We start from the raw sequence: 110,414 nt of genomic DNA, 5'->3' as shown, positions 1-110,414 counted from the left end.
ATGGGGCAGTTTCAATTTCCTGGGAATTTTCCGGGGAGATGTGTTATGTGCCTTTTGGGTGGGAACTTCAGTTGCTGTACTTTGGCCCCTGAAAGACAACCATCTCTTACTCAGGCAAGAACCACCTGCTCTGTAATTGGCAGTGCTGAGCAAGTATTACAAAGATAACCAGGGTAATATAGGTAAGCAAAGGGCAGAGGACACAGAGAACACCTATTTTAAGAAAATCTCAGTTCCCAATGAATGCAGATGGATTTGGTGCTACCTTCGCTGGGCTGTCCTAGGAGAGTGTTTTTGATGCTGCAGTTCATCAAAAACCTCGTGGACAAGCAAAATAGAAGACTAGAAAGTGAAATCAGAATATTGTTGTAAATAGCAGTAGATGGAAAAAGATAATATAGGAAGAAAAAGATCTTTGCCTTACTGCCAGTTAGAGCATTTTCTGTAGCAAACAGAATGTCACAGAAAGAATCCATGGCTGTGGATAATAGTAAGAGAAAAGAAGAAAACAAAATGAAATCAGTACAAAATAGGGTGAGGAATGGATAGATAGGAATGCCAAGCAGAAATCCTACATTTCCTATCCGTAAGTGGCAAACCCTTTCCCAGCTGCATAGCCAGACTCTGTGTTCACATTAAAACTTCCTGTCTCTTCCTAGCTGTCTTCTTCCAACCAAACCACATAAAACCAGTCTTCCTTGATCTGAGCATCTCCATGCTGGATGTGCATGCTGGGACTTAGAACTCCAGGTGCCAGAACTCCCTCTCCTGCCTGTGAAAGCATCACTAGGGCTCTGCCGAGGGCTGCTTGCCTTGAACCTGGCCCATAGCAGAATGTGCTCTTCCTCAGCCCTCAGTTCACCGGTCAGTGAAGGGGGATGCAGCTTCCTGTACTCCAGGCTGGCACTCCTTGCACTGGGGTGGGCAGGTGGGTGTGAAACTCCTGTCTGTCATCAGAAGACAAATGAGCAGGAAGACTGCCAGGGTGCTGGGGGACTGTCATGTGGGAAGCAAGACCATGTGATTGAAGAGGAAGGAAAAGAGCGGGTTACACTTTAATTCTCTCCTGTCAGCTAGTTTTCAGTTGTGGTATCATGCTTTGAAACGTGGCTGGGAGACCAGAGAGCCTGTGTAATAGAAGTGTTTTGCTTGCAGCACAAAATCTGAAGTAAAGCCATAAATTACAGTTGGTCTATTTTATGTAACTATTATGTGACTACTGTTATTTGGTCTGGGATGGTGCACCTCCTGCTCTGAAGGCTTTCAGTGCACAAGCCAAGGGTAAACTCTGACAGATGCTGCTAAGGCCAAATCTGTGGCTTGTGCTGTGGCCCAGGTGCACGAGGAGATGTTCACTTTTCCATTGACAGCACAGAAGTACCTTAGGCTGTAGGAGGTGCAAGAAGAGCGATGAGGAGCAGCAGGGTTACAAAGAGATGCTCTTTTGAGATGCTGAATGGATGGCTGGGAACACTCAGGGATGCCCAGGAGCTCACCCAAGCCCTGTTGGCATGGGTAGCCCAGGATGGAGCAGCATGTCCTTCTAGGTTTAGCTGGGGAGGGTTTTTTAATCAGATCCCAAAACAGGGAGAGAGAAGGGGGATGCAGCTGATGCTGTTAATGTGTCCCTATTCCCTGCATGTGTGCTGCCTCCCAAAGGATGTGGGGGCTAATCCCAAGCTCTCACATTCTTCTTTCTCCACTTTTTCTGTCTTTAATTTCTAATAATCTGTCTGAGGTCCCTGTGCTACCAGCAACAGTTATCAGGGCTGAGGAAGGCTTGTTAGGTCATATTGTGGATGCCTCTGCCTTTACAAGTTTCAGGGAAAGCTGGCAAGGAACACCTAGGAATGCCTTCCCAGGTGCCAGCCTGCTGCCAGAGAGCTGCTCTCAGCCCTCACCCACTGAGAATGAGCATGAAGTGCTGGCATGTCAGAATGCATTTTGGGGAACCCTTGCCACGACAGGGTGGCTCACTGCAGATGCAGGCAGGGCTACCACCTCTCCAGAAGTTATTCTGAAGAAATACCATCCTTGAAGGACAACTGGTGTTCCTTCTGCCCTTTCTCTCTCACCAGCTGATGGACTGAGGCTTGGGGGTTAAAAGGAAATGTTTTCAAGTCTCCACCAATGTTTCCAGTCTCACGGTATTTGGCAGACTGGGAGACTTTGGTGTTTGGTACCTGTTTCTGTACCAGCAGCCAGAGAAGCAGCTCAGTGGGGCCGGTGGACATGGCACACGCTGAGGTGCCAGCATCCGGAAGGGTCCTACAGCACCAGGACAAAAGGGTTCAACGAGCTGTTAATGAGCCCAGCCCGTGGCTTCCCAGGACAAAGGAGAGAAGGACACACTGGAGAGAGTCCAGCAAAGGCCCACGAAGATGATGAAGGACAGTTGCTGCCGTGCCACAGGGCAGCAGATACCTACCTGTTTGGAGGCAGCAAACAGGAGGTAAGGAGATTTAATTTCAAAAAACGACTTGTGCGTGCAAGCACCAAATGCCTGGCTGTGGTGCACAATAAATCTCTCCTGCTGCCAGGCATGCATCAGAGCTCTGGCTCCAGCTACAAATTCCCCCTGTGCCCCAGCCAGGCTCAGCTGCAGAGTTCCAGGCCCAGGGGCAGCCGGAGCTCTCAGGGCTGCTGCAAGGATCACTGCCTTCTAGTGAGCCCTCCCAGCAGCCTGAAAAAGGCACGCCCTGCAGAGCCGCATGCTCTCAGGTCCCTCTGTGTCTGTCCAAGGCCAGAGGAGGCCCTAAAGAGCCAAAGGCAAGGCAAGACTTGGTCCTGTCAGGACTGTGCAGAGCTGCCTCTCATGTTGGCTGAGGGGGCACCTGCAGCTCAGCATCCAGTGCTAGGGATTTTCCCTAGAGCCACCACATAGCTCCCAGCCTTCCTGGCTGCCAGAGGCTTCACTGGGGCTTTGCAGTGTCCAGGTGGCCCAGCCCTGCCAGCAGAGAAAAGCCCAACAGCTCTGGCTGTACCCAGCAGACCTTTGCACCCACCTTCCTGCCCTTGCTGAGCACCCTGTCTCTGCTTCCCACATCTCTCAGCAGTCCCCAAGCCTGATTACCCCAAACCCAGGAGCTTATATTTGGAGCTCCTCTAACACTTTCCTCTGATCTTTCCCATCCCTTATGAGCAGACAATTTCTTCTGGAGCTGAGGCAGAAGTGCCTGGAGAACTGAGTGCAGCTGTCACATGTTCTAGCCCTAAAACTTGCAGGGAAATAATACTCCTGGGCCATGTTTTAGTCTCTCACCGTGGCTCAGGGTGATACTGAAATCAGACCAAGTAACATTTTTAACACAATTTTAAGCCTTAGAAAGCAGGCAAGCAAGGTCCCGGACGTTCATCAAAAGGGGTGTTGTATTTCCTGAATGTTTCAATATTAAAGGTGACCTTCCCTCAAACTTTCTCTTCGGGCATGCGCTGTTGCTTCTTGTTACGTAACTTGCCAAAAAAAACCCACTGTAGGCCTCTTTATCTGCTTCCCCTGTTTATCTGTTTCTCTTCATCTGTCTCTCTTCTGGTTCCAGCTACATTTATCATCCTTTTCTCTCTTTTTTTGTTAGTCTTTAAGCTCAATTCAGCAGCTTCAGGGCAGCTGAAAACTTCTATTCTCTAACAGAATATCAAGGAGTTGCTCTTGAAGGAGTACCTGAACTTGGGTTAGAATGACAATGAATCTGTTTTCTTTCTGCCACAGGGAGCAGCAATGGCAGCTCATTTCTCCTTTTCTGCTCTGCCTTGAGCTCTGATCCCCTTGGGGAGAACTCTGGGACCCAAATTAAGGTGTGGCCTGCCCACTTGCATCCCAAGACCTCTCAGGAGACTAGGGAGAGCAAGCTCATTGACAGCCAACAGCAGAAAAACCAGGAAACCACGTTGATTCTGGATGGTTTCAAGCCATGTGAGGTGAACACTCCACCCCTGAGACACGGAAACATCTGGATTAGTGAGAAACTCCGGGGAAGGACAGCAGTCAATCAGGATCCATTCACGGTGCAGTATCAGAGGCTGTGGTTACCCCAGGGAGAACGTGTCTCCTGGTCTGTAACCACGTTCATGCCTGCTGTGCCTTGTCCCAGAGGGCACCTTACCCTGCGTATCATTTAACCCCAGCCACCAGCAAAGCCCTGTGCAGTTGCTTACTCCCACACCAGTAGGATCAGGTAGAAAATCAGAAGGGTAAAAGCTGGGAAATGTGTGTGTTGAGATAAAGATAGTTTAACAGGGAAAGAAGAACCACCCAAACAAGCAAAGGAGCAGTCTCTCTTGTCAGTACAGGCTGAGGGATGAACAGGTTGTGACCAGCCCTGCAGAGAAAGACCTGGGGATATCAGCTGATGAAAAATTAGATATGAGCCAGCAATGCACACTTACAGTCCAGGAAAGCAATTGTAATCCAGGCTGCCTAAAAAGAACTTGTCTTCCTGTGGTAAACTATCTGAAGGTAACTGCATTGGAACTCGGCCTTGAGGGAAGACAACAGTATCAGGTGGGTGAGCAAACAACATAAGAGCAGTGCATTCCCAGCCTGTCCCCCTGTGTGGCATCCATCGAGTGCCCCACACAGCTGGGTGTCAGAGGCAAACTCGCTGAGGGTGCCCTCGGTCCCACTGCCCGTGTTGCTGACAAAGATGTTGGACAGCACTTCTCCCAGCACTGGCCCCTGGGGGACACCAGGTACCTGATCATCTCACAGCCGGAAAACTTGCTCGGAAGGATGCTGTGGGGGACACTGACCCTCACTAAAATCCAGAGAAACCACATCCATTGCCTTCCCTCCATTCCCTAGTTTGTGACATCATCATAGAAGGACACCACGTTAATTAAACAGGACCCTCCCTTTGTGAATCTATGCTGGCTGTGCCTGATGATTGCATTATCCTTTAAATGCCTTTCAACAGCACCCAGTGGGATCTTCCACAAAATGTTTTCAGTTAGAAAAAGTGAAGTTAGGCTGAGAGGTCTGTAGCTCCCTGAGTTATCCTTCATGGCCTTGTAAACTGGGATAAAACTGACTAGCTCAGCATGCACATCTCCAGACTCCCAAGAACTTGGTGGGTGATAAGAGGGGTCCTGCTGGAACATCCACCACTTCCTTTATCCTTCTGGGATGAAACCTGTCTGGCCACACAACCTGTGAACAGTCAACTGGTACAACTGATCCTTGACAATTTCAGTGTCTACAAATGGAAAGTCACTTCCCACTGTCATGGTCTTCCCAACTCTGAGGACCAGGCAACACAAGGTTTATTGTTACTATTAAAAACTGAGGCATAAAGAATGCACTTACTTTTTCTTTATCCTTATTTGCCTGGGATATTTTCTGTGCTTTGAAATGTGTGTGTTGAAATGGTTTGCCAGTTCACAGCCAACTCAGTGAAACTACAAGGAAAGACAAAATTTTCTTGTCAGTTTGAAGTAATTCTGACACTTCTTCAATGCGCATCTTTCCACAATACTGCAGAAAGTATATTTTGAAAAGAATGTGTTTGAAAGTATACTCTACTAGAAACTGGAAAAAAAAATACTCTGATTTTTTTTTTTGTAGCCTAGAATGATTTTCTGTCTTTTTAAATGAAATAGTGAGCACCTAAGCCTAAAAAGAATTCCTACTTTCATTTAGTTTCTTAATGAAAATGTCAAAAGAAAAAGAGCATCCAGTGCCAGTAAAATTAGGAGTTTCAAAATTTTGTTTTTCATGAAAAAAGGACTTGAACATGAAAACTGAACTCGTGTAGCACTGCTAAGACATATTTCTAACTGTACAATTACAATACTTAAAATACACCCATGTGTGCATATGTTCCGAGAAGGTTCTCTTGACTCAGAATAAAATAGATCTTCCCTGTGTGGTCCCTCTGGAAATGGGTAGCCCTGAGGCAGACCAAACCAATATAGACTCTTATTTCTGCAGTAAAAATTATTTCTCAAGCCTGTGGGAAGGGTGTCTTCTCTTGGAAACAGCCCACTTTGATACAGGATTCTTCAGTTCAGCCTTATTTAACATTCAGCCCTTGTGTGGCAATGACTAAAGGCTGTTCAGTGTGTACAGATGGGGTATTAGTGCCATTCAAATAACAGTCCTCAATGTCTTTGCTGAAGTGGTGATTCCACTTGGGTTTGTGTTGGTTGGCTAGTTGGCTTTTTGTAGATGGCTGCAAAGGTGTCCAGATCTGCACCAAGACCTGTAATGTGTGCACTAAAACAGACTTCCCTCCTTTACCCCTACATGCCAGTATGAAGATGGAATCAGAGCTTGTATTAGAAATTTTCTGTACAAAGTAGAAGAGGATTCTACACCTAAACAAAAGCCTGGTCTCTGTGTATTTCCTGCCACCAGCTTCAGACAGAAATTTTGCAGAAATGCACCCCTATTTTGCAGAAGGCTTATATTGGACCCGAGTCAGGAGAAGGAAAGTGTCATTTCACCTCAGAACTAACAGATGAAGACTCAGACCCATTCTTACCTTACCAATGCACTCCACCTACCTGCCTTCCTCAGCTGGCTTTGGCACTGAGACTGTGCCGAAGGGGGAAAACATTATTACCTCCTGTTTTCTTTTAACTCTTCTCTCCACTGCCTGTGCTGGAGGATGATTCTTCTTAGCAAAAACAGCTTGAGGCATGCTCTGAGACATTTAAAACCTGTTTTGAAAGACTAAAGGTGTTCCCTCCAGAGAGATGAATGTGGGAGCTGGATGCAAAGAGAATCTTTCAACCTCTCACAAGCACAACGCAGCAGCACTTTCCCCCAATGTCAGACAGTAAAGTACTGGGCAGAAATCCCATCCTATTTTGGTGCCTTATGACAGCACCTGGTTATCCAGTAGTGTTTACACAAACATTATTTTATTTTATCACAACTCTCTTCACCACAGTAAACAATTTAAAACTCTAGAAAGCACAGTGAATCCAGGTCAGTGAGTTCATTTGTAACAGGAAATGTCCTAGGTACTAATAACGTGCAAATTCTAATGCTGCAAGTAATAGGCCTTGACACGTCCTTACAGACAAACTCATGATGTTTTTTGGATAGATAGACTAGAACAGTTGAACTGGCATCTCGGTACTAGTGCCATTGCTCTGGGATAGAAGATGAGCCCAGTGTGTCTTGATGTTCTTATCAGCAGCAATTGGATATTGCCCTGATAAGGGCAATTGGATGGAATATGCCCTCAGAGCTTGCTGTCATTACAAACAAGGAGGGTATGAGGCAGAGGATGAGGAAAGATTAAGTGGCAGGCAGTCAGTCTTCTGAGGGACTGTGAAGTGCTGCAGAAATGCCACCAGCATGAACTTCATGAAGATCAAGACAGGTGTCTGGGCTTATCCAACCCATGAAATGACTCTGCAACAATTAAGACTGGACAGCAACATGCTGGGGATTAACTTTGCCAGAAAAGGAACCAGGGTCGTGAGCTGGACATCTTCCATCAGCATTGTTTGGCTTTGTGGTGATGAACACCAGCCACATGTTGAGGAACACATCCAGTGCAGGTAGCTCGGGGTGCAGCTGCAGTGGGAGCTGCAGACGGAGCTCTGGATGGGAGCCCAAGGCAGGAGATTGGGAACTGCCAACCCTTGGCACAGGGAAAGAGCACAGGGACCTTTGGCACCAGGCTGGAGACCAGACACTGAGATACAACAGGAGCCAAGGGCTCAGTTGGAAGACCCCAGGCTTTCTGGCATACAAACTGAGAGGGTATAAAAGCCTGGGTAATCCTTTGTTCAGGGTTTCTCCTCGAGGCAGCAGCTCTCACCCTTACTCTGTTGTTATAACATCAGGATTAAATTACTTGTAACCAGAGGTCTGGCTGAGTCCCTCATGAGCGAGGGCGAGCGCCATTCCGAATGAATGAGCAGTGACTGCCCTGCCCTCTCCCAGCTGGTCAGGTTCAGATCCCTGCATCCAGACTGGCAGAGATGCGTGTCATGGGGCACCAGTGGCATAAGCAATCAGGAGTGCTGAGGAGAGCTCTGACAGTGCCCAGTGAGCTCTCACTGCACACTTTGGGGAGGCAGTGTCAGTCTGTGCTGGACTGTATCTACATCCACAGCAGGTCTCCAAAGTCAGCTCCTGACAGTTCTTTTTTGAGACAATTCCTGCACAGACGAAACATGTCTCTGGAGAGTGCACAAAACGCGGAATAAAATAGTTCACCCTCTGTTACTGTCATGTGCACATGGTGTCTCTTCAAAAGGGGGGTTTCAGGGAGATCTATATGTAGAGGAATGTTCATCTTCAAACTGTATGTTATTGTAACTATTTGAATTGATTGTTGTGGTGTGAGCTTGAAATACCAAGAGCAGGTGTGACCAAACCTTCTCCAGGAGGTTTATGTCAGCTGAAAACACTGCTTTATTTTTTGTACATATATGAGATTTCCTCTGGACTAGTACTTGCTTGTAATGGTGATAATTCTGTGTATATTAAAAAAAAAAACCCTTGTAAACAAAACAAAAGCCTGAAACTTCTGTTATGGTCTTCAGGATATAGAAGGTTAGACCCATTGAATCTGCAGAGAATTTGGCATTTAACACACTGCAATAAAAGTATAAAATTACTGGGTATATTGGTTCTTGTACAATATATAGATGATCTGTCACTGGCTAATTGTGACAAGAGTGTTTATATATTAGACAGTATGCATTTATGTATTGCCAAAAGAGGGAACAGCCTGCATCTCCATGCAAACCTCAGTTGTGCCAGAGAAGTTAAATATTTAGGCTTTACTTTGGGAAGGAACGATGAATTATAGATCCAGAAAGAATAGAGGCCATAATTAGGCTCCCACATCCAGTCATGAAACCAGGTACCATGTACCAGCATGTACCAGGTTTGCTCAGAGTTGTGTGATTTTGTTGGCCATAGATTCCTGTCCTAGAGGAATTGACTAAGCCTCTGACTGAGGAAACCAAGACTGAAGAGATGAAGTATGATGCATGACCTGGAGAAGGAATAAGCTTACCCAGCAATAAAAGGAGCTCTGGTGTCTGCTCCTGGTCTTGGGCTCCTAGGTTATACAAAGTCCTTCAATCTGTATGTACATGAATGTAAAGGAATAGCCAATGGAGTGGTAAAGCATAATTTAGGACCCCATCAGAGACCATTTGCATATTACTCAGTTAAATTAGCTTCACTTGCAGCAGGAGCACCAGCCTAAGTCAGTGGCAACAACAGCAAAAATATTAGAAATTGGTTGTCCCCCTTACCCTGAGACATCCTGCAACAGTTCATACCCCACATGATGTGGAGATAGTGTTGACAGTCTGCAGCCCAAGCTCTAACACCACAGTGGGCACATAGACATGAACTGATCTTCACAATGGCAGATAATGTCAAAAAGTTGTAAAACCTTGAGCCCAGTGAGCCCAATGCCTCTGCCTGATGATAGAGAACATGCTGTTGTGGCTCCGGTTGGCCAGAGTGAACAGCCAAATTTGAGAGACCCTAAGACCATGAGAAGGACTCAACAGAAGAAAAGAAACAATGGGAAAAGTGGGAGGTGATACCAGATTATGATGGAATATGGTCTGCCGAGGGGAAGCCAATTCTTCCGAAGAGATATTTAATCTGCATGGTTAGATGTTTTCACAATAAAGCCAGTGGAGAGGCAGAGGCAACAATAAAAGTAACAAAGAACACCAAGTAAAAAAGAATAAAAATGGGCAGCTCCAGGAATTTATGCCACTGCAAAAAAAGTCACAAACAGCTTCCCAACCTACTAGAAGTTTTCAAGTAGCAGACCAAGCTCAGAGTTAGGATGACAAACTATGAGCCTGCCTCCCTTCTCAGCGACTACAAATAGACTCTGTGGACACCTGCGGCTGCATGTAAGCACTTGCTAGTGATAGCAGATCAGCTATCAGGCTGGGCAGAAGCCTCTTCAACAAAAAGGGCTGGCACAAGAGGAGCAGAAAAGGCCTTGGCTTAAAAAATTATCCCTAGATACAGGGTTCTACAGAGCCAATTGAATCAGACAAGGGTGCTCATTTTACAGCTAATATAAACAATCAGTTGGGTAAGTCTTCGAGAATAGAGAGAAAATTACACATATCTGTATCACCCATAATCTTTAGGACAAGTAGAGGGGGTGAACAGGCACATGCACTTACCTGAAACAGCCACAAACCTTAAATTTGGTGCAGTGGAATGTTTGGAATGTTCCATTACAACCTGTAGCACCGGCACAAAGTCTCTTTGGAAGGCACTTGGCTATATCAGGAACTTCTATCCCAGCTAAGACCAGCCTTTTGGATGGAAAAGAATGCCCGACCCAGTATTTTGCATATAAAATAGAGAAAGGATTCGAGGAATGGAGAAAGTATGCACAATAGTATCGGTCCAGCCCACTTGAAATAGAAGTAAATGATACACAACCTGCAGATGTAGTGTTAATCAAGATATTATCACAAACGGTCAAATTAGAACCTAAATGGGCAGGACCATATCCTGGCTTACTGTGTTCTTATTTTACTGTTAAAATTTTGTGTTGGGAAAACTAGATACACCAGTCTCATAGCCAACAAGTAGTAAATGATAAACCAGGTGGACAATAAATGAGTTTCAAGAATCTTTGATGACCTTTTCTTGATAACAATTTCTGCCCTATGACAATAAAGTTAGTCCTAATTCTGTTACTTCTAATAATGTTGTAAGTAAGGGCAGTGTAAAACGTTGTGAAAGCTTTCTTTTTCCCTTTTAATATATTAGCAGGTACGCTCAATCCAAAAACAGGGACCAAAATTCTATGAAGGTGTTCAGCTGCAATGGGAGCTGCAGGTTGAGCTCTGGCTAGGAGCCCGAGAAAAGAGGTCAGGAATTGCCAACCCCTGGCACAGCAAAGGGCAGAGGGACCTGTGACCCAGCCAGGTGAATGGACACTGAGACACAGCAGGAGCTGAGGACTCAGTAGGAAGATCCCAGACTTTCTGTCACACAGATTGTGAGGGTATAAAAGTCCAGGTAATCCTTTGTTCAGGGTTCCTCCCTGAGGCACCAGCTGTAGCTGCTACTCTGTTACTGAACCATAAATAAATCTCTTCAGGGATCCAGAGGTCTGAGATCCTGCTACTGAAAACCTGGGGCTGAACTGTTAAGGAAGCCTTGTCTGACTCTGAGTGAGGGGTGTGTAGGCAGTCAGGCAGGGACCCTGTGGAGAGACCCCTGTGAAGGGGCCTCAGTCCCAGCAGTGCAGTCTCTGGGGGTCACTGCCAGCCTCCTCCTGAATGCTCAGATGGGAACGTTTACTTAACACACACATTCCTCTGGACAAGATACACACCGACTCCACTAGGCAACTCCCCCTGCAGAAGCTGCACAGACAGTCGTGGAGCTGAAGCTTAGCATTTCAGAACACACATGCAAAGAACTGGAATTGTTCAGCCTCTGTCAGAGAAGTCAGTGCTGTCTACAGCTCCAGTATGGGCGTAGACTGAGAAGATGAAACTTACCTTGGAAAGGCACAGTGAAACAACAAGATGTGATGTGAAACGTTGATTGACAGTAGGAAAAGTTTTCTTTCTGAGGATGGTCAAGCAACAGAACAGGCTCCCAAAGAGGATGTGAAACTCTTATTTTATTAAAGCAGGCGTTAGCACTTTTCTTTGTATGTGTAGAACAAGAACAAACAATCTACAGATATCTACAGTGATCCCTTAGATTCCATGACTGTAGCCTGGGGTCTGTATGAAACACTTTCCAAGAAATAACCCTGACTTTTGTATGTACAAGGCACTTTCTAAACCATTGGTTATGTCAGCAGCTCTTTTGCAGGCCTGAAACCCTACCTGACCTCAGCAAGACTGTCCTTGTTTCTCAGTGGTCCACATTCTCATGTACTAATACATATTCTGGCTCTCACATATTTCACCAAAATGCTTGATTTTTAAATATCTTCCTACTTTTTCACATCTTATGTGTGTGTGCACCTGCACATATACTCTGTGCATGTGTGTATATACTCTGTATTGCTTTTATTCACAGGAAGAACAAAGCATATCAAAAAACTGGTACGAATTTGGTTGAATGTAGGTGAGAATCACGGCCGATGAAAGTAAGTGTGCAAACTCTGTAAGAGCATGAGCACTTTATTTTGATTTCTGTAAAAGAGACTTTTCAGCGACATCAGTGACAAGTGAGAAAACATACCCCGAAGACAATTTTACCCCACATTTTTGTATCAGTTCAGGTGTTCTGCTCAGCCACGGCACTGAAGCCTACCCCACACCAACTCTGCTGAAATTCCACGAATTAGTCTGTTTTCCAACGCGGGCCCCGGACGGAGGCAGCTCCCAGGGCTCTCCGACTCCAGGGCACAGCTCCTGCCGGCGCTGGCTGCCCGACACGCCCGCTGCGGGCCCCGCTCCGGCGGCCACTGACACGGAGCGCAGGAGGCACGGCCACGGCCACGGCCACGGCCCGCCTTCCCAGGGCGCGGCACCGCCGCCCGCTGCGCACACCCTCCACAAGCCGGCCCCTCATCCTCCTGTTTCTGCGCTCGCCAGCCCCGTACCCGCCCTGCCTGCCCCAGCCTGCCCCGTACCCGCCCCTCCCTGCCCCGCATCCTTCCCCTCCCCGCGCTCCCGGCCGCCGCGGGCATGGCGCACGGGCAGCCGCGGCTGTGCGGTGCCCACGCCGGGCGGCCGCTGGAGCTGTTCTGCGAGGACTGCGGGTGCTGCGTGTGCGCGCTGTGCCCGGCGCTGGGCGCGCACCGCGGGCACCGCGCCTGCCTGCTGCCGCAGGCTGTCCGCCGCACGCAGGTGAGTGCCGGAGAGGGGTGCAGACCGGGGGCTCAGCCGGCGTCTTCCCGATTTGATGTCTTGCCGGTTATCCCCTCGTTTCTGAATCTTGTGCCGCTGGGTATTCTTTGGCTAGGGTGTGATGGTGGCGTCTGTGAGTATTAGTGCGGTGTCACAATCCTAAGCCGACCTTCAGCCATGCTTTGTTTGCGTTATAAACACCTTGTGGAGTTCAAGGTTTGTAGGCTGTGTTGACTAGCAAAACAAAGTTGCTGTACTTTCTGTACTTCAACAAGTGCTTTGTAGACCCGATACAGACAGGGTTAGGCTGACGCCACTGCACAAGGAGATGATGGCTTGTGTACGAAAAGGAAAGAGTTAATCAGTCACGCCCAAGCGTCCGCAAAACAGGTGCATAAATCAAGGGACAAGGAGGAAGTGGCTTTCACTGTTAGGTCACATGCAGCAGCATTTTATCCTCAGACCTTGTATGTGGAATCAGAGGAGTGTGGCTGCCCCAGAGAATTCGTTTTTATTGCCGCGCTGGAATAACCTTTGACAGAAACATAGATGCCTCAGAGGAAGAGGAGAGGTTATTTCTGTTTACCCCCTGGCCCCACCATTGTATCTGGCTAGATCACAGTGACTGCCTACGCACCATTCTCTGGTAACTCCTCTGGGATGCTGCGGGTTAACACAGCTGCCTGCTTATTCCCCTTACTTTCCCAGTGGGACTGGGGAAGGCGAACACTAAAACCAAGAAAATTCATGGATTGAGATAAAAATAAGTTTAATGGGAGAAGGAGAAGTGGAGGGAAGAGAAAACAAACAAAAGTGATGCAAAGGAAGACACTCACCAGACAGTTCCTGAGCAAAAGGCAGCTAACCCACTGTGAAAAACAAAGTTCACTCTTTAGAATTTTTAAAAATTTAATAAGCAGATAAAAAGAGACAATGTCCAGCGCTGGAGTGTTTCTGATTATTGGCCAAAACCCCACAGTGTTAGTTTAAAAACAATGTTCTCTATATACTGTTACATTACTGGGGTACATACATATTCATGAGTTTGTACAGTATTAATTCTTGTGAGTTTTTGATGTTACAAGAACTCTTTTGTTTGGTTTTAACCTCTGACTTGACTGCATTGCATCCTGTAGATTAGGTCAATATATTGTATTTCTTTGTGTGGTTTCATCGTGTTGTTCCACTCCCTGATAACAAGGAATTAATAAATTCTTCTCTAATTTTTTCCTAGTGTTCTGTTTCCTGTCACTTATCACTTGGAGAGGTCATGCTCCAGTTGTGAGAAACAACAGGATGAAACTAATTGGTTTTGTCCCATTCTTTGAGTTGAAGGCATTTTAACATTTTATATTTTGCTGAGGCCTACAATATAATGTGTTCATCACAACACTGTTTATATAAACAATACATTGCGTACACAAACTGATAGATTATTTTATACTAACGAGCAGTTAAAAGGAGATAGAAATTGTACCTTATCAAAATACTTGTGATCAATAACAACATGCAAAAACCAATACATAAATGTGAAAGACAGTATTATATTGTCATTTATAACACCCACCTAAACACCCCGCTTCCAGTTTTCTGAACATGATGTTATATGGTACGGATTACCTCTCTGATTAGTCTGTTATCTATCTGACACAAATCTCCTGTTTGTGTCTCCTCCTAGTCTCTTGTGCACTCACACTATAGTCACGTCTGAAACACAGCACCACACAGGCTGCTATGAGGATAACTGACTCCATCCCAGCCACAGCCAGCCCAGGGGTTCTTCCCTAATATTTTTGTCTTCATCCCAGTGTAGCTGGCCACCTAATAACCTCAGGAAGCTTTGCGAGCTTGTCAGTACTCCTGCTAGTGCTTTGTTTTACTTGGAGAGCCTGCCAGGAGGCTTGCTGAGGCCTGCATGCTGTGGCGCTAAGCTTGGAAGACTTAAAATACCGTAGCACAGAGGTTTGAGGTTCAGAAGCTGCTTTTCTTTATTTCTTTTTTCTTTTTTTTTTTTCCCCTTTGCAATTTCAGAAAGTTCCTTTCAACTCCTTGTGTGATATTTTGGAGTGGTGTTACTAGGACATTTCCTACAGAAAACACCAGGAAGAAACAATTCCTACAGACCTTTCTGCTTGGAAGTTCACACAGATTGTGAGTGGGTACACAGGTGATGATAAACTCTTGGAGCATTTTATTGCAGTTCATGTTAGAGAGCATTACATGGCAGAGGGCCGTGCACTAGGCTGCCCCGAAGAGCAGCACAGAGGTAAAACCATTTAAGATGTCTGAGCAAGGCAGAGCACTGCACCACCTGCTTGGTGTGCTTTCATCCAAAGTGTCCCTCTTGCAGGTGGGAACTCATTACAGTGTTTGCGTTCCCTTCATGACAGAGCGGCAGTGTGTGGATGATGCACGTGTTGTGCAGTGGCAGCCTTATCTGAGGCAAAGGAAAGTGCACAAATCTGCAGACTGGGCTGCTTCCCTGGGCGTCTGATGGACAGAGCACATGCTGTTGATAAAGAGTCGGCTCTGTGCCAGATGAGGAAGTGAGCGGGGTAGAAACTTGTGCTCTCATGTGACCCTCTGTCCCTAGGAGGTATCTGCTGACATCTACTGGCATAGGGCTGCAGAGATTTTAGGCAGAAACTATCAATAGTTTTAGCGTAAGAGATGGTATTTTGACTCGTGATTTTGTTTGCTGTGATCAGTTATTCAGTACAGCCCTTGTGGCGTGACATCAGCCAGGCAGCACTTCTTCCACTGAGAATCTCCCACAGCTCTTTCAGCAAATCCCAGCTGTGAGTGCTAAGAAGAGAACCACTGTGCCAGCTGCTTCATCCCTGGATCAGAGATTGTTTAACATCATCGAAAAGGGTGTCATCTCAGAAATCCTTGCTTTTACAGTGTTTTCACTTGAATCCAGGCAATCCATAAAGGAAGGTTTTTGGAGTCAGTTCCTCAGGGTAAATGACATGGGTTGCTGGCATGGTCTTCAATTGGCAGGAAGCAGCTCTTTCATGTACCTCTGTAAAGAAAGTAATGCTCAACCAGAAATGCTTGGGATTGACATAAGTATTTGCATATGGTCGCTTTTGTGAGTGCACAAAGTGATATGTGTTACTAGCAAAGAGGGAAGACCGGATTTTCCTCTGTGGTCTTTGTCAGTCTTTGAGGAAAGGAACGAGGTCTAGGCTGCAAAATAAACTAAGGAAAGCTGGTATCGGGTAGAAGTCCTGAATCCTCTAGTGGTGTAGAACTCTTCTGGCTCTTCAGGGACAAGCCTGGAAAACTGCGGCTGCAATAAATAGCATGAGTATCTCGAGCTATGCAAGAACATTTACCTGCTTGCGTGCATGTATCTGTGCCAAGGGCCTTCTAGATGCAGAGTCTCTGGCTTTTGCTGGGAGCCCATTTTCTTCTGTCATACTCAAATGACAACGTGCATGTGTTTTCTAAGGAGATACATCAGAAATGCAAACGGTTGTCCGTGAAGCAACACTTCATGTTCTGGCCACACTGCAGAGTTGAAATGCTGTGCTGCCCTGGGGCTGTTGCAGTGAACTGGCACATGTGCATGCAGGTGATCTTGACTTCTTGACTGGGTCTCAGCTGCAGAACACAACGCTGATAGCAGCTACAGCTGGTGCTAGCTTACCTGGTATTTACTGAGGGCCTGTTTTAGCACCAGTGCACGGAGAGTGTGGGGCAGCACTGACTGTATCCATCACATTACTAATGACAAAAATGCATTAGCAGGCACTCCAAGACTGTTCAACCTGCTGGGCAGAGGGCAGCCAGTTTCAGAGGCTGCAGGTGATAAACTGGGGCAAGACATAAGCAGAACATTGATTATGCTGTGTTGGGCACACCACAAGTGTCACAGATACTATGATTGATTACCAGCCATCCTGACACCATTAGCTGTTGCAGACATTCAGACTACACCATCACTGGGGTGATAGTGGAGTATCTGGTTGCTCATTTGTACGCTGGGAAGCATCCTCAAAATTCATGAGATTTTGATTCTAATTGAAGCTTTCCACTTACCCTCTAAATAAAAGTACTTAGCTGCCCTTCAAGTGCTAATGCATTAGCACTTAGTCTTGAAATACATAGCACTATAGATTTAAAGATGAAAATAGTTTTTTCACTTTGGGTTTCCCTGTGCCTTAAGAATGTGGTGCTAATTTGCACAGCTGTCCAAACCTCACCACAAGGTGGTAAGTATAAGCACAAGGTGAAATGCTAAAATCCTCACGGTTCATTCCTATGCTGGCCTTAATAACCCTCATAAAAGGCCATTCATTTAAGAGTTGTATGTTCCAATTCAGAATATTCTATAATTCTGAAATTGAGTATTTCAGTACGCCCCCAATATGGAAATCAAGCTGGATAGTGTTTCTGGTTTTTGTTGTTATTATGTTATGATGCAGTTATGAAACAGTATTTTATTTTGTTTCATTGTTGTATAGGAACTCATGGAACTGTGCTTGAAGAATCTAGAAGAGAGAAAAGAGCAAGAAGCTGGTAACAAAAGGAGCATAGAACAGGCTGTAAATGATGTGAAGGTAAAGTGTAATTTCATTCTCCACTGGACGGTCATTTTCCAAGGGGAGACATTTTGTTTTCTCTGTAGCTATTCAAAGACCCAGCCACCTACTGCTTCTCAGGAGAATAATGTATTCCCTGCATCCATCATAATGTATTACACGGTCAGAGGAAAGAGGAAGAGTCTCCAAAGACCTGGTCCTCATTCCTTGATCAGCTGAAAATCTGTGGAAGACCAAGGGTGGAATTTCTGTGCAGAGGAACAGTAGGTAGCCCCAGCTCCCTGTGTTATTCTGGCTTCACTTGCATTGTATCTTGCATTGCACTGAACTGCATTATTGAATTTTCTGGATTCAGAATTGAGTAAACACAAGAACGGTTCAGTTGATTCTGTCTTAAGAATGGGAATGTATGCTAAGCTGCATCTCATTTATAGATCATGAAATTACTTCTGCTCTAAGGAGCCTTTCTAAGCTGCTCTTTTACAGAAATGTCAGTAAGAGCTTGAGGGGGCTTTAGAGACTTGGTCCAATGTCTTTGTTTTGGACGCTTTTTATTCCTACCAGCTACTTGTCTCTAGCTTGCTTTAAAAGCAGTCAAAATCTTGCTACTGAAGGACAAGGTCTGCTTCTTGTTGCAACTGCTACTCTATTAATTCCAGCTGAAAACAGATTTTTCTACAATAAATAGGCATCTTGGAATCTTCCCTCAATCATTTCCATCCAGACAACAGCAGATAGATCATGTGTGCTCTCCCTTAAGAGGTAGAGACATGTTTCTGAAGAGATGGAGAAAATGAGTAAAATTCAACCAAAACACAGCACTGAAAGCCTGAAAGAGTCTGAAATGTTTATGGTCTGTTGAGCAGTGGGGAGACATTCTTCTGCTTCATCCATAGGCTCATGCTGATATGACCAAACGGCATCTGTCAGAAAAAATGACTGCGCTTCAGTTACTTCTCCGGGAAGAAGAGAGTCTGGCAAAAGACTTAATTGATGAAAAGACGCAGCAAGCCCTGGGAGCACATGATCAGCATATGAGGTCCTGTCAAGAACAGCTTGCAGCCCTAGAGACCTTCACACATCGAATCAGACAAATACAACAGGACAGTGATGCTATTAACTTGCTGGAGGTGGTATTGTATGGTCTCTCTCTACCTCTTACCCTGACAGTCCTTGGTAAATTTCTCTAGTGATGTCTTCTATAGATCCTTCCATAGAAGGATCTTTCTAGCTACTTTTTAATTTGCTTCGTGTTGGTGTTTTGGTGAAAAAATTTGGTTCCTGACTTTTGAGCTATTAGATGTTTTTGCTATTGATTTCAGGTCTGTATGAAATTCATGCTAATTTTAAGCATAGATGGAAAGGACAGATATGTATCTCTTAAACTTGAAGACAAATCCTGTATCAAGTCTTTCCTTGTCCAGTGTAATATGAAGATCTGAGAAAAGGCAGCCCTCAGGAAGGAAGTTAAAATGTGTAATTTCCTTAATTGCAAGAAATCCTAATCATCATAAGCAGTAGCCATCACTTCACTGGAGAGTGCAATGCTTTTCTTTTTGCCTACAGATAAACATCAGTTTCTCTCTCCTAAAGATCTTCACCTTCCTTGGGAGGAGTGTGTTGCCATGTGCTTATGCCCTGACACAAGCCAAAAGATGCCATTCCTTACAGGATGATGCCTCTGGTGCATTTTTGCATCCTTGCAAAGTGTCAGACTTGAGTTTCCATTCCTGTGATGTGGCCCTGACGTTCTGCTAGCAGCACACCTCCAGACAGGAGCTGCTCTTTGTGATTTTGTGGAGATTTTCATATGGGGAGGTTGGATTTTATTATTCAGATTGCTTTTAAAAACTTAATGGTTTGATTTTGCCATTGATGGGATTTCCCACAAAGGGTCCTGGCCAGGCTAAACTCATTTCCATCCTTGAGGGATCTCTTTTAACCGTGGCTGTTGGCTCCACTGACAGGAGGAGGTAATGGGCAGGCTAATGAGTTAAAAGGCAGGCTGAGCTCAGCAAAGCTTGCCTGTTATGGCCCATAGGTTTACCTAGTGAAGGAGCTTGTGCTGTGGTGTATGGGAGCTGGGAGGGAAGAGTCCTTTCCTGTCACAGCCTCTGCTAATTTTAGTGTCTTTCTGCCCTAAGAAGTACACAGAAATTGAGAAGGAAATGAAGGAATCCAGCCACCGGTTAGAAGAGTGGCATCCAATACCTCTCTCATTTGAACACTTACTTAACCATTATAAACAGTTCATCAGAGTTCTTCAGTCCATTCTACAGAAACCATTGGAAGCCCGGCTCAAAGAAGGTACCTAGGAGACTGCTCTGAATTTTGCATTCTTCTGCTCTCTTTGCAAATAAAGTGTACTTTTTAAGTAAGAACAGGACTTTTTACCAAATCATCTGGAGAAACTACGGTGTTTCAGGCAAGGGTACTATTTTCTGACAGCATGGGTATAATGCTGCTATAGCAGTGATGACTTAGCAACATAAGTTTCTCTTCCAACTCTGAAAATGATCTTTGGTTTGTCTGCTGCTTTCCCCCCCACCCCAGTTCTATCAGGTATTTCAATACAATTTAATGTAGTCTGTCACACCTACAGACTGTATCTATTCTCTCAGTTACTTACAATTGGGTGTAAGTGCTCTGGCATTGGGGTACCACTTAAAGTTGAAAGCTTCTTCTGATTGATGTACCTGGTGATCTGCTTCAATCTGAAAAGAACTGATAATTTTTGGTACTATACAGCTGAGCTAACATGTTCTATTTAGAAATCCTTTTGTCTCTGAGCTGTTATTTCATCTTTAAATGACCTTTGGCATGATTAAGGCAAGGATTTTTTGCTAATGGGACACCAGAGCCACAGAGCTAAATAGCCATGGGAAAATCCTGCTGCTCTTGGAGTGAGCAGGCAACACTGGCCATCACATTTCACCCAGCTGCCTTTTAATCCCTTACGGGAGAACTGCCACCAAAAAGACAATAGCAGGTTGCTGGGTCAAATGGTCAGACCTGATCTGAACGGCCACTGCAGGAGGTGTGCAGGATTGCTAGAAAGCATCGTGGAGGTGCTCTGCAGCAAGCACCTGCAGCTATCTTCAGCTGCCTATTTTCACCTGATAAGGGCTACTTTTTAAGGAATCAGGTGTGATTACTTGGTGTTCTGCTCAATTGTGTATTTCTTCGGCACCACTAGTCCGAAGCTATCCAAAAAGATAGTGCCAAAGCATACAGAGTTAGCAGCCCCTCCCTAGAAAAAAGGAACATAGTTTGTCCATGAGGTTGGAAAAATGATAGTTGAAAAACTGTCCCTAAACTGTCCCTTTTCATCTTTGCCCAGATGTTTTCAGTAGCCTTAATCCCACTGCAAAGACGGAGCCTGGGACAGTGCTGAAGACCATGACTCCTATTGACCGGTTGCTTTTCTTAAAACGTAAGTATGATTATACTAGAGTCCTAGAATCTCCTGAGCTGGAATGGACCCACAATCACTAGGGTTCAACTCCTGGGGCTGCACCGGACTATGTGTCGGAGGGCATTGTCCAAGTGATTTTTGAACTTTATCAGGGTTGATGCTGTGACCACTTCCCTGGGGAGCCTGTCCTAGTGCTCTAACATGCTCTGGGGATCTTTTTCCTAATATTTAACCTAAATCTTGTCTGACAGAACTTCAGGCCATTCCCTCGGGTCCTGTCATTGTTACCACAGAGATCAGTGCCTGCCCCTCCTCTCCCACTCACAAGAAAGTTGTAACTGCAATGAGGTTTCCCCTCAGTCTCCTCCAGGCTAAACAGACCAAGGGGCCATAACTCTCCCTGTAAGGCCTTTCCTCATCCCATCACCATGAGTGACCCAGGTTAGAAATGTGTGGAGGCATCAATGTTGGTGCGCTGCTGTGATTCCCTTGGCATGCCTTCTGCAGTTCCAGTGTCTCGGAGCTTTAGGCTCTGTGGCTCTCTAAATGCAGACCTTAACCCACATGGCAGCTTGGTGCTGTGGCTGAGGTGTCCATCACGTTGGTGGCCTAGGTTAGAAAGGTGTGGGGACAGCAATGTTGGTTCACTGCCTTATGCACTTGACACACACTTTCCAGCCCCAGTGTCCCGGAGCTGTCGGTTCTGTGGCTAGCAGAACCCCATCCCTACCTAACGTGGAGTCAGCAGTTCTGGGGCCCTGCCTTGCTCAGATTGGAATGCCTTTTCCAGACCCAGTGTCTTTGGACCTGTGGGCTTTCTGGCTGAGCCCTAACCCTAAGCATAAAGCAACCTTGGTGCTGTGGCTGAGGTACCCATCACCATGGCTGGCCCAGATGACAACGGTGCGGAGGCAGCAATGTTAGTACCCTGCTGTGATCCCCCTGGCATGCCTTTTTCAGCCCATTTCTGATTGTCTCAGGATACTGCCAACTGTGGGCTCCTTTGCAGGCGTTTTATAACCTGGATTTTTTCATAATTTGGTCATGAGAAATGTAGCAAGTATGTTTATGGCTTTGACTGCAGATGCAAGATCACCAGCCTGGGAATATGACAGCATTCACCCAAGACTGAAATTGTCTGATGACCTTCTTGAAGTAAGCTGTAGCTGGAGGAGAATATTTTACCCCTGTAGGCCCCAGAGATTTGATAAATTATGGCAAGTGCTAAGCAGAGACGCCTTCCTTTCTGGGAGCCATTACTGGGAAGTTGACGTGCTTGGTGCTGGAGCAGGATGGTGGATTGGCGCAGCCTACCCTACCATTGGCAGGAAAGGAGACTCTGAAGCTTGCCGACTGGGCTGGAATAGAGCATCTTGGTGCTTTAAGAAGTTTGATTTTGAGTACTGGGCATTTCACAAGGTGGAGAGAATCCCCATCCTGATAGAAGATGATCCTGATTGCATTGGCATTTTTCTAGATTATGAAGCAGGAATCCTTTCATTCTACAACGTTAGCGATGGCATGGCTCATCTGCACACCTTCCGCTGCAAGTTCACAGAGCCAGTTTATCCAGCCCTGAGACTCTGGGAAGGGTCCATTAGAACATGCAAACTAACATAAGAAACAAAGCAAAATAAAGCCTGCTATTTCATGTTTTTTCTACTGATGCCACTTTAGCAATTATCTACATGAATTTATGTCTGTTGCATTGAACTTGTAATTATGATGCTTTTAGAAGGTAACATAAGTTCAGTAAAACCTACTGTGATTTTTAATGTATTTTTTTTCCACGAGGGAAGGTGGTCTGGCTTTTATAAATGATGATGTACCACTCTAAGTGCTGTATGTACTACTGTTGTACTTTTTCAACTTGTAAGTTCAAGAAAACCAACTGTATTTTTTAAGGTATATGTATTTTTCAATGGGGATGATGATCTGACTTATAAACGGTGTTGCTGTATCACCTGAAGTGCTGTATGTAGTATTTTTCAACTTGCAAAATGGAAGAAGTCAGGCTGAAAGAAACATATTACAACTCAGAATGCAACCTGGATATTGACTTCTTGACATTTTTTTAAATGAACTCCCTCCCCTCATCAGCCCGGAGAGGCTGCAGTTGTGTATGGCAACAGATTTAGTTTGGTTCAGGATTCAAGATTATATACTGCATATTGTTATCATTGACAAGGTCAGATTTGGATAATAAATGCACTATGTGAATTAGCTCATATTGAAGTGTCATCCTGGAAAAATCAAAGACTGGCACTGACTCTTGGAAAGGTCTCTTCTTAAGTTGGAGCTTCCATGGTGACAATTAATAGTCATTAGCTGGTTTTCCATGTGAGAGAAACTCTGAATTGGACTTCTGGGTGGCCCACTCTGTTCTTTCAGCTGAGTGGAAGCATGAGAAAAAGCTGTGTACAACCCCTAACAGAAATGTCTGCAGGACTCACAGGTGCAATAAAAACACCAGGCCAGGGGTGCATTTGTGGCCCATTTATCCTTGTGTCCAATTTGCAACTTTAACATAAAACTAGGGGGACACAGTCTGCAAGTTGTATATGGATTTTTCTCCACGCCCCACCCCGCCCCTACATTAATTAAAGCCCTGGAAATTTCTGGAGCCTTTGCTTACAGCAGTCTCCAAGACCAGCCCAGTAAAGAGTGATAAACCACTGCTACTTGAAACTGGTCAGGTAATCTTACCGTGTTCAAATACTAAAGGCACTGCATCACTAGCGGTGGCAAAGGCAAGGTCTGATCATAGGCTGAAATCAGAAACAGGAGCTTGTTTTATAAGCTAAATTTATTATTCAAATTTAAAATTTAAAAAAAAAATCTTTTAACAATTGAGTAGTTTTTTAATGTAAGGCAAGCATACTGCATCAGTCATAGCTCCCATATGGTCAAATACATGACTCAACCTCTGCTTCCCCATTTAAAGATATGAATACAGTTTCCTCAGAATTGCACAAGGGTAAACATTTTGAAAGTAAACAGTTTATAGGTACCACCAAATTCAAGATACTTCACCAACTCATGACCAAAAAGTCGCAAGTTCCATGTTACCTAGTAAATGAAGGTAAATGATTCCACCACAGAAAAAAAGGCAGATTAATTATTGCAAAGCAATTCTGTGATAAGCAGGGTAATTGAAGAATGTCTCATTTGCAGCTGCTGCTATATGACTCCCTTCTGGTCAAAAGGAAAAGGAGCAGGTAACAGGAGTGGGATTGCATTTCTGACTTGAAAGGAGAGAAGCTGGGATGCAAGAGCAGAGCACACAAAAGGTGTACTGACCATCCAGCTGGAGCTTAATGGTGTGATGTTGTCGGGCAGTCATCCTCAGCCATCTCACACACCAGTGTTGAGAGAAAAACCCCCATGTAGAGGGGATTTTCAGGGTAGCACAGAAAAAAAAAAAAAGGTGCTCAAGCTTCACCAGCATTTGGCTTCCTACGTGAGAAGTTGCAGCCCAGGTCCAAACAGAGGCATCCAAATGCTCTGCAGAATCAACTTAATATTCCAGACTTCACTCAACTCGCAGTAGATGCTTTTCACAATTTCTGAAGCATGGATTAGCTTATTTCCACTGATTCATCTCAGATGTTCTTTTCTTCCCTGCTCAATCTCTCTGGCTTGCCTTTTGGCCTTTCAGTTCACAAAAGACTATCTTGCCCCTTAAATGGGACCTTTCTAAATATTCCATATGCTTCCCCTTCCTGGTACTGTCTTGAGAACTTAGCTATCTCAAGAAGCCCATTTTCCCACAGAATACAGATTCCTGCAACCCACTGCTTTACTGTGACACTTTTAAAACTTTCATCTTAAAAAAAAATCCATCCAGGTTGCATTTGTATTTTTCTGTTCAGTGTATGTAAACTTTCACTTATCTGCAGTCAACTCCAACCAGAGTCCTCCTATCACAGGGGTGAGGCAAATGGCAGAAAAGAGAGGAGTATCAAAAAGATACAGAGCTAGAACAACTCAAAGTATAGACAAAATTCTCACATATTCTTAACAGAAGAGGGAAGCTGGAAAGCAGCAGACTGTGGTCATATATTTGGCAAAACTCCAAATTAATCTAGGTTAAGTGGAATGGAGAAGAGAGGATCGTAGCATTTCCTAGGCACGATGCTATACAGTTTCTAATAAAATCTTCATAATTTATATCCCCTTTAGCTTCTGAAACGTCCTGCTAATGAGAACCCGAAAATTCTAATCTGTTTGCACCCTTATAATTACACCACTTTCTTCTAACATACCATGCTGCTATTCTCAAACACACTGTGTGGTAGTACATTGAGAAATATGGAAAGGAGTGCTTTGGTTTAGCACTTCACCTTTTTTACATGATTTTCCACTACTTGCTCAGTGATGGTTTCATCTTCTTCAATGTTTTTTTTAACCTTCTGGCCCACCAGATCGAAGATGGATTCTGGGGGAAATCCCTTCGGCTCTCCCACCTTCACCGTCAGCATGTCAAGTGTCAATATTGCACCTTCAGGAATTGCCACTTTCGCCACTACTGACTTTCCCAGCTACAGGGGAGGGGAAAAAAAACAAACCAATACTTAAGTTAAATACATTGCCAGCTTGGTGTAACAAAGAAGGATAAAAAAAATTCTGCAGTTATTTGAGAACAGGTTGTGTAGAACTGCCTTCTTCTCCTTTACTTATTCCAAATGGAAATTAATTTAGCATAGTTACTTTCACTGTAACCAGGCTGCCAGGAACATGCAGATGTTTTCTGAAACTGGACTGTGGCTCACTGGAATCTTCCAAAATCACAAGGGAGGGAATCTGATTAAAATGACTGGTACTTTAGCTTAGTGTAAAAGCAGCTCATATACAATCATAGAGACATTATTCCCATTACTACTGCCAAGTGCCTGGCACTAGTGAGGCCACACCTCAAGTCCTGTGTCTAGTTCTGGGCCCCTGATTACAAGAAGAACATTAAAGTGCTGAAGTGAATTCAGGGAAGAGTGACAAAGCTGGTGAAGCATCTGGAGCACAAGTCCTACAAGGAGCAGTTGAGGGAGCTGGGACTGTTCAGCCTGTAGAAAAGGAGGCTCAGAGGGAACCTGAGCCTACTCTCTACAATTGCCAGAATAGAGGCTGTAGCCAGGTGGGGGTTGGTTTCTTCTCCCAGACAGCAACTGACAGAACAAGAAGAAATGGCCTCAAGCTGTGCCAGGTGAGGGTCAGACTGGCTATTAGAAAAATCTCTTCTCTAAAAGGTTTATCAAGCACTCAGACAGTCTAGAACATGGAAGCAGCTGAGTCATGATCCCCGGAGTTATTTAAAATGTGTAGACATGGCACTTAGGAAGATACATTTGTGGTTGGACTTGGCAGTGGTTAGGACTGAATGACCTCATGGGTCTTTTCCAACCTAAATGATTCCATGCTGCTACTCAACTTAGTTAACCCCTGGATGATAAACACAGAACTCTATTATAACCAAAACCGCCAGCGTTATGCAGTGGGAACTTTTTTAAGTGCAGAGGCAGAAACACTACTGCAATAAACAATTTGCAAGCTATTTTTCTGAATATAGGGTTGTTAGCAAGAGGTCTAAATTAGCTGCAGGTTTACACAAGCCAAGATCAAAGGTTACCTTTTCATTGCAAGCCATTTCACAGGGCAAGAGCTGTTTTATTGGAGACCCCATTGCTTTTTCCACAGTACGGATGGCTTTCACTAACTCTGCCAGTTCACTTGGCTCCAGAGATGCTTGGTGGTCGCTTCCTTTCCATGTTTTGTCCAGAGTCACGTGGCGCTCCAGTACTTTAGCACCCATAGCAACAGCTGCCACTGAAATGGCTATGCCAGTTTCGTGTCCTGAGTAACCGATGGGGATATCAGGGAAAGCTGACTGATATGCCTTGAATCACAACAGAATTAGTCTCAATTACCAAGGCAGCAGATTCAAAGATGAAGCAAATTTAACAGTGATAACTGCAGTGGACAAATACTGTGGCATAAAACAAGCAGTTGGTTATGCAGAGAACTTTTTAAACTCGACAAGTCACACTGCATTACCAACACCATGTTCTAAATTTGACTAATATTACCAATACTGACAAGAAAAAGGAAACACGTTCTCTTCTATAACTTATGTTTCTCATTTTAACTCAGTTCTAGTGTTCAAGATCTTCAAAGCTTGTATCACTGTAAGTAACAGTAGTTGTATCCTATTTTCATCCAAGAACCCCGTGGATTGGTTAAACTTAATCTGTATCCAAGACAGAGTTCTTCAACCTTGTATTTAAAATCTGAAGCAATCTTTTAATCCATGCATAGAGAACAGTCACCAAATCCTGAAGGCACTTAAAAGCACTCCTGTGTCATTCTACTAAAAATATTATACTATGTGTGCATAGATCTAAGGTAGTGCTTGAACACTGGCCAATTTGGGAAAATTTTCTTACCCACATGTGGTGTATCCTGGGAATATTTCAAATGAAGTAAACTATAGTAGGGTCTAATCAATTTTCTTCATTGCTCTGATAGTCACATGAAGGTTTTTTAACAAAGTTTCTGGTCTAACTCCCTATTTAGAATTATACTTTCACTTCATGCACCTTCTTAATGATAACAGTCTACATGATTTTTTTTAGCACTATAAACCACAGGGTTAACTGGTCAACCATATGTCATGTTTTCCTCTGCTGAACTGTGAACACTCCAGCAATATCCTTTATCATATTCCTCAAAGATGAGTTCTGCTAAAAAAGGACCCAGTGCTTGCATTGTGAATTAGAGGAACATGACATACAACCTCTCAGAAGCAAGTTCCATCACCCCTTAAGAGCCTGGAAGTGTACCTCAGGAGAAGGACACAGCCCTTCTCTACTGCCCTACCCTCAGCACGCTCTGGGTTGCCCACTGACCGATATAACACGGAGATTGACGTCCTCGGGCTGAAGCGGGTAGGCGCTGGTGCACTGCAGGAAGCAGAAGTTTGGATTGATGGGCTTCACAATCTGGTAAACCTGATGCATTGTGTTCATCGACTGCATCCCGCTGGAAATCACCATTGGGCGACCTAGCCGTTACAAATATGCACAAGTTTTGTCCTAGGTCTACAAAAGAGCTTGTAATAGGCAAGCAAGATTAAATTAAATTCTTTAAGTAAATTAATTCAGTAAAACTAGAAAAGAGTGCTGGGTAAAACTTTTTTTTTCCCAAGGTCTGAGGGTAAGTTTTGATTAAAGGAAGTTCAGATTTTTTTCCCAAAAATGCACTGGAGGAAAAATCTAATAATAATTGAGCTACTGAGAAATTGTGATGTTCACCAAGATAGCTCAAAGGAAATGCTTACCTTTCTTTGCAGTCTTTTCCAAATATGGAAAATTATTTGTATCTCCTGATCCTACTTTGAAAAATGGAACATCCAGTTCATGTAGGAATTCCACAGCCATCTACAAGGAAAAGAAATCACTGTGTTTCAATACTCCACTTCAGCTGGATCAAGGGATAAAGAACTACTCTGCTTGGAAATAAACAACCCTTTAACACAGCAAACCCAAAGCTTAATTAAACAAGTCAGTATTACAGACATCTCCCTAAAAACCACTGCTCCTGAAGTAACATTTGGTATCCTGACATTATTAGTTTCTAATTTTCCCTCCAGGTGGGGTACAATTATGATGTCTTCTTTCATACTTCTATTTTAGTGCAGATTTTTGACTGGGATCACTGTCTCAAGGCAGCCTCTGGTTTCCCACCACAGCTGGTCACACCAGTTGTACATTCTGCGGCTTACAAGTGAGCTCCATCTCAGCTTAAAGATGAACTTGTGTACCACAGCATTCTTACCTTTTTTCTCTTATTTTAAACGTTACCAGAGAGAGCAACTACCTACAGATGTAAGTCTGCCTGTTGAAGAAGAAATGTGCTACACGCACACATACAGTTGTCCTGCCACACACGTCCTCCAGCTCAGAAATACTAAGCCACAGAGTGTTTAAAACTACAGGTAGGAGAATAGATTAATCACACTGAAAACTAGTAAAAGCATATAAAATAAGCACCAGGAAAAAAAAACCCCAAAAGTGGCCCAAAAGGGAATCCAAAGTGAGTTTCCTTTTAGGAGAGATACTAGACAATAAAATATGCCAAAGCAAAGACTATAAAACCATTTATTTAAATGCCACTTATACTCTACCTTTGTCTAAAAATATGTGTACTATATTGAAGACAATTCAAGAAGTATTAGAGGCTTTCTGAAAACAGGTATTACATCAGTATGTGGCCTTTTAAAAATTAGTACTTTATTGGAAGAAAATTTAAATTCCAAATCTATCACAGGCAAGGGGTATTTAAATCCTCCATTCACCTCTGAGGAAAATAATGAAATAGTTACCTTTGTCCTCTGTCAACCTCCCACAAACACTTTTAATTTCTTCAGTCTCTTTCCTTGTTGCAGTTAAATTTACTTAGTGCCAGAGAAAGAATGCTAATGTCCATGAAGATAATGATGTCTTATTTAGTCTAATTTTTCTATCATCAGTGTGATGGAAATTGAATTTCTTGTACCTGCAATGTATAACATCTCTCTATTCACTATTCAGATACATTGTGTATAAAGACAATGAGTATTTTATACTAAAAAGGCACAGATCTTATCTCAGGAGATGGCAAAAAATTAAATATGACAGGTAGGCCTTGTATCTAAGGCCACTCTTTATTAGGTAAATATCTCTTGAAAAGTAGCGGCTCTTCTTTAAGAGATTCAAGTACCAGGAAGTAATTTCAAATAACAGGAATTACATTAAAGGGAGTGGTTCAGTGAGATCCTGCTTTGTCTCCAGTACACACTAGAACAGGACAGGTAAGGAAGTTATTCATAACCCTTGTATTTATTTCACACATCACTTCAATTATTTCCTCATATAGTTAAACACACAATTTAACCTCTTTGACTTAACTGGACTTCCAGAGATTATGTTAAATTTACACAAGTTAATGTATGAAAACTTTCAGAAGTTCATGAATTTTCAAAGACATTTTATGTCAATTTATGCAGTATTTTCCTTAAGTTCCAAACCCCCGTCTTCCAGAAACGCCACCAGAATTCTTAGGAGCCTTGTGATGTAATTACTGCTCGAAAAGAAGGCACAAACATGTATCAGTTCTGTTAACTAGGTGATGAAGCCACATACAAAGAAGCAGAGAAAACCGAGGGATCCCAGCAGCAGAAAGTCATCTTAGCTGTTGCCTATAAAAGGTGTTTTGTGTTCCACTACAGCCTTTAGAAACCAGAGGTTTTAACATCAAAGAAGGAGTGTGGGGTTTTTTTTTCTCCCCAAAGGCATGTGGGTCTTTAAGATCCCAGATACAGAAGTCCAAGACTCCTGGGTTCATTTACTCCTTTTCTTAGTAATGGTGTTGTTCAGCAGGTCTTCTAGACATGAAGATAGCAATAAAAGAAACATCACCACACTCTCTTTTCACAGATCTATTTCTGAATCCTTGGCACTGAGCTATTGCCATATACACAAAACATATTTGTCTATAGTCAGACGAAAAGGGAGAACAAATTATAAGAAATAAGAAAAACACTGATATATCAGGAACTGTCTCTGGTTGCAAGAGTGATACACTGAATAGATCACCTTAAAACATTAAGTAAATCACATCCTTGTCATATCCTGGCTATGTCTACTTGCAGAAAGCTAGGGACATTGCTTTGCTTGCCATATACAAGAGTGGCTAGCTGACTTCTGGTAGGTCTCTTCCAGTTTGGTTCTCTGTTATTTTCTAGGCAACAAAGAAAAATGAACCTGTAACCTTTCATCTATACTGAAGTTCAAGTGTTACCTGATCTTTAGAGCTTTCAACTGTATGATGCATTTGTTAATACTGTCACTACCATCATTCTGAGGCAAACAACTTGCAACAGCTACAAGTGTATGTGTCCTGAGGGGGAACAGCAGCAGAGTTTCGTGGAGTTGTGAAGCTGGTGACTGACTGGTCAAGAGCCCCCCGGCAAAAATCAGTAAATGATTCAGCAGTAACAGAGCAAGTTGCTGAGCCCCTCCATGAGATTACTAAAACAAATAGGGACATAAACACTTCTGCTGCTTAGAAACACCGCAGGGGTCTAGTAAGTAAGAAGGAGGGAGGAAAAAAAGAGGGAAATAATAGCAATTAGATCAAGAAAAGAATTTTGTTTAGATACAGAAGAAAGTTTGATATGCTTGAAACCAACACACTAGACAACACCAGAAAGCAGTCTGACTGCCATCTTGATCTACACTCTCAATGCCTCAACTGTTTAGGAAGGTCAAAATGAAGCCTTGTCCCTAATATTACTTACTGTGTATAAGTATCTCAACACATGTGGCAAGTCTTCTAAAATATTCAGCCAACCATTGTAGAGACACAAGTGAACTGGCAAATTCTCTTAGTCTCTTAGTTAGAAATTGTTTGCCCATATATTCTTTATATGTAAGAACTGTCACACATAATACCCAGCAGACACAACAGCCAGACTCCCCTTGTCATTCCAGTATGCCTTACATACCTCATCCATGCCAGAAGCTGTGAAGAAAATGCCAATCTCCTCTGCATACTTCTTTAGCTCTCTATATTGGTCATGACTGAACTCCAAGTGGCGCTTGTGTTCCCCGTAGGTCTTTCCCCAGGAGTGTTTAGAGGTGTACGGCCTTTCTAAGGCTTTCTTGTTGAATTTGTACTCCAGCTCACTCTTCTGGAACTTTGCACAGTCTGCTCCGCAGTCCTGCAAAACAAGCTGGTGCACACTGAGTGGAAGTGCAAGTGAAACTGCACTCATCCTGACTCTGAATGCAAGGAGTGAGTAACTGATGTCCTCATCTGTTGTGGAGTTTTCACATTATCATCACAGCAATCACAGAAATGGTAATGAACACAGAGAGACTGCGGACGTACACACACACGAACCCTTTTACTTCAAAGTCCCAATACACTTAGTAGAGCAGCAGCTGAGTGAAGTCATATAAACCCTACAAACTACTTAGCTATGCATGCTGCTTATTCTAAGAGTTGACTTCTGTGATGTTTTTCCTAGATTAGCTGTCACTGATAATTTTACATTAAAGAAGGACACAGGATTCTGAGGAATAAGGAGTATGAATCTGAAATTCATAGAATCATCAAGGCTGAAGAAACTTTTAAGATCATCCCGTCCAACTATCCACTTAGCGTCACCACAGTTACCCCTAAATCACATCACCAGAACCAGATACCTCTTGAACACCTCCAGGAATAATAATTCATTTGAAGTCACACAGTGAAGACATATCCTCATTAGAGCACCCCAGTCACAGAACTGAATACGCCATGCCCCGAGCTGTAATAACGTGTGGTTTTCTATCTCATGGACATAACATCGAATTGGAAAGCTGTCCTGCTGGATGACACAAGCTTTACTGCAATAAAGCCCTGATGTTAACCAAGTCAAACTGGAGGTTCAGCAGCTGCCAGATCCTTCCTAAATTCCCCGAGAGCTCATGCTGCAGCTGTGGGGCTGCAGCCATGACACAAGATCACAGAATGAATTAGTTGGAAAAGACCTCTGAGATCACCGAGACCTTGAGGTGACTTCTCAAACAGACCATGGCACCAAGTGTCTTTCCTTAAACACCTCCAGAGACAGAGACCCCACCACCTCCCTGGGCAGCCCGTTCCTACGTCTTTTCAGCCCTTCGGTGGAGAAATCCTTCCCGACGTCCAGCCTTAGCCTCTCCTGGCACAGCTTGAGGCCACGTCCTCTCATCCTGTCACTGGCTGCCGGGTAGAAGAGGCCAATCCCCACCTTTCTGACTACAACCACCTTTCAGGGAGAGTGGTAAGGTCACCCCTGAGCCTCCTTTTCTCCAGGCTGAACAACCCCACCTCCCTCAGCCGCTTCTCACAGGACAAGCGCTCCAGACCCTTCATCACAGTCAAATGCAAGGGTCTCTCTGCAGACAATCTGTGCTTGGAACAAACCCTCCCGTGCGTCCCCCGTGCGCCCCCGGCCGCGCCCGGCGCTCTGGCTCCCCCGCCTACCCCGCGCGCACCTTGGCCATGCGGATCATGCGCTTGGCGATGTCCAGGTCGCCCTGGTGGTTCTGCCCGATCTCGGCGATGATGAAGCAGGGCTGGTCGCCGCCGACGCGCCGCCCGGGGCACAGCTCGAACTCGCGAACCATGGCGAGATGGCGGAACCCGCACAGCCTACCCGCGACTGCGCCGCCGCTCCCGGCCGCGCCGCGTCCCCGCCCAGCCGCAGCCAATCGGCGCCGCCGCTCCCGTCCCGCCACGCCTCCTCCCAGCTGCAGCCAATCGGTGCCTCCGCTTCGGGTCCCGCCACGCCTCCTCCTAGCCGCAGCCAATCGGCGCTGTCGGCGGGCGCGGACTCTCCCTCCCTCAGGGCCACCTCCCGGCCGGCAGGCGGCGCCGCGGCACCGCGCCCTCAGCGCTCCCCGTCCTGCGCCCGCCGCGGAGCGCTGCCCACATGAGCCCGCTGGCACGGCCGCGGCTTCCCGGGAAACACACATCAACTGGGTGCTCCACCCAGGAGACCCTTAAAAACTTCCAGGGATAGTTACTCCACCACCTCCCAGGGAAACCTATTCCAATACCTGGCCACCCTGACTGTGACAATTTTTTGTTTTCTGGTATCGAATCTGAATCTCCCCCGTCTGATCTTAAGGTCATTTCCTCTTGGCCTCACTGCAGGCACGTCAGGAGAGACCGACCCCCACCACATTACATTCTCCTTTCAGGAGCTGTAGAGACTTGGTTGAAATAAATGGTAAAATGTGAAGCAATGGCTAAGGCCACTTCTGAGATTTAGTCCAAAATCCTTCTCTGACTGACATGCAGATAGACTTGAGACATTCTGGGCCTATCTGTGAGGTGTTTATTGGAACTGAAAATCAATAATTTCAATTGTTATGATTTTATGGTGCATGTCTGATGGCTGTTTGCTTGTTTGTTTGTTTTGTCTGGTTTGTTTTGTTTTCGTGAGGGATATAAAGCTGAGTTGTCTCAGAGCCTCATTGACACACAATGTTAGTAGCACAGTTACAGTACACGAATATTTTTGCTGGTATTGATTGTTCCCCAAGGAGAACGGCATCATTCTAGCAGACTGCAGTGACTGATTGAACACAACCAGCAGACTCTAAGCTGTGTAGTACTACCTGAGAGGTAGCCTAAGGAATTGCCTCAATTTCAAATCAGAAATGGCCTTGATGAGCGATATACTGCAATATGCCAGTGGTTCTCAAAAAGGATGCTTTTACAAAGGATTGAATTTTGCAAATTATGGTGAGAACACCGCATAATTACAACTGTTTTTCTTTGTGTAACCAAGAATTGTAAACCATAAAAAATATTTGTATCTGTATAAAACCAGCCAGTTCTCTAGAAACAGGTCAGTTGCCTGAGGCCGGCTCATAGATAAGAAGTGTCCTGACAACAGAACTCATACCATTTCTACTGGTCAATTACATTGACTACAGGCACAGGTGGATACAAATGCAGGCACAGCTTTTTTAGGGGTGACTGCTACAGAAAGAGATCTGAGTAAAATACAGTCCCTGTAAAGAAGGTTGCATTTGTGCAATGGGTATTAAATCCTTAATGTTTTTATGAAAAATATCCAGAGAAAAAATAGAAGGTTGAAACTGTACTGCAGGTATTACTGATGCAGCCCATATGGGCTATTACAGTATAATTTCAGGAATTACATAGAATTGAAAGCCATACTCTTGACCTTTAGGATACTAAACAGTAACTAACACTTTATGAAAACACCTGACACTCAATATTGGCCGTGCAAAACAATTTGTGGATGTAACCCTAATACTGCATGCATACAAACACTGAGAATATTATAATGAAGTTTACTCCAAAAGTTTGCTGATTGAAAAAGCAGCTCATTAGCATTTAATTGTAGTATTTGAAGCAAGCCTCTAATGTGCTACATCTCACTGAATTTTAGTTTACACTTTAATAAACCACCTACCCCATGAGACATTTCTCCAACTAAACTACATGGCTTGAGGCCAAAACACCAGTTTTTATTGTAGTTCTTTAGGTGCTCCAAGTTCTTCCTGCACAAACATTTACTACCATTTCCACAGAACCGACACACCCTTCTTTTCTGGGGCAAGTTCTTTGTTCAATCATCCTGTAAAGAAGCAGGAAAAAAATGCCTCCAGAACACAAGTAATTAACTTCTGGAATAATTTTGCAATGACAGAACAATATTTTGCATATTATAGCCTAAAAATGATAGAAGACTGAGCTTCTGTTGTTTTAATTATTCAGTATTAAAGTAGTAGAATTGAAGGTAAGATTATATGCAGTGACTGTGTATATGTATATGTATGTATGTATATGTGTGTGTATATATATATATATACACATACACACATATATACCTATACATACATACATACATATATACACACATATATATATTTCTAATGTAAAGCTTGAAAGTAAGAAACAAATAATAATAGTACAGAAACTGAACTATTCCAACCCAGGCAGTTTTACACTCAGTAGCACTTCCTAATGAAGGTCTGGCCTTCATTAATTAAATTAATTAAATTAATTAAAACAAAAATTCCAACATTGTATTCTGTGAAACTCCGTGTTCCTGTGTGATGTCTAAAACCCTGGTTCTGTTGCAGGTTTGTCTTTTATTTCAGTGGGAGAGCCAACTCATGGTGAGGATTTAATGGATGTATCTATGGACAATAATGAGAAGCATACATAGAATACAATGGAATACTTCCAGCTGGAAGGGACCTGCAATGATTGTATAGTGCAATTGCTTGACCATTTCAGGGTTTGTCAGTGTGATGGTTGTCACACTGACAGTTACCACACTGGGCAGAATGAATTTATGTACAGTAATGCTTTATTGAGGAACTACAGAACTTGAGACAACAAGTGCATGCAGTTTATGCATTCAGACACAGACTTTTGTACAGCCCTAAAATCTGATTGGCATGATAAAAGACATTTGAAGAGCCTTTCTCCCTGAAACAGCTGATGTGCTTGCAGCTTTGGTATAGATTTTAGGAAGAAAATTTCAGGAAGATCCAGTGATGACCATTTCCCAGCAGCAATTCCCTTCAAATATCAAGATCTAGTACATTTCAAAAATGCTTGAGTTTGTCAGTGAATTTTGATTCTCTGATCTCCCTTCCTTGGATGATATACTCTGCAGTTATGGGGGTGTTAACTTTCCATGGCCACATAATTTATTTGTCTTATTCATAAACAGTGCATAAAACTATATGCCCTTGTTGTTTGATTCCTTCCTCGTCCTCTTTGTTATGTCTAAATCAGTGTTCTCAGTCCTTAGGATTATAATTCCTCAAGAACCAGAAGCTGACTGCCAGTAAGCTGTTTATAGTCTCGTGGCCTCTGTTTTTAGCCTGTGTACATATTTTCAGGGTCTCTGGTATTATCCCACACTTGAATTCTAGATCATAACAAAAGATACCCAACTTCAGTTTGCACTGAGTAAATTCACTCAGACTAATAACAAACCTAGCAGCCCACGGTTCTTGTGGCCTTGCAATGCTAGCATTAGTTTTCTTACTAGCAATAACAGTGTAATTGTTTTTATTGGGCCATCCAGACAATAGTGACAGGCAGTACATCTCCTTGTGGTGACAGCAAGAATTTGATTTCTGCAGATTTTCTTTATTTCAGCCCAACATCTGAATTTTAGTTCCCACACAAGTTCTGACAAGCTAAGAAGACCAGCATGTTTCCCTTTTGCTCTAACCACCTTTCTCATTCAACTTTGAGAACAAGCCTATGTATTGTGAATAAGTCCAGAAATGCTAACAGTTCAGTAAATTACAGTAATGGATTTACTTCTCCTTTCACCAGAATTGTGGAGTTTAAGTAAATGTTTAAACTACTTCCACAGGAAGAAGTAAGAGATGGAGATTGCATACAATATTTGGGAGGGGTGGCTGGGATGATGTGATTGACACAACTCTTACTGACAAACAGTGATTAAGGGTTACAGAGGCAGAAAGGGATTCAGAAGGGAACAGACATAAGGAGAAACTAGGGAAGAGTGACATAATAAATTGGTACTGGCAGATACTGGGCCAGTGGGTTGCTGAGAATGCTGTGAAGCCCAAAAATCTGAGGAGCATAAGAAGCTGGGCTGAAAGCTGAAGAGCAGGGGAACTTGAAGGATACTGGTTTCATGAGAAATGCTGCTGGAAATAGCAGCTGAGGGGACTGAATCATGAAAATCAAAGAGCCTTTCCCTAGTGCTATGAATAATATATGACAAGTGGGGCTATAAATAAGGGGTCTGCATAAGAAGAAGGCAGATGATTTTTTTCCCCTAAAAAATCACAAGTGAAGAACTATGATCCATTAGAACATATTCAAAATTGGTAAAGATTTAGAATTTAGCTAGAGCCTACCATCAGTCTATTTTCTCCCTTCTTCTGCACAATTGTCTTCTCTCCTTCAATTATTTCCTGAGCTGAAGGAACAGAGATCTTTATGTTCCAACTCTGTATCACTGGAGTAGGTGCACTGGCTTGCAGTTTTTGACTTAACAACACACATGACACAAAGCACATGTTTAGGGCTGTACAACCCTCAAATTATAGAGGCTGCTAGTTTTAAGATTTTTCAGTCATCATTTTTGCCTCTTTCATCATACTTAATAAGCAGTCAGTAAAATATTCCCCTTAAGAGCAATCTTGTCCCAGACTGTACCAGATATAGTGGAGGTGACTGTCTTAGTCTGTATATCCTGTGTTTCACAAGACAGCAGGCAAACACTGAAGCTCTGGAAAAGAAAAAGCTGGTCCCTAAATCAGCCAGTTCTGATTCACTGTTTTTGCCACCAAATTGCTGGATGATACTGGGCTAATCACTAAAATAAGCTTTTCACAACTAATTGTCAAACTGAATTCTTCTAGCTTGCTTATTCAAAGCATTATTGTTTAGTTTACAGATCGTTGAATCCATGCAGCTTCCAATCAGTATGAGAAATGTGCTGAATTAACACAATACCTATATAAAATATCTGGTCTTTGGCATCTCTGAATAGGTATTTGGAATAAGTAGACACCGTCCACTCTAATCTGGTTGTACTTCAGTTCTACTCTGTAGGAGCAGAGGAGGGAGAAGAGTACACTCAATAAATTGAGGGCAGAGAGGGAGAGGACTAATACTCTCACTCTTCTGAGAGGTAAATGTAAATTATTACACTAAGAAACCTCCACGTGACTATAAAAGGCATAAGGGAGAGCCATAGGACAGAAATAATACATCTGTTGTCAGAGGAACAGTTGAATAGTGTGTGATGCAGAAACCCGTGACACACAAAACAGTGAGAATAAACAAAATGTTTGTTTGTCAGCTGAGCTCAGGGCTGTCAGTCCTGCCTCAGCGGTGCTGTGGGAGTGCCAGTCTACATCTCAGCCTCCTGGCCTGACTGGCTGACACTGCTCATCATTAACCTACTCATCACTACAGTCTGTGGGCTGAGGTCATAGCCAAACCCATTCCCAGCTGGTTTGTATGTATTAGTCACAAGTTCCCGCTGTAAGAGGGATCTTGCATCTGGATCCAGTTGCTTTCCTACAGCAGATCAGACTTTAAGTGTGCTGTTGCAAAGAAATAAATCTCTAACACTTGCAAGTGTTAGAAAGAAAACTGAACTCTGACCAGAAAAATAAGCATTCATATAGGTGCTACTGCCTTGATTACCTAGGGAAAAAAAGTCAGGTTACTGTATTTGGTGATAAGGGAATTGAATGAATGCTTTCTATGTGTTTAAAATGTAGATTACTTAGACACTTAGACAGGGGAAAGTGGTGCAATACCTCACCTTCTGTATGGAATTCAATCATAAACTTGCTGCTGTTTTAGGAGGGGAATGAGAAAATCTTAGCTGATCCAAGAGCTTCAAAAACTCTTGACTACCCAGTTTTCCATATAGTCAAACTACCTTTCAATATTCTTGTAAAAATGCCAATTAATTAAAAAGGTAAAAAGAAAAACCCTGGTCAATAAAGAATAGCTTTTCCCTTCTACCAGAGCCTTCTTAACTCAACTTCCTTACCTTGCAACAGTCTGCAGTAAATTGGGATTTCTACTCACTGTGGGCTTCAACAATTCCTGTATTTCAGGTGGCTGTCATTTATTTCAGGTTCAATTAAACCACAAAAAATCACACTTTGAAATGCAGTTTAGAGCAGAAATATAATTAAAGAGTTACTTCTATTTATGCTTCTTTGCATGAGTTGTTTCTATGTAGTCAGACTTTTCTCAATTTTTTGTGACCTGTGTTTGGTTTGGGCAAGATGAAATACTTATTCTACACTTCATGGAGTGCTTTTGTGTCTGTAAATCAAATCCAGAAAAGGGGACTGCTGCATTATTTCTAAGGAAGGCAACAGGACTGCAATACATGAAAGAAGTTGTAGATTATTTGCTAATATTTCATTTAGTTTTACCACCTTAGGAGTTGCAGAAGTTCCACATCCAGAAGGGATACTAAAATACTAAGACAATGTATTGTGAAGTAACCTTGGGAATCCAAACTGTAGAACAAAGATGTAATACAGGTTGTCCAGAAAACTTGATTGGAAACTAATTTATTCAACACATTTTCAAATATGCTACCAAAGAAAAATTTTTCACTGAATACTTCTGATGGTGGTGTGGGAATTTACAATTTCTGCTGTAAATCAAGTAGATATCTTCAGTTATGTCAGAGAAGATGAGGGTGATATTATAGGACAGAAAGATGCTTGCTACCTACACAGTTGCAATCAGTTTGATCAGACAGGCTAGGAAGTTATCATCTGTGGAGAACTAATTTTTCTCTCAGGACAGTTCTGTCAAGCAGGCTGACAAGTCTTCCTTTGGATGTAAGAACTTCACATGCAGCACATTCTACAAGAAGAAACCATGAACTCAAACATATGTGTCATTGCTTTGTGGAGATTCTGTTTAATCTTTCAATAGTGAGGAATTCAAAATGTTTTTCTGTGAACTTGTTCTTGAAGATATGAATGGTAATTGCCGTTATTCAGGCTTAAGGAACCCTTCCAAATGGCATTTCAAAGATGATTGAGTGGCCTCACAATGACATCAATAATCTTCCTTGTTGGCATGGATGCCAGACAAGAGCAGATTAAGCAAATTTAATAAGGCAGGAATTTGAGGCTTCTTGCAAGCTTCAGCAGTTCAACATGGGAATGTTTTTTGGTTGGTTGGTTGGTTGGTTTTTGCAGCAAGCCTTTATCCTGAAAAGAGGAATCAATAACCTGGCTTGCAAATGTGTTCCAGAAATACTTGCAAATAGGTAATTTTTTCTTCTGTCCCTACATGGGGCTTTTTCTTCCTGATAATGAATGAGTTTTGTACCAAGAACTAAAAGGTTCTTCAAGCACATTCTCCCTTATTATTTCATACACCTCTTAGAACACACAAAAAAGTTGGCTTCACCATCTTTATAGAAATGCAACATGCTATAACATTATTTTTCTGTACTCCTCAGAGTACATTTCCTCTGACTCCTTTTAGCAAAGCAGATACTCTTAAGAAAACAAATGGTAAGTCATCAAAAGCCTAGTTCTAGTTTTTCTTGTGTTTCTGAGGAAGTGATGATCCATGCAGAGCCACAAACTACTGTTTCAACTATCAGAAAGACTTATCTCTACACTGTATTTGTATGCACCTAAATCAAACTCTCCACCTTAAATTATGAATAAACTTGGAGCACCTTATTAGGTCTGTTGCAATAAAACAATCTTAAACTTCAAGAATCTCAAGGCTCTGCAACCAGAGGAATAGGCTGAACTAAAGAAAAAAGAAACTTTCCCTGGGCTGAGAAGGAACAGTTTAAGGAGCACATAAACAAGTAGGCCTTACATACTCCACTAGTAGCAAAGCTGACTGATGTCTTTGAGAGTCCACCCTTGATAGTCTTTGAAAGGCCATGGCAATTGAGAATGTTCCTCAAGACTGAAGAGAGCAAGTGCCATACCTGTCTTCCAGAAAGCCAAAAAGGAACATCATCAGAGCAACAGGCCAACCAGCTTCAGGTGAGCCCACAGGAAGATGATGGAGCAACTAATCCTGGATACCATTTCCAGTATCAGAAAGGACAAAAAGTCATCAGAAGAAGCCACCATGAACTTATGGAGGGAAAGTCATGCTTAACCAACTTGATGACCTTCCACAGTGAGTTGCCTTGCCTGCTGCATGAATGGAGAGCAGTGACACATTGTTTACCTTGGCTGTCATAGGGTTTTATGCTGTCTTTCACAACGTTCTAAAAGACAAGCTGATGATCTATGGGATGAATAAATGGATAGTAAGGTGAACTGAAAATTATCTAAGCAATCAGGTCTAGAGGTTGCGATATGTGGCACAAAATCAAGCTGAAAGCAAGTTTGCTAGCATTATACTTCAGGGAATGATAGTGGGGCCAGTACTGATGAGGTTCTTTATTAACGACCTAGATGGTGGAGCAGAGTGCTGCTACAGCAAGTTCACATATTATACAAAACCAGGAGGAGTGACTGTTACATCAGAGGGTTGTGTTGCCACTGAGAGGGACCTTGGTAGGCTGGAGAATTGGGCAGAGGCAAAAATCTCATAGAGCTCAGCAGTGGGAAATATAAAGTCTTACACTGGAATAAGAATAATTCCAGCCATCAGTACATTCTGGGGGCTGGAGAATATCTTGCAAGGAAGGGCCTTGGGGTCTTTGGAGGCAGGAAGCGTATCATCTACCAGCAATATGCCCTTATGATGAAAAAGGCCAACAGCATCCTGGGCTGCACTAGGAAGACCACTGCCAGCATGTGAAAGAAAGTGATCCTTCCTCTGCATTCAGCACATCGGAATGGTGAATCCAGTTTTGGGCCCACAGAACAAGAAAGATGTGAACATACTGGAGTGAGTCCAGGGCAAGACAACAAAGGCTATTAAAGGATTGAAGTACTTTTGTATTAAGGAGAGGCTCACTCTATCCATACAAAATGTTGACAAGACTTTACCTTCATGGAATTGCTTACTCTATAATTTATATAATTTCAAGTATCTTGACCTTGTCTTTGCAAACCTGTCGCTTTATACTATTCTTGTCATATTACTTACCATTCTGCTCTGACAGTTTAACCCTCCACTTCGTAATCCTTGTGCAGCTCTGTGCTTCCCTTAGGTAGGGAACAATGTCTATTCTCTGCTTACTCAGATTCTGTTTGAATATCATGCACAGCTGTGATGATTGGATATAGCTGTTGAAGCAATAAAAAAGCAGCATAGCACCCCACGTTTATCATTGTAGGTACAATCCTTATTTTACTGACTACTGTGTGTTCCTTGGAAAGCAGCTGCACCTCTTGCGATGTTTGTGTTTAACAGTATGGACACTACCAGCAGCATCTCTTCATTCCTCCATCTAATTAAATTCTTATGGCAGCAAATCAGCTTGATAAACTGAAAGCAGTGTGTCTTGCCGTGGTATTGGAGGTCTTGTAGCAGAAGAGATGTTTGTCAATATACATGTGAAGTAAGGGTGGGCCACTTCAAACCCTCTTGCCTATCAAGTGACAATATGCACAATATGCACCCATGGAGCCTCTCTCACAAAAAACTGCCTTTCTTCTGGGGATGAGAGCTACATATATTTAAAGACTGGCTTCTCTTTCATGTTGTAGCAATAAACATGTCTCCAGTTTGATTGTCTGAATAGGGGAATTGCTCTTTGGTCTTCCTAGGCAGTCAGAGCAGGCAGATGGCTTACTTAAGCTGCTACTGTCAATATGAGTTACAGACCCTGGCTTGACTTTAAATCCAGCCCTATCAAAACAAGGTGAACAGCTACAGCATGAGTCTGTAGTGCAGATGGGCTTGAGCTGAATGGCAGTGACATGTACTAATGTTTTCTTTGTGGGCTTTAGTCTTCATAAACCCATTTAATAGAACTGTTAATTGTAGCTGTAAGTGCCCAAGTCAGTGTATGTGCAGTGACCTTTACAAATCTGCTTTGAGGGAGCTTTCAGATTGATGTGGAGTGATGTGCAGAGTAGCTGTTGTGGAGCAGACTGATGCTGGTAGCTTTATGTGCCTCTCAAATCAGTTCTTTTTGGCTCTTGTACCTTGCAAATTGAATCTGGCAATCTGAGCCCAAGCAGACACCATCTTTCTGATATAGGAGTCTAGTTATAAAATAGTAGGTTCCCATAAGGGAAAAGTTGGGAGGTTTTTCTAATTTCAGTCTATAGCTTGAAAGTCACTAGTCATCAGCAGTTTGAGGAAAGCTCTTAATTGATTTCAATGGAACTGGACCAAGTCCTAGTCATTTAGTGCTCTCACTTTTGACTTGCCATCAGCTGCGAGCTCTTGTGCAGAGCTTCCAGTTAGAGAGATTTCCTGAGAACTGATTCATGTCCAGATGTAAGCTGTGAAATGTCTTTCTCATTTGCATACTTACAGAGTGTTGTAAGGACTTGCATGTCAATTTTTTTTTTCCCCTAGAAATATCTATTCTACTAATTATTTAATTTCTTAAATCAAAAACATTGGGAAAGAGTCAGAGAAATCCCACTACACTCTTGCAATGACTTTCTTAATGTTGGAAGTGCAGAGCTGCAAACCGATATTTTCATAAATGCTCAAAAACTTATTTTTAAACTACTTCTAACCCAAATTTCACTACATATAGAAACTGGAATTAAATGTCATCATCTTTCAAAGAATGGAGAGAAACAGAACAATCCTGACACTCCTTTGTTGTCTGTTTGACTTTTCATACTTCCATGAGGCTTTATTAATCTAATATTTCTGTAACAAACTCTTCTCCCCAGTGTGACACATCAACAAACCACTATGGATGTGATGCCTTAAGTTTTAGCTTTGTTGTTTTTCAGATTCTGTGTTGTGTAGGACTGTAGTTCTGTGCCTCATTAAGTGCTAGTAAACTCTCTCCACAGAGTAGGTAGACAAAACAAATCCTTTTCCTGCTGAAGACAAACGACAACAAGTACAACTTTCAGGTCCAAAAGCATAAACAATGGTGGAGTGAAGAAGGAAAACAAGAAGGATGGGACTTCACAACCTGGAGCTGTAATTGGACAATTAAACCCCAAAATGCAAATGGATCAAAACTTACAAAAGTGTAAGACCTCGTGACCGGGCATCCACTTTTTGTGCCCATTTGGTGTCCACCTTGGGCCCTGGTCAGGCTCTTGTCCTATCCAAGGTGTACCCTAAAGGCCTTTCAATAAATATCTACTTTATTCTCTTAGCTCTGTCCAGTCTCTGTTTCAGGTCAGCCTTCCCAAGGCATCAGATGAATAACAAAGTGTATGCTACTCTTATGTTTTGTACTACTCTCTAAGGAGTAACACCTGCCTTTAGAAAAGCAGGTATCTTTGACTTCTTTTACAGGGTAAGAAAGCAGGAAAGTAGTAATAGCTTTGTCAGTGTAAGAACACTTCATGTGCATCTGAATTATCAATAACATAAAACTTTTTGAATTCATCATCAAAACAGATCTAATGGCTCACTGTATTTTCCTTTGCATCTAAAGCAATAACATTCAGTTACTCATTCTGATGGAACACAGAAAATAATTTTCTTGGGCCATTTGAAAAATTACAATTCTCCTTATATTTCATATTCCTTAATCCCTACTCTGCAATTTTTAGACTAGCAAGTAACCGGATTTGCTTTTCATTTTAAATTACAATGCCCTACTTGTTTGTGCCATCAGAAATCTCCCAGAGGACTAAGAGGCAGTGGTAAAGCAAAAGAAGAAATAGCTAGACAGTCATCCAAAATTCACTAGTTATAGTTAAAAGGAAGCAGTGCAATATTACCTTTATTTACATATAAGGAAAAGATACTGATGAAAATGGGAGTATGTTTTTAGAAGAACTTGCAGAACAAAGTCAGCAAGTTTCTGTGACTTCATTATGGCATTTCATTTTTATCATCTCCTGTTTTTAGTTATGGGCTTCCTTACTGCTGTTATTTTTAATTCTTTTGCTTTCTCGTGGCAGCTAGAGATTATTTAAAATAAATAACCTTGCTGTGTTTCTGTGAGAGACAAAATTCAGGGAAGTCTAGCCTTCTGCCATATCAGATTCTGAGTTTTCATAGTAGAAACTAGGCACATGTTTTATTTGAGGTGCCTCCCTAAATGAGGTGAAGGGAGCTCTCTGTCACAGCACAGGAGTTTATTTGTGCTTTTTTCTCTAGCAAATTATATTGAAGGGGGAAAAAGTGTAACTCAGCATGTGGTTTATATCACCCATTAAATTCATAAGGGAAACAACTGTCTTTCAGAGTAAAAGTTTGCTCTGAGTTTGGCCTCCTTCTGAAATATGTCTGAATCCATGTTTGGGACTATAACATAAGCCTGGGTAGCATTACTTCTAATATATGACAAATCCTACACACAAACTTATAGGCACTATGTAAGAGGGATTAAACAGATCTTGCAGCAACTGCAGCATCTTGAGGGCTGCCAGCATAATTTTCTCTTTTCTTACAGCAATATTTCTCCCTCCCCTCTCTGCTGTGCCAGTAAACTACATGCATAGTCAGCAGGTCAAAGGCGGTGATTGTCCCCCTCTCTGCTCATGTGAGACTCCACCTGGAGTACTGCACACTGTTCCAATGCCCTCAGCATAAGAAAGACATGGAACTGTTGGAGTAAGTCCAGAGGAGGCCACGATGTTGGTTAGAGGACTGGAGCACCTCCCTTACAAAGACTGAGGAAGTTGGGTCTATTCATCTCCGAGAAGGTTGTGCAACCTCTCAGAAACTAAAGGGTACTACACGGAAACTGGAGCGGGAGTCAATGTCAGGAACTGTCATGACAAGGCAAGGGATAATGGGTACAAACTGAAAGGGAGGAAATTTAGGCTAGCTATTAGGAAGGAATTCTTTAGTCTTCTGGCAGGGAGACACTGGAACAGGTTGCCCAGGGAGGAGGCTATGGGTGTTCCAACCCTGGCAGTGTTGAAGGCCAGGTTGGATAAGGCCTGGAACAATCTGCTCTAGTGGAAGGTTTCCTTGTCCAAGGCAGCAGGGGTTGGGACTAGATGATCTTTAGTCCATTCTAATCCCTTAACATTCTACAATTGTGTGATTCTATCTGTGTTATATGCCAGATACAGGAACTGGTCAAAGTAACTGTCAAAAAATTGTATCAGAAATCACTGCCCTTCCAACAAACATTTTGTCAACACACAGTCAGTTGGAACACGTGCTTCCTGAATTTACACTGGTTTGACTTCATTAATGTGTATAAATATCTACAGGCAGAGGTGTCAAGAGCAGAAGCCAGGCTCTTCTTGGTGGTGCCAACCACTAGGACATGAGACAACTGGCAAGAACTGATGCACAGTGAATTCCGCTTGAGTATGAGAAAGAACTTGACTGTGTGGGTGACTGAGCGTTTTGGAACAGATTGTCAAGAGAGGGTGTGAAGTCTCCCTCACTGGAGATATCAAGAACCATATAGACACAATCCTGTGCCAAATGCTCTGGGATGACCCTGATTAAGGAACGTTGAACCAGATGACCCACTGTGGTCCCTACCAACCTGACACCTGCTGTGGTTCTGTGACTTAAGCTTCCCTGTGTCAGACAGGAGGCAACCAAAATCACGAGAGAAAGATGTTTGCCAGAACCGCTGTTCTGGACGTATTCTGCGGGTTCGAATTTGTCTCCAGTTGCCGACGGACCGGTGTCTTGTCCCAGCGGAGTGCCTGTACTTTGGCAGGCTGGCAGAGGCGACCTCGGTCCCGCAGCAGCCCGCTGGAGCGGATCCCGATGGAGCGGAGCCCGCCGCTGCTGCCCCGCTCCCCCGGCCACCGGGGCCGCGCTCCGCCCCGCCCCCCCCGCTGCTCTCTGGGCGCTGATTGGCTGGCGTTCCGCAGGCCCCGCCACGGCCGATCGCTGATTGGGCGGGATCGGCGGCGCTCGCCGCTCATTGGCGCAGGCGGGGCCCCCCCGCCCCTTCCGCGCTGCTGCCCGGCGTAGGCGCGGTGCGGAGCCGCAGCTGTGTGCCCGCCTTCACCCATGGCCGACATGGAGCTCTTCGGTGCCCAGCAGCCGCAGCAGCCGCCGGCCGGGAACGGGACGTCCGACGGTGGCGAGGAGGATCCCGCCGCCGCTTTCCTGGCGCAGCAGGAGAACGAGATCGCGGGCATCGAGAACGACGAGGGCTTCGGCATCCTGGAGAACGGCGAGGTGCCCGAGGCGCTGCAGGGTCCCGAGGGCCTCGGTACGGGCACGCCCTGCGGGGGCGGCAGGTGGGGCTGGGGGGTGAGGGGGTCCCGGCTCCCCTTGTTCCTCGGGGGCCGTGCCGGCGGGACCCTTGGCCCGGCGCTGCCCGCGGGTTGGTCCCGGGGGTGGATCGGCGCCGTCCTGGGAGCACTGTGCCACAAGGTGAGCTGTCTCCCTGCTCCCTCGGTTATAGTTGGTATCCCCTGAAGATGCCCAGGGTGTGCCCATATCCTAATGCGAACGGTGCTGATCTGGTCTAATCCAGGAGCCTGCCTGAAGGCAGGCTTCTGAAAGCTAGATAAATCCGCCACTTGAGTTTCTGTCTTCAGGGAGGGTCATCTTAGTATTAAAGCATAAGAGCAGTTAAGCTAATGTTTAATTTTACTAAACCTTTAGCCTTTGTTCCTTGGTAACCTTTGTACTGAATGTACCAAGCCCGCCACTGCAGAACCTGCGTTTGGAGAAGGGTGGGAACTGTGTGTTGAGAAGTATAGGTTAGTGTGTTTCTAGTTAGTCTAATGGTAGCTAAAGCAGCCCAAAATAAACACTTCTCCTTATGAAAGGTTTTAACTGAAGCCTAAGTGGAAAGGGCTTGGTGTTGCAACACTCTCAGAAGACTTTGCTTCTATTTGTCACCAGGGCCACAGGGGCATATTTTGCTCTCATGTGACATCCCTTTGTCGCTGCAGTAGGATGCCACTCTCCTTCAGACTAAGTTGAAACTGCTCCCCAGTTCATTGTCAGAACATCTTTAGAATTAATCTTCATTTTGCAACCTGATACCAGAAATTACTGACATATCTTATGTATGAGGGGGCAGCTTTGTAGTGTTTCTCTGAACAGTGCTCATCGAGATAAACTGGGTAATGGAGACCTCCCAGTGCTTATTTAGTGGTAGCGCTGCTTTTAATGTCAGCTCACTTGTAAGGTTCAAAACATATGCATTAGATACTCTGAAAAAAATGGTGTTTACTGGGGACTATCTTGCTCCAGCACAAGAACTTGAGAATAATTGTTATCAGAACACCATCCTGTTTTGGTATCATGCATGATTTGACTTCCGTATTCTATGTATAGTGCAGAAACAGACACAATGGACACTTCCCTTCTTACTTTCAGAAGCCTTAGACAAACATCATGCCTTACATGGATTTTATGTTCCAAACAGACTCTGGAACATTAAAGCAGCTGTTTGAAAACTAATTTAGTTGGAAAAAAGTCTATCATTGACCTTTCTCACAATCTCCTAGAACAACTAGAGGAGTATGTTCTCTGCACATGTATTGTGATGACTGGTGCAAAGTATTTCCTTGTCAAAAAGTTGATTTGTTCCATGCTTCTAGATTGATTAGATATTTAATGCCTTCCGTTGCCATTTAGACAACATAACAACATTTTGTTGTGTTAGACATTTCTTATCATCTGGTCAGTACCTTAATAAATATCAAACAGTTGAAGTCTCTGGTATAAAAGCTCATTAAACTCTTCTGTAATTGACTAGGTAAATGCAAATTTCTTTTTGAAACAATGCAAGTTCTTATGTAAATCCTTAAGCGTCGTGACCAGGGATTTGTGGATTTACTTTTTTTAACCGTAACCTTTTTTGAACTCCTTATTTACAGGTCTGGTGGATAAGTTCTTTCTAAATACTGGGCCAAAAGTAATAACTTGGGCAGCTCTCAACTGAAGTTTGAAGATCTTAACTTCAGATATCGTGACAAGCAGTCATCAACTTCTTGAAATACACTTTTAGGAATCACAGTGTCTCATGAACAAACAGTCTTTCAATTTCAGCCTCTTGATAAATGATTAGACAAATACATGGACAGAAGTGAGCTTCATGAGTTGAAAGCGTCAGTACTGGGAATTCTGTTAATTGTCATAATGGTGGATACTGCCTGAGTATGGGGGGAACGACAGAATGTTGCCAAGCTCGTGTGCCTGTCTCACACAGCATCATTTCATGTTGCCATGATCAGGGTTGGAATACTGATCCAGGCCTGATGCAGTAGGCCATTCATTATGTAAATAGCTATGCCATTTAAGCTGCCTGAGTGTGCAAAAACCTAATCTTATTTCCCTTGAAAGGTGAAGCATAATCCCAGCCCCAGAAAGCAGGGAGTGCTGTGTAAATCAAGTAATACAGTGCTCTTGCCTAGGTATTAGTAATGTGATGTCTTATGAGATTTCTCTTTTAGGCATGAATCAATGTCCATGTATATGCAGTGAAATTCTGACAGTACTATGTCTTGAGGTTGTGTCAATTCACTTACGATGTTCTCTGAGCAAGAGAGAGTTCAAGGGGAAAAGTGTGATTTCTAGATACTGTATGCCTGTATAAAATCCTCCTGGCAGTTTGTCGAGTAGCTTCTTATGGGGAATTTCTTTCAAAGACAAACAGTTATATATGTTAACAATCAGGCAAATACACAGGTTTAATGTAGGCTAACTAGTCTCAAACATTGCTTTCACATTTTCACGCTCTGTAGGTTTTGTATGAACTTGTCTGAATTATGTTTGTCTATCTTCGAAAGACGTTCATGAGCCTTTAGCAGTTAAGAAAATTAATTGTGTCTGGTGGTTTGTCTAGGTATTTAATCTACCAGCCTTTCAGGAACTGAGCATCAATTTGCTTGAAATTTGTTTGGGAAAAAATTGATTCTTCCTGTCTCTGAAGTCAGTACCACAGACAGAAAGAATTCTTGTCTGTGGCTATTGATTATTTTCTTAATTGTTTGAACAGCCATTGATCTGGGTTTTGCTATGCAATCAGCATCTGAGGCTCCAGAGCCCCAGAAGACAGCACTGAGGAAGGTATGATAAAGGGATGGTATTTGTCTAGCTTGTGTTAGTGGTGCTGCTTTATTGTGAAGTCAGGACAGAAAAATCTATTTTTTTTTTGTTTTCAAGGGAATACTAGTGGTAATTTACAGGAGGTGGAAATTGCAGAAGCTATTACATTGGAAAATTACAGAAGCTGTTATGGTGCATTATTATTGCAGGTGTGTCTTAGTTCTAGCCTATTGATTATATTGAAAATGAGGGAACTAATGGGTTTTGATAGGATAGCAGATTAGAACTAAAACACCAGAAAGAAGCAGTCTTCCTGAGCTGCTTGCCTTTATTTTGCACACAGACATGAGAATGAGTTATGACAAGGAAAATTATTTTTTCTCCAGGTTCTTGCATAACTATGTAAACAAAAGTTTGGTAAAAGATTCTTCTTTCTTATCATCTTATGGGTGAGAGGTAGGTAAAAGGAGAGCATGACTGTGTCTAAAAGAAAAGGATGGGAAACTAGGCCTTGAGTGGTGAAGTTACTTAACCTTATGTCAGAATATATTAAACTTTATATTCTTCTGTTACTTTAAGTAGAGCTGCTAGCTCACGGAAAGTAGCAGTACTTGGAGTACTTACTGTTTAAAAGAGATGCTGTAGGTAACTCTTAAAAAATACATCTATTTTAAAAGAATATAAGAAAAATGTTTCAATGCACTGCAAAGCCCTGGCTCTGATGTTTTGGATAACAGTCCTCTTTTGCATTGAGAATAAGACTTTAGAGAGGCTTAGGCCAAGTGGTACTGAGTGGTAATAATGCCAGTAGTAACCTTCAGAATAGTTGATCATCATTGTGATAAAACTCTGAGGCCATATATTGACTTCTACAACTGATGTGACAAAACGTTTCTTGTACTCATCTTCAAACTACCCAGCCTTTTATTTTGTAAGCTCTAGTAAATGTGGAGGGCATTGATGGTAGCTTTCTATTTCTGGCAAGCTTGGGTGTTGTATCTCCTATGAATGCAAGGCAGCTGGTATGACTTATCCTCTCCAGACTCTTCCAGACTCTAAAGGTATTTGTGTTGCTGTATAAAAGTTCATTATTACCATATTGTCAGCATGTGTAGCAGAACTGTAGATGTTTGGACATGTTCACTGCAACAGTGCCCTTAAAATAAGAGTTTATCTTAAGTTCAAAAGCAAACAGTAAGGGGTATGGATCATTACTAAGATGGTTCTAAATACGTGGGTTTTAACTTCAGGAGATACAATACTGTGATAGGATTGGATCGACTCTGAAACCAGTAAAGGGGTCTCATTGTTCATGGCTGCTGAAAATGTTATGATGGCACTACCAGTATTTAGGCTTTCTCTGTGGGAAGCTTATGAAATTGCATGTTTCTGTGAACAGAAAAATCTGATACACAACTGACACTGATTACTGATATGAAGGCTGGCAAACAGCTAATTTTTCTATACTTCATACTTAGTTATACAAGCACAGACTGCAGAGCTGAAGTGAAGGAATGTTCGACTATTGGTCTTGTTCCTGTTAGCACACTTGTATTGGCATATGACAGCATTCTGGTACAGTTCCATTTCCTCTTCTGCTTGTGATATGCTCAGTCAGGATGCTGACTCTGCAGCTTAATTCCAAGTTCTAGGGAGCTCAGAACAGATGGGAGATTTGTTCTAATATTGCTAATGCTTCTGACCTGGGTGCCCTCTCGAAACACAGGTCAGTATCTGTGTCTGTTTCTGTGCAGAACAAAAATGATCCTTAGACAAACCTGTGTGTTTCATCTCAGGCACAGCTGTAAGCAATGATTGTTCCTTTAACTTGAGCAGACTACCAGCCTGAGTAGTGAAGACCATAATGAATGTTTTTTGTTGTGACAAGAAAACTTAAACGTATTATCACTGTTCTTGGAAGCATCCTCAAGATTTATGAGCCCTCTTGCTCAGCTGGTGACTTTAGTCTCTGTAAAGGCCTCCTTTACCTTGCAGAGCAGTAGAAATCCAACAAAGTAGCAGCCATGTGTCAGTTATGGGAGTCTAGTTAAAAATATTCATTTCTCGTAACTGAAATGCTGGTTTTTTCTTAATTTGAGTTTTCCCCTGCAAAAGTTAGTAACTATGTTCTTGGGGACTAGTATCCTCCAACCTAACTGCCATTCTTGAACTGATGAATTCACAGCCCTCTACATAACACAGTTAATGATTGCTCTTCAGGGCTCAGAGATAAAGGCTCAGAACACTTGCCTAGTTTGCTGATAAAGGAGTACGAAGAACTTCCTCTGTGCCATTCACTGGTACTGAGAAACTGGTGCGTACCTAGCCACAAGCAAGAGGATACAGCAGCATAACTCGCTTAGTTTTAGATCAGTCAGCCATCTATTTTTAATAAGGTGGTGCAAAATAACTTGATTTTTCTGCTTACTGTTTGGTACAGTCACTTCTTTCACTGAGGGGTGTATTATGGTGGAAACACTCCTGTGTGATAGATTCATCCATGGTGGCATGAGTAACATGACTGCTTGGTATAGGACACAGACAGATGTTATGTGGCACTGCTCCAGAGAGATGCCCTGCTGAAATTCAGCAAATCTTGAAAATCATGGTGTATTTTGTATAGTCCAGAGATTTAAATAGTTTCAAAAACTTAAAAGTTTATCTCACAACTGGCATGTGCTCCCTATGGCTGTGTTTTAAAAAAGATGATATTTTAGGGTTCTGTGGTAAAGATTTGATTTGAGCCTTTTCCTGAGGCTCTGTTGCTGATGTCACTTCAGAGATAATAATTTTGCAACTGAAGTGGGAAGCTATCAAGCATGTCATCACAGATGGCAGCAGAAAGATGACTTTGCTAGGAATGTTAGCTACATCTTTTGAGCTAATTAGTAGGTAACATCAGTAGGATAAGAGTTACCAATTGTTGGCTGCAGGATTGTTAATCTTCCAGGTAGACACTACAAAAATGGTAGTCATCTTTCTTAACTTCAGAACAGTTGTATACAGTAGTCAGCTTCTAAGAGCGGGAGGACAGAGTGGGAGTAGCTTTAGAGCACAGTCTGTAGCAGCTTCTCAGCAGTATCAGCTCTGCTGTTTATGTTGTTAGAAGCAGGATCTCATGCTGAAGAAATGACCTTGTGTTTCTGGTTCTGCAGAATGGTGGCTCACTTGGTTTTTCATGGCTGTCCAGAAAAGTGCAGGGAGAAGGAAGTGTGTCTGCAGGGTATCAAGTAACATCTACTTTCACAACTCCCATATTACATACTCTAGTAAAGCTTTCCATACAAGTTACAGAAATCAGTAAATCTGGCTGCTCTATATTTTCTCAAATGACTAAACAAGTCACCTCTTTACAGATGCCGCTGATGGAGTGGTTAACGGGGATGTCTATCAGGTAAGACAGAAGTATTCTGTACTTAGAATGTGCTGTCCTACTCTGAGAACTTTACCTTAGACTAATACTTTGTATTTCTTGTCTTTAAAGTAATTTAGTCTCATGTCTGACGAGGGTCTTCTATTCTGGTAGCTCATCTCATAAAGTTGTGAGTGTTCTTAATTATGCCCATCCTCTGAAGTTAGAGGCAACTTAAAGCAGCAGTTCATTTTGAAATGTGGCTTAATAGTGCATGAGCACTGTAAAGCAGACTGATAGGCTCTGTGGTATGACTTTATATTGACTTGCACTGGCTGCTAAGCTGAAAGTGTGGTCTGATTACCTGGTTTAAAGCAGAGTTTTCAGATTTGCTTGCTCTTTAAAGAAATGAATGCATCCTGGTTGTCTTATCGAGATAGTCTTACAAGGAACAGACTGAAAACATTATACATTTATTAGTGATATGAAGGTGCATGAAATTAAGCTGATGGCTAAAAAGCTCAGTCTCAGTATGAAAGCATGTTAGACAGCCATGTTAATCACAAATGGAAGAGATACCTGGCTTATTGGTGTCAGGTAGGAATGAGGTATGGTAAGGCAATCACTTTGTTGTCAATGAATTTCACACCAGTTTGGCCAAGGCATATCATTGCCTGGTGTCTCAGTTGGCTCATTAGCCCTGATTAAATGAATGCTTGGGAGGGAAGCAATATACAACGATGTACTTCTCCTTAAAGTTTTAAGTGAGTGCTGAACTTTGTGCAGGCACAATCAGCTTTCACTGCTGCAGACATTCTTATTTTGTCAGCTTTACTGTGAGATTGATGGGACAACTTGTATTTTATAGCCCTTTGCTTGTACAACAGAAGGTAGATTTACCTCTTTAGATACCTTGATTTTGTGTTTGGAATTCTAAGAGACCAGTTACTTTGGTTGACAGAGCTTCCTCTTAATGAGAAAGAAGAGACTGAATGGGCTATACATAACTTCTGTTTTAGCCACCTGTAACTAACTGGCCCTGCAGCTGGCTGGTTTATTTTGCTATGGATGAAATGTGAAGCCTGGTGTTGTTGCACCAGCCTAGTGTCTTCTCTTTGCATTATTCCTTTGCTGAGGGCTACAGAAGGTCCACAGAGGGGTCAGCTGCAGTCAACCTGGTACTCTTAGGAGTGGTATTTCTTAGCTCTGTTAGGGATAGGATGAAGCAATAGAAGCTGTTAAACGTAGAGTATCTTATGTAGCAAGTACCACAATATTCATTAGCTTTGTAAATCTTTTGTATTAATGTTAGCTCTATTCATTTCAAGTCTTTGAGATATTACATTGCGAAAAGGGTGCTAGTACTCTCACTGTTCTGATGATTAAATATTGAAACTCCTCTTGTGTTATAAGCTGCATATAGCAATCCAAATTTTATAATGTGATATGCAAATGTCTCCTGAAGTAGACAAATAAGCTGCAAAGAATATTTTATACTCCTGTGCACAAAACCACAAAGAAAATTACTTTCACAGCAAATATTTAAGGTGAGATGAACTCAGAGAGTATCTGGCCTACAGCTGCATAGTGAGGTGCTAGGCATTTTCTTCTGCTTTCTGCAGGCTTAGTGCTCTGGCTCTAAGTGTTTGTGGCATTTGTATTTCCAGTTGTCTTGATTTTTTTTTTCTTTTGATCCTTGATTTCTGGAGGAAGTTCTGAGTTTATTTCCTGTTCTGCTGTAATTTGTAGTGAGATGTTTTTAATGATGGAAATGTGTTACAACATCAAATGAATGTGTTATTAGCTCAGTTCAAATGGAGTCTAATTTTATATAGCTGGCATGCAGTTATCTGGAATATTCACTTGTTATGCACAAATTACTTTAATCTTCCTTCCTTCCAAGGAAAGTAATGGTCCCACAGACTGCTATGCTGCCATCTCCCAAGCAGATCGACTGCAGTCAGAGCCAGAAAGTATTCGTAAGTGGAGAGAGGAGCAAAAGGAGCGCCTGGAGCAACTTGGTAAGCATGGTATTTGTGGAGTAACTTAATGTCAGTTTCTCTCAGGCTGAGAGAGTTGGGGTTGTTCCACCTGGAGTAGAGAAGGCTCTGGGGTGACCTTAGAGCAGCCTTCCAGTACCTAAAGGGGACCTTCAGAAGAACTGGAGAGGGAATTTTTACAAGGGTGTGTAGTTTACAAAGGGTAAGGGCTTTAAACAGAAAGAGACTAGGTTCGGATTAGCCATTAGGAAAGAAAAATTATGGTGAGGGTGGTGAGGCACTGCCCAGAGAAGCTGTGGATGCCCCACCCTAAGCTGGATGGGGCTTTGAGCAGTCTGGTTTAGTGGGACGTGTTCCTGCCCATGGCAGAGGAGGTGGAACTAGGGGATCTTTAAGGCTTCTCTCAACTCAAGCCATTCTATGATTCTTAAGCAGGAGAATTCTGAACCATGGCACTGCCTCTTTGGAGTCTTAACATGTTTCCTGAGTTCAAGGAGCAAGCCTGGATGAGTCTTCTAGTGAGCAGACTTAATACTTGCGTGGGAGTCAGCAAGCAAGTGGCTCTCTGAACCTTTACTTACAGATGAGCTGACAGAAAATGAACAGCTTTTGTAAGTTAAAAAGATGAGAATAAACACTGCAGTAGTTTATTTCAAAGGATAAAGATTCCTCATTTTGTAATTGCTGAGACCATCTGTTGTCACATGGATCTTACTCTAATAACTAAATTAAGAAAGTAATGGATTATTAACCAAACTAAATACAGCGATCAAATGCAGTGATACCTACCCATGTACAGCATCTAAGAGACTGCAAACTGGTCTGCTTCCCACTTACATGGTGGAGGAACCTTTGCTTGAAATTGTTAGGACAGAACTTTCTGTAAAATGTAATTCTGGGTGGAGCTGACCCTTTTACTCCTCTTTTGGGTTAGTTACAGCACAGATGAGGTTGTCTTGAACTGTAGGCTGTGTGTAAAAGTATGTGGAATGCCAGGTTCCTTCACTTCGTCTAAGCACAGAGGCTTTACTAAGCTTTGTTCCAGCACTGGCGTAGCAAGGTGGCTGTTTCTGGTTTGAGCAGTTTGCAGACAAGAGATTTACTGAATCTGAACTACTCTGCAAAATGCCTATCCTAAAGTGAAGTGCACTGTCTCAGTTATACAGCACAGGAATTCTGTTTAGCTAATCCTTTGAATGTTCATATGATTCAAAGTTCTTACAGCCTAAATCAGGAAATCTCCTAACCGTTGTCTGAGTTGGTGGAGCAACTGTCTTCTCTAGAGTGCACCATGAACCATCAGTTGAAATGTTTGCAAAATGCATTTGGATACAAACGTGACTGACAAAGCAATTCTTAAATCTTCAGACGCAAACTCGCGAAAGCAGGAAGCAGAATGGAAAGAGAAAGCAATAAAAGAGTTGGAAGAGTGGTATGCAAGGCAAGATGAAAAGCTTGAGAAAACAAAAGCCAGTAACAGGTAAACTTTCTCCAGCCATCAGAAGAGTTATGGTTCTAGTTATGACAATAACTGGGGAGGGAGGTTAGACTACTTCCTGTATGTCCTAAGGCAATAGACCTTCAGATCATTAAAGTAAATGCTGCTACTACCTGTATTTTTACATTTTCTTAAATAATCGAGATTAAATGTCCAGGAAGCATTAAGATGATGATCAAGTATTACTGAAGATTCCTTAGGACATGAAGCTTGAACATGGCCAAAAAATATTTCACTCTACCTACTTTATGTCATGCTCCCAAGCTGCACAGGCCTTCAGTGTCTGCAATTACCTACCCTGAAACTAGCTTTCTTACTTGCTTACTTTAGAACATATGGAAGTGGCATTCTAGTTAATCTTTGCTACAGGTCATTTCATTAAATGTCTTAAAACCTTTTGCTGCTCTTTTTGGAAACAGTTCAAAAATAACATGATTCAGTTCTACTTGTGAGAAACTAAATGCTGACTGTGTCTGTAGTGGTTTGAATTGTCTAATTATGGGTCCTGCGGCAGAAAATGGTGACTTGGTTGCTGGAATAGTAAGCTCTTACACTTTTTTAGAAGTTCTATGTGGAATTTTGACTTCAAGCTACATGAAGGTAAACATGATAGAACTCACTTAATGTCTCTTAAATATCTGCTTCATTCTGTCCAGGTAATCATCAGGACTGCATTAGATTTTGGGAACTCACAGGGTTCCAAAATGAACTGCTGTTTTGTTCATTTTTTTTTTGTTCATTTGTTTTTTTGAAATATCACTTTTCTTATCAAAATGGCCATCAGATCTGTCTTTCTTAAGTAAAGTCCTAGGTAGACTACTCTTCTTTCTAAAGGAAGAAAGGAGGCCTACACTGCCTTCAGAATGATGAATTTGCCACTTCCATTCCCTGAGGAATTCACTACCTTTTGGTTGGGCCAAGGAAGGGAAACAGGATTAGTACTGTTGTAGTTGGTGGCCTCATAGCTCTGTTATGGCCAGTGTTCGAGTGCAGGATATGGAATCTAGAGCAGGGCTTATTAAACGGATGTTGCACAGAAGTGTTTGGCATTCTCATCACCCTGGTGAGCTCTCTTGTCTGATGGTAGTTTCTACCCTCTGGGAGTAGTCTTATGCTAACACTGGGGCCCAAGTCCTCCGCTAGCTGGTCCAGACTTCTAGGATATAGCAGAATTTCTGTGTTGCCCTGCTGACTGATGGTTTAATTAACACATTCCATGCGGTAACTGCTTTCCTGTTACAATAAGTCTAGGTGATGCAAGGTTAATGTGCTTGTTAAAACTGCCTCCAGCTGTGTTCCGTACTTCTCATCCTTATCTCTTTTCTCCTGCCTGCTTGCCTGCCTGTTGGACTACTTGCTACGTAGGGTGGCAGATGAAGCTTTCTACAAACAACCCTTCGCTGACGTGATTGGTTATGTGTATGTTGCCTAACTACTAATTCTGTTTGCTAGTCAACATGATAGTAAGCAGGATCAGAAATAGTGCTGAATGTCTGAAAGTGCTTTCTGAATATTTACTTTTTGGACTGCTTCTGGTGTGAAGTATTAAGTGCGGTTCTCCTGTATGCAGTGCACAAAGCCTATCACTTTCAGATTAAGTCATACAGTGTACTACCAATGGAATTTTGGTAATGACTTCAGTAGTCTTTAGACCTAAGGGTTTACAGTTGTTTCCAGGCCAGTGAACATTGCTTAGCAAGATGCTTTGCTGGGGGTGTGGGTTAGCGCCTGCAGTTTCACGTGGGTGCTGTATTTAGTCCTTCCACAGAGAAGCAATGTTTGACTCTGTAATAGGCAGTGACCACCTGCTTTGCCTACATACCAGAAAAATATTCAAGCAATGCTTGCACATGAAGGTTCACAAGCCAAGGAAGGTAGGAATGAATTGCCTGACATAAATCAGGGTAGAAAATATGCGTGCATATAGAAATAGGAGGGTGTTAGAGAACAAGTGGAAAGTGCAAGAAGGTGGTATTGGAAAATCAGTGTAAACTGCTGGGAAGACATTTAGGAGGAATGTCTAATGTTTTGCCAGCCTAATAGGTCAGTGAAAACAGAGCTCAGACTTTGAAGCCCCAGTGAGTATGCTAGTTTCTGAGGGGTAGAAGGATTACAATGTTCGTTGGCTTGTTCATGTATTTTAATTTCTTCCCTTAATTTGTAGACTTGAAAGATGGACATGTCACAGATTCTAAGGTGACACCTTTAGAAGGTGTACTGGTGAGCCGTGTTGTGGCTTTGAGCGCATTAATATTGAAGGTTTGGTGTGAAATTCACAGCTAACTGTAGGTGGATGTAAACCAAGACTTGTGAAATGATGGATTTACAGGTGGTGTTTAACTTTTCTGAAATCTCCTGGAGTTGGTTTTGTTAGATTTTTGTCAATAAAACCCTTATTTTCATATGTCCAATGCAAATGTGCAGTGTCAGTGCTGCATAATAAAACTGGCTGCCTGTTTCCTGAATGTAGGCTAAGCTACTAGTGCATGTTCAGCCAGCTAATCATCTGCATTAAACTCATTCTCATTTTCTATATCTGACTTAAACTTTCTCTCGTTTCTTTTCTTCTCTTCACCTTTAAGCACAAACATAAATCATCCTTGCTACAGCCTAGAACAGTTAAGTAAAAAAATCTTCACTGCCCCTTAAAAGTGTCATGTCACATAAAGTAGCAGTGTTGTAGTGATCCTTGTCTTCAGTGGTGTCTGTAACCTTATCATCCCTGTGAATAGTGCTGAACCCTCATGGGAGAGTCATTTTCACTGCTTTCTCTGTACTGCTTGTTGGAGTAGATGGATTTGGTTTGATCTCTTGATGCTTCTGCTTCTGCACTCAGGCAGCTACCAGGGCCCCACAGTTCATGTAAACTAGATGCTGGAGTGTTATCCCTGCATTGAAGCAATGCTATTGGCAGCATAGAAAAGCCAAAATCATACAGCTGGGAAGCCACTGGCACAAGCCAGCACATAATGTACAAAGCCTTCTTAGAGTCTCCTTAGGGTGAGAGCAGGGGAAATATGTTTGTTCTGTGAGGTGACCTCAAACAAGTCATCTCTTCTGCCAAGATACGCTTTAGTCTATTGCACTCACAAGCATGGGATTCAGTACTTAAATTCCTTATGATTCATGTTGCTTCACTACAGCATTGGGAATCATCAGCAGATAGTTTGATGATGGTCTGTAGGCCTTGGGGCTGATTTAAATCCTCAAATGGAATTTGTTTAAGACATGCTTGCAGGCAGTTGTTAATTTCCAGTTGGCAAATGTCCAGTATAAGCCATCCAGTGGCAGAGGCTTAACTAGTTAAGACCTGGGCATTTCTCCATAAATAAAATACCTACATAGAAGTACCTTACTTTCTGGAAGCTTGTGTGGCGACTCCTTTGGCAAAGACTCAGTAACTATTCTTAAAACCAAACACCTGTATTCCAACATTTTACACAATCCTCTGCACTGCTTGTGCATAGCATACTATTGCAATCTACTTTCATCTCCAGGATTGGGGCAGGGGGAGCTTATGTGGCCATAATGTCCACAAGCAGCTGTCAGGTCACATCTCTTATGAAACATGCTGAAAGAACCTGCATCCTGTAAGAGGGAAGGAGTGCCTTATATGCTGGGCATTAACACAAGCTGCATTGCATTGCTTTTAGGGCAGCTGAAGAAGCCTTTGTGAATGATGCAGAAGAAGTTTTTCCAGGCACTGAGTGGGAACGTGTGGCTCAGCTCTGTGACTTTAATCCCAAGTCTAGTAAGCAGGCAAAAGATGTGTCCCGCATGCGTTCAGTCCTCATCTCGCTCAAGCAGGCTCCACTGGTTCGCTGAAGCAAAGCTGGATGGAAACACTACAAATGCAATATCTTAACCTTACTCAGAGAAGCTATGTTTGCAGTAATTTGATTAATTGTTTCAATGTGTTTTATTTGGACCACATCATGATGTATCTAGAGCTGATCAGTGTTTGATTGCATGTTCTTCCTGATGTTTCCTTTCTGTGTCTGAAATGGGAGAACCTCCAAAACTGTAGTCTCTGTGCTGTTGTGCACTGAGGTGTCATTTCCCACATTACTGATATTAAAGATCTGTTAAACAAGAAAGTGTGTTGACTTTGGATGAATTGAGAAGGTCTCTTGCTTCCTTTTCACAGAGGGTGTTTGAATTAAGCATGAGTAAACATTTCTCTCGATTGCTAGTGATTTCACGTTGCTGGTGAATGTCCACCCACCAGTGCTTCTGGTCTCTGCAAGGCTCTCCGGCTCGTTTCATTAAGCTTTCTTAAAGCTCTTGTGAGCTTTAGTTTGAAAATGTCTCCCTTATCACACTAAGCTCAAGAAAACTAAAACAGCAGGCTTGTTAAGGGGCTTATCTTGCTTCCAGTCAGACTGAGGACACTGCTTTTTGCGGGTAAGTAGTTCTGTATAGTTTTCTACTGTCACTCTGACTGCGTATCTCAGGCTCAACATATAGGAGAGGGCATCGAGCATCTAAGACCTTTGATATTCTACTGCTTATTCTGTTCTGCTAGGTTTTCAGTGCTGTCTTCATATGCAAAGATCTGTGGTGTAGAGGCTGTTTAGATGTTTTTGAACTGTGTCCTTGTCCTCACTGACTTTTGCAGACACTTCTTCTCACTAGGGTGGTGAACTGGAGAGCTGGAGAGTAAGAGATGGGAAGACTTGCTCTTACTGCAGCTCATCTGTAGGTAGGAGCTCTGTCTGCCAAAGTGGTTGAATCTGAAACAAACTGATCTAGAAAATCTCTGTTCTGCTTCCTTGGTTCACCCAGCAGTCACAGGAGCTGTATTTTAGCCATGCTGTGTTAAACCTTACCTTAGCTGTCTATCTTCTAAAACTAATCTGTTCAATCTCCTACATTATTTCATCATGTCTTCACAAAGACACAGTATTTTAACTACTGTGCAATGTAATTGCTTTTATGTACAAACTGGAAGGCTAGTCCAGGCAGTTTAAAAAAGATTGCAGATGCAGACTATAATGTACCAAGGCTCAGGATGTTACTGCATATCAGCTGTCTTCCTAGCAGCTGTGTCCCTTTGGTGGTGGGTAAGGTAGTGAATAAATGGTTTCCAGTTGGGCTGCAGTAGTTAAGCTGTACCTTAGTGTTGTAATGACTGGAGCTACTCTCATGTTTTCAGGTGTATTCACATGCTGCTGATGGGTGGTGATGAGAATGATAGTAGATTACAGGTCTGTAAGCTTGATTTCATGCAAGGTTAAGGCAAGAAAATGTCTTCTGAACTGCACAAGGATATGGCAGGTGAGTCCAGCAGGACTGAAGCACAGAGCATGTCCACAGAATACTGATGCTCATTGCTAGTTATGCATGTGCCTCGACTGAAAATTTCCTTTTTGCTGCACACTCAAAAGCTCTGAAAATAAAGGTGTTCAAAACGAGCTGGTAATTTAATAAAGAAAAGTCCACTGCATTAAGTATACAGTCTTTAAAGTGTTAATATGAATTTAGGAGAATTTGAAAGATAAAATTAGAGGGGTTCCTGCACAATGAAACATGGTACTTATGATCACTTATTGATAATGTTTTCCTATTTACAGAATATTTTATCCGGCTATGGATGTGGCTTAGAGCTGCAATCCAAGAAAATGGACAAAACCTCAAATTCAAGGCCAAAGCAATATTACACAAGTTGAAGCCATATTTTATATGCTGTGTTTGCAGAGTGTAAGAATGTGTTTGCAGATTTTTTACATATTTCATCCTGCTGGAACACTTAAAATGCAACTCTATGGGTTCTGATTACCTCCACTAACTCTGGTGCAGAGATTTTGCAGTTTAACTCTTCTGCCTTAATTTTACATTTAAGTATGCTAGCTCACTGTCTCCTTTATCAGTGCTGTCACAAAATCATAGACTGGTTGTGGTTGGAAGGGACCTCTAGAGGTCATGTGGTTCAGCTCCTCTGCTCAAGCAGAACCACATCGAGCCTCTCGCCCATGACCATATCCAGACAGCTTCTGAAGATCTCCAAGAATTCCAAGAAATTCCACTACCTCTCTAGACAACCTCTGCCAGTGCTTGCATACCTCTACAGTAAGGAAGTGTTTTCTGATGTTCGGATGGAGCCTCCTGTGTTTCAGTCTGTGCTCAGTGTCTCCTGTCATTGCACAAATGAAAAGAGCTTGGCTCCCATCTTCTTTGCACTCTTGCTTCAGGTATTTCTATACATTGATGAGATTCCCCTAAGCTGCCTTGTTTCCAGGTTGAACAGTTCCATCTCTCAGCCTTTCCTCACAGGAGAAATGCTGTAATTGCTTTAGAATCTTTGTGGCTCTTCGTTGAACTCTCTGGTGTGATTGTTTCTCATGTACTGGGGGAGCTCAGAACCAAATGCAGCACTCCTGGAATCAGGACATTTTCTGTGTCTGAGAATTATTTTAGATACTTAGACCTTGTGACAGAAAAAAAGAATTCTCAGGTTTATTTGGGCCAATCAATTGTCTTGTCTGTGTTTCTAAACATTGACTTTGTTTCTTCAGAGGTCAGCATCTGTCACTTTGTTTTGTAACTTCATGTGACAGTGTTGTGCCTACCTCTGGCTCCTGTGTGTGCTCAATCCTGTTTACTGGCTTTAACATCCCACTGTTGCTGCTTATCTCCATAGCATTAGTCAGTGGAATCTGGAAAAAAACATGGACACTTCCTATTCTTCAAACATAATCCCAGCTGCATGCGCGTGAAGATCTCATGCAGTATTGAGAGAGAACTGTGGACTCTTGCTGAATACATCCTGGTATAGAACTTGCTTTGTTTAGTTTCTGATCAGGTGGCAGGGAGCAGCCAGGCAGTCTGAAATTACAATGAGCATTTGTAAAGAAGAAGGGGGATGGAGGAGTCATGGGTTCATTGGAAAGCAGGGAGCCTGAAAACAACAGCACTGTGCATTCATCCTGTTAGCCTGTGCAACATGGTTAAGTTTTAAGCAGCCATAAAGAACATAGTGTGGCTGATGTGTTTCTTGCTGATGTTTTTTTCTGAGGAACCAGTTAAGAGGGAAACATACACATTATTGGCTTGTATTTTAGAATGGACATGGGTGTCTATAGTCTTTGCCAAGAGGATTCCTCCAGCAGGACTAGTCATACAGGCAGGCATGTTCCTCTGCAGGACCTTGTGGTGTGGCACTAGTTCTAATCCAAATGTAATTATCTGGAATGGTCCAAGAGGTGTACAGCCCAGGTGTTTTATATTTACTAATGCCTGTGATGTCTCCATGGCATTTGAAAGGGACAGTGATTAGATTTCACTGAATCCAAGGATGAATTCTGTCTGCACCTTACTCTGTTGTGTTTTTGTAATACAAAATTACCATTGCCTCCACTGGTAATACAAGTTTTTGACAATTTTGTTAGCATTAAATGGAGGAAGGACAGTGCTTCCAGACCACCAGAAAATTAATGGATTTGTTATTTCCAGCTGTCTGGGTGGCAGATCAAAGAGTCAAAATACTGAATAACTAAACTTGACAGTCAGGAGACCAAAAAAGAAATTCTAAACCTTGATTCTGTATGGATTAGCTATGTGGTTTGCAAAGCATGAGTGGTGATCTGTAAAAAAGACAGATATCAAAACTCAGCTGGTCTCCTCATGATCCCAAGTCCTCGCTCTTTGGGTTTCTATGGTAACACAGAACTGTTGTGGACAAAGCAGTCTTTTTCCACCAGCTGCAGGAAGCAACAAGGTATAGGAACTTGGTTTTACATTGGTTACATGACTTAAAAGTTACAGAACTAGGAATTCAGTTTTAGTTCGCTTTCCAACCTTTGGCACTCTACTGGTGCTGCTTGCTTATGTAATGCTGATTATAAACATCCAGGTTCATGAGGGGACTTGTTCTGCCCAAGCTGTTGATGCCATATGCAGTTCTGCTGGGACTGCTGGAGGGCGGCATTCCTGCCAAGGCTTCTGCACTTAGGATACCACACGGACACTGCAAAACCAACTAAGACACAACAGGCAAAACAAGCAGGTGCTGCCAGTGCAGGTAAGGAGAATGCCCTGCTGCTTTAGGCTCTGAAATACTGACAACAGCTCAGGAAAGGGATTTTGTATCTATGTTTTTCCCAGTATTGTCTATAAAGGTTGGTTTGCACTCACTGGAATCCATGATCTTCATGGTATGGGCTACTCTAAAGGACACTGGGCTAGCATCAAGTACGCACATTACTGCAGATACTCTGTGTATAGATGATGTTTGGTCCTTCTGGGACTGGATACAACTGGGGGCTAATGTCCAGAAAAATCTCTGGTCCACATCAGAACACCTAAAGTTCAAAGGATGCTTCTGAACAGGGAAAGAGAGACAAACAAAACCACTATTATGCTATTAAATATGATATTTTATTTCTTTCTGATTTTATAAACCGCTTGTACATATGCAGCAAGTTCTTGGCCAATTGACAGAAAAAAAAGCATTTTCAAAAGCATTTGAACAATTGTTTTCTTAACATGGCTAGATGTTAAAGCTTTCAACTGTATTTTAGTCTGTCATGACTTTTTTTTGTGCCTGCACCCTTCCTTCAGCTGCTAGGGAAAAACCTTTTGACTCTGAGATACCAGAAATACAGAGCGTCAGAGGGTCTGGAAAGCAAAGCCTGGTCCCACTTTTAGCCAGGCATTCCAGCCGGGCATTCCTTGTGATGGTAGAGGATGGAAAGATCAGATGACAGGCCTCCTCACTGTGAGAACCTCAGTATTCCTGCTCTGACCTACTGTCACTGCAGAGAAATGCCAGTTTCTCCTTGATCTGCTCATAGAGCTAATGCCCTGGTATTGAAGGTAATGGGAATCATCAAGTAAACCAAGATGTGCAGGAAAAGGAACTAAAATTCCTTGGTTACATAAAGCCCAGTACAACTTGCTAAACAGTTAAGAACCAGTTATTTGCCAAGTTTGAGAAAACTATGGTATACAGGCTGCATGATTGTTCCTGGAGACATCAGGAGGGAGACCTGGTGGTATTCCTGAAATCTGCTCTGAAGATGTGAGCTACCAGTAGGCATTTCTTGTGGAAGAGAGGGTGAAGTAAAGACAATCTGTAGAGATTATATCCCAGAATCAGCAAGTGTACTAGGAGCTATTCAGTCCAAGCTCATTGTTTGGCAGAGGGCAATGGGTGCAGAAGATTGCGTTTCCTTTTGATTGGAGAAGAAGTTCAAGTGTGGAAATACCCTTTGTGTTAGAGCTAACACATTACTGGACTTCTGAGAATATCAGTGGTTGAGTTTGATGTCAAAATAGGTCAGTAAATTTAGGACAGGATAGTCCTGTGACTGTTCCTCCAGAGCCATCTTTCTGGATTAGCTGATAGATGGGTTGGTTTTTCAATTTCTCCAGCATCTTGAAAGTATGGTAAAAAACCAGCTGGATAAAGACAGCACTGCATGTCAAGGACTCAGTAAAGAAGCACAAACCACAGCTTATTTAGGGAAGCCTTCACTGGCACTTGACATACTTTTCTCCTAGGCCTCTGAATGCTCTGAAGGCAAAGATAAGGGTCAGATTTGACTTTCCATCCTGAAATCTGATGGTGAAAGCAGGAGAAGAACAGCACACTTGCAGCCACCTGAATGGCTGAAGGGATGCACCATGTCACTCTGCAGTGAAAGGCAGATTCTTTATGATCAGCTGTGCCATGTGGCTGAATTTCAGCTAACTAGCTACTAAAGAATAAGCAGCCCCCCTCCCTGAAAATAGCAGATTAGGTCTCTTGAGAAATCCCCCAAGATTAAAATTGAAACAATTTATTATTGGCCATAGCCAGAAGACAAATATGCTCACTGCTATACTTATCAGTTTGTCTGGACTCCCCTGCAGGCTGTAAGCTCACTAAACTGCAGGTTTTTTCCTTCATATGCAAAGCTTCTCAAATGGGACTCTGCCCTTTAGAGGTGATATAATAAATAAACTTGGTAGCCTCTACCAAGTACTTCATGAGAAGGAATTTCTAGGTGTAGCCTTTTTTCATTGTAGATGCCCTAGTTTCCACCCACTGAAATTACTACCTGCTACTGGTGATTACATCATATTTACTTTGTGGGTGGAATTGTGGAAACCGAAAAGCTGGTAAACTCATTTCACATAGGTGGGAAATGAGATATGGATCCCCAAGAGTTACAATAATTTTACACACCATACACATTATCCCCATACAGCAAGAGATGCTCATAAATAATTCAGCCACACTCAAAAGTAATGTATAGGCTTACCAACAGAGGTGCTTAAAAAACTGGAATTGCACATTACTTCCAATGAAGTCAGCTGAAATTTAGGAAAAATACAAAAAGATGATACCTCAATTAGGAAATGCTAAGTAGTCACTAACTATTCAGAACACTACTCTGATTCATTAGCTGCTCTCATCAAAGAAAAATTTTGGGCAAAGTATTCCCTCCACCCATTAGGAATTTGAATAGTCCAATTGTCTAATTCTTCAGTAATTCTTCTAGTATATTCTGCGTGTAGTATAATCCAGTACCAGGCTAGCAGCTCCCAGAAGAGCAGGATCTGCTAGATTTGAGACAACCACATCCACTGTTTTAACAGAGGACAGCGCCTGTCGATTTATCACATCTTTGACAGCATTAACATAGTGATTAGCTAGAACTCCAGAAAGGATCACAAGAGACGGGTTCACGGTGTGGAGAATGTTCACAACGCCAAGGCCCAGTGCAGTCCCAGCTGAAAAGATGAAGGAACAAGAATTTGAGTAGAACACTCAGATCAGTTCTGGTATCAGTAGTTGAAACAGTTCTGTTAGCAGCAAATAACACTGGAAAGTCAGTAAAGTGTTTTGTTCCACAGAGTTTTGTATCGGGTAATACGTGTCTGCTATTACCTTTTCTTTTGAAAGTAAAAAAGAAAAGGCTTTTTTTTAATGCACAATAATGCATTATTCAACATTATGGATGTGAAAAGACAAAACAAGGCATTAAGAATGCTTGTAAGCAAAGAGAAAATAGGAAAGCATCACTCTACCACCTTATTGTTAACCACTGTGTAGAGGGAGCACTGTGCTTAAAACTAGTAAACCAGTAAAATACCCCATGTAAAGTAACACATAACATAAATTGCCTTTGCTACCTCAGACCAGCCATTCACTTGCCTACAGTTAAATGTCCCAGAATTTTCCAATATGATGATGTTGGGACTTTACTTCCTTTTAAACTGATCTTTGCAGAACCTTTTTTTTTTTTTTTACTGGAACAGATACTTTTCACACTTCTGCTGACATGTTCTCCAACATTTATATTTAACATCTCATTACCATTAGTAATTTCTATACTGAGAGTGCCTCAACGTGTACAGGCTGTTGGTAGTGCACTACCATTTCTGTATCCCCTAAAATACAATCACAGAAGTGTTTCACCCTCTGGGTTATGTTCTCACCTGTTCTGAGAATGCTCTCTGCTTTTGTATTCCCAAGTTTAGCTGCCTGAATAAGGTGTGCAGCACTAACAATCTCCTCCTCCTTCATTGACATTCCTTCTACTAAAAGCAGATCATCTGGAAAGAAGAAAAAGCCAAGAGCAAAACATGATAATGTGGCGAGTCAGAGGGTAAAAAAATAGGCAATTATAATCTTTTCATCTCTTCTACTTGTGTACTAAATCCTGAACAATCTGTCCAACCCTGAGTTTAGCCACAGTAATCATATCTGTATTATTCACGAAACTACTTGCAGAAGCAAGGAGTGAAACTCCAGCAGTGAGAGTGTGGTAATTCTCTAGTCTTGTTGGACCCCAAAATAAATAAAATATAAATATTCTCAAACTTATTTAAGACTGAGAAGCTTTTGCTGAAAGACAATCGCTGTGAAACCAAATGTTACAGAATCCCTGTCAGATAAGTTTACATCAAGCTTAAAAAGAAGAGACAAGCTCTACTGTGTGCTTCTGGGAATTCTGAGACCAGTGGTTCCAAATGTTCCTTGCCACTGAAAAAGTTCTGTACTATGCATGCTGCCTGTACACCTATTCTTGTCTCGTCCTAGAAAAAGAAGGCAGTATTATTTTTTTCTTAATACCTTCTTTGACATTTTTTTCCTATACTGTAGTTTAGTAATTGTGTGTTCAAAACCAGAGTAAATAGATACCATCATGCAGTTTCTTAGCTTCTCTCTGCAACGCTATTCCTGAGGCATATGCTTCTATACATCCTTGGCTGCCACACAGGCATTCTGGTCCATCCAAGGATACAACAATGTGCCCAAGCTCAGCAGCACAAAAAGAACTGCCATGGATCAACTCGTGTTGATGAATGATTCCACCTCCAATTCCTGCAAAGATATTAAGACTTCCATTGTTTTTTTTTTTAAAAAAAAAAAAAAAAAGAAAGTAAAAAAAAAAAAAAAAAAAAAAAGACAAACACCCCCTGCTCCCCAACAGTTTTTAAAGGCCTCAGTTCTGCAAGACACTGATATTTGCTTTTTCTGATAGAGACAAGATAAAATAATTTGCGTCAGTGATCATCTACACTAGAAACCAAGAATTACTAGTTGTTAAAAGAACTCTTGTCTATTTGACACAGTTAATACACAAGCTCATAGCTCCTTCCTATTCATATCTGGATCAAAATGGTATATGCTTTTTTTTTCTTTAAAGCCTATGGATGATTCTGAACTATGACAGATCTTTTAAGCTTGTGAGTCATGTTCTTTATGCAGAAAGAAATTGATAGCCAATGGCCTTAAAGGCATTGATATAAGGCATTGATAGCCAATGGCCTTAAAATTTTGTACTTCAGAGGAGAAGTTCTAATGCTATATTTAGATAGTTAAACCTGTGTGTTAAAGAGCCAAGACATGTAAATGTGCAGGCCTCTACTGCCCCTTCCCAAACTGGGTGTAGATTCATCAGCTAACTCTTACTGCCACCATCTAAAGGACTATATACTTAACAAATGAGAAAAGTTACCCCACATTTGCATTTGAGATTTAAGCATACTTTCTTATATTCAGTTGCTGATCTAGATACATATTCTGATCTGACTTGTATTTCTAAAGTTGAAAGAGAATTAAGCCATAAAGCTGAAAAAAAAGCAAAATTATTCTAGTCGAAGTTGCTCAGGTTTTCCTTACTTGTCTGTGTAGCAGAACAAGAACTTCTTTCATCAAGAAGTTTAAACTATGGAAGTGGTTTTTGTTTGCCTGAATAAATTAAAGAGCACCCTAAACCAAACAAATAGTGTAGCAAAAGAATTTTTGGTTTTTCAGGCATAGTGGTAATGTTCATGCCTATGCAACACCTGAGACTCTAAGTGATGGTGCTGAACTCTGGGTTTCACTGAACTATGACATACCTGTACCAGTAATCAGTGTTACAAAATTTTCTATTCCTTTTCCATGACCAAATTTCCTCTCTGCTAGAGCAGCACAGTTTCCATCATTGTCCACCCAGACTGGCAGGTGCAGAGCATCAGATATAGGAGTTCTGAGATCCACAGAGCTCCACTCTTGAATGAGTTTTGTAGAGTGAAGCACAATTCCTTCTCGAGGGTTTACCCGTCCACCTGTGGAAATACCTAAGTTCCAGAAATACAGGAGAGAAAAATGAAAACTAAGTCTGTGCAACAAACTTTAAGTAAAAATCTACTTTTCTAATGACAAGATTTTTCCCTTAATACTAGGCTTTGAAGAAGAGTATGAAAGTAAAAATTTTTGAAGTATTACTGGCGGTTCAACTTTTGACATAAAGATCACTATATCATGGTTGAAAGGGACCTCTGGATATCATCTAGTCCAACCTCTCTGCTAAAGCAGGTTCACCTACAGCAAGTGGCACAGGATTCTGTCTGTGTGGGTTTTGAATACCTCCAGAAAGAACAATTCCGCAACCTTTCCAGGCAGTGTGTTTCAGTGCTCAGTCACCCTCAAAATAAAGAAGATAATTCACAGAATGCTGTGCCTCTAATCACAAAACACCAAGTATCTAGTAACTAGTAACCAAGTAACTAGATGGGTAATGGTTCATGTTAGTCAGAGAGTTCATGTTCCTACTTCAGGCAAGATGGAACAAGTCACTTAATTGCTGCATTTCTTGTTAGTGATGTACAAAAGACATAACAGCAAAAATAAATTATTCAAACCCTGGAACACTGTTAGTGTCCAGAGGTCTGCTATAACTCTCAAGATTTAGGATGACTAAAATTAATGACTAGACCTAGTGATTTTTACTTACAAACACACAGCTTCTGGGAGAGATCAAAACTGTGTTCAGAGATTTGTCTAGTGAACAGAGTAGGCCAGTAATAGACTCTATTAGTCAGTCCTACCCCTAGCAGGAGAGGCTTCCAGAGTTGGTGGAATCTCTCAGGACCACTGAAAAGTAGGTCTCTATTACCTACTTAGGAGGTATTTAGGTCTAGACAATAAACATTTTATTGTACAGAGCTTATATAATTGAGTCACATATGTAATGGAAAGCTGTAATGGAAAGCAGCTATTAAAGCTCTAAAACAAGCAGCTGAATTGAACACTAAAGCTGTAAGAAAGATTGATTTGAAGGGCTAACACTTCTCCTTATGGCTCCGTGTACTTAACATTGTTTTCAAAAAATACATATTCAAGTTAAATTTTCTTTGTAGTGTGTGTTTCAGGTAAGTTCTCATCTAAACCAAACTTCTTTTCTTTAGAAAAATTTCTCAGCTAAAATGAAGATTCTATGTCCTCAAAAATCCACAACACATTAATCAACATTAATCAACACCTTCATAAAAAACTAATATCTAAGGCCAAATGTCCTAGTCACCATTAAACTGAAGAAGTCCTGCCTCATACAAGCACAGTTTAACACAGAACTGTACTGCAAGTGAACTAGAAGTCAGCAGAGGGGCTGCTTTTGTCTCTGTTAGCTATAAATTTACTCCTAATGTTCTAGTCTTTTTAGTCTGCCTTGGTGTATCTGAAAATTCTGCTGCACAGTTGATCCTAGCCCTGAAGAAAGGCTTACAGACAGCAGAGAAAACATCACTCAGCTGCAATTGTTTCAAGGGCTGTTTTGATAAACATTGAACATCTGATTTCACAAGGCCAAGACAGCAGAGAGCTTCAAAATCCAGAGAACTACACAAACACATTTTAGATATAGTTAACTGTAACTTAACAGATTGTTTAACGGTTGTTAGAAACTGGAGAAACTTCAGTCTTTATAGTCAGCTTCTCATTTTCAGCCATTTAAAAATGTGTTTTTTAAAAATACGTAAGAACATAAATACATGAAATCCATTTTAGAAAGGTGTTTTAAATTAATGAGTAGTCATTTAATTTCATGTTGAAAAACAGATGCAAAAAAGTATTTGTTAACTTACCTACTCCCAAAATTCTGCAGTTTACATTTACTGCCTCTGATGCAGCCTCTACACACATCTTTAGAATTAATGCTAGTCTGTCTTCATAGGTTTTAGGGTTGAGCTGGGTGTATTTCTTAACTATTTCACCCTAGAAATTAAAAACAACAAAAACATGCCCCAGAGAAATGTATGTCATGATGAAATTTCTCTTCCATGTAAATTACAGATGAATTTTAAAATAGAGAGCCATAACTTATCTCTTTTAAAAAAATACAGATGCCATGCTTTAGATCTTGGGCCTGCAGGCAAAGTTCTTGACAGCTCTGGGGGACAAGTTTGTATGATTAGGCATTACATTCTGCTTCTGTAATCAACCTCCCATCTGAAATTATTACACGTTTTAAGCAACACATAGCTGGTATGAGGAAGTATCACCAGAGACTGCTACAACTGTTGCTAGGCATAAACAATGATAGAGCAGTGCACTTAAGCTCCACACTGAAGTGTTCAAAAAGAGAGTAACAAATTCCTAAAAAAGACAGAAAACCCACAATACTTTGAAAATAAAATCTTTACAACCTGACTGCATGAAAGGTTTCTGTGGTTTCACAGACAATGCCATTTCACAAAAAAAAAAAAAAAAAAAGAATCAGACAGAGAGAAATGTTAGAAATTTCAAGGCTAAATTTACTTTCAGAAATATCTTCTAAGAAATTACACTTCTGAGTCACTTGGAGTATCTCTGGAGCACCATCAAGTGTGATAAATCATAGAATAATTCAGGTTCAAAGGGACCTCAAAGATCATCCAGTTCCAACCTCCTGCCATGGGAAGCAACACTGAACAAAACCAGATTGCTCAGAGCTCCATCCAAGCTGGCTTGAACACTTCCAGGGATGTGGCATCCCAGACTCTGGATAACCAGTTCCAGTGCCTCCCCACCCTCACAATAAAGAATTTCATCCTAATATTTAATCTAAACTCACCCTCTTTCAGGCTGAAGGCATTCCTCCTTGTCCTGTCACGACATGCTTTTGTAAATACTTTGGACAGGATGGGGGGGGGGCCATGAAGATTATTTTCAACCCTAGTCAAGCAGTGGTACTGAAAGTATTCATGACACGTGCTTGGAATCTATGGGTACTAAGGAACTGATCCTAATGTTTATATTGCAAGATTAAGAAAGGAGACTGTGGAAGCTATCCTGCTTATCAGTGTTATTCTCCCTGTTAAATCCCCTGTATAATGAATCTAAGGGAACTGCACTGAATTAATACAACTAAGCAAAGAGGAGTAACAAAGACAGTCTATAAGCAACACGGCTGACTCACTGTTGCCAAAGAACTTGGAAAATTCCAAACAGAAAATGGTTTTGAGTATTGGGTCCCACCATCTCAGCATCACATGAGCAATAGTTTGTGGATTTTGGATGCTTAGTTTCTTCTTCACTTTTAGTTTGGAGGGTGCATCAGAGAACTTGTTTTGGAAGATGAGGCTGCAGCAAATATTATCAGAAGACATAATGGCTTCTAGAAGGAATTTTTGAAATCTCCTTTTTTTGTGAAAATAAAATTGTATATCATACTGTGCCATTGGCTATTAAATGCTAACATCTGTTGTGTAAATTTTATCATGGAAGTCTGATTGTTTTCACTCTGCTTTGCTAGCATCTCAATTTTCATAAATGTCACTTTGAACATTGTAAAGTGGGCAGAATTTTTAAAGATTTTTTTTCCCAGGCTCTGTTGACTCATAGGGAAAAATGTCATGTCAATTTTACTTCCAAAAATAGTACACTTTTAAAAGCTGTCTTTAAGATCTTGGAGATCTGTCAGATATCTTTTAAATGAATGCAAATAATCTGGATTATATCAGGTCACTTTACATAACTCTTCATGCTTCTGCAGGCAACTTATTTTGCCTTGTGAGCAACTATTATTGAACTGATCTAGTTATCTGCAAATATGGAGTGTAACTACAGGAGTAATTGTCCAATACTGTTGACAATAAAAACGAAAGATTTCTCATCATGAGTTTTATTCATGTCTTTGAAATGCTGCAGAGTTCAGGAAATTGATTTGCTAGAGGCTGGTTGTTGCTCAGAATGGTCCTGTGTGTCCATTACATGGCAGCATAAGGCAGTGGGGAAGCAAAAACGCTACTACTGGAACCTTCCACATTTTGCATGACATACAAAACTTTGCAGGTTGAACTGAATCACCCTTTAAGGGGAACCAGTGCATGTGAAAGGAGTGGCTACAACCTTGCACCAGCATATAGGCATTGCTAGTTTAACATCAGTCTTAGAAGAGCCAACCAGTAAGCAAGTTGCATCATGACTGTATGAGGCAGCAAAGACAGGGATATATCTTCTTTATCCCTCAACAAAAGTCCACAGACTGCTTTTTTTATGAGCTCTTTTGCATCACAAGCCCATATCCAAAAGCCCAATGGAGTTTGCAGAATAACTAGAAGCACAACAGAATATTTACCTTCATACTGACAATTGCTACTCGGAGATTTGTTCCGCCTAGATCCACTGCCAGAGCACTCTGTGTCTCTAGAATATGGTCAATATCTTGAGAGATATTATCTTTGACAGGAGGAAAACAGAATTTCTTTTGCAGCGGTTCTTTGAGGTCAATAGATTTAAGAAACTTCAAAATCCTTGGAACAGCATTACCATCTCCATATATTTTTGAGCTATAATACAAAAAAGAATTAATGTAATTTTGAAGTAATACGGCAATCTATAAAGTTCTTGGTATGACAGAAGAGTTTAACAGTGTCATTACAATATTATGATCTGGCTACTCTGACAATACTGCAGCTCACACTATGAAAGTCTGTCATGAGATATGGTACACAGTGCCAGTAGTTTAAAGAATACACACAGATCTTTCATTTTTCACATCTGGCACTAGCTCCATTTGGAATATGTAACCGGAATGTAGAAAACTGGAAACCAGTGATGCCAAAAGCCCTGCAAAATTAAGTTTAATGAAGGGACCCACACCATAAAGCAGAAATGAAAATACGGACAGCTTATATATGTGCTACAAATAAGATGTACTTACCACACAGATGCCAACTATGTCATAATAAACTATACATTCATGTCAGTTTTCAACATGCCTGTTTCTGAAATAGCATACATGACATCAGATATTCAGATATGGTATATCATACATGGCATCAGATATGGTATTAAAATACTCAGTTTTACTGCTCTGTTTAGATTCTTAAGAAACATTCCTTTTATCCTTGTCCTTAGTTGAAAAAATACTATCTATTGAAGTTTGTAAGAACTTAAGTTCTAGAGAAATGAGCGTCAATACTCATTAGGGATGAGGAATAAGGAAAAGCACCTTGCTAGAATTCTGCAGCTTCCCTGGAAGCTTGCACTCAAGACTCTCTATGTATCATGAGTCAAATCACCTATCCAGTAGTGTGTCATAGAAACACAGAATAGCTTGAGTTGGAAGTGACATTTGGAGATCATCTAGCCCAACCCCTGCCCCAAGTCAGGGTCATGTTGAGCAGGTGACACAGAACTCATCCAGGTGGGATTTTAATGTCTCCAGGGATGGAGACTCAACAACATACCTGGGCAGTCTGTGCCTATGGTCTGCCACCCTCAGTGTAAAGCTCTTCTTCACGTTGAGGTGTAACTTTCGTTTTGGTTTATGGCCATTAGTCTTTGTGCTGTTGCTGAGCTCCACTGAGAAGAGTCTGACACCATTGTCTGGGCACCCGCCTTGGAGATATTTGTATGTATTCAAGAGATCTCCCTTCATAGTTGTTTCTTGTCTTCTCTAGACAAGAAACATTCTCTCTCCTCAGAAGAGAGATGCTCCAGACCCCACATAAAAGAATCACAGAATAAACTAGGCTGGAAAAGACCTTTGACATGACCAAGTCCAACCTGTGACCTAACAGGTGATCCATTATCAGCTACACCATGGCACTGAGTGCCTCATCAAGTCTTTTTTTAAACACCTCCAGGGACAGCAACTCAACCGCCTCCCTGGGTAGCCCATACCAATGCTGAACCACTCCTTCTGTAAAGAATTTTTTCTATTATCTAGCCTAAACTTCCCCTGGAGCAGCTTGAGGCTGTGTCCTCTCATCCTGTCACTGGTCGCCTGGGAGAAGAGGCCAGTGTCCACCTGACTACAGCTTCCTTTCATGGAGTTGTACTGAGTGATAAGGTTCCCCCTGAGGCTCCCTTTTTCCAGGCTAAACAATGCCAACTTTGTTAGCCACTCCTTACAGGACCTGTATTACAGGCCCTGGTGTGGCCTCACCAGTGCCCAGTACAGGGGAAGAATGACCTCCCTGCTCCTGCTGGACACACCATTGCTGATCCAGGCCAGGATGCCCTTGGCCTTCTTGGCCACCAGGGCACTCTGCTGGCTCATGTTCAGCTGCTGTCACCAGAACCCTGTCCTAGGGTGACTTTATGATGCTTGTATCCCCAATCATCTGTCCTGTCTGTGCTGTATATTGAGTTCTGTGCCTTTAAGACTGGCTCTGAGAGCAAAGCAGGGAAAGAAGAAGCGCCAAGTTTGTTTTGGAAACAGCTCTCACTCCTGCACATTCCTTTCCGAACTGGGTTCAACTGAAGCACTAACTGAAGCTAGCTAAGGCAGAGAAGTTCGCTGGACTGTTTTTTCCCTTTTTTTGGGACTCTTTAAATCTGCTCCAGACTGAAAACCCCAGAGGAGCACCAAAGGCTTGCACCTTGTGGCTCACCAAGCCTAGACCTCCAGAGAGACTGAGACTGATAAAAAACTGAGTGAGCTGAGCTACCCACAGCAAAGATTTTCTCAAGTTTACCATCTCTTTTTGGAGGAGCGAGAAGTTTTATTGTTTCGTATTATTTATTCTTTATGCTTGTGGGCATTTTGTTTGTTAAATAGTTTTGTCTACTTTTCTCCAAAGAATTTCTTCTCCCAGACCAGACTGGGGGAGGAGCCATTTAGGTTTACTTTCCAGAGGGACCCTATTCAGAAGTTTCCTCCCAAATTTGCCCCAAACCAAGATATAGCCCCAGGTCCCCTTCTGCCTGGGCATTGTCCAGCCACTCCTTCCCCAGCCTGTGGTGCTGCAGGGGGTTGTTGTGACTCAAGTCTCAGACCTGGCACTTGAACTTGTTAAACTTCGTATTGTTGGACTTGGCCCACCTATACAGCCTGTCCAGGTCCTTCTGCAGAGCCCTCCTACCCTCTAACAGATCAGTGCTTGCTCCCTTGACCTTGGTGTCATCTGCAAATTTACTGATGGTGGACTTGATCCCCTTGTCCAGATCATCAGTGAAGATATTAAACAGGACTGGTCCCAGTAGAGACCCCTGGGGGACAGCACTGGTGAGAGCCTGCCAGCTGGATGCAGCACTGTGCACCAGCACTCTCTGTATGAGTTTTATGTACAACAAGGTAGAACTTTATGCTAGTAAGATAGAGTTTTACGTTAATAGATATGTTATGTGTGTAGGTTTTGACGCTGATTTTCGTAGTTTTATGAACTTTAGAATTGTACCTAGATTGGTTAGTGTGTAGATAAAAAATATGAATATGCATTTTGCAATTTGGGATAAAAAGCCTCTGTGTCAGTCGGTTAGTGGATTGGAGGGATTGATTGATTGATCAATTCGATCCATCGATCCAACCTCCATTTTCTGCAACCTGAGGAACGATCCTTGACAGGGAGCCGAGATGGGATTTTAAGGTATTATACATCGCGGTCCCTGCTCCAAGGGATCTGGGCCCCGGGGTTCCCCCTTTTCCCCTGCAGCACTTGCCGCTGGAGTGCTGGTCGGGACAGCCGGGGACTCTGCGTGGGGAGGGACCCCGGGGCCCCCACTGCCCTCACGATCCCCCGCACGGGAACCCTGCACGGCTCGGACCCTCCATCTGCCCTCGGGATCCCCCGGACGGGAACCCTGTTTGGCTCGGGCCCCCACTGCCCTTGGGAACCCTGCGCGGCTCAGACCCTCCAACTGTCCTCGCGATCCCCCGGACGGGAGCTCTGTGCGGTTCGGGATTTCCCATTGTACCCGCGTCCCTGCGGTCGAGGGCTCTGAGTGGGTTCGGAATTTCGGGGTCCCTTTTGTTGCCATGATCCCTGCGGCTGAGATTCCTGCCTGAAAATTGTGATCGATTCCTCTCTGCTAGTGTGATCCCAGCGATTGAAAACGCTGACAGTAGTAAGAGGTTGCTTTACCCTGAGGCTGTAAAATGATATGCTTTGCTTATAGTCTTACTAGTTTTGCTTGTTAGGAATTCTATGCTTTGTTTGCTGTTTCATTAGAACTCTGTGTGTTAAGATTTCTATGCTTTGGTTATTGTTTTATTTAGACTTTGCTTGTTTATGTTTATAACATTGTATTGTAAGATCACTCTTAGAACTCTCGCACCTTCAGATACATGCTCTGTAAATAAACCACTCTGCTTAGATACTAAAATGTTGTAAGACCTTTAGAGACTTTATACCCGTACAACGACCTAGGCAAAGGAGATCAGGTTGGTCAGGCAGGACCTGCCCCCCCTTAAATCCATGCTGGCTGCATCTGGGCCCTGGGCCATCCTGTAGGTGCCATGTAACCACACTCAACATGATCTGTGCCACAATCTTGCCAGCGCCAAAGTCAGGCTGACAGGCCTGCAGTGCCCTGGATCTTCCCTCCTGCCCTTCTTGTGAATGGGAGTCACACTGGCCAACCTCCAGCCATCTGGGACCTCACCAGTGAGCCAGGACTGTTGTTAAATGATGGAGAACAGTTTTGCAAGCTCATCTGCCAGCTCCCTCATCACCCTGGGATGGATCCCATCCAGTCCCATAGACTTGTGAGCATCTAAGTGGCTCAGCAGAGCCAGTGCTTCCTCCTGAATTACATGGGGGCTACTTTGCTCCCTGACCCCATCCAGCACCTCAGGCGAGGTGCCCTGAGTGTCTTACTGATGAAAATTGAGGCAAAGTTGTTAACCATCTCTGCCTTTTCCTCATCTTTAGTTACTAAATTCTGTTCCCCACCTAATAACGAATGGAGATTATCCTTGCCCCTCTTTTTGCCACTAATGTATTTATAAAAATATTTTTTATTATTCTTCACAGAAGTGGCCAGATTAAATTTTAATTGAGCTTTTGCTTTCCTGTTTTTTTTTCCTACATGACCTAGCCACATCTTTAAACATTCCCTGAGTTACCTGCCCCTCTTTCCAAAGGTGATACATCCTGTTTTTCTCCCTTAGTTCCTTCAGAAGCTCTTTTTTCATCCAGGCCAGTCATCTTTCCCAACAGCTCATCTTTTGGCACAGCCAGCCTGCTCCTGTGCCTTCAAAATTACTTTCTTGAAGTATGTCCATCCTTCCTGGACCCCTTTGTTTTTAACAGCTGTATCCCAAGGATTTTTTCAAATCAGTTTCTTGAATAGGCCAGTCTGCCCTCTGGAAGTCCAGTGTTGAAAATCTGTTGGTGCCCCTCCTTTTTTCACTGATTATTGAGAATTCTATTATTTCATCACTGTATCTCAAATGGCCCCTAACCACCACATCTCCCATGAGCTCTTCTCTGTTGCCTTTTCTGAAGCTGGGAGTACCATTGGTTTTCTTGCAGTTATTAGGCATCTCTCCCACTCTGTGATTTCAAAGATAATGGAAACTGGCTTAGCAACATTTGCCAGCTCCCTCAGCACACATGGGTGCATCCCATTAGGCCTGTAGGTTTATGGGTGTTTAATCTGCCTAGCTGATCTCTAACCCAGCCATCTACAAACAAGTCTTCCATTCTCCAACCTTTTTCTCTTACTCCTGAGGTCTAGGATTCCTGAGGGCTGTTCTCAGCTGTAAAGACTGAGGCAGAGAAGGCATTCAGTAATTCTACCTTCTCTGTGTCTTTCATCATGAGGACATCCACATGATCCAGCAGCAGCCACACATCTACCCTACTCTTCCTGTTGCTGCTGATGAACTTGGAGAAGTCCTTCTTTTGTCCTTGATATCCCTAGCCAAACTGAATTCCAAGTGGGCTTTGGCCTTCCTTCTCACATCCCTGCATAATCAGACAGTGTTCCTATAGTCCTCCCATGTGGCCTGCCCCTTTTTTCACATCCCATCAATTTCTTTCTTTTGAGTTTTACTAGAATCTCATCTATTTAGGTCTCCAGCCCTCTTTACCTGATTTCTGTACCATACGGATGCACTGGTCTTGAGGTCGGAGGAAGTGATACTTTGAATACTGACCAGCTCTTTGGACACCCTCCTCATCTGGAGCCCAACAGATTCCCCAAGTAGGTCTTTGAAGCGGTCAAAGTTAGCTTTTTGCAAGTTTAGGGTTCTAATCCTGCTTGCTGTTTTGCTTTCCCAATGCAAGATTCTGAGTTTCTGATGGTCACTGCAGCCAGTGCTGTCCCCAACCTTCACATCGTCAACCAGTGTCTCTTGGTTTGTTAGTTCAAGGTCCAGAACACACCTTTCCTCGCTGGCTCTTCCACCACTGCATCAAAATTATCTTCACTGATCTGCGGGAACTTCCTGAACTGTGTGTGCCAAACTGTGTTGTCACTCTTAACAAATACCAGGTACAAGTCTTCCAGGAGAACCCATAGAGGCCTGTGACTGTGAAGCTATTTCAGTTGTTTACACAAAGCCTCACCAACTTCCTCCTCCTCATCAGGTGGCCTCTGGTAAATACCCACAACAGTGTCACCCATCTTAGCCTATCCCTTAATTTTCATCCATAAATTCTCAACTTGTTCATCTGTCCCTGAGTACAGCTTGATACATTCCAATTGCTCTTTCACACAAAGAGCAACTCCACATCTTGCTTCTCTGACCTCTAAAAAATTCACAGCCATCCATGACAACATTCCAGGTTCCAGGTATGTCACCGTAATTCCAGTGAGATCATGGCTCTGCAACCTGACAGAGATTTCTAGTTTATTACATTGTCTTGTTTATACCACTTGCGGTGTGCACTGGTATACAGGCACTTCACTGAGCATCAAGCAACCAGGTTGCTTGAAGGGGTGTGAGGGTCATAAACACCATAGTCATAAAAACCCTTTATGTGTTTTGCCCTATGATCCTGTCCTGGAGTATTTGTAATGTTACTGTATTCCATATCTATCTGCGCCCAAAAACTGTTACTGTCTCTTCAAGACCCCACAGCTGGGGCCCTTGTGTGTGTGTGGCAGGTGGCAGGGTGATTCCAGGACTGCCTTGCCCAGGCAGTTTCCTGCCTTTTGCTGTGTGGTGTTTGCTTTGTGGGCTGTTTCATCTTTGTTTTGGCAGAGGTTTTGGCTTTTCATTTCTTGACTCACCCCCCGGCCCCACCCCTTGTTTTAGAGGGACTCCCGTTGGTGTTTTTGAGCTGTCTTGGGGTGAAGTCCACAGGTGCCTTCCTGCTGCCACAGGAAAGGGCAGGCCCCACCCCAGTCCGATGCTGCTCCAGGAGAGAAGACTATGGGAGCAGAGCCTCTCCCTTTTGTGGTAGCCTTGGGTTTGCCATTGTAAAAACTGTATTTTGCAGTCAGAAACTGTTTCAAAGTGAACTCTGCAAGGGGTCTGCTAGCAGCAAAAAGGCAGTGAGTTCCTGGAGTTGGGCACCCTGTGCTGATGGACTGGTCCCTCCCCACCACCCCACCCCACAGCCATGGTGCAGAGCATGCCGGCAGAGCCCACAGACAGCAGGAGGAAATGGCAGCAGCAACATGGACCCCACCTGAACCAGCAAGTCTCCATCTGCCTCCAGAACTGCTCTGCACACTCCTGTCTTCTCGGTGGACGTTGTCACCATCTTGCCTCTTTGTTCCTACAAACGTGTGGTCACCTGGGAGGCACCATCCTGTAAGGGAAGGGTGTGATGCCACCTTCCCTTTGTCCTTCAGCCATGTGGCCACTTTTGGCAGGCACCACTTCAGGAACGGTGATTTCTGGCATTTCAGGTCTCTCTTTGTTCCCACGGGGTTGTGAGATTTAGCAGTTTGGTATCTAGCAGTTATTTACTTTTTTCCCCCTGCCTGTTGGCATCCTGTTTGCTAATAAACTGTTGTTTTTTCACTTACATCTACTTGTGTCTTGTTCCTTATTGGTGGAAAGAGATTGGTTGGAATCAAGGAGGAGGTTACTCATTTCAGAGTGCCCATCTCTTTAAATTGCCTCAAAACAAGACAGATCTCCAATTTCAGCTGCAGCCAAGGAACATCTGTCTCTGCACTGGTTGCCATGACCCGCTCCTCAGGAGGAAGCAATGGCACAATTGTTGCCATTTGTACCCCACTCCTTGAGTCCTTTTAAAGCCCATTGCACATTACTGGCTAGCATGCTGCCAAAGACCCTCTGCCCTTTTAAGCCAGGGTATCCCATTCCTCCATGACAGGCTAAAAATCATAAAAACACAATCCACTGTCATAAAAGCCAAAACCTTCTTGATGGGGCCAGCCAGCCACAAATCCAGACATTGATCTGCACATGTATTTGCCTCTGGCTGTCCTGATTTCTCTAACTGGTAGGATACATGAGGAGGTGACTTGGGTAGTGATGTTTCTCATGTGTCCCACAAAGGCTTTATAGTCTTACTTGATCCTGCGCATTTTTTTGCTCTAAATGTCATTCATACCCACACGAAAAAATGTCCTTCAGGCACAAGTCAGAATAGGCAGACAGGATGTTCTCCACCATGCTGCTCCTAAAGAACAAGCTCTCTTAATCACACTCATCTAAGTGAATATGAATGTTGTCCTTTTGACTTTCTGCTGGATGTTAAATGACTACTTGTATCAAAACATTACTAGTAACATTTTGCTCTATAAATACTACTGCATACCAGATATCGCCATTATGATTTTGAAATGAAGAATCATTTGTAGTCTCAGATCAGTGCATTAAAAGCACTCCAGTCAAATATCATGAAACACCTTAGGACTAAATACCTTTTACTCTACTGCTTTAACATCCCCTCCAATGAATTAAGATGAATGTACTCACCATGGATATTGCTTCCCAAACTGCAGCTGTAGAGCATGAAGAATCTTATCTTGTGTATCAGCATCACGAACATGAAGAACATTTTCACCTGGGTGACAAAAATTAACATAAGAGGACAGATCCTCAAATTGCATTAGAGTATGTGCTGCTTTAGAAATGAAAAAAAAATTGGTTTTATTTCCTCTGTGAGGGAAAGATGGCCATCAGATTGACATTACTCTTGACCAGTTACGTGCCTCCCCTTGCTTCCACCAAAGCAATGGTGACACCTCTGATACAACGTCCTGCATTACAAAACTCTCGAGAGTTAAGCAAACAAGTACCTGTTTCTCTTCCTGTCTGACGTGTCCCCAGGTTGATGACAGGTGTACCAAACGCTCCCACCTCTCTGACACCACAACTGCTGTTACCAATCATACAACCAGCGTGAGCAACCAGCTGAATGAACTGGTCAAATGGCACATGCTTTACTGCCCGAAAATTGGGATGATGTTCAATGCCCTTCTTCCTCATCACACGAACCATCTCTTTGCTTCCTACAGAAAACCAAAGTAGAATAAATTATTTAAGTTCTACTTTTAAAATCAAGGTCCAGACACGCAAAGAAACTTGTAGCCAGCCATTCACTGAGTTGCCAGCTCTGAACAGGTTTTGTTCTCTTTTTATCCTTACACTGCAAATCACGTAGCTCAGCACATATGCCACAGTTTGATACAAGAATTCACTGCAGAAGTATCTTTGTAGTTTTAAGTTAATTTAAGAGGCACTAATATTGCTCCTACATGTCACACGGTTTTTCCTCATTTTCCTACCCACACCAAAAAGCTGAAATGTCCTCCAGCAATGTGAACATGGAGCTGCAACAGATGCACCCATGAGGCTGACACCATCCAGCTATTTCCATCTGGCTGGGGGACTTGGAATAAAAGCATTCTTTGAATACAGTCTGTTATGTGTCACTCTGTCATGAAGGTATTCTACTCACCTGCATCCACATTAGGGAATAGAACAAGTGTTCTCTTGTTGAAGGAGATGAGTGCATCTAGTGTCAGCTCAAACATCTTTATGGAATGTTTAATATCTGTGGTTACAGGATGTTGCAGAGCAACTATATAATCTCTGGTTTTGACATCTTCACCTGTCCAAATGGAAGGCAAGAAAAGTTTTCTTACTGGCGTAGTAGAATAGCAAGAGGAAGGAAGGACATACTTTTGGAACTACAGATGTGAAAGCCTGAAAAGTCAAGGCATAGAATGGAATACATCTAACACATAGGGATCAATGCTAGAATAAAAATCAAGGGAGTTACAGGGTAGCCCAGCTTGTTATTTGCCTGACCACTGTTTAAATGTCAACAAACTGTTAACTTGCATGCCTACTTCTGACACTTTCCAAGACTACACAATGATCAAGAGACTGTTCTCACACCACTGTAAATCTGGAGTAAGTCCTGAAGCTGCCCATATTTTCTGTCAGTAGTCCATTCTCAAGCAAAGGCTTTATTTCCACTGCTTTAAAATAGTCAGCCATACTTGTCTTAGTGTATTTGATAAACATTTATCTGCAAAACATAGCGATTGAAAAAGATTCCAGCTTCCAACTACACATGGTAGCTACACAGGAGACTGCTCTGTCAAAGATAAAAAGCAAACATAAACCCCCACTCTTTACAGGAATTATCTCTAAGTCAGTCAGTATGAAACACCAAAAGCCTTTGGCACATTTCATCCTGTTGCAGTGCATTCTTCAAAAAAAGGTTCATAACAGAAATTCGGTTTGATTTTTTTTATATTAGGCCTGAACAGCTTTGATTCTATTTAACCAAAACCTTATTACCCCAAAGTAACTGCTCATGTAAGACTGTTTTGTTTTTAAATGGTTCAGCTCAGAGAAATCACCCATTTAAGGAGTTATTTTTTGACTTGGCAGAAAGTCCAGGAGTGGTCAGTAAAATACATTCAGCTGTATGTGGCAAAATACAGAATGAAAGCAAACATAGAAAGAAATACCAGGTACTATTAAAAATATTACATTTTGACTGATAACCTACTTACTGAGTTTGTCTTATGTTGACAGGTATTATGAGAAAAACATAAAAAGCGGCCTGCTTACCAAGCCACATGCTAATAATACTCATGTAGTCCTTGTTTTTGGCAGAGAGAAGCTTGTCATACGAGGGACAGCCTGCTAAAAGGATGCGGTCGTGGTCTTCACACATGGCTATCAGGTGCTGCTCCGCACTCCTCGTGCAGCACACGTGGTAGTGGGCCAGTTTGGTTATGGCATGTCTGATGGAGTCATCGATGGTCCCGCTGACTTCCCCGCCTTCAATGTGAAGAATGCGAATGTTCATCAGCGCTGCAGACGTGGCCAGGGCCAAGGCATCGAATCTGTCGCCATGAACTATCATTATGTCAGGCTTCAGGCGGTTAAGGACGTCAGGCAACTTGACTAATGCAAGGCCCACCGACTCCACCATAGCTGCCTCATCTTCCCCTCTCACGATGGTGTGTAATCTTGTATGAATATCAAAGTCATCTTGCTCGATCATACGATAGGTATTACTGAAGGTCAGAGAAAAAGGGTTATTAGAGCAAAAACAACTTGATTTTATAGCAATATTGCTTCACAAAATAATCATGAATTGCAACAGCTGTACTGGGGTTTGAAAAAAGACCTGCTTTTCACATTTTCTTCACTGAGGAAAGTAGCTTTTAAGATTTTAACAGAATATTCTCTCATCCATGTGAGAGAATCATCCTCCCTAATATTCCAAATATCCAGTTTTTCTAGGCACCTTTAAGGAGAAACTGTGCTGAACACATTCTGGAAATCCTCAGAAATCAACTCTTTGTTCACGTGTCCGCAGTGCCTTTCAGAGAATAGACGTGGCATGATTTCCTGTCAGAAAGGGTATGCTTATTGACTTTTCTGTGGATAACAGTATAAATATGAGAGATGTGATGCAAATCTGAGGCCTGTATGTTTAAAGAAAACATCCTGAAGGTAGCATATATTATTTCAGATTCTGTATTTTTTAAAGGCAAATCTTTTTTATTTTACTGAGTAAAGAGGCTGGCATTTGTATTGCATAAACTTCATTAAGTTTCCAATTCCATTTACAAATATCCTGCACAGACCTACCATTTTCCTGATTGTGTACATTTATCTCAGAAAACTTTTTTTCTCTTTGTTTCTGTATTCTTTGCCTTTTGAAAGGTGAAAATCTAGGGGACAAACAAAACTGTGAATTTCTGGTGGTTTTGTTTCTTTTATGATCCTCCAAGCTTTTCAGTAACAGACACCTCACAGGATCACTGTCATGTGACTTCTGCTACTGTTGATCACTCCATTCACATCACTAGAACATGTATGTTCTCAGGACCCACTCATTTTCTAGGATGACCCAGATTATGGGGTGCAGGGAGAGGCCCTGAAAAACCCCAAGGAGAACCTGGGTTTTAGAATAATTACCACAAAGTAACTAACAGCAAAAACATTTGCCAGATCAAGATCCCTACTGTTTGCTTTGTGCATTACAAATCATTCACAATATAGAGGTAAGTATTTAACACCTTGGAACTGGAAAAAGTAGTATTTTGTTTTACTTTGCACAAGTCTTGCAGACAGTAAAGACTTATGTGATATAGAGAAATCGGGGCCATGTTTGTCCTTTTTAGCAAATGAAATGGGATTACTTTATTTCTCCAATCAGACAGGGTGCAATTCAACATACTAACCTGTAAAGAAGTTCAACTGTTTTTTTGTTTTTTTGTTTTTTTGTTTTTTTTCTTGTCTGGTTTTGTTTTAAATCAGGTTAGTTTTGTCATCTGGAATTCACCTTGCCGTGTTACTGGATGGAAACAACACCCAGTACAAAGCAAGGAACAGAGCGCTCTAATGTGCAGAAAGAGAACAGTCACCAGTGGAACATCCTGTCTGAGTAGTTTGAGATAATATAACTTCCTCCTGTCCTAGCTTATAAAAGGCCAAAATTTCTTATTGGAAAGTAACTGGAGTTACTCCAAAAAGTAACTCTACTTGAAGATACACTTACACATTTCCCGAAGTTCAACAATGCTGATATACTGTAGACCTAAGCTAAAGTCTGGTTTTGTTTTCCAAAATATGTGTTTTCATACCTATTTCACTTACTGGGTCCAATTTGGTAAATTCAGCCTGAGGAAAATCAACAATCCCAGAAAGGCTATCCAACCTGTTCCTTCTACTTTTCCCGCAACAATCAGGAGAATATCCACTTGGGATGAGGGAAGTCCTCCCAAGGGAAGGAATTTGTACCAAGATATCTCATCCTCCTGGGCAAGTGATTTCACTGCTTACTTATGGAGAGCTATGGATGGGGACTCTATTCTCTCCCACCTACCCATAAACCACAGATAACCATATATCTATAATTTTGTTATTCATTTTGTGAGAAACATACAACCACACTTTCCTGTCTCTACAACACTGGAAGTAAGAAGTAACAGTGTTCTCTTTGGATATGCAATATATAAGTACTTTCTCCAATAACTGTAAAGCAGGAGAGCTGCAATTTAAAATGGCTGAGGAGGCTCTTTTCTCCATGAAAATTAAAAAACTGTAACACATTTCCATTTAACAATCACCAGGTTTCAGGGTAAAATGCAGGACATGAATTTCTCACTTCATACAGTCTGTAATCCTGTTTAGGGTCTCAATTACAGTGTTTGCACAAAACTTTCTAGAATTCCAAGATAGGCTGAAAAAATTCCCAGAAATATGCAATCTCATAAGGAGCTGCAAAATGAAATTCTGGAGAAAAAAAACCCCTTTGTTGTGTACACTCACAATGCCAAGACTTCTTTTTACCTAATGTTCATATTATCATTGCTAACACCTCAGAAACATATTGGTAGATAAAAGTTCATCCTACCCATAATCATCAATCAGATGGGAACCAAGCACTACGACATCAAGCTCAAAAAACTGTGGTTCTGCCTTAATACCAAACATAATGGGAGCTAATTTTGAATAATCAGCACGGTTGCAAGTAGCAACACAAACACGAAGTTTGTGGTTGTTTCCATTCTTCTCCATGACTTCCTTTTGTTTCTGTTTCGAAAGATTCTTGAAGTACACCTCCTGACATAATAGAGAAAAAAAAGTGTGTCATTAACAATAGTAATTTACTTACAGCAAATGTTATACACTTCATGAACAGTATACACACGTGCAGCCCAAACTGTGGACACACAGTAACTACTCCACTGACAATGGATATCTAGTACCTAACAGAACCAGTAAGTTCTGTTTCCAAAATTTAGAATATTTTTTTCTAGTTAAAACTCAATTTTAATACTTCTATTTCTACATATAGTATATAACTTCTGTATAAACAATATTTAAGTATTATGAAGTTCAATGATAATTAAACAGTAAAATTACTTCTCCCTGTTCTGATGAAAACTTCTGCCTAAGTAGAAAAATTATTCTGCCTTACTAAATGAAAGAAAAAATTCTCATATTCCAAATTACAGACTGGAACAAATTGTTCAGATGCATCTACTGTAAATAAAAAAGGAAAGTTTTTGACTAAGACAGTTTATGTATCTCCATTAAACATTTTAGGGAGGTAAAGCAAGTTAAACATTTACTTCTAAAGCCTTCCATACCCTTTTGTAGGCCAAAGTACATTAGGAAAATCAATAATACAGTATTAGGTTCAGATAAAGATATTAAAAAGGATACAGCAATAATAACCCCAAAATAACCCAAATTTCCTATCCTCCCAAACAGAAATTACTAAGGTGTTAGCAACAGTTTAAGTAAGTACTATTCTTTTGGTATAAATCTAATGTTATGTCAGATTTTTGCTCCACTGTGCAGACTGAACTTTTCTGGATTAATGCACAAGGCTTGCTTATCCTTGACTCAAAGCAATATCAATCTCTTTACTGATTTTGGCAGCTAGAAAAGCACAACAGTACATGATAATATTAGCAAGTCCATGCTCCTTTTAGATTGCATTCAGATTTTTTCAGTAAAGTTCTAGAAGAAAGGCTACTGTGACATCACACTTTCATGAAACTTAAAACATTCAGCAACTTTTCAAGATTTTCCTATTTTTAAGACATTAGTTTATGTTTCATCACACATGACAAAACAATGCTTTGGTGTAATAGTAACATCAGGCTGATCAGGAATCTATCCAAGTTGTCAAAGGTAAAGTGGTCTCTCTAGTCCACTTGCAATCCATTATGGTTCTGCAAAACTATGGCTGGCAATGACATTAGCCAGACTCAGATCTAACAGACCCACTGCTTTTCCTCATTTCTAAAACAACCTCTCTTTGCAGGTGGTTCTGAGCAGAATGTCCTGTCATTATTTATGTAAAACCAGCCACTAATTAAAATAAAATGGTGATCAAGGTGTGAATGCTACTTCTGACACAGCTATAAGCTTCTCCTTGAAACTGCACGAACAACAGTAGTATTGTTCTACAACAACTAGTATAACTAGAGGCAAACCTCTCACAAAACTCTTCCAGTTGGCCACTGCTGCATACATATTCTATATTATATAAAACAAGAAGCCAAAGTAAAAAACTGCAAAATAAGGAAGTGACAAACTTATCTGAAGTCTGTTAACTCCAAGTTACTTGTTACCTGCTAGGACCACCATGATCCCTTTCACAAAGTAGTTTCTTTTCATCTATGCAAAGCAGGCTTTTAAGAAGCAGAATAATTTTCTGTCCTCCTTTTTTCTTCAAGCATTGTCTATCATTCTAAAAACCTTCCATCCAGACACAGAACAGAACATCAGAAACATTCAAAAACCTTCCATCCAGACACAGAACATCTCCTAAAACAGTAGGTCTCTAAGTTGAGAAAAAATAAAATCTCATTTTTCACCATAACTACAGAACCAACAGAACTGAATCACTAGCCCACACATCTTTCCAGCCATGAAGATCACATTTAATTACAGTTGGTATTTGGCTGTAATAATGGTCTCTTGAAATAATTTTAGATGTAGGTGTGGAGACAGTCCAAATCTGTCTGAATTTACTAGAATCAAAAGAAATTCCTGGTATTTGTCCATTTCAACCTCTGTTAACATTATATTTCAAAGCAGAATTATTTCCAGTACTGCCTTAAAACTCTCTAACACAGTAGATTCAAAAAACTGCCAAGTGAGCCATGCACTGGCCTTGCTGCAGACAGGTTTTCTATTGCTGTCAATTTTAAACACCTGCTTATCTGAAGAACCAAAATATTTACCCTAGCCTAAGGCAGGTAACAATGCAATAGGAGTATCAACTGCATGTTGAAATTTGCCATTAATTAAAGTGGTTTATTGTTTTCTAGGATAACTTGGATGTTTCCTAAAGAAACATGTGATGTATTGCTACACAGTTCAGTAACAAACATTATTCTATCCTGACTCTGACCTTTTCTGAGCCTAAATGCAAAAATAATTTTGTATTTTCAGACAGTATTCACTATCAACAAGTAATGGCCAAGTCCCTTCAGCCATTAACAGCAAATTCCTTCAAGCAGAGCTGTGATGCCCTATCTACAAAATTTTGTTACCACCGTGGTTTTAGAATTTATTATCAGCTTTTGCAGGCAAGTCATCTTTTTTCGGAACTCTTCACAAAAATTATTTGAAATAACTAATCACTAACATTTGCCTCTTAGTTTCTAGATGTTTGATGATACACTGGGTTTGCTCTACATAGAATTCTCTAGTTGGGGGATTCTCCTGTTGCAAGATCTACATCTTCTACCTTGGAGGGACTAGCAATCGTTAGCAGAACAGAGAAGAAATAAAACAGTCTTCAATGAAGGACTACTTGAAATAATTAACCTCCATGTGCTTTGGTCACCTGCTCTTCTATATCCCAACCTAAAGCTTTTATATTATTACAGATTCAAGGCCTTTCTAAGGCTGGCAAATTCTGGGCCAGACTTTACAGGAACCATACAGCTACTATTTCTGTTACTAGTCCCCAGAGCATGAGATGCCCCTTGATCACTGTTTCACAAAGAAATGACACCACCTGTATATTCCGTATTATACATTCACACCTCTGAAACACTAGGTTATAAAATCAAAGACCCTGGAATATTCCCAGTCTCTACACTCTATCTATGCCCATGTGCTGAGGGCAATTTCATCTTCCCACTTGCTTTGCTGTGTGGCATGCAGGATGTTCTGTGCTGAACCCTTCCCACACCCTGTACCAGTATGTGTATTCCCACCACACTTCTCCATCCATCGGCTGAGCCACAGGTTCTACACACAACCGGGGCCTCTTCCTAGAGTCCTGTGCAGGTAACCAAACACCCAAAAAAGTCCTTCAGACACCCTCAAACACCTCTGTGAGGGTGGAAAAGCATCCACTGCCTTGCACAAATGTTAGGGCAAAATGCTCCCTACCATTCCCCCCAGGAATGCGGCTGATGTCTTCACCAGGCCTCTTCCTGGTGCAAGGGACATACCCTGTGCTTCTCCAGAATACTGATACACTATGAACCACGGAATATGATTATTCTAGTGCTGAACTGGAAGGGACCCACAAAGATCATCGAGTCCAACTCTTATTCCCGCACAGGATACTCCAAGCATCCATGCGCCCGAGAGCATTGTCCAAACGCTTCCTGAACCGTGTCAGGCTGGTGCTGTGACCACTTCCCTAGGGAGCCCGTTCCAGCCACGCTCCGGGTGAAGTGCCTTTTTCTAATATCCAGCCAAAAGCCGCCCTGACGCTTGAGGCCATTCATTTGTTACACAGGTGGAGGGTCTGCCCTTGTACTCTCCCCTCACGCACCCCCCACTCCCCGGCAGAAGCCACGCCCGCGGCCCGCCGATCTCCCTGTTCTCCTGGACAGTGCCCGTGCGCACCTTTCCCTTGCGGGGGCCCTGGATGCCCGCTTTTCCCGGGGACCAGCTTTTCCCGCATCTCCGGGGCTGCGGGTCCCCGGTTTCGCGGGGACGCGCCCCGGCCCGGGCGCTGCCCCGCCCCCGGCACAGGGCGCTGCCGCCCCGCGGAGCTCCCGCCGCTGCCGCCCCGCCTCCTCCCCGCACCGCTGCGGGCGCCCGGGCCGGGCCGGGCCCACGCTCTGCGCGGCCGCCTCGCACTCACCTTGCCCTGCGCAGGGACCGCGGCATCCGCCGGCAGCAAGCGCCGCCCTCGCAGGAAGTGAGGGCGCCCGGGCCGCGCCCCTCTGCCGCCCCGCCGGCCGCGGGGGCCCGAGCAGCCCGCGGATCCGGGCAGGCCGCGGGCCGTCTGTGGGGTTTGCCTTCACAGAATCACTGAACCAATTACGTTGGAAAAGACCTTTGAGAGCATCGAGTCCACCTTAGGACCCTACACCACCTTGTCAACCAGACCATAGCACTGAGTGCCACATCCACTCTTTCCCTAAGCATCTCCAGGGACTGTGATTCCATTGCAATGGCAACCGATTGCAATGTTTAATCACCCTTTCTGTGAGGAAATTTTTCATAATAAGGAACCATATCGTTGAGGTGGGACAGTCTCGTCGGTTTATACATGCAATATACTCCTTATATACACATCTGAGCAATCTAGTTAAAACTGCTGGATGATCTCACAAGTTCAGTGGCGACTGACATCATATTAAGAGCTTTTAAAGTGAGGGCTGTCAGGGAACTACGGGCTGTGGGGCTGCTGTAGGAGATGCATGGTTAGGACAAACGCAGCCTACAGGGATGTATGGAAAGATAAGGCAGTTGCCTGGTCGTGCAGGCTGTGACCACAGGTGCCAGTCAGGGCACCTGCCAGCAGCTCAGGAAGAGTGCCTGGGTGCGATGCAGAATTTTATAATTTTAGCATTAATTCAGTCCAGGGTGTTGCCAATGACAACGTTATTGTTGTTCAGCACAATCAAAAAAGCTGTTAAACAACTACCAGGTGTTGCTGTCATCTGTGTTCCAGTTGACTGTAAAAGAGATGTGGTTTGTTTTCCCAAGCTGGAGGTGTTTTGACATCAAGTCTCACATTAATGAAGTGACTGTGACTTGGATCCTAGTTCAATACCTGAGGCATCATATGTAACAAGAGCAACCTGTGCCCACAATATTCTGCTATGAAAAAAACTACCTAAAACATTGCAGTAGCTGGTGTCACACAGTCCTAGTAAAAGGACAATTCTTCACCAAATTTTATCTCTCTGATAGCATGTTTGTGTGGCTGAAACCTGAGTCTAATGTGGCAGGGCCATACATCTGAACAAACCTGTACAACATTCAGCTGTTTGGTACTGAACTTTGCCAGTTTTTCAGTCCAGATTGTATCTTTGTTCATCCATATAATGAGGGGACCTGGGGTCTCAAATTCCCTTCTAGTTTTGCCCTTTAATTCTTAGAAAAATTAGCCATAAGAGTCCTGTACCTGACATACCTAGAAGAAAGTAGGTGCAAGGAATGAGATAGTTGCATTTCTGGCCTTTACCAGGAAGAAAATGGTTTACTTTCCAAGCAGTTACAAATACTTTTTTAAAAAGTCTTTGAGAAACAATTACTGAGATCTTCAGCTAAAAGGTCTTCAGCTACTTTTATAATCACTAATCTTCATTAGTGATTATAAAAGTAAAAACCCTTTGAGACTTGCCCTTGGGAATTTAAAGCGATGATTTGACTGTTTCTCAAGAGAGCCAGAAAGGATCTTATCCTATGCTGACGTTCAGAAAATCCTCAAACAGCTGTGGTTCAATGAGTCATAGCTCCTCAAAGACTCAGTGTTTTGAGATTATTGCAGCACATCCACTTCTGAAATTACCAGGCATCTTTGCTTGCAATACTGACCACATGTAGTAATAGCAACATGAGGGCACCTTAGGTTCAATTCATGTCCAATTTAAATTATTTTCACTGTTCTCTGCATCACTAGATTTCCTTTATGCACATTGCTTAAAAACCCATGTGCATTATGAAAATGTCATATGAAATAAATATGAGTTGTTTTCTGTAAATGCTTTCAGGTTATGATAAGCTTACCAGCATGTCTATGGTTGGCTTCACTGAAACAAAATGCTGAAGAAGAACCTGAATCATATTTGAGCATGAGTGTTTGGAAGTGTGAACATATGGACAGACTCTGGTTTATACTAGTACTAACACAGCTAGAAGCAACTACATTGAGAGTTAATTACTCTTACAATACCATCAGTGCATCTCTTCATGTGATTTTTCTGTAAATGTTCTAATAGCATTTCAGCATGTTGCAGTAAAAGGTGCAGAAGAAACAAGCAAGTTTATGCTCCTTTTGGTCATTTCTGTCTCACAGACCTCACATATTACATAAACAAGATCAAATTTTTCTTGTTATGAGTGAGCCCTGCCTCAAAGCTCTCCAGCAGAGAAACAAATGCTATGCAGAGAGATGGGAGGAGAAGCCTCAGCCCATAATCTGCCTGCTCCAGCTGGTTTTATGCTTTGCTGCTCAAAATCTCCAATGGCACTGTGAAGAGGACCTCCTGTCCTTGACAAGTCCTGTGGCTGTGAAGGGGTTCATTAGAGGAGCAGGGTCCCAGTATCCAGCTAATTCATTGGCACTTCCTCTCATCAGAAAGCTTTGCAGGAATAGTAAAGGCTCTGCAGAGACTAAATGGACATTAGTGTCCAAGGGTTGGGAAATGTTGCAGATGAGGAGCTTCTTTTGGGAAAGGTCATGTTGCTTAAGACCTGAACAGAAGAATCAAGATCAGTGGGTTTGGTTTGCAGCTGGTTTGGATTCACTGGAAACCCATCCTGCACGAGGTGAAAGGTGCTGAACTGGGATGGTCTGTGCATGACTGTGCCCAGGAGATGGACAGACAGAATCTGCAGCACTCTGATCTTCTGCACTGGTGCTAAGCACTGTGTTGCTTATTCCCTTCTAAAAGCAGAGCATTGTGACTTTTCAACATCTACATGATGTGAATCTTCTACTACTTCTCTTAGTTTTTTATTTACGTCCATTTTATTTATGTCAAAGTCATATGCTGAAAGTAAGAACGTGAAAAATTCCACAAAGATTTTCAAAAGCAGCTGTCCATATCAATTCTGTACTGTCTAGCCTAAAGCACCTGAAAGCAGCTTGGATTTTAAAGATCAGGGCTTTCACAAAAGCAGGTCCTTCTGACACAACTAAACTGATAACCTCTGAAGATTCCGGCACAGTAGTGTTCAGCTACTGAGAATGTACTCAATTACAAATATCCTTTGTAGGAAGAGACCAAGTACCATGTACTACATGATATCAGAATATAAACAGTTGCACACAGTAGGGAAAGCCTAAGAAGTTTCACCTTCCTGCATTTTCCTGTTTGTTCTTCCCAGTTAAAACTACCAGGTGAGCTGTGCAGTTAATAGCAATTGTAGGCAACCACATCACAGTTCATATCTGATGTTCCAGAGAAGGGGAAGAGATCAGGGATAAGACAATGCCATAGATGCTATGAAGAGGGAAAATTGGGGATTTATTCTCTTCTCATCACAACACAGATCTCTTACATCTTTGCTCAGTGTCTTACGCTAACATAGAATGGGCATCTACATGTAGCTAAGATTGTAAGACACAGAATTCCCGGCTAAGAGAGAGGAAATCAAGAACTGTATGAAAATTTGTTCTTTGTCTCTGGAAAGATACTGTCCAAAGAAATCAATGATGCTGGTGCAGGGAGCTATCTTATGAGAAGCAGCTGAGGGATGTTATCACTCTTTACATCTGCCCCAAGGGAGGTTTTAGCAAGACTGCTTAGGAAGAAGCAGTTTCTTCTCCCAAGTAACAAGTGAAAGACAAGAGGAAATAGCTTCAAAGTGTGGCAGTGTAGGTTTATTCTTGGATATTCAGAAATATTTATTCACTGAAAGGTTATCAAGCATTATAAACAGCTGCCCAAGGAAGTACTGGAGTCACCATACCTAGAATTATTTAAAAGGCACATAGGTGTGGCACTTGGGACATGATTTAATGTTGGACTTGGCAGTGCTGTACTAATGGTTGGACTTGATGACCTTAAGGTTCTTTTCCAATCTAAACAATTCCATGAGTCAGTGTTAAAATTAGGTGCTTCAAAAACCCAGGTAACAAGCAGAGTTGTGAATCTCATTGACATAATTAGGAATGAGGTAAAAAATATCCCATACTTTTTTTCAGAGTTTCCAATGTTCTAAACTAGATTACAGTCCCTTTTTTTGAGTATTGGAAAGATGGCATAATCTGGTGTCTGGTGTATTACAAAATAATGGCATTTGCACATATTTTATAAAATGTGAGTGAAGTTTGTTGTAACTAGCTAGAGATGTAGAATGTGATAGATGCATGGCACAAAATGCAATCTCTGTGTCTTGGGTTGGAAAATGTAACCAAAAACGTGTATTCTATTTTAATCTGTTGAAACCTGTTGGGAGATATTGTTCTTCTCTACTCCTGCACCCATGCTACTCCTGCACCCATCCTCCTCCAAGGGACACCACCTGTGAATGGGCCATTTAAGGCCTCTCACATGAATGATAACATTACCTCATTCCTGTGTGAGTTGCTCCCTCAGTGGGAGGAGCCAAAGCCTTTCCACCAGCATAAAACTTGCAATCCCAAACACTAATGCAGCCGGTTTTCTGAATTCTTGGAGGAAGACCAGACCCATCTCGCTGGCACTGGACCCTTTGTTCTACAGGATCATCTCTATTGCACAGAACAACATCTGTTACTCCAGGAAGACTCAATTGAACTTCCAACACCCTAACAAACAGAGTGTCACGTCGTATCTCTGACTGTCAGAGTTTTCTAGGACTTTTGTTTGTTTGCTTGTTTGTTTTTTTGTACTACTGCATTTATATTTTTCTTTTTTTTTAATATTCCTAGTAAAGAACTGTTATTCCAAATCCCGTATTTTTCCCTGAAAGTTCCTAATTGCAAAATTGTAATAATTTGGAGGAAGGGGGGTTTTTACATTCTCCATTCCAAGGGAAACTTCAGTTTTCTGTAACAGATACCTGTCTTTCCATACCAAGACACTCTGTTCTAGAGAATTCCTTAAGGAGTGTGTGTGGGGGCTAAGATAATATCCATCTGAAACCCATGCAAAGCACTGGAAAGAGTACTGGAAACGTCAACAGGTTTTTTTTTTTCCCAGTTCATTCAATGTCTTCAGGCTTCATCTTAATTTCAGCTAATAAAAACACCAAGCCACAAAACTTTTCTTTCCCACTCTTTCTATCTAAAAATAGTGGAACTGACCCACTTTTTGTTGTCATCATGTGACTAACTCTGCTTGTGTGATGGGTTTAATTCTTCAAAAGGATCTGTTTTTTTCACTTGTAATCAGTGCTGTTAAGGTTACGGCTTGTCTGTTTCTTCTGAAGCTCCACTCCTTGTTCAGTCCTGCAGGAATGATTGCTGCTGCTGCTTTGTTGACACACACCAGACATCCACTGGGAAATCTGACACAGTTCAACATACCCACAGCCAGTCTTGAACAACGATGGCAGCCTAGGCTGGGGTGATTCTTGTGGTGTAATTATTCCTCTTACTGTGCTGTGCATCTACACCCCTTGATCCATAGACAATGTGGTTCACTTAAAACAACTTGGGGTATGTTCAAAATGGAAATGAGTAGAGTTGCTGGACACACTCAGAGTATTTGGACGTGACCAGCACAGAATGAACTTGATTGAAAGCTGGCATCACTAGGTAACACAGTGAGTAACTTTGCCAAATACAAGATCCCAATTTCTTGTAAATACAAGATCCCAATTTCCACCTCAGATGCAGGCAGGAGAATTATTTCTTATATATTAATATTATATATATATAAAATATTCATATATATATATATATATATATGTATATATATATATATATATATAAATACCTGGTTGAGGAAACCATGCAGAAGAAATGGCCATGTTTGCAACAGCCAAAGATGCAAATGTCTCTAATTTCTGAAAGTCTGGAAAGAAAGTTCTGTTAAACTTTCCCAGTTCTGATATTAAGACTGGCTAATTTTTTCACTTCACGTTGACATAAGTGCTGAAAAGAAAGTTAAAAGTCTGTCAGGCAGGAGGAATCAAACTCTGACCACTTCTCACTATTACTAAATACCTCCTGGGTTGCACACAGGTCTAGAGATTCCTATTTGCTCTTCTTGTCCAAATCTTTTGCGTTTTTTTCATCTTTCCTAATCCTTTTGAGGCTCTTTGGCATCCTACTTGAATACAACTGTGTCTTTCAATGTGATCATCAGATGACAAGTATTTGTATAATTGTGTCTTCTCTGGTAATTGCTAATTTACAGTTTTAAGGAGTACTAATTCTACTATAGAATTACAAAAAAAATCCATTAAGAAGTGATCCAATATCAGGACTAAAGAATTGTATTAGTAAACATGTATTTCCACCCTTTATATCATATTAAAGTAATTTCTTTCATGTGTAGTTTGTGGATTTTGGCTGTTAATTGCAGTAAGACAAAAAATGTGATGAAAGTAGAAAATGAGATTGCAAAGTTACAGTTAAGGTACAAAGCAGATAGCCAGTTTACACTTATGAAGAGAGATGAGGAAATTTTGTGAGACTGAGAATATAAAATGGAGAAAGAAGTGTTGCAGTAGCTACCCTTCCCTAAGTCTAAATTCTCCTGTCTTTTAACATACTAGGCACTATTAGGTGAGTTATTCAAATACCTCCTTTAATCATGTAACCCTCAGAGGAATCTTAAATCCTAACTTACTACATAAACTATTTCAGATTTTCCATTTGAAGAAGATTGTAGAAATGCAACAGGAGGCTTAAATGCCAGTCAAAAGCACAGTCGTTTTAGGCGTTCCACAAAAGTACATCTATGTTTTTAATTGTGGGTCAAGAATAAAATCTTCTCATTTTTTGAACTTTCTGTAGCCCTTATTTTCATTACCAGAAATGTCCACAAAAAATTAGTTCCTCCAAACAACAAATAAAAGTCAATGAAAAGTAAAAACAAGCACACAAATTTAAAAAGAGGTTCTGTTTCTAAAATCTTCAACCAACAAACCCTCTGTTAATGTGCCTTGATTTGACAGTAAATCAAGATCTTGATGATGAAGAGCAAATCTTTGGAATTCAGGATGACATTTAGGGAAAAAAACCCAAAAAATCCCACAGACTAAATTGCCATTTACTTCTTTCCTTCTGGCTTTTTGATACTAATCTGGAAAAAAGTCACATGAAGAGAATCTGAGTCAGATGTTATTCTAAAGTAGTCTAATTTTCTCAGCTGGTTTTGCTATCCATGTTCTTTTATTAAAGCTTTGATTTAGTACCAGATGTTTTAATGAAAAATTGTCCACTATTACAGAGACATATAAGTAACTGCTAAAATATTCCCTGATTTTTGCAGGAAGAGCAACTCTTCAACAGACATTCTAACAAACACCCGTATCCTTAGGCTTTGCTGAGTCCCTCTGGGAAAGAGCATACACTATTAAGAGAATAGCAGCCTATTTTCCGAAGGCCTTCTCTTGCCAGGGTATAGGAAGTTACTCAGAATCATGTGGACACAGAACATTTTCTGATTAGCCTGGCTGCTGAGGCACTATTTATAAAAAACTCAGCCTGTATGCCCCTGACAATGAGACTCCAGGTTGTGAGAGGCTCTACCTCTTACTTTTCATGTGCTTTTTGAAACCCTCTTGCGTGTATCTGAAAGGCAGTTATGAAATACTGGCATTGTGTTGCATACTCTTATGCCTGCATTTTCTCATACAAAGATCCAATGGTCCAGCTCAATCTTTTGATTAGAATTATAATTTGATTACAATTGTGAGAAAAAGCATACAATTTGAACATGATTTTGAAAAGGACATTTCTGTATTTTCAAAGCTAAGTACTTAGTGGGAAAATCATTATGATTGGCTTCTACCACATGAAATCATGCTTATCAAAAAATATTATGGGTGTCCTTGACTCTGTCCTAGTGTCGAATTTACACAGCTTTTACACAGCCCATAAAAATCTGCCTTCTTCAGGCAGCACAGTGTTGATGGGAATCATGTCGCCGAGTGTGGGCCACTAACTTACTAGTTAAAATGCTCCAGGCTGCAGGTAGACTTGTTAAGTGTGATATGCTTAAGGAGCAATGCAGCAGAGATGAGAAATCTGGTAGAAGAGTGCTCCCAAGTCAAGACAGTCTGCACAGTTCCTGTGTACTGACATTCTCATTTAAAATCTTGGGGGATATGCAAACACTGTGTAATTTCCATCTGCACCCTTTATTTCCTTAATATGAATGACGGGCTTTGTTAATTTTCACTTTTGTCCCTGAGATGGTTTACTCTTCAGTATCTGATGTGCTGCCATGGTGGTTTCAGATTTGGACTCAGAGCACCATAGGAAAACACTGCTACAAGAGGGCAAAAAATGTCATTTAATTTCTTACTTAAAAATAAATACAACAGATGTATTTTCAGTGCTTTTTGGAAATCAGTTTTTTAAATGCCTAAATCTGAGTCCTAGATGGATGCCTTCACTGGTGAATATCCAAGGTGGTATTTCTCAACACCTCCAGATCTCAGGGAGACCTGGTGCCAAATCTAAAGTCAAAGCTGGCTAGAACACAAGAGGAAAGGGAGGATATGTAAAGAAAAGCTTCAGAGAAAGAACTGACATGGTAGGACATTCAGATCGAGATGGAACAGGCCTTCTCTGCATGAAAGGCACACATCTTTTGTATTTTGGCAGACATCACCTCTGATATCTGTTCCACACCCTTCAAGCATGCAGAGCGCTATAACTCCTGGTAGTTTAAACCAGCAGGCCAGTCAGCACAGAACCTGCTCTACAGGTGGCACTCTTAATAGCCTGGGGCAACAGCACCAGCAGAACTATTTCCTGCAGTGGCAGGCCAAAGAATAAGGCCAAAGAGCAAAGACCCTCGCATGGGTCTTGGCCCCCTCTCCAGTGCCATCTTCTCAGCCTTTCTGCACTTGTTATCCTCCTTGCTGTATGGCTGTCCTCTGACTTCCCCTCAATGTTGTGCTGACTTCACCTGTTAGCTTAATGCCTTCTGAGAAAACCTACCTGAAATATTACCCCATGGAGCTCAAGTCCCCTCCTTATCCCGCCTGTACTCATGCCTCTTCTTCCAAACCCTGTCCAAACCCTGCTTGAAAGTGAATCCTTGGAGCGTGTATGCCTTTCTTCCTAAGGTGCTTGTATGGCACCTGGCATGTTGGGGCTATTCATCATTGCCACAGGTACATAAAAAAAAATAACCTGAAAATTATTCTAGACCCTTGCCGAGACCACCCCTCAGGGCGGGTGAACCTAATGTGGGTGAATGTAATTTCTCATTTTTCAAATAACAGAAATATAGTCAAAGTTGCAAGGAACAGTGTGCTAGATTTGGGAAGGTCACCGGCTCCCCACAGCTTGCTACGGACTAAAGAATATAGAGAGAAAGGGCACAAATAGGCAACCCATTCAGCACAGGTCTCACGAGAACTTCTCAACGCCCAGAACATCAGCCGGCACGGCCCCAAATCCCGTGTGCCCGGTGGAGACACGGCGATACCGAGGCGGGTCCCGCGATGGCCCTGGAGACGGCGCCTGCCGTGACATCTTCGCCAAGCGGGCAGGGCAGCTCGCTGCCGGTGCAGCCCCCATGCCCGGCTCGGCGCAGGGCTCGGCGGAGCGCTGCCTTCCCGCCGCCCTGCGGGGCTCAGCCGCGGCACGGCCCTGCAGCGCCCCCGGCCCGCCCCGGCCCCCGCGCCCAGCCCCGACTTACGTGGGGGCCGCGGGCCAGCGGCTCCCGGCGCGGCGGCGCGTTCGTCCCCATGGCGGCCGCCGCTCCCCGCCGCCTTCCCGGGCCGGCTCTGCCGCTGCCAAGCCGAAAGGCACCCGGGGCCGGGGCCACGCCGCGGGAGAGGCACCCGGGGCCGGGGCCACGCCGGGACCGCCCCGCAAGCACCGCCCTCCGCCCGCCGCCGGGAGGGGTCCGTGCGCGGCGGTGGAAGGCGCCGGAGGGTCGGGGGTCTGCGCCGAGGCTTCTCAGTATTCCGGGGTGATGCGGGCGTGCTGGGGCCCAAGGCTTTGGCACTGCCTGCGCTAAGGCCGTCCCGTATCCCTGCAGGGCAGCGTGGGAAGCGGAGTCCTGCTCCGGGTATCCCCCGGTATCGCCTCCCAGTGCTCCCCTATGCCTCGGGGAGCCATTCCCCGGCTGGGCGCCCTCAGAGCACTCACAACGGTGAGGAAATGCAGGCAGTCTTACTGCTGCCAGGCATCTCTGTGGATATTACCCGCTAATATCCATGACACGCAGTGTGTTTAACATCACCAAGACTATCCAGATCCGATCAGAACAACAGGAATCTGCAACTGTCTCAAGGCAAGGAACCTGGCAAGTGAGTCTTCCAAACTCAGGTCTGGAAGACAGCAGCAGCCAGAGCTTCACGAGTCTGATTCCAGTTTCTTGTCTTCGAGACCATGTTTCCAGGCTGTGACATGCTGTGTCTTGTAGCTGTACCTCTGGCCCCTTGGTCGTCCTGGGTCCTGCAGGTGTACGCCCTGTCCTAAGGGAGCCCTGAAGTTACCCTTCTCATGCAGATCCCCAAGCTGCTCTAGACACCTGTGTGACCCCAGATTTCTGGGTCATCTTGGGGTACTTGCAGTTCTTTTGTGAACGTAGTTTGATTTTTGAGATGTGTGCCTTAGTGTTTGCAGAGAAATTACTTGTCTCCAGCCATCCTCTCCTTTCTTGCTTGTATTTCCTGGAACACAGATGTTCAAAGTAACGCAAATTGATAGCACTTTATTCCAGTAATCAGGCCAGCACATAGCACTCATACATTTTATTGACTGGCTTTTTCTCTGTGACCAGATTTACACCTGTGCACAAACAATTCAACAGTAGTGGCCATGACTATTGCTGTGATATTCTTTTAATTCGTATCAGTGTGCTACACTGGTATCTGTTTTGATTCCTCCCTTATATCGGTGGCAGTTTATAATTGGCAGTTTATTTTTTTTTTTGCATTCTATTACCACAGTGTTTTCCTAGATGCTCATTTTATCCTGTTAAATATCTACAAGGTAAATTACTAAATAAAACATCAGAACAAAAGGAAGGACAATAAAGCAGCACAAAAGACTCCAAAAAGGTGGGCATTTGTAGAATTGGAGAAGAAGGAGGCATTTTCTTGGGACTGCCTTGCTGTGAGCTGTATTTTGAACTTTTCCCCATTTTACGCAGCTTGCAGATCTGTGTGATTCTCTTTTCAATATATTTTCACTGTAAATTCTTTGCTGTTCCCTTATTTCTTTGTCTCAGAAACATACATATTTTTTTCTGTCTCTAGTCTAATCTGGAACACAACAGTATTTACACTCTGTTCTACTGAAGTCTCATCCTGCACATATGTATTTTCAGCTCTTATTTCTTCTCTGAAAAAGAAATTAACCACTGAAAAATCCAATTAACAGATTTTCTTCTCCCAGGACTGCATTATACAGGTGTATATGTAGGCATACACATAAATACATATGTAGGTATATGGATTTTAAACATATTTGCCAATTGTGGTAGAAAACAAGCTGTATTGAAATTTCCCTTTGTGATATACTTGATGTCTAAAATTTCTCTGTTGTTGACAAAAAGAGGACCCCAGATTTAGAACTTGAGGCTCTACTTTTTTTCCTCTGGGACAACACTACTAAAAAGAAAAGCCCAAATTCCCTTGGACTTCTCCAAACATCATTCCTTTCTTACTGTACTTTTCCACTTTTGCAAACTTTTGTCATCCTGCTTTTTCAAATGTCACTGATGATTTGTTTGGCATGGGACCTTTACTTCCTACTCTACTGATGATTAGTACTCTTCCAGATGGCCCTTTATTTTGGATTGACACAAATGCAAGTTCATTTATTTAATTTTTTTTTTCCTGTACTGTATTCTGTAGCACAGTGAAAAATTCAAGTCTGCCAGGAACTGTGTCTATTGTGCCACAGGACAGTCTTTTACTTTTCCTGAAATGTAGCAAAAGCAGGAGCCTGCGAGTTTGGGATGTCAGCCCGAGACCTTTTTGAGTGTGCTCTGAAAACTCACCAACTCCTTCAGACAAATGAGCACACCTGAGTGCTGGTAGGGACAGTCAAGTGTTCCTGTCCTGGTTCCTTGTGTCCCTTGTGAGTTGTAGTGGTGTTTTACCCAGTGTGCAGGAAATCATGGCTTTGGAGGTGCAGTAAAGTATCCCCAAGGTGTTTGAGGTTCTCAGTATTATGTGCCTTTGTCCTGGCCTCCCTAGCTGAAAGATGGTTGTAATTCTCAGGCAGACTCTACAGACATACCTGTGTAGGTGCAGTAATTCACAAGTATAAGACTTTTTGCAAGAGGGATCACAGGGTCTGCATAAAATGAACCTTTAACCAGATTTTCCCTCACTATCCCCTCATTTAGAACAGCAACAGGTAATATGTGTGATATGTCCATGTCCTGATTTTAGGTGGGATAAGTTAATTTTTGTCCTAGTACATGGTATAAGGTTGTGTTCTGGATTTAGTATGAGAATAATGTTGATAACAGGCCTACATTTTCACTTGTTACTAAGTTTATAGTAGTGTTTATACTAAGTCAGAGAATTTTCAGTTTCTCATGCCCTGCCAGCAAGAAGGCTGGCAGGACGCAAGAAGCTGCGAGAGGACACAGCCAGGACAGCTGACCCCAAATGGCCAAAGGGGTATTCCATACTATATGATGTCATGCTTAGCATATGAACTGTGGAGGAAAGCTGTCTGAGGCCTACTGCTTGGGAAGTGGCAGAATCAGTGAGCAGGTGGTGAGCCATTGCTTTGTGCATCACTCTTTTATATATTACTATTGTTATCGTTGTTGTTATTATTATTAATCATCACCACCATCACTATTAATATGTTCTCTCTGTCCCCATTAAACAGTCCTTATGTAAAACCAGAATTCTGAGTCTGCTGATTCTCTGCCCCTTCCTGATGACAGGGTGGACTGAATGACCAGCTGTGTGGTGCTTCATTGCCAACTGGGGTTAAACCGTGTCAGTCTAGCACTCCTTCTCTGCACACAAGACAAATAGAGAGGGTTGTGTTCTCCCTAACCTTCACGAGGCTTTTGAGCCACCTAAGGTTGCACAAGCCAGTTGGACCTGAGTGCCTGCCTTCTCACACAAAACCAGACCTTTAAGTGCCTTATCTTGTCTTCTGGCCTCTCCTTTAAGGAATAAGTCTTGGTAAAATGCTCTTGCCCAATGTCAACTCAGTCTACAGTCTAAAAAATCATTGCATTTAAGTAACATACTGGTCAATTTTTGTCAATTTGGCAGAAGTTTCAATTTGTCCCCCTCTTCCCCTGCTTTCCTGAGACTGGTGACTTGCAAATAGCAGTAGCCCCATTGAACAGGGTGTTCTGAGGAAGAGAGAACTGCACAGGGAACTCAAATTGAGCTGCTTGCATTGCCTGATTCCGGCCAGCTGGGGCAGCTGACACGTTGCTGACAGCAGCCTGGCTGCTTGATAATGAAAGGGGAATAAAAAAGGCTTTGCCTTTGTAAAGTTTTATGTGGTATGAGTATATTATGAGTATATGAGTATGTGATATCTAAGGTATACTCTGATGACTTCATACAGCCATGTCTGTTTTCCACACATCTTCGCTGACCTTTCCTATTGAAAGGGAGGTAGCATCACCCTTTTCCTGGTGGTGCTGTCTGGGCTTTCAACAACATCTTACAGCTTCATTTGATCTCCTTTTGGCAGTTTATACAGTCCGAAGACTTATGCCCTGTCCAAGTGATGAGGTATTAGGTGTGGAGAAAGCTGAAGTGTGGACATGGATGATTTGCAGAAGTTTTTTTCTGTCCCTTTGTGGGCATTCAGAACACTGAGCTGGTTTTGCAGGAAGCTGAGAGTAAATGTTAAGTCTTCTGACCCCTTCTAGGGTATGCTTCTCACTGCTTTAGGGCAAGGAGGGACAGAAGGAACTTTTCAAGTAACCTCAGATTAAACAATTAACCTTGCTTTACTAGATTTTCTTGCTCTACCCTCCTTTATTTGCCTCCAGGCTGTTCCTGTAAAAAAAGCATGTGAATAACGTCCACTGAGAAAAGAGCACGGACTATTGTTATGTGGTTCATGCAGGCTCAGCTAAAAATGTCACCACAAACATTGGAGGAATTCAATACAACAAATTAACACAGTAAAGTTACTGAAGGAGAAAGGGAAGTCTGAACTTCCAGAATGACAGAAATAAAGGTGATTTCTACCAGCCACTTCCACAAGTGGGTGAGGCAGATGAGCTGGGGCTGTCCCCTGCCCTTTCCATCTGCTACATGAGTGTCTGACCAGACTATCTGAAAGAAGTAGAACGTGGATTCTGGGTCCACAACAGCAGAGACTCTGGGTCAAGAGGGAGGTGAATGGGAAAGCTTTGTGTAGAAAATCCCCAGATTTGCAGACTTGTAAGACCCAGTATTTTAGACAGATTGTTGCTTTGGGAGTCTTCAGAGGTCACCTGGGCATAGTCCTGGCAACCAGCATGAAGTGCCCTTGTTACAGCAGGGGGATTGGACCAGATGACCTCCAGAGATTGCTTCTATCCTCAGCCATTCTAAGATTCTACGGCAGACATCATAAAATATTGAAAACATAAAAGTTCCTACAGGTTGTGTACTGACAGTTGAAGGCCATGAAGGTTGCCTAAAGGTTTTTTAAATTACATCAGATGCCTGTGTTTCAATGCCTGCGTTACTCCTTTGTGTCTTGGCAGTAGCTTCTAGTCAGAGCAAACATGTTCCATTCAGTGTTGTATCTGTGGATGGGCAGAAGCAGGATGTGGATCCTGCTGAAGAGGAAGAGCATATTTATCTTAAAGGTGTTGGCTTGTTTGGTGTGTGAAAGTCCTGTATTACAGAAAGTCCTGTATTTTTTTTCCACAGAAATGAACTTTTTACCTTTTCTCTTTTTTTTTTTTTTTTTTTTTTTTTGGTCAGGTTTTTTTGGGTCAGGTTTTGATCCTGTTGTTTTGCAGTTTGTATCCTTGTCAGACCAGACTGCTAGATCTATGTACTTAGATTTGTGGTGGCAAAGGACACTTTAAAATATATGACCTCAAGTAGGCAGGAAGGGTCTGGGAGCCTGAGTACCCTTACAGATCTCAACCTTGCTGCTTGATACTTCAGAGATGGAGGTTACAGTCAGGAGGGCCCTGAGCCGACTGCTTGGGACTTCATTTTTTTAGAGAGGTCTGCGTCAGGAGACTTTGACAGAAGAGCTGAAATCAGGATTGGTCACTGCAGTTCTTTCAGCTGAGAATCTAGGCTTAGAGTCCAGTTGGGATTTGGGGTAGCAAGAAAAAAAACCCTTACTGATGAGAGAAAATTTTCATGATTGTACTGCTGCTGCCTACAGGCATGCTAGTTTTCCATCCCAGATCACCTGCAATCTCATCTTGTCTGTTACTGACTGCAAAATAAATTATAACGGAAAGCTACTGCAGATACCATTTTACTGGGTTCTTCTCTTGAAGAAATGTGGATTGCTTTTTGATTTGGCTTTTTTTTCCTGGTGCAAATTATAATTGACAGGACACCTTTGCTTGCATGACCATTTTTTACTGTCCTGAAACCAAAAGGCTGAAATCTGACATGAGAATTTAAGTGAGGATTCAAAATGTATTTGGTCTAAAATGTTCTGGATTCACAACTGCAACAGATCATTGAAAATCCAGGGGTAGGAAAACAAGATGTAAATTATGTGGAATGCCTGTATATAAAGGATAAAATAGAAATCTTTGTGGGCACCACACAGAAGGGGTTATATGGAGCCAAACTCAAAGGAGTATTTATTAAGCAAGTTTTCCTTGGAAGGCAAAAAGAGAGCCATCTTCTTGCAAGTCACTGTTCCTGCTAAATGCAAGGGGAGCAACACAGATTGTACTGTGTGAGAGCAGCCCTGAAGGTGAGTTCATACTGCGAGATGAACAGGGGACAGGGCAGAACTTTTTGTTCTTGGCAAGTGTATTTGAAATGAGCTGTGTAGCTGGCAGTCTTCTATAAAGGAAACACAAACCCTACTTACATACTGAGCTATTTTTTTTTCAGTTTATGTGACAAATAAGTGAGATCCCTACTTACTTCAGCACTTTGCTCATCCAAATTATGACCTGCTCTACCAGCAAAGTGCTTTGGCATCAGTGCAGTTCTGGGAGTCAATGTGCCATACACTTTTATCCTTTTACTTCAAAAGCAAAAGAGAGACAGGAAGGCTCTGGAGGACATTCTGTCTTATATTCTGTTTTTATTGGGTTTTTACTGCAAGTGAGGACCCTAGCAGGTTCCTTTGTTTGGGCAAGGCCTACTACAGAGAGAGAATTTAGGAAGCAAAGATGTAGTGTACAAGTGATATCTCTTTCACAAGTTCTGCAGTGACATTCACGGCTGTACAAATCCTCTGCATAGAGTGTTAAGGTAAATTCCCCTCTAAGCCTTCAAAGCAGAATGTTTTCCCAGTGCTTCAGGTTGTCCATCTTCATAAATGTCACACACACTTCGAGAAAGAACAAGAAAGCATATGTAGAATGCAGAAGTTTAAAAAATTCCTAGCATTAAACCTATTGAGGACTTTTGGTGCTTCATATGTTTTGCAATTATCTGTATATTGGCTTGCTGGTATCTGAAAGGTTTTTGAAAATGTTCTGTTCTAAATGTTCATCATCAGTTACCCCCCAAAAGCCAAACTGAAATGCTTCCTAAATCAGGAAGATAAATCTAAGAGAGTAGACTGCAATATTACAGAGATTTTGTTTAAGGAAGATATGTACCATAAAGAAAGTCAGAGCTGCTGAGAATTGTAAAAGGCCTAGCTGAATTCTTCTCAACTTACTTTGAAAGCCACTTTTGACAGGCAGGGCTTGCTGGATTTTAATTGAGGAAGGCAAATTTTAAAGGTACTTTGGCACTTAAAATGTAGGAAGACACCACTGGGAATTTTGAATATGCATTGGAAGGGGGTAAAATTCAGGACTCCCTTTCCCTCCGTTATCTAGTCAACTGAGATCTAACTCAACCAAGACCTATGAGACCACTCACAGGGACCACAGTGTTTGAGAAGCTGACAGTGTGGTGTCCAGTTTTTTTCTGGAACAGAGAGTTCTTAGGCTGTTAAGAAACTAAGAGTGCAATCATTCTCAGCTTCATCCCTGGCTGAGGGTAGGGAAAGTATTAGCAAACCTGCAGGATGCCTAGCCAGTCTTTGGGATTTGGCACCACCTGTGTGGGCTTTTGTCTCTTTTTTTGTGTCAGAGGACTTTCATGAGTGCCACATGGTGTCACAGTAGGAGGCAGGGCATGGTGAACAGGTCTTCTGCTTCCTTGTTCCCTTTAGGTCACATAGTTCTTTTAACAAAGAGGTACAGTTCATGCTCCAAGCCACAACTCCACCCTCTGGAGCATGTACCCACAGGAGTACTCCATCTAGCAAACTGTTGCAATGTGTTCTGTAGCCAGTCTAGTGGCTTGGAACAAAAATATGTATTTGTGCTTTTGCTTCTGGTGTGTGACTGGCTTTCCCTAGGTCTCTGTTTAAGCCATAGAATTCAAGAGCACGCAGTTTTCTAAGTGAAGGAGCAGTAAAGAATAAGCTATATGGTAAAAGCTCGCTGTCAGGGAAAGAAAGCTGTCATACGTACATGAGAATGACATACATAGTAGTAAACAACTCAAGATTGCCAGTATTTAGCTAAAATCCGTGGCATATAATACCTGGCATAGACCAGTCTTTTCCTTCTTGAAAATACAGATAGGAATGAGTAAAAAATATCTTACAGAGTGTGCCTCATTCAGGAGGGGGCAGATCAAAGTAAGAAAACCTGAAATACATGGCACAGAAATCTTCCATTGTCTTTTTAGTGAATAAGACAAAAAAAATAAAGTATCTGGGACTCTCTTCTCTTTCTCCACTTTCCCCTCCTCTCCTTCAGTTCATTTGTGCTTTGTTCTTTTTTGGAAAGTAAATTTTCTAAGACTGTGAGGACCCTATGACCTGAGCAGACTATCAAAACTTGTGCTGTATCTTGGGAGTCTGCATGCCTACAGTTGCAAGAGCAATAGAGTCCTTCAGTGATTTCTTAGTCAGCTAAGCTTAGGGACAGTGAGGAAGGCCACGGGCACTTTTCGATGGCCTTTTGCAGAAAAGATTGCTCTGAGAAATGCTGTGTGATAACTTAAGGTGGGGACTTCCCTGCCAGAATGAAGTATTCCGAACTAGTCAAAACAACTGATTTTGTGGACAACAGCTGATGCAAATCAGCAGGGGAGGTACTTGTGTGGGTCATTTGGGGTGTCTCTCAGAAGCTTCATGGTTTGTTTTATTCAGGTCTTGCCAAGTAAACTGTGCTAGGATGTAAGAAGTCATGGCAAAACGAAGT

General features: G+C 42.4%; 4 protein-coding genes across 7 annotated transcripts; 2 read left to right on the top strand and 2 right to left on the bottom strand.

Moving 5' to 3' along the window:
- The first annotated feature begins 12,556 nt into the window (after positions 1–12,556).
- On the top strand, positions 12,557–22,699 carry TRIM14 (tripartite motif containing 14). 2 transcript variants are annotated; one of them, XM_063421833.1, is made up of 6 exons: positions 12,557–12,774; positions 17,247–17,342; positions 18,221–18,454; positions 19,472–19,631; positions 20,665–20,757; positions 21,824–22,699. In XM_063421833.1, the coding sequence occupies exons 1-6, from the start codon at positions 12,613–12,615 to the stop codon at positions 22,357–22,359; spliced, it is 1,281 nt and encodes a 426-aa protein (XP_063277903.1). In that variant the 5' UTR covers positions 12,557–12,612; the 3' UTR covers positions 22,360–22,699. The 2 variants fall into 2 exon arrangements, with proteins under 2 accessions (XP_063277903.1, XP_063277902.1); XM_063421832.1 differs by having other exon boundaries at positions 12,558–12,774; positions 19,469–19,631.
- Positions 22,700–23,527: 828 nt separating this feature from the next.
- Positions 23,528–32,997, bottom strand: NANS (N-acetylneuraminate synthase). Its single transcript, XM_063421835.1, has 6 exons — positions 32,796–32,997; positions 31,277–31,492; positions 28,070–28,169; positions 27,639–27,793; positions 26,363–26,629; positions 23,528–25,280 (listed from the first exon to the last, which is right to left on the bottom strand). Exons 1-6 carry the CDS (start codon positions 32,925–32,927, stop codon positions 25,071–25,073), a joined length of 1,080 nt encoding a protein of 359 aa, XP_063277905.1. The 5' UTR covers positions 32,928–32,997; the 3' UTR covers positions 23,528–25,070.
- A 13,779-nt stretch (positions 32,998–46,776) lies between these two features.
- CLTA (clathrin light chain A) lies at positions 46,777–60,783 on the top strand. Its single transcript, XM_063423059.1, has 5 exons — positions 46,777–47,041; positions 53,193–53,230; positions 55,092–55,209; positions 56,557–56,668; positions 60,340–60,783. Exons 1-5 carry the CDS (start codon positions 46,837–46,839, stop codon positions 60,509–60,511), a joined length of 645 nt encoding a protein of 214 aa, XP_063279129.1. The 5' UTR covers positions 46,777–46,836; the 3' UTR covers positions 60,512–60,783.
- Positions 60,784–65,040: 4,257 nt separating this feature from the next.
- GNE (glucosamine (UDP-N-acetyl)-2-epimerase/N-acetylmannosamine kinase) lies at positions 65,041–101,943 on the bottom strand. Of its 3 annotated transcripts, none has more exons than XM_063421884.1 (12): positions 101,754–101,943; positions 87,914–88,122; positions 85,111–85,562; positions 83,984–84,136; positions 83,322–83,534; positions 82,999–83,086; positions 74,503–74,713; positions 72,029–72,158; positions 70,022–70,243; positions 68,817–68,999; positions 68,111–68,227; positions 65,041–67,402 (listed from the first exon to the last, which is right to left on the bottom strand). In XM_063421884.1, exons 1-12 carry the CDS (start codon positions 101,802–101,804, stop codon positions 67,167–67,169), a joined length of 2,265 nt encoding a protein of 754 aa, XP_063277954.1. In that variant the 5' UTR covers positions 101,805–101,943; the 3' UTR covers positions 65,041–67,166. The 3 variants fall into 3 exon arrangements, with proteins under 3 accessions (XP_063277954.1, XP_063277955.1, XP_063277956.1); XM_063421885.1 differs by lacking the exon at positions 101,754–101,943 and adding an exon at positions 92,129–92,211; XM_063421886.1 differs by lacking the exon at positions 101,754–101,943 and adding an exon at positions 91,888–92,002.
- Between the last annotated feature and the right edge of the window lie 8,471 nt (positions 101,944–110,414).

The sequence above is a fragment of the Prinia subflava genome, chromosome Z (genome assembly GCF_021018805.1).
Source record: "Prinia subflava isolate CZ2003 ecotype Zambia chromosome Z, Cam_Psub_1.2, whole genome shotgun sequence".
Classification (NCBI taxonomy): Eukaryota; Metazoa; Chordata; class Aves; order Passeriformes; family Cisticolidae; genus Prinia; species Prinia subflava.
This window is presented reverse-complemented; position numbering and strand designations above follow the sequence as displayed.

Excerpts from the sequence above, each read along its gene's own strand:
- GNE (XM_063421884.1), bottom strand. The coding sequence starts at position 101,804 with ATGGGGACGAACGCGCCGCCGCGCCGGGAGCCGCTGGCCCGCGGCCCC. Across the intron at positions 83,535-83,983 it reads ATTCCCTAATGTGGATGCAG|GAAGCAAAGAGATGGTTCGT; the intron begins GTGAGTAGAATA and ends GGTTTTCTGTAG. Across the intron at positions 83,087-83,321 it reads TCAGACAGGAAGAGAAACAG|GTGAAAATGTTCTTCATGTT; the intron begins GTACTTGTTTGC and ends TTTGTCACCCAG.
- TRIM14 (XM_063421832.1), top strand. The coding sequence starts at position 12,613 with ATGGCGCACGGGCAGCCGCGGCTGTGCGGTGCCCACGCCGGGCGGCCG. Across the intron at positions 17,343-18,220 it reads AGGCTGTAAATGATGTGAAG|GCTCATGCTGATATGACCAA; the intron begins GTAAAGTGTAAT and ends CTTCATCCATAG. Across the intron at positions 19,632-20,664 it reads GGAAGCCCGGCTCAAAGAAG|ATGTTTTCAGTAGCCTTAAT; the intron begins GTACCTAGGAGA and ends ATCTTTGCCCAG.
- NANS (XM_063421835.1), bottom strand. The coding sequence starts at position 32,927 with ATGGTTCGCGAGTTCGAGCTGTGCCCCGGGCGGCGCGTCGGCGGCGAC. Across the intron at positions 28,170-31,276 it reads CAGCTTCTGGCATGGATGAG|ATGGCTGTGGAATTCCTACA; the intron begins GTATGTAAGGCA and ends TTTTCCTTGTAG. Across the intron at positions 25,281-26,362 it reads AAATGGCTTGCAATGAAAAG|CTGGGAAAGTCAGTAGTGGC; the intron begins GTAACCTTTGAT and ends CCTCCCCTGTAG.
- CLTA (XM_063423059.1), top strand. The coding sequence starts at position 46,837 with ATGGCCGACATGGAGCTCTTCGGTGCCCAGCAGCCGCAGCAGCCGCCG. Across the intron at positions 53,231-55,091 it reads TTAACGGGGATGTCTATCAG|GAAAGTAATGGTCCCACAGA; the intron begins GTAAGACAGAAG and ends CTTCCTTCCAAG. Across the intron at positions 55,210-56,556 it reads GGAGCGCCTGGAGCAACTTG|ACGCAAACTCGCGAAAGCAG; the intron begins GTAAGCATGGTA and ends TTAAATCTTCAG.